Below are 113,695 nucleotides of genomic sequence, written 5' to 3' on the forward strand. Positions count from 1 at the left end.
GTTTATACATGCAGCCGTTGGGAAGTATAATCCAGAATCACGGCATACACTTTCATTGTTATGCTGATGATACGCAGCTCTATTTGTCTATGAAGCCGGATGAAACAGAACCGTTAGTTAAACTTCAGGCATGTCTTAGGGACATCAAGGACTGGATGTCCAGAAATTTCCTGCTTCTAAATTCAGATAAAACAGAGGTTATCATTCTTGGTCCAGAGCATCTTAGGAAGGGATTAGATGGTGTTGCGATGGCTTCCAGTGCAACTGTGAGAAATCTTGGTGTTATTTTCGATCAGGATTTGTCGTTTAAACCATATGTCAATCAGGTTTGTAAAATAGCCTTTTTCCATCTCCGTAATATTGCAAAGATTAGGAAAATCCTCTCACAGAGTGATGCAGAAAAACTAGTTCATGCGTTTGTATCTTCTAGACTAGATTACTGTAATGTGTTGTTAGCAGGATGTCCAAGTAATTTGCTGAATAGGCTCCAGCTGATCCAAAATGCAGCAGCACGAGTACTGACAGGAATTAGCAGGAGAGACCACGTCTCTCCAGTATTAGCGTCGCTCCATTGGTTACCCGTAAAATTCAGAATCCAATTTAAAATTTTATTACTTGCGTATAAAGCCCAAAACGGCTTAGCTCCGCATTATTTGCAAGACCTGATAGTGCCTTATGTTCCTGTCAGAGCTCTCCGTTCTCAGAGTGCAGGTTTACTTGTAGTTCCTAGAGTATCTAAATGTAGATTTGGAGGGCGGGCGTTCTGCTATCAGGCGCCACTACTATGGAACCAACTTCCAATCTGGGTTAAGGGGGCTGACACCACCTCCACCTTTAAAACTAAACTTAAAACATTTCTGTTTAGTAAAGCCTATAGTTAGTGTTTAGTAAACCTCTAGCTGGTGTTGGTAAATCTCTAGGTAGTGTAAACTTTAGTGTGTCAGAGTCGCTCCTGTGGTTTCTTGTGCTGGCCCCCCCCTTCTCCTCCCTTTTCTCTCTTTTGTCCATGTTGCAGCATCCTTTGCCGGACACCGGAACCTGCAGGTGGTCGTGGGTGGCTTGTAGCTTGCATTACGGAGCACAAGTCTTTCCCCGACCCTGCACCCCAACCTGGGACTTGCTGATTGGGCCGGAGCTTCGGGAGCTGCGTGCTGGCCTGCGGTCCCCACCCCTGGTCATCCCGTTGCTGCCCCCCCCTTCTCCTCCCTTTTCTCTCTTTTGTCCTGCAGGTGGCCATGGGTGGCTTGTAGCTTGCATTACGGAGCACAAGTCTTTTCCTGACCCTGCACCCCAACCTGGGACTTGCTGATTGGGCCGGAGCTTCGGGAGCTGCGTGCTGGCCTGCGGTCCCCACCCCCGGTCATCCCGTTGCTGCTTCCACCTGCCTGCTGTGCTGTTGCCGTCCCTGACCCACCAGTCTGGCCCTCGGCAGGAGGGTCCCCCCTGATGAGCCTGGTCCTGCTCAAGGTTTCTTCCCTCCTAAAGGGGAGTTTTTCCTTGCCACTGTTTGGCTTAAGGTTTTTCTCCCACTAGGGGAGTTTTTACCTGCCATTGTTTATGTAATAACTGCTCGGGGGTCATGTTCTGGGTATGGGTCTCTGTAAAGCGTCTAGAGACAACTCTGTTGTATTAGACGCTATATAAATAAAATTGAATTGAATTGAATTGAATTGAAGCAGGACAAAGCCGGCCTCCTCATCTTTATTTATTACTCTCTTCACCACCAGCCTTGCATCCCGCCGAGCTCCTCTGAGCCTCCATCTTTCTTAAGGGCCACAATTTGCATCAGTAATACCATTTAGGACGGCTGCAGCGGATGGGTGACACCTGCCGTCTGAGGGAGGAGCTTCAGCCGGCCCATCAATCTCCTTTATTGGAGGGGGGGCTGATGCATTAAACATACTCTCATTGATTGCAGATGGCGGGCCACGTCTGAGTGGACACGGACACAAGGGACTGAAATCCCGCTTTAAGCTGCTGCCCGTCACTTTGCATTTTAATCAGCGTGCAGACTTGTTGAGGAATTGGGGGGCGCAGCTATTTATGCCTGGTTGGCAGGTACAGCCGCAGATACATGGGGAAACATTTGTTCATCAGGGGAAACTTTTGATACTTTTTTACGCAAGATTAGGGCCAGGCAGGAGAAAAATTAAAATAATATTTTAAAGGATGAAGTTTTTTTTTTTCATTATGCGCTTCGAGAAAAAAGTTGAAATGTTGAGAAAAAAGTTGAAATGTTGAGAAAAAAGTCGAAATATTGAGAAATATTGGCATCAGGCAAGGATGCCTTGAAAAAGGTCTATGACCGAAACGTTGGCCTAATAAATGAGTGCACGGTGAGAAGAAGGTGTGCGGGAGGTTTCTTTTTATGTTTGGCTGCAGCTTTCCTCCTCCGACGCACCTTTCTGCAAATCCGGTGTGCAAAAAGTTTTCTACTTCGAAGTGTATAATAGAAAAAAATCTACCCCTCTCAAATATTTTTTCTCCTGCATGGCCCTAATACTCTTCCGTACTTTTTGGACATCACAGACATACATTATATCTTCAGTAAGTTTTAAACTTGTTTTCTCAGTCCTACGACTGTAATTTCCGACCAAAGAAGGCCATGGTGATTAGCAGGAAATAAACAACTGTATTTTCATTTGTGCTCACTGGCTGCTGGGATCTCTGCCGGGGAGGGATCTTTCCCCAAATCCATCAACTTTAAGAAGAAAAACGTATAAATGATGGTGAACAGTGGACTTTATAGAGGGACGTAGCATAGGACAGGGATGGACAGTCCTGGTCTTATATTCAGGAACTGCTGGAGACTCTCTTTGGACAGAAGGCCGAGGACCCTGCACAGGTCACCAGGTCATCGCAGGTCAAACTCTGACAACGCCCAGAAATACATCAGTAGAAAACACTTGAAACGTCAGGCTGAGTGATGTCAGCTTCACTCATTTATCCTGAGAACATTGCAGGCATGTGGTCTGTAGAGCATAAACACTAATACTCCGGTCAAACCGTCTGAGGGGAAATGACCTGGAAGTATCTGAGCGGCAGCGACGATTACTGCTGATTTCATTCACTAAAACAGATAAGAGACGTTTGTACGGAAGAGTATTAGGGCCATGCAGGAGAAAAAACATTTGAGAGGGGAAGATTTTTTTTTATTGTGCACTTCAAGAAAAAAGTCGAAATTTTGAGAATAAAGCTTTTTATTCACAAAATTTTGACTTTTTTCTCAACATTTCGACTTTTTTCTTGACCTTTCGATTTTTTTCTCGAAATTGTACTTCAACATTAATCTTGACATTTTGACTTTTTTCTTGACATTTTGACTTTTTTCTCGACATTTCGACTTTTTTCTCGACATTTCAACTTTTTTCTGACTAACTTTAACTAAACTTAAAACCTTTCTGTTTAGGAAAGCCTATAGTTAGTGTTTAGTAAACCTCTAGCTGGTGTTGGTAAATCTCTAGTTAGTGTAAACTCTAGTGTGTTAGAGTCAGTAGTCATAGTTGCAGCTATAGAACAAGACTATAATAGTTAGTCTCAAATATATTTGCGGTAGATATGCTGCTATAGGCCTATGCTGCAGGGGGGCACCGACATGATCCACTGGGCGGTGCCTCTCACCCTTCTCCTCTTCTCCTCTTCCCTTCTTCTCTTCTCCATTTCCATTTTTATTTATTACAAGTATCTCATAGCCATCATTCTTGTCCATCGTTCCTGTAGTTTCTTTTGCTGGCCCCCTTTTTTCTCTTTTGTGAATGTTTGCAGGCCGGAGCTTCGGGAGCTGCGTGCTGGCCTGCGGTCCCCACCCACCCCCCGGTCATCCCGCTGCTGCTTCCACCTGCCTTCGGTTCCTTAAGAGCTTAAGGGAGACAAATGGATCGCTGCAATTCGCAGAAAAAACTGGATTCCAGGCACCGAAACGTGGATTTGCGGTTCCCATTTTGTATCAGGAAACGTTGGATTTTTGGGTAGCTAACGTTAAACAATCAAATCATAAAGTTTGGTGTCCTCATCACTTTAATTTCGTCAACAAATCGTGCCCTGAAGTAGGACCAAGCGTCAAGACTTTTGTATACCTTCAAGCTTTGCTTCGTGTATTTCTCCGGCATAGAAATTAAGTACATATAAATATCAGGAAACTCGATTCATGGCCAAATATTAATATCCATGGATCACTGGTTCTTGGGGTAACTGTACGGGTCACTGTCAAGTCCAACTGATGCTAATTTAAGCCCATAATCGGCGTTTATCCCGTCTTCTCCACTAGTTGCAGCCATTTTTGCTGATGTTTTGCCACTCAGTGCGAGTAAGGGGGCGTGGTCCCGTGGGGAAGTGACGTCAATGCATACCCTCTATTCTGCAGTTACCTTGCTTGTCTTGATGGGTCAAAAAAGCCCCAAAAAACTCTTGGAGACTCGTCCATCAGCCAGAGTTTCACTGATACTCAGGGATTGACATTGACTGGTTAAAAAATACCTATAAATGTTGGAGTCATGACCTGGCCTTTGCCATGGAGACCCAGTGGAAGGACCGCGGGTCGGTCCTGCGTAGATGGCAAAGCCGGCACCCCATTGTTTTCTCCTCGTTTTTACACAAAGCAGCTCTCCTTGGCCCCCACAATTAACCATTGTCTCACGCTTTTCCGCGAGCTGGAGACACGGGGCCTGTTCAAGGAGAGGACGGCTTCACAACACCAGCGAAGACGCCGGCAGGACTAGCAGGGGCCACGAAGGCCACGGAGGCCACGGAGGCCAGGGGTCGCAGTGGTTTCACAGGCATATGTGTGAAAGGGCATGTTACTATTAGAGGAGGTTGGACCCATTCAGTCATTCAGCCTTGGAAGGGGAAGCAAATGGATGACGGACGTCTTTGATATCAGAAATAGAAACCAGAGCCAAGGTGAAGTATCTTATCCTGGCCATCTTGCCGGAGCCATTAGAACTGGGTAAGGGGCTCCATCTCTGGGGGGGGACGACCACTCAGGCGCTGGTCAGGAAATTATGTTTCCTTACTTTGCTGATTGTTTCTATTTTTAAAAATCCCAGTGATCGTCCAGGAATGTCATGCCAAAGTGAAGGTACAGAAAGAACAGCCTCTCTGGACGTCTTAGATGTCTTGAGAGATAAGACGGTGATGCGAAACAATGACCCCAACTGGGCCGAAGGTTACCCTGCTCTGGGTTTGCATAGACTTCCTAGCGCTCGGGGTATTCGTTTGATTATATTTTATTGATTCATGGGAGTTTGAAGACTCAAGTTTTGTCATTTTTCATCTTGGCATATTGAAATTAGATGTCTCAAGCGTAGATGGTGAATAAGAGATACAGATTACTTTTGTAGTACTGTATTTGACCAGGTCTTTGTACGTTTTGACCGTATAGAAACGTAATTCTTGTCAGTTGTGTGAAATAAGACCTGGAAACAGGCATTGTGGCATAGAATTGTCAAATTGGTTTAATTCACCGTACGAATTGTGACGGATTACTTTTGTAATACTGTATTTGACCCGGTCTTTGTACGTTTTGACCGTATAGAAATGTAATTCTTGACATTTTAAAAATGAGATGTACCTGCTGTACTCTACTGCCCTTACTTTTTAACAACTTGTGCTTTTTATTATTTTACCTCTTTTCTTATTATTTCATTTTATTTGTTATACTGTTTAATTGTGTCTTGCCGCTTTTAATGTTGATGTAAAGCACTTTGAATTACCTTGTGTTGAATTTTGCTCTACAAATAAACTTGCCTTGCCTTGCCTAAGAGATGGAAGAAGCACTGCAGTCATTACGAATCTGACACGTATTTAATAAAGAGGCTTAAATTGAAACTGGTCCAGCAGCTTGCTGATCCAGCTTTTGTAGCATTAATGAGGTATTTGAGGAATTTTGGTCCATTTCTCTTTAAAACGTCGCTTCAGTTCAGGTTTTTGGGGATTCACTCTCCTAAAGTCACAGACCTTTAACCGAGTCCAAAACCCTGAGTCCAGCCTTTGTTTGTTGTGCTTTAGATTGTTTCCTGCTGAACAGCCTAAAGTCAACCGAGCTTTAGCTGTCGGACAGACGGCCTCACATTCATGTCTACAATACTCAGATAAAAACAGCTGTTCATGGTTGACTCAATCAGCGCTGAGAAGGTCGGAGGGGCGTCTGCTGAAATGCTGCACTTGGTTTCTGACAAACATGGGCCGTTTCCGAATTCGGACACTACCGCACTACATGCTACATACTGCAAAGTATGCACTGAATACTGCCTACTAAATGAAGGATTCAGTACGCTGCTCCAGCAGACCGTTCACACAGCAGTATGCTACAGTGTATCCCAGAATGCATCTCGCACCAAAACGTCAGCGAAAGATGAGATTAAAAGCAGACTAGAGCAGTGCTTCTCAATCCTGGTCCTCGTGTTCCCTGTCCTGCATGTTTTAGATGTTTCCCTGCACCAACACACCTGATCTAATTAAAGGTCCTAATTAGCTTGTCACCAAGGTCTGCACAACTCTGTTGAGGACACACGTACTTTTATCACGGTGTGCTGAAGCAGGGTAACATCTAAAACATGCAGGACAGGGGCCCACGAGGACCAGGATTGGGAAACACTGAAGCTGTTGTAATTCCAGCTGTAGCGCTGTTAATATGCCACTTTATTACGTTTTAACATCTTTTCAGGCGTAAAAGTAACAAAAGTAATTTGATCTGATGTTTCGGGGATCAAAAGAGCCGCCGGTCCGGCCGCATCAGCAGCTGTTACCATGGTAACAGCAGCAGCTCACGGCCGGAGAACAGACGCGATCGCTGGGTCAAACTACGGCGCCGTCCCGGGGAGAAACTGCAGCTCTGTGGAGCATCACCGCTGGCTGAAATAAACCGTTTAGGAAAATAAATGTTGGTTTAATAGATGAAATCTAACAGTCGTAGCTGTCACGTTAGTTTGTCTGAATATAAAGTGAAGCTTCATGTTTTTACTAGATAGATAGATAGATAGATAGATAGATAGATAGATAGATAGATAGATAGATAGATAGATAGATAGATAGATAGATAGATAGATAGATAGATAGATAGATAGATAGATAGATAGATAGATAGATAGATAGATAGATAGATAGATAGATAGATAGATAGATAGAACTTTATTCATCTATCTAGTAAAAATAGAGAACGTGAAGCTTCACTTTATATTCAGACAAAACCACAAACTACAAACAAAACAAAGCTATAGCTCAACGGGTTGCTTAGGTGACTTACGCACACCGACCGCGGGTTTGATTCCAGTCAGGCCATATCTTGCAAATTTCCCCGATGTGGGACTAATAAAGGATTATCTTATCTTAAATGTTGAAATATCAGTAAAACCACATTCATTGATGAAATGACATAAAGGATGGAAAGGGATTTTAATAAATGTATTGAAATGAACATATCAGTCTATTGAATTTCATTTTATTTTATTATTAACAAAATTCTTCTCTCTGTCGAGTAGCTCTCTCTCCATCTTCTCCTCCTTGTCCAAACCCTCTCTCTGCATCTATTTATTTCAGCTCCCGGACAAATTCTCTGTCAAAACACAGTAATGAAAAGTAGTTATTTCATGAAAATACAACGAACTACCGATATATAACGTTGTCATAACACTTAGTTCACTTTTATTTACGTAGCAAGCACGCTAAGATAACTAACAAAAACCTAACATACTATTAAAAACCCACAATTTTTAATCGTTGTCCTTACACTAAATTGAATAAAAAAGGTTATATATTAAAGTTACTTACATTTATATTCCTCCTTCTCCCTCTCCACGGTGTAACTAGTCCTTTCTGCCTTCACATCACATCACTGTCCGATTGCAGCTGTTTTCTCAATAAAGCTTTAAGAAAAAAAAGAAAAAAGCGCTGCCCGACCGAGGCCGCATTGCATTCTGGGATATGGTAGGCGAGGTAGGCTGGTCTGAAGCATGCTGCGGATTTTTTTCCAGATCAGTACAACATCCGGGTATTTTTCGCACACTGCAGATTTCCTTCTGTTCACATACAGCATACTACTTACTACACTTTGCCCAAATCAGTGTATACTTGTAGTACAGTATGCGAATTCGGAAACGACCATGGTGTTGGACATTAAGGGCTGAGGACTGTGATGTAAATGTTTGTGTTATGAGGTGAGTAGAGAGGACAGGAGGCAGCAGGAGTTTCAAAATAAAAGTACTTTCTTTAAAAAAAAGTTCTGCTAAGCAGGAATACAAAAAGAAAGAAAACTCCTCCAGTTCCATAAAGCAAAACAAACCAGACCAGGAGGGACAAAGGGAAAGACAAGACAAGATATACTCACAGTTCTGATGAGACACAGGTGCAAACAATCAGGGAGATGAGGCCAAGGACAGTAAAACCAAAAACATTGAGACAAAAACAGATGTTCAAAGTAAAACAGGAAGTGAAGTTAACAGAAACCGAAGAGGACAGAGGCGAGAAAAACCCAAGACCACCAACATTAACCCGAACCCTGATCAGAAAACTCAAAACTAAAGAACCAAGTATAGGATCACTGCTTATGTCTTTCCCTCTTGGCTTTGTGTTAACCAGCACAACCAGAGGTCTGATGATCATCAGTTCATAAAGCTGCACAACGTTCTCTCTAAAGTCTTATGGAGGGTCCAACATCCTGGAATCACCCATATTATTATTTTATTTTTCTCTCTTTGGTTTATTGTTGTTTATTTAATAGTTATGGGGACGTAGTTATGGGGATATATATATATATATATATATATATATATATATATATATATATATATATATATATATATATATATATAATATATATATATATATGTTTGGCTCATGAAAAAGGCTTATTCTTTTTTTTACTTGTATTTGTCTATTTATTTATGTATTTATTTTTGTATTTTATCATTTTATTGTGTATCTCTACATGTATGAATTTTTACATGTATTTATTTATACATTTATATGTGTATTTATTTATTTTTTATATTTATTCATTTATACGTGTATTTATTTATTTTTATATGTATGTATTTATTTATGCATTTATATGTGTATTTTTTAATTTATTTATACACTTATAAGTGTATTTATTCATATATGTATCTATTTATACTGTATGTGTATTTATTTATTTTTATATGTATTTATTTATGCATTTATACATTTATATGTGTATTTATTTTTTTTATACTTATGTATTTATATGTGTATTTTTTATTTATTTGTTGTTACGTAATATTTTGTTCATCACGTGGTACATGGATCTTCACGTTTGCAGCATCTGCGCGTGCAGATGTTGGTATGTTTACAAACAGCTGCATGCAGATGTTGGTATGTTTCCAAACAGCTGCATGCAGATGTTGGTATGTTTCCAAACAGCTGCATGCAGATGTTGGTTTGTTTCCAAACAGCTGCATGCAGATGTTGGTTTGTTTCCAAACAGCTGCATGCAGATGTTGGTTTGTTTCCAAACAGCTGCATGCAGATGTTGGTTTGTTTCCAAACAGCTGCATGCAGATGTTGGTATGTTTCCAAACAGCTGCATGCAGATGTTGGTATGTTTCCAAACAGCTGCATGCAGATGTTGGTATGTTTCCAAACAGCTGCATGCAGATGTTGGTTTGTTTCCAAACAGCTGCATGCAGATGTTGGTTTGTTTCCAAACAGCTGCATGCAGATGTTGGTTTGTTTCCAAACAGCTGCATGCAGATGTTGGTATGTTTACAAACAGCTGCATGCAGATGTTGGTATGTTTCCAAACAGCTGCATGCAGATGTTGGTATGTTTCCAAACAGCTGCATGCAGATGTTGGTATGTTTCCAAACAGCTGCATGCAGATGTTGGTATGTTTACAAACAGCTGCATGCAGATGTTGGTATGTTTCCAAACAGCTGCATGCAGATGTTGGTATGTTTCCAAACAGCTGCATGCAGATGTTGGTTTGTTTCCAAACAGCTGCATGCAGATGTTGGTTTGTTTCCAAACAGCTGCATGCAGATGTTGGTTTGTTTCCAAACAGCTGCATGCAGATGTTGGTATGTTTCCAAACAGCTGCATGCAGATGTTGCATGTTTCCAAACAGCTGCATGCAGATGTTGGTATGTTTACAAACAGCTGCATGCAGATGTTGGTATGTTTCCAAACAGCTGCATGCAGATGTTGGTATGTTTCCAAACAGCTGCATGCAGATGTTGGTATGTTTCCAAACAGCTGCATGCAGATGTTGGTATGTTTCCAAACAGCTGCATGCAGATGTTGGTATGTTTACAAACAAACAGCTGCATGCAGATGTTGGTATGTTTACAAACAGCTGCATGCAGATGTTGGTTTGTTTACAAACAGCTGCATGCAGATGTTGGTATGTTTCCAAACAGCTGCATGCAGATGTTGGAATGTTTCCAAACAGCTGCATGCAGATGTTGGTATGTTTCCAAACAGCTGCATGCAGATGTTGGTATGTTTCCAAACAGCTGCATGCAGATGTTGGTATGTTTACAAACAGCTGCATGCAGATGTTGGTATGTTTCCAAACAGCTGCATGCAGATGTTGGTTTGTTTACAAACAGCTGCATGCAGATGTTGGTATGTTTCCAAACAGCTGCATGCAGATGTTGGATGTTTAAAAACAGCTGCATGCAGATGTTGCATGTTTACAAACAGCTGCATGCGGAGGTCAGCGGCTTCCAGCTCATGTGACGAGAGGACTTTATTTTTGGACGCCGCACCATTGTTGTCTGCCCCCCCCCCCCCCCTCCTCCCGGTGTCCTCGGCTCGGGGCATCTGATGAACAATCTGCTCGCTGAGGTGTGACCGCAGGGGCTGATGCAGGGAGAGAGAGAGAGGGGCCAATAGAGAGAGCGGAGGACGGAGAGAGAGAGAGGGAGAGATAGAGAGAGGGAGGGAGGGAGGGAGGCAGGACTCCGCTCCAGTCAAACCCACTCGGGCTAAAAGCGTCTCCCCCGCAGCAGCAGCAGCACAGACGCCGCCGGCTGCGGATCTGCATCTCCCTCCGTGCGTCCTGCAGGTGAGCAGCTGACACGCCATCATCCGCGCCGGCTGGGGGTCCGGGGGGGGTCTGGGGGGGATCTGGGGGGGTCCGGGTCCCGCATGCATGCTGTTAGACCGAGGAATGCAGCTGGAGGTAAACACACGGGCGCATGAGCAGCTGTGACGTCAGAATGCAGATGCCAACATCTGTAATCAGACCTGATGACGCGTGTGTGTGTGTGTGTGTGTGTGTGTGTGTGTGTGTGTGTGTGTGTGTGTGTGTGTGTGTGTGTGTGTGTGTGTGTGTGTGTGTGTGTGTGCAGAAGAGTCCTAAAAGGTGCTCAAATCCGTGGGATTAGAGCTATGTCTTTGGCTTTAGCCGTCGCCATGGCAAAGAGACCGGCCGGCTGAAAGAGAGGGAGAGAGAGAGAAAGAGAGAGATAGAGAAAGAGAGATAGAGGGAGAGAGAGAGAGTCCTCTAAAAGCAGCAGCATCACCACATCCAGCAGCTTCTGCAGGCATCAGCTGTAAAGGTCCTTCAGACGGGTCAACGAGGGATTTCTGAGGAGGTTGGGCTCTTAACTGCTCCGGATACCGACGAATCCAACGAATGATGGAGAAAATAACAACAGATGTTGACGAGAATGGAGTGAACAAGCCTTTCCCTCCGACTTGAAGGAGGTGTTGATGTGTTAAAAGGCTCCCCTGATCAGCAGAGCAGGGATGTAATCTGGTCGTGGGAACGGAGGACGAGTGTCACCTGTTGGCGCCTTACATGTGACGCTGCTCACTGCCTTGCTGCCTCGCTTCGGTTATTCTTAGGAGAACGGTAACGTCCGTGACTCGCTGGCCGCAGCGTTTGCTGACTGATCTTCTTTGTGGCTCTGCAACAACTCGTGACTCTCTGGTGGGAAAACAGGCCGGCCGGAGGTGGTTCTGTTGCTCTAACACTGTTAAAGGATCACACGTCTGTTTATCAGGCCTCGCCGAGGCCTCGGCGGACTCTCCTCGACCCCTGAGGCGGAACAGCGGCCTCCCCAGTCCACCCGGCTACCTGTGTATGGTTTATTGGTTATTGGATTATTGCTTATTGGATGGATCCCCATTAGCTGCCGCCTTGACGACCAATAATCCTCCGGTCCATAAAGTACATAAAATATTGCATAAAGGATAACATCTAAGACATAAATACATACAGTCATACATTCCTAGCATAACTACACTTATAATAAAAACAACAGTAACAACAACAATAATACACATACATGTACATACAAACACATCAGTTATATATGCATAATATAACACTATAATTATACTAAATAGCACTAATAATACCATACATTAGTAATATATTTTCAGTCACTGCTATCATTATAATAATTCTACTAATTCCAATATGAATAATAAATTCCCAGTCGTATGGTCTGCAGCATTAGGTGAACCTTAAGTTGTTTTTTAAAAGTTAATTTGTTTTGTGAGCGAGATATGTAAGGTACGACGGAGTATTAGGGCCAAACTAAGACAAAAAAAATTGGAAATTACAAGAATAAAGTCATAATATAATGAGAATAAAGTCGTAATATTATGAGAATAAAGTTGTAATAGAATAAAGTCGTAATATTACGAGAATAAAGTCGTAACATTACGAGAATAAAGTCGTAATATTATGAGAATAAAGTGGTAATTTATGAGAACTCTAACAGGAAGAGCATCTTCTCCCTGTTTATAAATGAGGAATATTGAGCATCTTGTGAAGTTATATTCATAATATATTTAATATTACGACTTTATTCTCAAAATATTACGACTTTTTTCTCGTAATATTATGACTTCATTCTCGTAATTTTACGACTTTATTCTCATATTATTATGACTTTATTCTCGTAATTTCTTTTTTTTTTGTCTTAGTTTGGCCCTAATACTCCGTCGTAGTGAGGAGGTAAAGAGTTCCAGGACATTATTGAACGATAGATAACTGATTAGTTCTCGGAGTTGGAGGTATCAGGTATCCAGAGCTGCATTTCTGGTGTCATGGTTATGTCCGTCTCTAGTATTTAGTAATTGGTTGAAAAAATATCCAGGTGTCTGATTGAATATGATGTTGAATGTGACCAGTCAGCTGGTTCTGCCGCCGCCTCGCTGGCGTTGGACCAGAATCCGTCACACGAGTCCCACCAGCTCCAACCTGCAGCTCTCCCACCAGGACCTAATCCCCTAATCGATGAGAACAACACTTAGCAGGCGCTAAGCTCCACGAGGCGACCCGTCTGATACCAGCGAGGCGCTCGGTCTGGCTCCAAATCCAAAAATCAGCTTAGCAGCGCCTCTGAATCTCACTAATGAAGCCGTCACGTCGTGTTTGTGCCGAGCCGCAGACGGCGGGGGGCCGAGGACCGGCCTGAGTGAGCCCTCGTGGCGACGGCATCCCCGACCGGTCGAGTCTGAGCGGCAGCGACGGTTTTAAAGTCAGTTAAAGCCCCAGAGGGGCCTGTTTTTTGATGCCGGCAGGTCACTTGGTCATATATGGCTCTGCTGTGACGTATTTGATTGTGTGATCTAAACGAAGAAGAAAACATCACTAAAGATGTAGAACCTGGAGGAGATGATAGCGTTGCTGGGTCTGTGACTTGTTTTCAATATCAAGTTAAAAAATGAGAGAGAGAGAAGCTTCAAGTGGCAACGCTTTTTCATTTTTATTTGTTTGTCTCGGCTGCTGAAAAGTAGGCATGGGCGGTATGGACTAAAAAATGTATCACGATAATTTCTGGCATTTATCCTGATAACGATAAAAATGACGATAAAAAAAATACCAATTCAACTCCACCTTTGTAACTATAAATCTATCACCACATTCAGTCTTTGGAGCCCCCAAAACACTGCTCTTTCTTTCTTTCTTTCTTTCTTTCTTTCTTTCTTTCTTTCTTTCTTTCTTTCTTTCTTTCTTTCTTTCTTTCTTTCTTTCTTTCTTTCTTTCTTTCTTTCTTTCTTTCTTTCTTTCTTTCTTTCTTTCTTTCAGGCTCATATCGTTCTTTCTTTCGTTCTTTCTTTCTTTCTTCCTTTCTTTCTTTCTTTCAGGCTCATATCGTTCTTTCTTTCTTTCTTTCTTTCTTTCTTTCAGGCTCATATCGTTCTTTCTTTCTTTCTTTCTTTCTTTCTTTCTTTCTTTCTTTCTTTCTTTCTTTCTTTCTTTCTTTCTTTCTTTCTTTCTTTCTTTCTTTCTTTCTTTCTTTCTTTCTTTCTTTCAGGCTCATTTCCTTCCTTCCTTCCTTCCTTCCTTCCTTCCTTCCTTCCTTCCTTCCTTCCTTCCTTCCTTCCTTCCTTCCTTCCTTCCTTCCTTCCTTCCTTCCTTCCTTCCTTCCTTCCTTCCTTCCTTCCTTCCTTCCTTCCTTCCTTCACGTACGTTGTGCGTGGATTTAACACAGAACCATAAATCAGCTTTAGACAAAAACGTCATCAACGGGAATTTATCGTTTTTACAGCGAGATGACAAATTCTTACCGTGGGGAATTTTTTTGACGGTAAATCGTGAACGGTAAAATATCGCCCATTCCTACTGAAAAGTCCGTTGGTAGCCGTGAGCAGCTATGAAGTGACAGAGCTCCTGGTAGATCTGGTCGTTCCTTATCACCCGTCTAGATCCCTTTTTAATTCTCTCCTCAGCACCAGATTTATGAACATCTGCACCTCAGAGTTGGATCACCAAACAGACTTCTGATGCTGTTGCTGGTGGAATAAAATGAACAAGAAGCCGTCAGAGTCGCTCTTTCTCTGATTTCCACATCCTGACTCAGACGTCTGACTCCAACCCCCCGACCAATCGGTGGTCTGTAGTGTGATGACATCACAGCCCGACTCAGCCGCTTAGAACCTCGGCAGAATAGTTACAGAAAAGTATCTGCTCGGCACATTAGACCCCTAGTGGGAAAGCGCAAAACCGAGTCAAGGCGAACCGAGCCGAGCTGAATAGGTACTAGTGGAAAAGCGCCATTAGTGAATCCCCGCGTCTCCATTTCAGTCAATCAGCAGAGACCCACACCTGCTCTTCTCTTCCCCCTCGCCTCGTTACGTCCTTCACTTTCTCTCTTTCTTAATAAGCATCACTACGGTGAGGTGGCAGGTCTGGCGTCAGACTCGGGCGATTTAAAGTCAGATTGGCAGGAAGATGGCTGACGATGATGAGCAGACAGATCAAGTGTGGGCATGAAAACAGCGAGAAGAGCTGCTGCCGAGTCTCCCGGACCAACGACGCCACGGCTGAATGTCAACATGGAGGTTCTGCCCTTGTCTCCTGCTCTCCTCTCCTCTCTCTCTCTCTATTCCTGCATCCCTGCTCTGATGGTCGCGGTACAGCAGCAGCGAAAAACAAAACAGCAGCAGGATAACATCATCCCTGCAGCCCTGCAGCCCTGCATCCCTGCAGCCCTGCAGCCCTGCAGCCTTGCAGCCCTGCAGCCCTGCAGCCCTGCAGCCTTGCAGCCCTGCAGCCCTGCAGCCCTGCAACCCTGCAGCCCGGCAGCCCTGCAGCCCGGCACGCAGGCCCAGTGTCGGAGCTAGACTTTTAACCTTGGGGGGGCCAAAGCTATGTCACAGACTATGACAATGAATTAGTTTCTCCAACAATCAATTGCAATTGGAGTCTCTAAATGTTGAAATGTACATATTAAGCACAGGAAATGAGATTTGTGTATACAGTATATACATTTAATTTAAGTTTCATGTTATCAAATCCCCACTGCCAGCCAAAAGAATGTCTGGGCAAATAGACCATTGTAGATTTAAGTTTAATATTGAAACTTTTCAGCTAGTTGACAGGCTAGCTAGCATCTTCACGTTACATTTCATTCAAGCCAACAGAGCATGAATCAGCTAGCTGGCTGATGTGGAAAAAACAGATACTAAAACGATAAACGGATAAAAAAACGGATACTGCAATGCGTTCACGGTAGTATGTGGAAGTGGGAACTGTCAAACTTTAAAGTGTGGCTGTTTATAGTTTATTGCTTTTATACTGCGATTGGTGCCAAGTACGGTCTAAAACAGCTTTTTAAACAGAAATGTGTCACTAATATCAGTTTTTTCCACTGCCAATCACGTGAATAGGGTGTATATACAGCGTTGAATCATACTTCTACTGATAACTTCTGCAACCTACGTTTCCTGAAGGCAACATGACTGAGGAACGTCCCCCGCCTTCTCTGTTATGCTGTCACTCATGATGCCACGCCCCTCTCAGTTGATGCCACGCCCCCTACGCCAGATCGGGGCCAAAAGTCTGAACCTGAAAAAAAAATCTGAAACTGAAAAAAAAGATCTGAAACTGAAAAAAAAAGATCTGAAACTGAAATAAAACGATCTGAAACTGAAAAAAAAAGATCTGAAACTGAAATAAAAAATTGAAACTGTAAAAAAACAAGTATAATAATAATAATATTTTCAGGTTCAAATTTTATTTTCAAATTAGCAAAACTTTTGGCCTTGATTTGGCTCCATAGAGTGGCCGTTGGAAACTGACAGTGGTGATCTGTAGACGTCATGAGATGTAACGTTAACGTTAGCTTGGTACCCGTGGCTTGTAGCAAAAAGATATCTTATCTGAATACAACAGTGATTTTAAAAAGTGACTCATTAGGAAACCACCGTAAAACTTACTTTAGAATGAGGACTTCACTGTCCATCAAGGGTATCCTTCTCCCCCTCTTCCTCTTTTTATTTTGTCGATCTCTTAGCCACTCTCTTAGGCACTCCAGCAAAGATAAACATCTGACACTAATTCAAATCTTCCTCTACTTCTGTGGAGATTCTTCTTCTTCTCCTAATAAGATGGATTACAACTCTTTGTGCTACATAGCGCCAACTACTGTACAGGAGGGACATAGCAGTCAGGAGTCACTGATTTCAAAACCTGGCTCCTTTCAACAAGATGTGCGCGTGCCCTGATATGTCAATCATCTGGGGGGCATTTGGGGGGACCAATCAGATTTCAGGGGGGTCCAGGGCCCCCCCGGCCCCCACTCTAGCTCCGCCTCTGCGCAGGCCTGGCATGCACCGAGTTTAGAAAGTGAAAGTCAGTCTGGCTGAGACGCAGCGCAGGAAGATGCTAATGATTTCTACATCCCATAAACACGTGATTTACTCAAAACAGAATATTATCTCATCATCTGCAGCACTTAAAGTCAACAGATTCCACAAATCTGAAGGAATCTCTGTGTGCTTGGGACGTGTCGTGACATAAAAGCGTGACTCTGATCTCATGAAAGGAGTTGCCGCAGGGACAAAACCATTTCCTGCCATTACATAATAATAATAATACTTTTGTTTCATAGGCGCCTTTCAAGCGAGACGAGGTCAAGAAAGATACAGCAGCAACAAAACAGGACAATGTGATACAATGAAACAGTCAAACAAAGAAACACGGGCAGAATCAGGAACCTTTAAACCGATGTGAGATTCAGAAACGTGAACAGGGTCGGCACCGCGAACGTGAAGCGGGACAGAAGTCCAGAAGCTGAGCGTTCCTTTCAAACATACCTGCCATTTTCAAAATAGTGAAAGTAAAACAGAGTACGGGGATGTTAAATCATCAAGAGTTCTGATTTTACAATCTGAGTCAGTTACAGGCCACAAACATGTGTGGGCGTGGCCTGAAGTCCCTCTCTTTTACCCCTCATGCCCTGGGGCCCCCAGTACCGGGACAAACGTGGGATTTAGGCTTCACTTGTGGGCCGTACATGAAGGCTAATATTTACGGATGAATCATCCCGGGCCGGTTGCTTGTGGGCGTGTGGGGAATTTAACACCGGAGCTATAAATAGGACATTTTAGCTTTAAAGTGAGTTTATAAGACTGAGTTAACAACAGAATCTCTCCTTGGAGATGAATAAAGTTATCTATCTATCTATCTATCTATCTATCTATCTATCTATCTATCTATCTATCTATCTATCTATCTATCTATCTATCTATCTATCTATCTATCTATCTATCTATCTATCTATCTATCTATCTATCTATCTATCTATCTATCTATCTATTCAATTTTATTTATATAGCATCTAATACAACAGATGTTGTCTCTAGACGCTTTCCAGAGATCCAGAACATGTACATGAACATAAATATAATTATAAATATAAATATAAATCCCCCGAGCAATTATTACATAAACAATGGCAGGTAAAAACTCCCATAGTGGGAGAAAAGCCTTAAGCCAAACAGTGGCAAGGAAACACTCCCCTTTAGGAGGGAAGAAACCTTGAGCAGGACCTGGATCATAAGGGGGGACCCTCCTGCCGAAGGCCAGAGTGGGGGAGTCGGGGACCTCTGCAGCACACAGCAGGCAGGTGGAAGCAGCTGCGGGATGACCTGAGGGGGGGGGGGGGGGGGGGGGGGGGGGGGGGGGGTGTGTCAGAAGCACAGCAGACATCAACGTAGGCAGGTGGAAGCAGCAATGGGATGACCGGGGATGGGGGGGGGGACCGGGACCACAGGCCAGAAAGCAGCTCCCGAGGCTCCGGCCTGCAAACATGCACAAAAAAGAGAAAAGGGGGGCCGGCACAAGAAACTACAGGAACGATGAACAAAAACGATAGCTATGAGATATTTATAAAAATGGAAATGGAGAAGAGAGGAAGGGTAAAGGAGAGGAGATGAAGGATGAGAGGCACTGCCCAGCGGATCATGTCGGTGCCCCCCTGCAGCAGAGGCCTATAGCAGCATATCTACCACCAAGCTATATTTGAGACTAACTATTATAGTCTTGTTCTATGGGCTGCAACTATGACTACTGACTCTAACACACTAGAGTTTACACTACCTAGAGATTTACCAACAGCAGCTAGAGGTTTACTAAACACTAACTATAGGCTTTACTAAACAGAAAGGTTTTAAGTTTAGTTTTAAAGGTGGAGGTGGTGTCAGCCTCCTTAACCCAGATTGGAAGTTGGTTCCATAGTAATGGTGCCTGATAGCAGAACGCCCACCCTCCAAATCTACATTTAGATACTCTAAGAACTACGAGTAAACCTGCACTCTGAGAGCGGAGAACTCTGCCAGGAACATAGGGCACTATCAGGTCTTGTAAATACTGCGGAGCTGAGCCGTTTTGGGCTTTAGATGCAAGTAATAAAATGTTCAGCTATCTATCTATCTATCTATCTATCTATCTATCTATCTATCTATCTATCTATCTATCTATCTATCTATCTATCTATCTATCTATCTATCTATCTATCTATCTATCTATCTATCTATCTATCTATAGATAGAGGTATAGAGGTAAAACTAGCAGCGATTCCTAGCCGACACTCAGGGAAGATGCTTCACTCGACACGTTTTCTTCAACAACAGGAGGCTGGATGAAAGTGATCCCCAGGTGGAAGGTGAGGAGGTTAGCCGGGATAAATTATAGATCTGCTCGTTAAATAATAGAGCAGCTGCGGTGAAGGAGCTGCGAGAGGTGTCAGGTCCAGGTGAACCCGGCGCCGCATCACTGCGTCGTCGGGTACCACCTCACCTTCCTGGGAACGGATGTTCATATTGCTCTGGGCAGCGCGTGGGCAGCTCTATGTTTAACTCCCTGGAAGTCGGCGGTGGTGGTTGAAGCAAACATCTGACTGCATGAACGGGGGAGGCATGGCGGCGGGGGTTTCTGGTCAACCCCTGCCCCCCAGGAGAGTTACGGCCCTGGCTAAAGCCTCGGACCGCGTGAAAGGAACCACTATGAAGTTGTGAGACGATTAAAGCGACAGAGAACGGACAGATTCAGCGTTTTCTTTAGATTCCTCCATCTGCTTTAAAGGCCGAGTGAACTTGAGAGTTAGAGCGAGCGGGGTTACAGCCGGGGGGGGATTAAGGGGAGTTAAAGTGCACAGGTTGTTGTTCTGACCGGGGGAATTCCTGCTTCACTGAGGCAACAGGCTCCCGACTCTGAACCATTCAGACCCCCACCAGCCAATGGGAGGCCCCCCCTCCCTATTCTCAGGCCAGAAAGCCAGACCCCACCTCTGTACGGGGCCCCCGCAACCTTCGGGCATCGGGACCACTGCTGGCTGAATGGGGGTGTGGTTCAAACCGCTGTGACGGCGGGACGTGAACTCCAACCACATCTGACTGGACGCCACTAATTGCAGAGCGTTTCAAACCGCTTCTGCTCTTGTTTCTGGTGTTTCTGGTGTTTCTGGCAGGTGACGGACAGTGTTCTGCAGAGAGGCGACTCCAGCGGGTGCTGCATGGGTGTTGTAGTTCCTGGGCTTGATTCATGAGGCCAGAAACTAAACCTCTGCCTTCCAAGTGATTGAAGAAAATAAAGCTAAAAGATCACAATCCTGTCAGGAATAGGTCAACCTACTACCCCCTTTTCCACCAAACCGGTTCCCGGGCTGGTTTTTGGGTCAAGTTTGGAACAGGGTTTTCTGTTTCCACTGACAAAGAACTGGCTTGGAAAAAACGGTTCCAAGGTAGCACCAACTCTTTGCTGGGCTAGAGAAAAGAGCCGCTTAAGTCCTATTAGAGCAAATACGTTGTTGCTTCAACTTTCTCGCAAACGCAGCGACGTAACTGACGTTTGCAGTGACGTAATGACGTGGCTCCCCTTAGCACCCAAGCTATGGAAAAGCTAACCGGTTCTCAGCTGGTTCCCAAGTTGAACGAGTTGTGAACCAGAACCAGCCCTGGAACCGGTTTGGTGGAAAAGGGGTCATAAGAGACCACAGTCATGTGCAACGTTTTAATCTAAAAAAGTACTCAGGTTTTCAGATGACTTCATGGTCCATCCATCACTTCAAAGTGACCAGGTCCCCCTTCCAGACAAACCAGTTGGTCAGACCTGCCCCTGAAAGGCGGGTAAACCAGTGGTGGTTGGGTATTAGTTCCACAGGGATCAAAACTCGGACATCTGCACCTTTCAGATCCCACATTGGCTCTACAGTCCTGCTAACGCTTCGCATCGCCGGGTTTCAGCTTAGTCGGGGGGGTACTTAGTATTGCCCACATGTTTTGGTTGTCATGGGGGGGGGGGCAACATTTGCAGATGCAAAAGAAGAACGTGTCAATTCAATTCAAATCAATTTTACTTATACAGCGTCTAATACAACAAAAGTTATCTCCAGACGCTTTCCAGAGACCCAGAACATGAACATAAACCCTCGAGCAATTATTACATAAACAATGGCAGGTAAAAACTGGTCCTGCTCAAGAAACCTTGAGCAGGACCAGGATCATAAGGGGGGACCCTCCTGCCGAGGGCCAGACTGGTGGGTCAGGGACGGCAGCAGCACAGTAGGCAGGTGGAAGCAGCAACGGGATGACCAGGGGTGGGGACCGCAGGCCAGCACGCAGCTCCCGAAGCTCCGGCCCAATCATCAAGTCCAAGGTTGGGGTGCAGGGTCGGGGAAAGGTTGAGAAGGGGCAGGGCCAGGGAGAGAAGTCTTGACGGACAAATCTCTCCCCCGCCTGACCGGGCCGTTACCCTGCCCCTCTCACTCCCACGCTGCAGGTTCCGGTGTTGTGCATTTGTGTCACCGAGTCTTGTCCTCTTTCTTCCAGGCCAGGTTGTGGATCCAGACGAACCCGCCTCAGGGAGCAGAGGGATGGGGACCAACATGTGACGGTCCACGTCCCCGTCCCCCCGACGACAGCATGCTCCGCCTCCATGGGACCATGACCTTCCTCTTCTGGTACCTTTTGCTGCTGCACCGGCGGGCCCTGGCCGACGAGGAGGCCCTGTGGGGCCCCACGCCGGGGAGGGGAACCCCGGCCGAGAAGAAATCCGGCTCCTACTGGTGGACCCCCTCCCTGCCCAAGCTGCCGTCCCTCCCCTCTCTGCCGTTCGGCATCCCTTTCTACGGCGGCTCGGACGAGGCCGGCGCCGCCGCCGGGGGACTGGCGGAGCTGAACCAGACCGGATCCGGAGACGTACCCACTTCTGAGGAGTCTCAACCGCCAACGATGAGAACTGAGTCACTTCCCCGGAGGACTTCAGCTTCAGCTCAGAGCGACAACGAGGCCGTTGTTTCCTCCACAACTGGCTTCTTCAGAAGATCTCCATCTACCAGCACCGGTACCAGCACCAGCACCGGTACCAGCGCTTCTGCACAACCGAGCCCACTACCGAGCGCCACAGGAGCACCTCAGCTCGCCACGCAGAGCCCCCCAGAGGACACTCCCTCCACAACCCCCCCTGGAACCACAGCTCCCACAGCCCTGACGTGGGTGCCAGTCCAAACCCGGACCCGAACCCCAGGGCTAGCGGTTGCCACGGTGACCGCCACTCATGTTCTTAGGACCGCCTCCTCAGACGCCACCTTTCAACCCCCTGTAGATTCCTCGACTGTCAAACAACCGTCCCCGACTGTCCCCCCCCTCTCAGAGGAGGCCACGGGGTCGGGGGCGGGTCCCACTGAGACCCGGGAAGACCCGAGCACCTCAGGGACCGGGACGGGGGATCCTGAGGAACGGGCAGGGGTGGTCTCCACCTCCACCAGGATCGATCGTAAACCGGTTCTGGACTCCACAACAACCCGATGGGCCGCCCGTCCCACAACCAGAGGTAAGCACCGCCAACCCCGGCTGGACCGGGTCGATAGATGTGATCAATCACGTGCAGGCGGGTCACGGTGATCGGTGGCGTCTCTCCCCCAGGAAGCCGTCGGAAGGTTTGCATGAAAAACGGATCTTAAATTTGGGATCAACCTTTAAGTGAAACGGGCTTGGGGGGCTTGGCCTAACGAGACCATTACGGCGCTTTTCCACTAGAACCTACTCAGCCCGACTCGCCTCGGTTTGGTTCTTTCCCACTAGGGGTGTAACATGCCGAGTAGATACTTTTCTGTAGCTACTCTGCCGAGGTTCTAAGCGGCTAAAGCTTGAGTTATGGTTCTGCGTCAAAACGACGCCGTGCCTACGGCGTGTGGTTTGCGCCGACGGCGTCACTGACGCCGTCACTGATGTGCACCTCCCGAAAATTGTAGCTACGCGTCGAGGCGACGCAGACCACACGCAGACCGAGAGGGCTGTGATTGGTTCGCTTGGTAGCAACGCATTTCCGGTTTCCGGTTAGTGAAGCAGTCGTGAACTTTCAGCGCTCTTTTCTTCGTGTATATGTGATTTTTTTTGTTTTGGTTTTTTGCACAATAGTGATCCTTATCTCTTTGATTTGCTGTGACCGGAAAAAGTTGGATAAACCATTCAGGAAAAGATTGCGAATTAGCGGTCACAGGGGGTACTGCACCTCGGCGAAATGGAGTGACGGAGAAGTTTGAAGGGTTCACGATGGCGTCACGGTGACGGCGTGTGCTCTGCGTTGGTGTGACGCAGAACCATAATTCAGGCTTTAGTCGGGCTGTGATGTCATCACACTACAGGCCACCGATTGGTCGGGGGGTTGGAGTCAGACATCTAAGATAAGATAAGATAAGATAAGAAATCCTTTAATAGTCCCCCAGAGGGGAAATTTCCAGATTACAGCAGCAAAGTGGATAGTGCAAAACACAAGAGGCATCAATATCACACAATAATAATAATAATAGAAAAACACTATAAACAGTATATACAATAGTAATAATAATAGAAAAACACTATAAACAGTATATACAATAATAATAATAATACAAATAAGAAGGAGAAAAAAAAAATAGTAATAAAATAAAAAAAAATACTAGTATACAAAAAGAAAAACAGATGGATATTTACAGATGATATTACAGGATATTTACAATACCAGAGAATGGTATTGCACATTTTTGTTTGTGGTCTACTGTGAGCAGTGCTGGTTGTGTAGTCTCACAGCTGCAGGGAGGAAGGACCTTCTGTAGCGCTCCTTCATACACCTAGGGTGAAGGAGCCTGTCGCTGAAGGAGCTCTCCAGCGCTCTGAAGGTGTCCTTCATGGGGTGGGAGTCCTTCTCCATCATGGATGACAGCTTAGCCATCATCCTCCTCTCTCCCACCACCTGTACTGTATCCAGAGAGCAACCCACGACAGAGCCGGCCCTTTTGATTGTTTTGTCCAGCCTCCTTCTGTCTGCAGCTGTGATGTTGCTGCCCCAGCAGACCACTCCGTAAAAAATGGCTGATGCCACCACAGTGTCGTAGAATGTTTTTAGGAGTGTTTCCTCCACACCAAAGGCCCTCAGTCTCCTGAGCAGATAGAGTCTGCTCTGGCCTTTTTTGTGGAGTGCAGAGGAATTAGTAGTCCAGTCCAGTTTATTGTTGAGGTGAACACCCAGGTACTTATAAGATGTCACCATCTCAATGTCCTTTCCCTGGATGTTCACCGGTGTCGGGGGGGATTTATTACACCTGCGGAAATCCACCACCAGTTCTTTGGTTTTCCCCGCGTTGATCTGGAGGTGGTTCTGCAGGCACCAGTCCACAAAGTCCTGGGACAGTTCTCTGTACTCGCTATCGTCTTCATCAGTGATGAGGCCGACGATAGCAGAGTCATCAGAGAACTTTTGAAGGTGACAGGTTGGGGAGTTGTAGGAGAAGTCAGCAGTGTAGAGAGTGAAGAGGAACGGCGCCAGGACCGTTCCCTGCGGGGCCCCCACACTGCAGACGACCAGGTCCGATGTGTGGTCCCGTGTCCTCACATACTGTGGACGGTTGGTGAGGTAGTCCAGAATCCAGGATGTGAGGTGACTGTCAACCCCTGCATTCTCCAGCTTGTCTCCCAGAAGTGCCGGCTGGATGGTATTGAACGCACTGGAGAAATCAAAGAACATGATCCTCACAGTGCTCCCAGGTTTCTCCAGGTGAGACAGGGCACGATGTAACATGAAGATGACGATCTGAGTCAGGATGTGACATCAGAGAAAGAGACTCTGACGGATTCTTGTTCATTTTATTCGACCAGCAACGGCAGCAAAAGTCTGTTTGATGATCCAACTCTGAGGTGCAGATGTTCATAAACCTGGTGCTGAGGAGAGAATTAAAAAGGGATCTAGACGGGCGATAAGGAATGACCAGATCTACCAGGAGCTCTGTCACTTCATAGCTGCTCGCGGCTCCCAACTGACTTTTCAGCAGCGCAGAGACAAACTAAAGCTTCTCTCACTCTCGTTTTTTAACTTGATATGGAACACAAGCCACAGATCCAGCAGCACATCTATCATCTCCTCCAGGTTCTACATCTTTAGTGTTGTTGTCTTCTTCGTTTAGATCACACAATCAAAAACGTCACCGCAGCTTCACTCGAAACTCCTACTTCTCATCTGGGTAAAGGAAAGGCGAGGCGTGACGAGTCGAGTCGCGCTGAGTAGGTACTAGTATAAAAGCTCCATTAGAGTCCCTCGGCGGGCAGAAGCCGAACCTCTGACGATGTAATCTCCTCTCAGAAAACGCAACCGCAGCAATAACTTTATTACATTTTCATCTGAAAAGACCAAAGTGCTCGTAGGATCCAATCCGAGTTCGTACTCATTAGTGCGTTAAAACCTCTCCGTCCCACTAACTACGCCGTTAACGTCAACGACGCTGCACGAGTCGTTACCTCCGAGGACGGAGGAGGGTTTGATGAAGCTAACGTCAGCGCTTAGACGCCGGCGGCACCTCCCCCCCCAACCCATCCCCCCAACACCGGTACGGTCTGGCATCTTTATCCCTAATGGCTCCTCGTCCTCCGAGTACAGACACATCCATCATCCGGGATCAAAGGTTAAGCTCGGGAGATGAAGAGTCGATTATTCTCCTTCCGTGTCCGTCTGATAAAACCCTGAGTGATGGGCTTCCCCCGGCGTTGCCGTGTCAACCCACGCTCTAAACGCAGATATTTATGAAGATGGTTGCAGGGCTGGTTGTGTCCCGTCGCTCGCAGGTTCTCAGGGCAGCCGGGTTGGAATGTGACTAGATTTGGATCTCCGGTCCGGTCCAGGACTCCGGGGGATGTTTTATCTCATCTGCAGCCACCAGATTGTTTTATCTGCCCTTGTTTTCAGCTGAGGATGACGGGAGGGAGGAGGTGCTGCTGCGTTGGGGTATTAATATTCCCAGCGCAAACTCAGCGAAACCACCGGACGACCGTCAGCTCTGGTTTCTTGCCTTTTCATCCGTCCGTCCCCCGACCCCTTTTCCACCAAACTGGTTCCAGGGCTGGTTCTGGGCCAGTTTGGAACCGGTCTTTCTGTTTCCACTGACAAAGAACTGGCTCCGGTTCCAAGGTAGCACCAACTCTTTGCTGGACTAGAGGAAAGAACCGCTTACGTAAGCGGAGGGGGCGGAGTTATTAAGACCAACGGCAATAGCAAGACTGGGAGACGGAGACATTTTCAAATAAGAATGAATCTGGATGCAGCAAAGCATCATGGGTCTGAGGAGGAGACAACCTGTCTTTTAGAGATGTGTCCACGGAGGAGCTACGTGGACCAAGTCCTATTAGAGCAGATACCTGGTTGTTGCTGCAACTTTAGTTTAGTTTAGTTTATTTGCACATAAAAAGTACACAACCGCCAAAAATTCAGACAAACAGTATGTAGAAAAAAAAAAGGAAACAACAAAAAAAAAAGAAATACAATGTAACAGAAAAAAATGTGCAGGAGGAACCAAAAAAACCCATAAGGGCTTGTCGAGTGGTTCCTCCTATAGTGAAATAAACAATATCTACAGAGATATGTAAAACATAGGACAACTAAGGAGAATACGCTAAATTACTAGAAAAACAGGAATCTGATGAGGATGTGCAAAGAAGTTCTGGAAATTAGTTAAAGGAGCATGAGGCAGGATTGAGGCAGGATTTATGAAAAAAATCCGTATACATTTTAAGTTTTCTAGTAATAATGTCAGATGAAGCGTTCCAAACCAAAAAGAATGAGCCCTCTAGTGTATCTCTCCGTTGCCTTGAACAGGCTGTGTGCTGCAAAATGTGCTGCAATTCTGGGCCCGAATTTCCCGCTCTCCTGCGGATGTGACGTCACATGACGCTGCATGTGCGTTCTCCCCGTTCTCCCCCTCACTGTTGGCTGCAGTACCCCCGACGGCCGTCGTGGTGAAGGGTGGCGCTAGAGAGTCTCATTTCTTAAAAGGAGCCTCAAGCTCCTTTAAACTCAAAAATCATTGAGGGCGAGCCCTCATTTACAATGACGTCGAGTAATACAAAAGTAAAAACAAAAAAACAAAGACAAAAATAGAACAACAAAAGAGCAGTCAATTAAACAAATATGAAGTTACAATTAATAAATAATGTAACAATAAAATCAATTAAAACAGATACAAACAGTGCTTAAAAGATTTAAGATCAGGGATTTAAAATGACCAAAAGATACTAGTGAATACATTTTTAGAGTGTTTTGTAATGAGTTCCAGGTGGATGGTGCAGAAAAGCTAAAAGCAGATCTACCAAGCTCAGTAAATACTCGGGGGACTTGTAGTGTAAGTTAGTCAGTGGATTGAGTGTCGTGTGAACTAGCAGGCCAAGCAAGGAGGGAGGAAACATAAGTCGGCAGCAAGCCAATAATAACCTTATAGATAAATAAATAGAAGTGAAAATCTGGCCTCTCAGAGAGGGAGGACCATCCAACCTTACTGTACAGGATGCAATGATGAGTGTTATATGAGCCACCAGTAATAAACCTAAGTGCAGAGTGATAAACAGAATCAAGGGGCTTTAGCGTTGTAGCTGAGGCATGTCTGTACAGTATGTCACCATAATCTAAATCTGATAAAAAAGTTGCCTCAATAAGGGTTTTTCTGCAGTGCAAGGGCAAGCAGGATATATTCCTGTAGAAAAAGACAATCTTTAAAAGATACATTTTCATCTATATAAATACCAAGGTATTTATAAACAATAACTCTTTCAATAAAACTGCCATTTTTAGTAATAATGGTGCAATTACTCAAATCTTTATTTTTGGATCTGGAGAAAAACATAAATTTAGATTTATCTGCATTTAAAACCAATTTAAGATTATTGAGTGCAACTTCAAGATCAGAAAAAGAGTGCTGGAGAGAGGTTATAGCAGCAAATAAGAATGAATCTGGATGCAGCAAAGCATCATGGGTCTGAGGAGGAGACAACCTGTCTTTTAGAGATGTGTCCACGGAGGAGCTACGTGGACCAAGTCCTATTAGAGCAGATACCTGGTTGTTGCTGCAACTTTCACGCAAAAGCAGCGACGTAACTGACGTTTGCAGAGACATAATGACGTGGCTCCTCTTAGCACCCGAGCTGTGGAAAAACAAACTGGTTCTCAGTTGCAAGTTGAAGGAGTTGTGAACCAGAACCAGCCCTGGAACCGGTTTGGTGGAAAAGGGGCACGTTAGCAGCCTGCACTACATAAAATAGCAAATAGATAAGAAGCAATAGAGAGAAACGAACAAGAGAGATGGAGGTTGGGGATGTGGGCGTGGACTTTCTTCCTCCCACTGTCCCCCCCCCAGACCTCCGCTGACGCATCCCAGGATGCTCCTCGTGATGCGAGCGTGGCCAGAGCCGGTTCGATTGATTACCAGAAAGGATTCACTTTTACACTCAGAACACGTGATGTAGAAACAACCCCGGTAAGAAAACAGCTCTAATACACACTAAAACAATCGTAGCAACTCTCCTCTTCAGTCTGGTTTGTTGTTAGTGTCTCGGCTCTCAGGCGTAACTTCAGGGGAGGAGATGAGTGACGAGATGCTGCAGAGTAATGAGGACTATTTAGCCCCCTGACTAACTAACTAGCTCTGATCTGATGCCGTGGGCGGATCAGAAACGCTGTGATGCAACCGGCTGCAAGTCATGATGTTCTGGTATTATGAGCGTCTGGCTTCTCTCCCGGCTTGTTTATTATAAATTTAAATAAAAAAAACTCCAAATTCATCCTTAATAGTTTTCATATTACAAATTTTTTGCATCTCTATGAAAACACCGGAATTGTATTCATTATATGTTTGTAGACAGAAGGCAAGACAGCACTTGGGCAGACCTCACGGATCCACCAACATGTTCCAAACAGAGTAGGATTGAAGTAAACACTTATCGAGTCCTAACCTGAATCTTACACACATTCTTACATATAACAAGAGTTTCAATAAGCTTACTTATAAAACACACATAACCAAACATGTATACAGTACTCGAGTTGTAAAAAGAAATCAGGGGGGATGGTGGATTGTATCATATGGGGACAGATAATTTGTGCTGATTACAAATAATATAATATATTACAAATAATAGCAGTGACCAAAACACCTGCAGAAATACTGCAGGAATGACATAGCAGCAGTTAAATGCAGCCTTCTGTAAGCTTTAAATATCCACTGGGCTTACATCAAATACATCAAAACACAACAATAAAAAACACTTTTCTGAACTTATCAATATGACTCTGTAAAATGTAAAATGGATCACTGCAAAAACTCAAAATCTTATCAAGAATATTTGTCTTATTTCTAGTCAAAATGTCTCATTTTAGTAAAAAAATCTCATTACACTTAAAACAAGACTCATCACTGGAAAAAACAACAATTTTCACCTGTTTCAAGTAGATTTTCACTTAAAATAAGTAGAAAAATCTGCCAGTGGAACAAGATTTTTGCTTGTAATAAGAAGATAAATCTTGTCCCACTGGTAGATTTTTCTACTTATTTCAAGTGAAAATGTACTTGAAACAGGTGAAAATTGTCAAATAAGTTATTTTTCTGGTGTTATTTTTCTGGTGATGACTCTAAATGTTGAAATAGCAGTAAAACCACATTCATTGATGAAATGACATAAGGGATGGAAAGGGGGGATGGCCGTTTTACAGGGGGGGATGATTTGGACCATTTTTATTTCAGGGGGGGATGCCATCCCCCCTCATCCCCCCTCAACTCCAGTACTGTGTGTATATATAAATATAGTCAAAAACAAAACAAATCACAGCAAACAAAAAGAAGCTGCTGGGACCGTTGTTAACGTTGGCCACAGAAAGGATGCAGAAAGTTAGAGAGGACACGATAACTACTTCTACATCTAAACACCTTTTATGAAGATGATCGAGGGAGTGGACGCACACGTCTGCTTGTGTTTGAGTCCTTCAGCCGCTGGCAGCAGCAGATCTCGTTAGGCGTAATTAGATCTGGAGTCATGGGCGCGAGTGCTGCAGATCTGAGACGCTGCTGTGATCTGATTTAAAACAAGTACAGAAGCAGAACCAGGTCCTTTGAGCGGCGCCTCGGCGACGCCGCAAGTGTTCACGGGTTCAAACAGTCACCAGCAGGTCTTCACCCAACCGGAACAAGATTCTGATCCCACAACATGGTGGGAATCAGACACAGGTTCATGTAGGAAGTGGAGGAGGAGTCTGTCCTCTCAGGATGAAGATGTGATGTTTTCCCTTAAGGGTGCAACGATACACTAATCTCACGAAACGGTACGATATACGATATTGAGGTCACGATAACGATACGATATTATAGCAGTATCTTTTTAACAACCTTGAATGAGGAAAAAATTGTCTTTTATTTGAAAGACAAGAAAATACAAAACAATACTGTACGTTTGCCCTATTGTTACAGTTTCTAATGCTTTATAACTGTTTAAGTTTTAAAGAGAAAGCCAGGCCAACCATTTTCCACAAACTGAACTAAAAGTAAATGTCAGGTTTGCATTATGCATCTTCAGTTTCATACAAGTACAAATATTTTGCCACAAATTGAATAGTTTCTCTCATGTATGACTTGACTTTTTTCTTTTCCAGAAATTTAACAACTAAAATATATAAATAAATAAATAAAAGTAAATAAATAAACTATGAAAAGTCTGAAACTCAAAATGCAACATGACTGTTATTTATCTTCTGACAGAGCTAAGAGCTTCACCTGCTCCAGCCTGAGGCCGTAAGGTGAACCCCGTTATCCTTTCATCCCTCCCACCTTTGGGGACGACACAATCTTTACATCATAAAAAAGATTGATTCATGCTTACCTTAGAAGTAAAAGTTCAGAGCTCAAAACCCCCCAAGAGTCCCGTGATCGGGACTACAAAACGGTACTAGTTTCTTCTGAGCGGAGGAAGATTTTGGTCCGCGGGTCGAGGCGCGGTCGTCACGTGATCCCACTGCACCAATAGGATGTTACTAGTAAACACAATATATTCATATTAATAATATTAATATATTAATATTAATAATTATCACCTCCACGACACGTATTGTGACGTTTTTGTACTGCGAAATTTTGTGGTACGATATATTGTTACACCCCTATTTTCCATCAACTTAGTAGCGCCACCTTTAAGTTGCATGGACTATTAATACACCTAAGGATGTCTGAATTTGTCTAGGGCCCCCAAAATCCTGGTGCCGGCCCTGGAACAGATAAACCATAATAATAAATAATTAAAGCTGCAAGCAGCGATGAACGGGCCCTCGCACTCATGGCCACCGCTGTTTGGTTTGAGCCACAAAGTTTTCTAGGGGGCGCTGTTGAGCCATTTTGCCACGTCCATTAATGCAAACCATTAAATATCAAATTTTCGCCAGGCCTGGCTTGCATGCAAAATTTGGTGACTTTTGGGGCACGTTTAGGGGGAAAAAAAGGCCCTCCTTTCGTCCGAAAAATAAAAACTAGGAAAATAGAAATAAAAATGAGAACTCTTACAGATACGATAGGGCCTTCGCACTGTACTGTAAGTGCTCGGACCCTAATAATAATAATACATTTCATTTGTTAGGCGCCTTTCTTGGCACTCAAGGTCGCCGTACAACAATCAAAATACAAAAACACAACTTAAACAATAGAGAACAGCAAAGTTTGCAGCAGAACACAAAAGACCACGTAACTTGTAAGTGTACTTAGTTGATTAAAATCTAATTTGTGAAACAAACTTCACCAGTAAAGTCAAACATGACATAGACATGTAATGATGACTAAAAATCTCGGGCTGGAATCTAAATGGCTGAAGTTAGAATATGGTAGTTTCATAAAAACCATGAAGGAAGAGATAATCCACTTCATGTTTACCCTTTTTAAATCAGCATTCTTCACCCTTTTGTTTGTTTTTTTGTTTAAGACCGAGCCGTAGCGCTATGGGGACAATTAAAACACAAGATGAATGTAGATGCTAGGATAATAACCCCCCCCCCCCTGGTATCCTTTGAGGCTCCGTTAATATTAATTGCTATTAAACTTTTCTTCTTGTCAGCATCCTCCTGTTAGAATAAACTCATTAATGTTTACCATCTTCTTGTTGCCCCATATCTCATATAACCGTGTGATTGGTTGGGTTACTGAAGGCTATGGGGGGTCCGAAACACTTGGTTTCCATGGTGACCCACATTGAACCTCATGAAAACGAGAGCACCGGGTCTCGTAGTCACTAATTCCTCATTTCTCTTCTTCTTCTTCTTCCCTTTCTGCTCCTGATGAGCTGTTTCATGTTGAACTCCGGGTCTGAGACGGACCGGGATGCAGACCCGCCCTCGTGTTAGCATGTCAGCGTAATTGGACCGCAGAGGCCGGCGCTGCGGCCGAGTGGATGACGGGCCCGTCTCTGACAGAACTGGGTTAGGAAACATGCTCCGTTCCCCGGTTCTGCTGCAGCTATCTTACAAAAAAGAGCCATTACAGTTATAAACAAAGCAGATTATCGAGAACCAACAAATAGATTATTCATAAATTCAAATGTCCTTAAATTCTGAGATTTAATAGACCTTAAAACAGTGCAATTTATGTTTAAAATCAACAATAAAACCCTTCCTGACAGCATTCAGAAGCTCTTCCAAAGCAGAGTTAGCCGATATGAACTAAGGGGAACAAATATGTTCAGGAAAACAAAGGCAAGAACCAAAGTTAAACAACGATGATCTCAGTGACAGGAGTTAATCTGTGGAACAGCTTAGATACAGAAATGAAAATGTGTAGCACGTTATTACAATTCAAAAGCACCAATAAATACAAAATGATTAATATATATAAAACAAAGGTATAATACACATAGGCATGTACCTATGGACATGTGTATGTATGTGTATATACATACATACACATACATATATATATATATATATACATATATATATATATATATATATATATATATATATATATACACACACACACAAAAATATATATATTTTTTAGGGCTGGGACTTTATTGCGTTAATTGCGATTAGTTAATTACAGAAAAATATCACAACAAAAAAAAATAACGCATTTAATCGCAATTTACTTTTGCACTCCAAACGGTTTCTCGTTGCACGGGTTCCCGGTATAAATTACCCGTAATACTGATGCACAGAACTCAACACGAGAAACAACAATGGAAACTGAAACCGAAAGTCGTTGCTGGGATCGGTGGGCACTTTATGTTTAACTGTTGGTCTGTTTATTTTATGCCAAGGACATTTTAACTATTTTACAATGTTCAGTTTCGACTTTTCCACTTTTCTGGAATGTAGTGCGGTTGTTTAATTTTACTAAACAAAAACAAATGTTTTTAAAAGACATAGAAAGTTTACAAAAAGTCCTGAAAAAGCTTGAATATAGCTAACTTAAATTTAAGTTTGTACCTTGTGGACAATGCAATCATATTCCTATTATTAATATTGCACTTTATGTTAACTCAGTTATCAAAATAAACACAATTTTGTTGTTTAAGCTCATTTATTTGTCAATTCAATGATTCAGTCACCAAAATCCAATTAAATTGAAAAATGTTGCTTCTCGTGTCAAATATTGATATGCAATTAATTGTGATTAATTAATTACAAAGCCTCTAATTAATTAGATTACATTTTTTTAATCGAGTCCCACCACTCATTTTTTTTTATTACACTGACGATTTACCCCTGTACTTTGGATTATTTGTGTTGTGGAAATTGAAAGGACCTATAAACTAAACTAAACTAAACTGAGCTCCGGGGTCGGCCGATCTGGCGAGGAGGTAAATTAGATCCTGGTCGCTGCGAGATCAACTCAGAGGTGAATCAATGACTGCGTTTCCATGCAGTCAAAAACCCTTTTCTAACTGCAATATTAGCAATAACCCGGTTTTGCACGGCCATGTAAACACCAATAACCCCTTTGAATAACCGGAATTTGCTCATATTCCGGTTTTTAAAAACCCGAATATGACCCCTGGGTTACTCCTTTTCTAACCCGGATATTGGGTCATGTAAACGCCTAACGGGATATCCCCACCAAAAGGAACAGGAATTTGTTTTCTGCGCATGTTCTTTTCACAAGGAATCTTGGTCTTTTGAGTCCAGGAAGTTCTTATAAAACGCAAGACCAGGAGGAGACTAATCACTTCATAAATGTAATGAAAGATTCAATTCACTTTATTTGTTAAACAGGGACTGTACATATTAATGGACACAAGTGTAAATATGTATGGTTGTAGCCAGAGGCTAATTTCCACCATTCATCCCCACGGCAAATTAATGCCAGACACAGAATCGGACAAAGTCATCAGCAGACAAAGTAGACAAGATATGACATTCATACCAACATGAAACACAACATTAATAGATACGACAGCAATAAAACAAGTTGCAATTGATAAACCAGTAGGTGACCGTAAAGTTAAAGTGCTAAGTGCTTAAGTGCAAGAGTTTGTAAAGTGCTGATGCAGATTGCACATCGCCCCATTGCTTCTTAAAGTGCTTTAATTGTCAGATCTATAAAGTGCTAATTCCTATTGCACATCGCCATTATTGCACTTTAAGTGCTTTAGAAGTTGGAAGATATGAACATTTGGGCATTTGTAGACGGTAGAAAGTACCGGGATAGAGAGATTTACAAAAAAAGGTGAGCGAAAAGTTGCACGAAGCAGGATTTGTAAGAACGCCAGACCAGATCAAGCACCGCTGGAAGACGCTGAAAAAGGCGACTTCTACTGGGCTGAGAAACAAAACGACTTCTACTGGGCTGTTCATTATCCGCCGTGCTGCTGTTATTGTTGTTATGGATTTGATACAGGAGGAAGAAGCAGAAATGATGGGAATTGCATCATGATGTTCTCCGTGCGTCGCTGGTTTGATCCAGATATCCCAGATGATGAATTACCATGTATACAGGGATAACCCTGTTTGCTCACGCATGGAAACAGATTATTCCCAATGTTTCAATAATCGGAATATTGACCTTAACCCCAATTTTGACTGCATGTAAACGTAGTCTGTGTCTCCGCCAGAGCCGCCGACCGAGGAGGGGGAGGAGTCGGACCGGGACACGACTCCGGCAGACGTCTCCACTCCACCGGTGAAGCTGCTGGACGCACCGACCACAGGTGAGACCTCTGGGGATGGCAATAAAGAACCGGTTCTTGTTCAGAACTGGTTCCCAGTGTTTCAATTCCTTGGAATCGTCTGCATATTTTTTAAACGATTCCCTCTTCGATTCCAGTGAGCATGTATGACGTCATCACGCATTTTGCGTAACGTGCGTAAGCCAGCAGTCGATAGTAAATATGGCGTCAAACGATACAAACGCTCGAAAGTCTGGTTATATTTCAGTAAAAAAGACGAGAACAGGCTAACTTGCAATACTTGCTAAGTAGGCCTGTGTTGAAAAGATCGATTTTCTGATTCTAAATTGATTCTCTAAAGATCGATTTTTTTTCATCATTACATTAAAACTTTTGGTATTTTTTTGTTTATGCCCAAAAAAGGAATGTTTTGTTGGATATAAGAATAACCAGTGTCATGTTTTTGCCTTTAAATATGTTTAAAGGTATGAAAACATTAAAGTTTTCAGTTATAATTGCATAAATTGTCTATATTTCTTTGCTTTATATACTGTTTTGGGGTTACATTAGCATAAAATGCTAAAAATCAAATTCTCATAAATGGGAAAAAATAAAAATGATTTCATCCGTCTCTGTTTCCTCCCTGGATCTGTTTGATAATTTTGACCCACAATGTTTCTGAAAGCAGTTCTATCAGCATTCTGGGAGGTGATTGGTCCTTACAGCATCATTAGCTGCCAATACTTGCTGTTGAATCTCAATATAATACTAGTATTTATATGTTGCATAACTACAGTCATAATTTATGCAACAGCTCAAAAAACAGTTTTAATAACACTAACCCAAATCAATATCGGAATCGAATCAGATCAAAAACGTGATAATCGATTCTGAATATTAAGAATCAAATCGATTTTTGACATTTTAATCGATCCCCAGCCCTATTGCTAAGTGGATATTTCATCAACGGGAGGAAATACTACCAACATGCAAGAATATTTGCGCACACAACAGCAATAACGATCAAGGAATGTTGCGTTTTCCAGCAGCATTAGCAACGTTAGCATGTCCTTGGCTAATAATACTGCAGGTAACTAATTAACTAGTGAACACTCCCTATCCTATTAGCGCCATTTGCCTCATTGTTGCCCTTTTTTTCCCAAATGGGAAGCAATAAGGGAATTGTTAAATAACCAAATCGGTAAGCAGAATCAAAAATGGAATTGGAATCGTAAAAATCGTATCAATTCCCATCCCTAATGACCTCTGACCCGGTCCCGGGCCTCCGAGTCCATCAGAAAACTCTGATAAACTACTCTGATAACTAATTGCCTCCAGTGGGAGAGTAGAAACTGTTATTTCAGAGAGGACGGGGAACAATGCCCCCCCCCACCGAACTGTTCCATCCCTGGAGCGGCTCCCACATAAATAAGTGCTGGTCCGGTGACAGCGGCTCCCTTTTTAAAAACAAAAAAACCACAGAAAAAGCAGCCGGAGCTGCTGGACGCTGATACGCTTCGGCTGCTTTGATCTGCAGATGCTCATCTCATTATATCAGCTAACTCGGGCGGGTTTCTGTGCCAGCCCGGATCAGCTGATCCGCTCCGGTCCAGCCAGGCCCGAGATAAAACAACAGCAAGTCTAAAACGAGATGGAAAAGGAGTGTTAGTGCGGTAAAGTTACAGCTCCTGCAGCAAAACGTGACTCAGGTTGGTTAATAGACTCTAACAGATTCAGATTTGAAGATTTATTCATTTCGAACATGCATGTTAAAATTTAAAAAAGAACACAAAAAAGTACAAATTATATATATATATATATATATATATATATATATATATATATATATATATATATTGAAGTAACACTTATCGAGTCCTACCCCTCAATCTTACATACATTCTTACATATAACGAGTTTCAATAAGCTTACTTATAAAACACACATAACAAAACACCCCTACTTTAATAACTATTCAATATAGTGATATAATACTCATTTGTATGTACAGGACTGTCTCAGAAAATTTGAATATTGTGATAAAGTCCTTTATTTTCTGTAATGCAAAAAATGTCATACATTCTGGATTCATTACAAATCAACTGAAATATTGCAAGCTTTTTATTATTTAATGTTGCTGATCATGGCTTACAGCTTAAGAAAACTCAAATATCCTATCTCAAAAAATTTGAATATTCTGGGAATCTTAATCTTAAACTGTAAACCATAATCAGCAATATTAAAATAATAAAAGGCTTGCAATATTTCAGTTGATTTGTAATGAATCCAGAATGTATGACATTTTTGTTTTTTTAATTGCATTACAGAAAATAAAGGACTTTATCACAATATTCAAATTTTCTGAGACAGTCTTGTATATACATAAAAATAACTATAAATCTATACATCAACATATCTACATATAACTATAAATCAATATATATTAATAGAGATATAGATATATAAATACTGTACGTATAATATAACTCAATATACCTACATATAACATATCTATATCCATAATATATACATAACAGCAGTGAACCTCCTTTTGCACATGTTCACCTTTACAAACTTGCATGAATCTGTCCTTTTTTTTCTACACAATAGAGTTAATAAAGCCCCCGTTTTTCTGCAGGTTTGGTTAAAATATCTATTAAGTAATTTTGACTCCCTGATTGTCATTTAGCTGCAAACCCGAAGGCAGCTCCCCTTCGTCCTGGCTGCTGAAAACACCTCATGTGTGTTTTAACCCTGAAATGCCCCTTTAAGCTGCTCCGGCCTGCCCAACCTTGCAGCCCCTTGCCGTCACGCCGAATCTGACATAAATCAATGTCTGCTGCCGCTGATGCCTGACCTCGTCTGCTCCCAGAAGAGCTTTCTGCTGATGCCCTGCATGCATGCATGCATGTGCAGTGCTTCATATCTGCACATCAATGCCTTAAACAAAGGCTGAAACCAAGGCTGAAAAGGCTAAAAGCATCTCTTTATAAACGACCCATCCCACCTGACTTATTTATTTAAAGGTGACATGTTATTTTTGTGTGTTTGTAGTAGGAATGGGTGATATTTTACTGTTCACGATATACCGTGAAAAAAATTCCCCACGGTAAGAATTTGTCATCTCACGGTAAAAACGATAAATAAAGTTATAAAGAAGGAAGGAAGGAAGGAAGGAAGGAAGGAAGGAAGGAAGGAAGGAAGGAAGGAAGGAAGGAAGGAAGGAAGGAAGGAAGGAAATGAGCCAGAAAGAAAGAAAGAAAGAAATCAGCTTGAAAGAAAGAAAGAAAGAAAGAAAGAAAGAAAGAAAGAAAGAAAGAAAGAAAGAAAGAAAGAAATCAGCTTGAAAGAAAGAAAGAAAGAAAGAAAGAAAGAAAGAAAGAAAGAAAGAAAGAAAGAAAGAGAAAGAAAGAAAGAAAGAAAGAAAGAAAGAAAGAAAGAAAGAAAGAAAGAAAGAAAGAAAGAAAGAAAGAAAGAAAGAAAGAAAGAAAGAAAGAAAGAAAGAAAGAAAGAGAAAGAAAGAAAGAAAGAAAGAAAGAAAGAAAGAAAGAAAGAAAGAAAGAAAGAAAGAAAGAAAGAAAGAAAGAAAGAAAGAAAGAAAGAAAGAAAGAAGAAAGAAAGAGAAAGAAAGAAAGAAAGAAAGAAAGAAAGAAAGAAAGAAAGAAAGAAAGAAAGAAAGAAAGAAAGAAAGAAAGAAAGAAAGAAAGAGAAAGAAAGAAAGAAAGAAAGAAAGAAAGAAAGAAAGAAATCAGCTTGAAAGAAAGAAAGAAAGAAAGAAAGAAAGAAAGAAAGAAAGAAAGAAAGAAAGAAAGAAAGAAAGAAAGAAAGAAAGAAAGAAAGAAAGAAAGAAAGAAAGAAAGAAAGAAAGAAAGAAAGAAAGAAAGAAAGAAAGAAAGAAAGAAAGATAAATTCCCATTGATGACATTTAGTAGTATTTAGTATCTTTTAGAGCAGTGATTTGGCTCCAAAGACTGAATGTGGTGATAGATTTATAGTTACAAAGGTGGAGTTGATTTGGTATTTTGTTTATCGTCATTTTTATCGTTATCAGGATAAATGCCAGAAATTATTGTGATACATTTTTTAGTCCATACCGCCCATCCCTAGTTTGCGGTTCCCATCAGCTCAAAAAGTCAAACTGTGGGTTTATTTCTCATTCAGGGAGCCATTCAGGTTCACTGGACCCTGTGATGTCACAGACTCCGCCCCCTATGATCCATATAGGCGGAGTCAGCAGTAAAGATGTGGCTGTATTTCTTAAAGCTCACAAAATGACAACACTATAGCAAGGTTATTTCCTTCGGCTGATCAATACGTGGTCAATAAAGACAAAGGGAGAGGAAAATAGCACTCAGCCACCGTGAAGGTCGTCATAATTCAGAAAGACCTTTCAAGCTCCGGCTCGTGCACGAGTGAGTCGTGCTGATTATTTCTGATCAGAGGCTCGTTCAGAGATCCAGTCTTGGCCCAGTTCAGCGGAGCAGATGTAACCCACATTAGCTCGCCCAGAATAGCAGATGATGTCAGGTGGTGTTTTTAAAAATAGACCTGTCAAATGTGCCACGCTGCTTCGTCTATGGTGTCGGGAGCGAGGGAGCGGAACGGCATCAGTAATCTCCCTGAAACAGGAACCTGGACCTGAACACGTGGGCGGGGCTGGTTTTCAGGTATCACGTCAGATTCTGACAGCGATCCGTGCATAAACCGTTTAAAAGGCGTTTCTAACGAGCTTCCCGAATGCACGGCCTCGTTCTCTGAATGATCTGACTTCCTTCAGGAGGTGAAAACCAATCGGATCAGAGCTCCGCGGAGCCGCCAGGTTGGAGATACATCAGCCAATCACAGGTCGTGTCCACGCCACCAGGAGACTCCTTCAGCTTCATCAAATGGACCGTTTATGGGTCAGGACCCTCTAAGGATTCACCAGCGAGATAAAATGGGTCGGGGGATAGAAATCTGAGCCTCCGACCCAGAAAGAGATCCAGCTGAGGATCGTGGTGTCGGATTTGCAGGTGCTGATCCCTAAACCTGAAGAAGCCAACAGAACTACATCATCTGCAAACAGCGACATCGGGCGACCTTTGCAGAGTCTAACCCTTCCTGGAAACTCAGAACAAGCTCTGATACTGGATGTTAGGGCTGTACGATTAATCGATTTTAAATCTAACGATGTTAAAAAAAGGAAAATCAGAAAATCCATTTTCCTTTTTTGCAGCTGGCTGCATTACAGACAGAGCTCGTCTAGTCATCTTTGTTTGGTCAAGAAAATTGTAAATGTTGTCACTTTACTAAACTCAAGGAGGATTTACAGTATCTTTCAATTGCACTTCATTCCCAATAGGCAAATTTGTTTGCTATTTTTCTTTAAAAATAAAGATAAAATATTTGAAACAATTTATTCCATTGTCTTTTGTAGTTTTACCAAAAAAATCTAAATCGAAATCGAAAATCGGGTTTTCAGAGAAAAAAATCTGGATTTTATTTTTGTCCAAAATCGCCAAGCCCTACTGGAGGTCTGGGGACCAGACAACCAATATTAGCGATTCTGCCCCCCCATACTCCCAGAGAACCCCCCTTCCCCCACAGGAGACCCAAGGGGAAACGATTACATGCCTTCTCCAAGTCCACAAGGCACATGATCCCTACAGGACCCGGCTGAAGGTGTAGAGCTGGTCCAAGGATCCAACGGACCCCCTCTCTCCATAGACCTCACCAGGGAGGCCGGGGTGGATGATTCCTCCATAGTTGATGAAAACAACACAAACAGAACAACATTAGAAGTACAAACCGATTACAGATAGGTAGAAGCTAGGGATGCACCGAATGTTCGGTAACCGAAATTGTTCGGCCGAAAATAGCAAAAAAACACTTTCGGTGTTCGGTGGAATAAGTGGGAAAAAAAACGAACAATTAATAACGGCGTGTTAGATGATGCAATCAAACAGCGAACAGCGTGGAGTGAGGGGCGTGCGGTGTTAAATGCAGCAAACATGTCAGCATGTCAGATCATTACTTGGATGTGGGAAAAAGCAGAAGACATGAGAAATGATCCAGGCTGAGTTGGATTTGGGAAACCGCTTGGTGATGGAGACGGTGACGGGACGCACAGCAGAGAAAAGGGCCCGTACTACCGATGCGGTGAACGAACCCTCACTGTCTGATATGACGAGATCCTCCAAGAAAATAACCCAGATTTTTACAATTATTATACAAGGCTTCAAATTGCGGAGATCAGCCCAACACGACCCGATTAACTGGATTTGAACGGGATAAATTGAAAAAGGATTATGAGAAAAAAAAATACAATAAGTACAGTAAGACAAATTGTGACTGGCGGGTATTTCACTGCACATTTATTTGATTTATGCAATGGTGAAAAAATTTAAAATAAATGAAAAACTGCAAAGAACCATTGTTCGGTATTCGGCCAAGTGTTTATTATTATTTTCGGTTTCGGCCACAAATTTTCATTTCGGTGCATCACTAGTAGAAGCATGCTCTAGTCAGCAGTGGTGTAGGGATTAGTGCGGTAATTGGACCTGTAAAGGTAAAGGCCTCCTGTACCAGAACAGGACCTTGTGGATGTGGGATGTGCTGGTTCCCCGTCCTGGTTCGGTTTCATGGGATAAAACTCTAAAAGTTTGAAATATGAGCGCAAAAAAATCCAAAAACATGGCAGGACACAAGTAGGGTGGAAAACAGTACGGACCGAGATCAAGGGAGAGACAAGACCAGATATATACAGACGGATTGACGAGACGCAGGTGCAGACAATCAGGGCAGATGGGAATCAGGGAAGTCTAGGCAAAACTGAAACACAAAGACACAGGTTTTTCAAAATAAAACAGGAACTGAAACCAAACTGTGACAGAATGTGCTGGAAATGGTCATAAAAGATATAAATCTCATGGATTTTGGCCAGTTTTTCACTCGTTTTTCACACGGCCAGATCTGGCAACGCGGCGGGTTTACCGTCAGGGCATCACTCTGTCAGACTGTAGGCCCTGCATGCAGTCCGGTACCTCTATGGTACCAGAACCATCTCCCCGGGCGACCCAGCCGGCGTCTAGGGCGTCGGCCGTCCCCAGTGGGAGGGGCTTCCCACAGGAATGCATCACATGACCAGGCTGGAACACAATGCTGTCATCCGTCAGATAAAAGAGACAAACGTGGCTCTCGTTCAGCAGCCGTCACGTTTTCCACTCGGCCGTCGCCCCGGAGAGCAAACAGGCGACGGGCGGACGAGTCCCTGACATAACAGCCGCCCGGCTCCACCCGGTTTATCTACCAGCCCCCCCACGCTGAAAATACCCCCAGCTGTGTGTTTATTTAACGCACCGTGTTTCCCACGCTGCCTCTGGAGCAGAAAACCTCGTTTCAGGACGCTAATAACAGAGTTTCTAATGAGATTAAGCTTCTGGAGCATTTGATTGTTCTCTGAACTGAAAATACAGAGTCTAAACTTGAAGTATTGTAAACTTTAGATTCAACAAGGCCACTATTGGCAGCTCAACACTCGTTCTTTGATTTTTTCTCCAAAAAAATCAGATATTCCTCAGAAAGTGCTAATTTTTTATGTTTTATTGAAAGTTTGCAATCTAAAACAATGTACAACAATCAGACATTTCAGTTCACAACCTGTGCAACATCAGCAGCACAGAGTACAGTCATGCATCATCAACAACAAGAAAATTAGAAAAAAAATAAATACATAAAATAAATAAAAAGAAAAAAAAATACATAAAAGAAACCTTGGTGTGACAGACTTCATAATATCTTGCATAAAATTAGAATTATATTTGTGACAGCGTAATGATTGAAAATCTCAGAATGGATATCCATCATTGATATACATTTCTTATTTGTAATTAACTTAAGAGACTTGAGATAATAATCAACTTCAAAAACAACTTAAATAATGGAGAAGAGTTTTGGAATTTACATTTATGGATGTGAATTTTCCCAGAAAGTGCTCTTCTCCATCTTCTCCATCTTCTCCATCTCCATCCATCGCATAAGCAGCTCAGGCTCCGCCCACAAAATCCAACCAGGAAGTACAAAAACCTCCCAGTTCCTCCGCCGGCCACTAGGGGCTGGTCCAGAAACCAGTCCAGCTCCATCAATTTGCACGTCAAAACCTTAGAGCAGAAATTGTTCCAACATTTGTTTTGACAACTAGGAGTAAAACTTTAGCAGAATTAGGGGGCGTGGACATTTGATTGACAGCCAGCTGTCGTCACTTTGCTCTCCATAAAACTTACGGGTGACATCACAAGGGGGTTATCCAGTTCTTCTTACACCGTCTGCGGTTTTTGGCGCTTGGCAGCCGTGCCGACCCGCTAGTTTTGGGTTTATTGGTCTTGTTTTGGCAGGAAACCGGCAGCCGTCGTATCTGCAGCTCGTAAAACATTTCTGTGCGAGTTCAGAAATAAAAAGCAGGCAGACGTACGTCAGTGAGGAACAGGAAGTCTAATCCAGTGGTTTTCTCCCTGAGAATCCTCTCACAAGCCTCGTCCTCGTCTAATCTGCTCTCAGCAGAGCCACACAAAGCTGGTCGTTATGGGAAAGATGCTCGAGGGAGCAGTAAGGAACCATCGGTTCTTGATTAAACCGATGCATCGGCACAAAAAGAGAGACAAGGATCAATCACTGCTTTGTCATCATTGATGATGCTCAGGGCGGCGAGGAGACTGGCGTCGGCTCGTATTCTCTGAGGTTTTACATCTTTATGACTCCTAGAAAGAAATCTGCTGCAGAGAGAAACTGAAACACCTAAATGTTCACCAGCATTCGTTGGGATTCAAACCCCAAACTGACCCCACAGTAGATTTGTAGTCAAGCCCCTAAACCGAGACCAAGACCAGAAAGTATCAAGACCAAGACTAGTTCAGCTCCAGACCGAGACCAAAGAGAAACCTGTTTATTTCCTGATTCTGCGTGATTGTAGAACATCATCCTGGTTCAGCTAGTTTCCATATGAGCTTGTTTTCAACTGCAGCTCAATAACACAGAGAAGTGGATGATGATGTTGAACTCACTATAAATGTTTTCATCCATCAGCTGAGATCAGATATGTGTGGCGACTGCACTACCGCTATTTCTACACTATTGGAGGATTGACTCCAGTGCTTTTAAGGATTGACACGACTACTAACTAGTCCCAAAGTCCTCTAGCAGAATAACCAGCTCCAACACCCCCCTCCACCTCAGAAAAGAAGGAATAGTAAATGTTACTGATTTAAATTGGACCGAATTTGGAGATGAAACCTGAATTTTAAATATTAAAGATTGAAATTACATTATTTACCATTATAGTAATCAGATTACACTATATCAGCATCACTGAAATGGACCTGATGCTTATCAATCACAACGATATGCAAATATTATTCATATATTTATTCAAACAAGGCCGTTATAAACACAAGACTGTAATTAAATACAGACACATGCAGATGCACCAAACCATTAAATCAAACACAAAATACAAATAGTTTACAAAACTGTACATAAACAAGAGGAAGAACTGTTGATCACCAGATTCTGTCACCTCGGTGCAACGGACTCTCAGTTATCCGAGTCTGAGACCTGGAGAGACCCAGACTAGTCTAGTTCAGGGACACAGAAACTCTGGGGAAATCCTCATAATAGACAACATAATAATGGATCCGTGCGCTTGAGAGGCAAAGTTCAGCAGAAGAATGCATCATTTCCTGCAGACGACCCTCCCTTTGATGGTCCCACCTAAAGGGAGTCACCCGTCAGCAGAGGCCGGCGTCGAAGGGAAATAATCAGAGAGAGAAAGAAAGAGCAGGACAGGACGGAGAGAGAGAGAGACGACCCATAAACGAGGAGCCAGCAGGTCTCAAAGCGACGCTGCAGAACCACATGCATCCTGCTTTTAGCCCTGCGTGGGACACAAATTAGACCTCGTCAGTTTAAGAGCTGAAGGCCGGAGAGCCTGCGGCGCCGGCGTCGGCCCGTCCACACCTCCGACCCGCCGCAGAGCCTGATGCCTCCCCCAGGTGTTGGCTCGGCTTCACCGCTGGGTTCAACGCCATGGCAGAAAACAGAACGGACCAGAGCCGAGGAGAGTCTTCAGCCCTGACCTTTGCTGACCCTTTGCTGACCCCCCTCGTAAGAGGTCACGCGAGAACTCAAACCTGTTTTTTTTTAATTTTTTTCCTTCTTCTGCATATATATTAATGGTTATGTTGGTCAAAAGGCATATATATAATATATATATAATATATATATATATATATATATATATATATATATATATATATATTTTGAATATATAATATATATTATATATATTTGTATATATCATATATTTATTTTATTAATTATATATATATATATATATATATATATATATATATATATATATATATATATATATCCGCCGACCCTTAGTGGTCCGGGCTGTAACTGCAAGGGGTCTGTGATAATAAAATATATATATATTTTTTTTTAAAAGATCCTCTGAGACTTATGGAAATTCATTATTATTTTACTCAAATGTGACCGAGATCTTTATCTATCTAAACTAAGGAGGGTCACATGACCTGCTTTTACTCTTGACAAGTGTAATTCGTTGTATTTTAATAAGAAATCTTGCACTCGTTTGCTTTGTTGAAGTTAACGTAACACAATCTGCATCCCTTTCAAATTAATAGCCCCCTAGTTTCAGTGGGAATACACCATTCATTTCTTTAAAATGCTTTTATTGTGAAATATTTGCAGAAAGCTGTTGGGGGAACGCTCATTAATGCAAGCTGAAGCTAAAAAAAAACTAAAACAAAGAAAAAAAAAAGAAGTAGACGATGATGGTTCGTATTAAAAATTGTATTTTTTCGGGATAATTTTTATTTTTTCCTGTTTTTCGTGGTATTTTAATTTTTTTTCACCCTGTTTTAGGTATAATTTTTTTCTGTTTTTCGAGTTAATTTTTGGGCCATATTGAGGAAGGATCACGCCGTATTCTCCTACGTAGTATTTATTTACTTCTCAAGACTGTAGTACGTATTTTATATCCGTCGACTCACTTTCCGTACACAGAGCTCGTTGTAAAAAAAACGTGTAGTCCGTGTAGCGGTCAGACCGGAAGTTATTTCACAATAAAAGCCTGGCGCACCCAACACCGGGAAAACTTCCATCATGTGTGAATATAACAATAAGCAACAACATCCACATAAAACAATATGTCTGATGGGAGCACATATCCAAACTAGTGCTGTCAAGCGATTAACATTTTTTGGCGATTAATTAATTAAGATCTGTAATTAATTAATCTAATGAATCTTTTTTAATCCCACCTAAAATTGCTGAGAAAAGCCCTCAATTTGGGGTGTTTTCCTTTAAATTCATTACATTATTGTGCCAGATCAAAATATTGATATATAACAACAAGTGTGCCTTATAAAGTTAAAAATTTAGTATAAACCACGGCCAAACACAGGGGCAGCCAATCAGTGTCCACTTCAAGGTGGGACGGACCGTTGTTCTCCGCCCACAACTCAAGCACAGATTTCAAAATAAAGGCAACTTGCAAACAGAAACAGTAAAGTTACAAATTGAAAAATAGATTAAGCGATTAAAAACATAGCTAAATATGCCTGTAATTAATTAAATACAACGCGCTAATTTGACACCCTTTATCCATACACAGCCAAAAGCGATTCCGTCTCAGCAGGTGAGGTTGTTGGTAGCCGTTCCTCAAGTGTGTTTCCTCGGAGACTCTGACATCACCTTTGTGCATCTTGAGGTTCTACTAAAACGCCGTTTCCCGTCTTTTGCAGGTTCTCCGGCGCCGGACTCCGAGGACCCGATGTCCAGCGTTTCGCCCGGCGCCGCCACCTTGCTCCCAGACTGCAACAGCGATCGTTCGGGGCTCTGCGGCCCTGACCACGCCCCCAACGCCACCAACCGGTCGGGCGACGCCCCCTCATCGCCGTCGCCGCCACCGCCGTCTCCGCTCCTGCTGGTGCCGCTGTACCCGGACTGGAGCGGCGCCATGGCGGTCTGGGGCCGGGCCTGGGACGCCCACGTGTACGGCGCCGGCTGCGTCTTCGCCGCACTGGCGCTGGCGGCGGCGCTCAACCTGCTGTGCCTGCCGCTGCGCTGCCCGTCGGGCTGCGGCTACTTCGCCCTGGTCAGCCTGTTCCTGCTAGCCGCCGGCGCCACTCGCTCCTTCTCACTGCTCTACGACCCCTACGGCCGTCACGGCCGCGTCCCGTCCGCCGAGGCCCGGCTGCTGCTCGCCGAGGCACCGTTTCCGTGCCTGACGGCGGCGTTCGGACTCGTCTTCCTGCTGCTGTCGATGCGCTCTCGCATGCAGCTATCCTACTCCGCCTTCCAGCGCCCGTGCGTCCTAGCGCTGCTGGTGACGCTGCACTTCGCCGCCGCCTTTGGCCCCGTCACCCTGCTGCGGTTCTACCGCCAGAAGCCGCCGCTCTGCCTCTTCCTGTCCCTCGTCTCGCGCGGCGCCTTCGTGGCGCTGGCTAGCTTCCTGTCCGCCGCCTACTTCGTGTTCTACGTGTACGTCCGCGCCGACGCCAAGCACATCTACCACCTGAACAACACGTCGCCCACGCCGGCCGAGCGCTACAACCGCTGCCCCTTCGCCGAGAGCCGCGACTGGAACCGGGCGGCGGCCACCGTGTGCCTGGCGGCGGCGTTCTCGTTAGCATGTGCCGGGCTCCAGCTCTACGCCATGCTGACGGCCGTGGGCGTGGCCGGCGGGGAGGGCGGGTTCCGGCCCTGGCCCTGGTGGGGTTTCCAGCTCGCCTGCCGGCTGTGCGAGCTGGGCGTGGCGCTATCGCTGGCGGCGGCGGTGGCCGCGCCCATCTACTGCTCCGACCAGCCGCCCGGCGGCGCCGCCGGCTGCTGGACCGAGCTGCTGGCGGCCAAATCCCCCATCATGCCCGGCGGCAGCTACCAGTGGGCGCTGAGCCCGCGGGAGAAGCTGGCCATCGTGGACGGCGCGGGGCTGGGCGAGACGGAGAGCCTGCCGCTCTACACGCTGATGGACGAGCGGCTGGCCGGCAGCCTGAACGGCCTGGACCTGCTGTACCACAGCAACCGGGCCCTGGCCTACCGGGACCTGGACCTGGACCCGGACCCGGAGAAGCCCGGCGTGCCCTCAGGCGGCTCCTCCTTCGCTAGCGACTCCACCGCCGACTTACGCCCGCCGTCGCCCATCAACCTGCGCCGCAGCATCGACGAGGCGCTCTTCAGCGACGCCCTGTTTCCCATGAGCCTCTTCGGCCCGGCGGGCCTGTACCGGACCTCGTCCTGCTCCGAGGTGGCGTCCGGGGCCGGGCCGGGTCAGGGCGACGCCCCCCTCGCCCCCGCCGCCGCGTCGCCGCCGTCCAGCGGCTCCTGGAGGGGAAGCACCTCCTCCTGCTCGCTGGTCCTGTGTCCGGCGCCGGAGCGGCCCGCCAGGCCGCGCCCCCCGGCACCGCCGGTGCCGCCCAACCCGCCGGGCCCATACCGGCCTCTGGGGGCGCCGTCGAGCCCGGATCGGTGCGTCCAGCAGGAATTCATCACCGTCTGCCGGCAGATCGACGCCCTGAGCATCTGCAGCGAAACCATCGACCTATAGACTATCAATGACTGATTTGATTGATTCGTCCCGTGTCTTTACTCTCCAGCACGCCGGCTTCACATCTTAAGAGTCTCAAAAGTGCCAAGAGGATTATTTGTACATTTTACATGTTCAAAAGATTTGTACAAAATGTTTTTAACTGCGCTCCAACATTCCGATAGAACAGCTGAGTTAAATACTGAGGCGACTCAGAACGCGGCGCCGCGCGCCCTCTGCTGGCCGACATCAGCAAGCTCCACTCCTCTATCCCATAAACAGCATCCTCCGCCTCCGACTGGTGTACTAATTTATTTATGTTTGAATATAACTCTATTGCTCTATTTGTCGTTTAATAAACTTTGCTTTTATAACACTTTTTGCCTCCATTTCTTTTGGGTTTGAAGTGAAATCCACATAAGGTCTGAGGTAAATTTAGAAACTTTTTAAGACCATTTTCAAACTAAATTTACAATGAAAAAGATAAGTCACTAAGAAATCCAGCGCTGAGGTCGAGGTTGCCAGATCTGGCTGACAGGTTCCAGCCCAGACGTGATGTAAAACCCGACGAGGCCGCGGGGGGGACCGGAGACGGGCCCGGAGAGAGGAAACCCCCCAACAAGGCGACACCCGCGCAGGCCCGACAACAGAGGCCCCCAGACCCAGCCATCCCATTCATTCCTCCATTCACCTATCCGATATCTATACTAATAATAATATAATATACTAGACACAATAATGATAATACAAATAATATATAAGATAATAATATTTATAACCATCTTTGTATAATTAATAATACATTTTGTTGTCCTGCCAATGGAGGCCCAAATCCTCCATGGCAGGACCCTTTCATACCGCATTCTCACCGACGAAGACGCACAATCACGCACCGTTTCCCCCTCCCCGGGGGGGGTCCAGCACCGCCAGAAGGCACCCCAGGCTGCGCGGCGAGCCCCGCCAGGCCCGGGTATCCCGACCCACCTATCCCAGGCCGGCGAGGGAACGCGGGTGATGTGGGACCCCCTCCCGACCCTGGTGTTGAGTGCATGTGATTAATGCCATAACAACAGGGAGGGGGAGGACAAGGTATCAATTTGACACCGACCCCCCCCTCCCGAACTAAGTGTCCTTGTCAAATGTATTTATTAAGTGTTGAATGTGCAGTGTCTACAGTGTTGTTAAAACCGTGAGGCGGGGAGTGCCGGGCCACGCGGGACAATGCCCCCCCACGACCCGGACCCCCCCGCCCCTTCGCCTATGTGCGTATGAATGGTGTAGGGGGGGGAGGAGGGGGAGCAGAGGCCGAAGCCAGGAGGCAGGACCAGCAGAGCCGGCCCCTGGAAGGACGCCCACGCTCCCCCACCGGCCATCACTTTTCCCTTTTCCAAGTGTAAGAAAACTTTTTAATGATGATGCCATAATAGAAACTTTTTTGTTGATAATTTCTCCTAAATATTTAGTAAAAACCAGGAAAAGCAGCCCAATTGGGCTGAACCTTGCCCAACCTGGGAAACAGATTTAGAACTTTGCAGGAGATTCTCCTCAAAACGATGAAATAAACTTTTTAATGACTGGATACATTCCCTCTAAGATTAAGACCCTTGGATTGAGATTTAAGACAAATAAAGACATTATATATATATATATATATATATATATATATATATATATATATATATATATATATATAATAAAATATTAGTGAGTTTATTATGTAAGTTTCTACTTTTCTCTGCCGTAAAGGCAACTTTCAAAAAAAAAAAAAAAAATCAGGAAAAGCAGGCCAGATTCTATCAACCAGCCCAATTGGGCTGAAATCCGCCCAACCTGGCAACCCTGACTGATGCGTCTAACAACTGGAAAACAGGTTTATTTCTCCTCAAAACAATAAAACTTTTCCTTTTCAAAGTAAGACAACTTTTTAATGACTGGATACATTCCCTCTTAAATTACAAGACAAATGAAGACATTTAAAGACCTTATTTTAGCAAAAGTGGAATTTAAGACTTTTAAGACTCTTGAAGGACCCCCGGCAGCCCTGAAAAGACAGCAGCCCAAACACAGTTTTATGCTTTTATTTTTCATTTTTTTCGACATTATTGAACAGCAAAAGCAACTTTCCTCTCATGATTGTTCCTCTGTAAACATTATTCTGAAGTGATATTCCTCCAAACCTCCTAACGGATTCACTAAATACTGAGTGTTTGTTTTTCTCTCCTCCACCGACGTGAAAAAGAAAAGAAAAAAAAAAGATGGTGGTTTTGGTTGCTGGAGCCGTCGTCACGGCAACGGCCAAGAAGCTGAACTCATACAAAAAGAGAAACTTAAAGAGACTTATTATAGTTGTGCTTCTTCTTTTGGGGTGAGGGGGAGGTGGTAACATTATTAAGACATATCTAAAAACCTGACTCCACTCTTCCTTGGGGGGGGCTTGGGGGGGCCGCAGAGGTCCGGCCCAACGCCGGCGAACATCCGGCCCTGCAGGTCCGGGTCACATGATACGTCTGAGTGAAGTCGCCCCCGGCGACGAGGTGGGGGGGGGCGGGGCTTCGCTCGTTAGATCCGACGAGAATAAACGACAGAGAAGCTGAGCGACTGACAGGAAACGAGGCGGGGGGGTTTTGGGGGGGGGTCGTCGCCTGCAGCTTCTGATTCCGGCCGTTTGAAGGCAAATCTCTGGTGGGGGGCGGGGGGGGACACAGACGGACGACGCCGTCGTACCGGGTTTGGTCTCGAGTTACAAAAGAAGAGTGTAAAAGACGCGAGACGTTCGGAAAAAAGCACGCAAATATAAATAGAGCCGCGTTTCGGCCGTGAAAAAACAAACATGCATATCAAAACCCTTCATGCTCTGGTCGGCGGCCCCCCCCCTGGGGGGCTAAAGGGGGGGGGCCGGAGATCATTAACTGTCTGTGTTGATTGGTCTTCAGCCGTGTTGGCTCCGCCCCCAAAAGTGGGCGGGGCCGTGTTTGTTTGGCTCAGTTTGAGGCGGCGGGGGGAACGGGGCTCCGCGGACTTAGAAACGCAAATGAACAAAGAACAACATAAAGAGATGTGTGGACGCCGCCAGAGTGGCGCCGGCGAGGCTCCGCCCCCTTTTGGACTAGCGCCGCGGCGGCCGAATCTGACGGGACGAGTGCACCTTCACTCGTTCATCCCAACGGTTCTGTCGCACACGAGGAGGCGGGGTCACATGTGTGATTGGCGGGTCGCTTCGTAAGTGCAAAGTCCGGGCTGGTCGAAGGTCGAAGATCCTCTCCTCGCTGCGACGCTCCTCTCGCCTCCGGGTCGGCGGGACGAGGGAGCGGGAGAGAGAGAGATGAGGGGGCGGGGCTACGCCGCGGGGGGGGCGGGGCTTGTGGAGTTGGGGGTTTTGGCTGAAGAGGTGATGGAACATTTGGTCACCGTTTGATTGGACACGAGCTGCACTTCACCGCCGTCTCCTGCTAGTAGAGCCGCTTCTCGAATCTGTGGTGAAAGAAAATAAAATAAAATAAAAATCAATCAATCAGCACTCGTTTGTTTCTAATCTCATCTAAAACAGTTAATTTAAGACTTTTAATACCATTTTCAAACCAAATTTAAGACCAAAAAGACAAATCACTAAGAAATCCAGCGCTGAAGTCGAGGTTGCCAGATCTGGCCAAACGTGATGTAAAACCCGCCGAAATAATGAAAAACCAGCTCGAATTAAACATTCTCTAAGTTAAAACCATCAATTATTAAATACATAATACATTTCAAGCTTCACAACACCACTAAATAGCCCCCAAAAAGTTCAGGCTCCAAATAAAGACTACAATTAAATTGAGTAGATTAAAGCAAATAAAATATTAGTTTATTGTGTACGTTTCTACTTTTCCCTGCAAAAATGGAAACTTTTTTGTGAAAAATTTCTCCAAAATATTCGTAAAAAAAAAACGGGAAAAGCAGCCCAAATAATTATTTAACTTGCCCAACCTGGCAACACAGATTTAGAACGTCCGCAGAAGATTCTCCTCAAAACGATGAAATAAACTTAATGATGATTGGATTCATTCCCTCTAAAATTAAGACTCTTGGATTGAGATTTAAGACAAATTAAGACATTTTATATATTTATATATAATAATTATAATATATCAGTGAGTTTATTATGTAACTTTGTACTTTTCTCTGCCATAAAGGAAACTTTATGTTAATAATTTCTCCTAAATATTTTGTAAAAACCAGGAAAAGCAGCCGAAATTTGATCAAACCGCCCAGTTGGGTGGAAACCCACCCAACCTGGCAACCCGGACTGAGGCGTCTAACAACTGGTAAACAGGTTTATTTCTCCTCAAAACACTGAAATAAACTTTTTAATGCCGACTGGATACATTCCCTCTACAATTAAGACCCTTGGATTGAGATTTAAGACAAATTAAGACATTTAAAGGCCTTATTTTAGGACTAGAAACAGCTTTGGGACGTTTGTGGGTTTGAACTCACGAGTGGAGTCCGTGGACGCCGCCCTCCACCTGCGCCGACATGGTCCTCTTCTCGAACTTGAGCTCCCCGGAGTACATCATGGACCTGCGGGAGACGGAGGGGTCAGATGGGGTCAAAGGTCAGGCGCCGCAGCCGTTACCGTGGCGATGATCTGGGGGCGTGGCCTACCGGAGGACGGACAGGCTCCGGGCGCCGATGTCCTGGCAGCCGTGTTGGATCCCGGCGATGAGGTACGGCAGGAACTTGTGGATGGAGCCCTTGTCCTGCACGGAGCCCGACACGCCCTGCGCCACCTTCACGTTGTCGCCCTCGCTGTGGATCAGACCCCGCACACTTTAGTGATCATTTCATTGTTTAATTAGGATCCCCATTAGCTACAGCGTGACTGCAGCTATTCTTCCTGGGGTCCGCCAACATTTTAAAATAATACAGTACTAAACAGAACATTATAAAAGCAAAACAAATAAATTTCCACTAGATGAAGAGAATATCAAATTAAAAATACTCTGCAAAAAGAAAGCAGAGACATTCCACAAAATGATACGGAGTATTAGGGCCAAACCAAGACAAAAAAAATAATTGGAAATTACGAGAATAAAGTCGAAATATTACGACTTTATTCTCGCAACAATATGACTTTATTCTCGTAATTTTACGACTTTATTCTCGTAATTTTACGACTTTATTCTCGTAATTTTACGACTTTATTCTCGTAATATTACAACTTTATTCTCATAATATTACAACTTTATTGTCATAATATTACAACTTTATTCTCATAATATTACAACTTTATTCTCACAACATTAGGTTTTGACTTTATTCTCGTAATTTTATGACTTTATTCTCGTAATTTCCAATTTTTTTTTGGTTTTAGTTTGGCCCTAATACGTAAAATGAAGACAGCGAAATGGGAACATAACACAAAACAAAAACACTGCACAGTTTAAAGTTCGTCTGAGGTCGTCAAAAAGTCTGAAAAGCAGTCCACAATTTCATTTCATTTGTAGACTAGAACTTCACAACTGATCTAATACAGAAAAAAGAAAGAAAAAAATACATTCAACAACAGTCGTAACCAACTATGTTTCAATTTCCAGCATGTCAGACAATCAGTCTCAGCAGCTGCTTGATCTCTATTTCAATGTTCTATCATTGTTACTTATACTGATTCAAAGATGTTGCTTTACTAATAATTTGAATGTTCTTATGCTTATTTATTTACTTGGTATTAGTCTTGGATTGACTGATGGGATTTTGGTTGATGATTTGTTTTACTTATTCATTAATTGATTTATTTTTTATTTTCTCCTTCTCCTCCCTTTTTTCTCCTTTTTTTATGAAAAACAATACCTGATTGATACTGTAATGATGTAAATCTTGTATAACTGACTTTATTTCTTTAATAAAAAGTTTAATAACAGAATGTTCTTATGCTGTTTGCTTGTGTGATGTGTTTGGGAAAAATTATTTCCACTCATACATGGAACTGTACACAACAGTCCTGTTACCAGCATTAGAATTCACATTTGGCAGCAGAATCTCCTCCCACTTTAGTGATGAAAGGTCGTGACCCCGGGACCTGAGTGGGGGTGCCCGTACGTACCTGAAGTAACGCTTCTGGCTGCTCGTGCTCTTCTCCATGGCGTCCAACGAGCCCATGCCGCGGTACTTCTTCAGCCGCACGCCGTCCGAGAAGAAGTACTCGCCGGGCGCCTCGCTGGTCGCCGCCAGCAACGAGCCCATCATGACTGGGGGGGGAGAGAGAGAGAGAGAGAGGGGGTCAGGTGTGATAAAGGGGGTTTGTGATGGTCACATGACCCGCGGCGGCGGCGGCGTCTCCTCACCCGTGGACGCGCCTAGAGACAGGGCCTTCACGATGTGGCCCACCGTCTGGATGCCGCCGTCGGCGATGACCGGCACGCCGAAGCGCCGCGCGTACTCCGCCACCTTGTAGACGGAGGTGCCCTGGGGCCGGCCGCACGCCATCACTGGGGGGGACAGGGTGGGACAGGGGGGGTGAGCGTCGCCACGGCAACCAAACAACAGACCCAGCTTGAACATGAGACCGGTCGCCATGGCAACCAAACACATGCAGTGTTTCGGTGCATCCGAAAAGCCATACTAAACAGTATATACTCAAAAAGTGTACTTAGGTTCGGCACACTTTTGAGTAAATATCAGTAGTATGCAATAATCCGGACGTACTACTCAGAGCCACACGGCACTTCCTGCCGTTGGGAGGGAGAGTTGTTACCATGGTAACAACTCCTGTCACAGCAGCAGTAGCAGCACCGCTCCGCTCTTTCCCGTTTATCCTGGCCGAAATAAAATGACATTATATAATATTATATACGAATATTATAATATTATATAATAATATTATTATACTTAATATTATACTTATGACATATACGTATTACTTAGCAACCAAACACTGCTGCATTGCATTGTGGGAAGTTTCTGCTTAGCTAGTGTCCATCAATCCATACTAATACATTTCTCCGGAATGAGTATGGATAGTACATACTATTGAGTACGTACTAATGTTTCGGACGCACTAAAAAATCTCACATACTGTTTTTACATACTCATTAGGGTGGAAGTATGGAATTTAGGACGCAGCCCCAGTCTGAAACATGATACCGGTCTCAATGGCAACAGAGGATGGAGACCTCGGCGGGTTGCCGCGGCAACCAAACACATCAGACCCAGTCTGATCATGAGACCGGTCTCCGTGGCAACAGAGGATGGAGACCTCGGCGGGTCGCCACGGCAACCGCTGTGTTCATCCGGGTGGAAACGGCTCCGGCAGGTTGAGGACGAGACATTGCTGCTTCCTCCGTTCATCTAAACTCAGTTCTGGATCCAGACCTTCAGTCCTCAGTCGGCCGGATCAGTAAAAGAATCTCAGCTCCAAATACATATCTAGTTTTATTTTTCAGTACTATGTTTTATCCTTCAGCCACATTTTTACCCTACATATTATAATCAAGGGATCTTTTCTAAGCACAACACATTTATTCACAAACAATGGAGAAAAAAAAAAATTATTTGAATGTGTTAACAACTGGTTTATTTTAACAGTGAATGCAGTTTTACACCTGAACCAACTCACCACACTAAACAAACTCAAGTGGGAGCTATGAACAAAACATGTTTGCCTTAATTGTCATACTGCTTTGAAATAAATAAAAAAAAAAAAAAAGAAATACAAAATAAAAGTTATAGCAGTGCATGGGCAATAAGATGAGGAATGAAGTGGAAAAGTTCCCCTCCGCGTTTGTTTTGGGTGTGAACCAAGTTTTCAGAAAGCTAGTTTTTATTTTGTTAATAAAGTTTGATTTACAGTACTTTTCTTCTTGTTTTTTTTTTTTGCATTTCCTGTAGCGCAGCTCCATCAGGTAGATGCTAACCCAACCCCAGACACTAGTACGGTATTTTACCCTATATTCCTTATAATATGATGCGCCTTATGGTGTGGAAAATACAGTAATTGTCTTTAATATGAAACCAAATTAATCTTATTTTTAATGGTCTGTATTCTTGCAGTCTACTTGCTGCTGCTGGCTCCTGAAACTTGGCATCTATTCAACAACATGATGTGCAATATCTGTTACCTCATAAACATCCTACCTGCTTTTTTTGCACTGTTTTCCTTTCTTTCTCGTACTGCACTACTTTTCATTTTTCATTCCAATGTATATACTGTTTATATTTTGTAATTATATATTTTTTACCCTTTCCCTGCATGTGTGTGTTGAGTGTACTGCTGCTGCACAAAGTGAATTTCCCCATTGAGGGAGAAATAAAGGACAATCTAATCTAATCTAAGTCAAAAGTGTTTATTTGCTCAAACTCTCACAGAAAATCTCTTATGTTGTATTAATATTTATCCAAATCATAATCGGGGCGGTCGCACAGCTGAGACAAGAGATGGCTGCGTCTGCCACAGTGAAAGTTTCACCTTGAACGCACTTCTGCTGTCGTAATTTTGAGTGACAGCTCTGTTACTCGGACACGTCATGTTGTGGATGTTTATTTCCTGTGACTAACTCGTGTCAGTGCTGCAGCCTGGACGTGAGCTCCTTTACACATTTACTGCCCTCTAGTGGCCGGAGAGAGCATTTGGTTTGTATTTATTAAAAAAAAAAAAATAATCATAACTTTTGATAGAAATGAGCTAAAGACTTGCTTCTAATTTTTGACACTCAGAAATGTATGCCGGATTAAATCATCTTACTGTCCCTGCAAGCTGTACTTTAAACGATAGCAGGAAGAAGATGGTGGTATTTTGTCTTCTAGAAGTTAAACATAATGGAAATGTGTTCCCTGACCAAGTAGGCAGAGTTGGGTTGAGGGTTCACTGCAATGCCTTGCTTTAGAGAAACTTACACATGCTGTTAAAGGGAAATATAAGACATTTGAGAAGATTTGGGGCTTTTTATGTATATAATTGGGGGTAAATATATGAACCAGTATATATAGCATATCTACTCTTATTCAAGTATATTGTTATATCATTGCTGTCTATTGTTCTCTATTATATTGTAGTATTATAGTAAAGTAATGATAATGTAATACTATACATTATAATTACTTCTATTATTACATACAAACATAGTAGCACAACTAAATGCTGGGCGTTTGTTTTGTTTTCTTTTTGCTTATTTTGATTTGTTTTGGACTATATTTATATATACACACACACAGGTATGTAGTTCTTTATTTTCTGTAATGCAATTAAAAAAAATAAAAAATGCCATACATTCTGGATTCATTACAAATCAACTGAAATATTGCAAGCCTTTTATTATTTTAATATTGCTGATCATGGCTTACAGCTTAAGATTAAGATTCCCAGAATATTCAAATTTTTTTAGATAGGATATTTGTGTTTTCTTAAGCGGTAAGCCATGATCAGCAATATTAAAATAATAAAAGGCTTGCAATATTTCAGTTGATTTGTAATGAATCCAGAATGTATGACATTTTTGCATTTTTCACAATATTCTAATTTTCTGAGACAGTTCTGTACATATAATTGAGTATAATATCACTATATTGAATAGTTATTAAAATAGGGCTGTTTGGTTATGTGTGTTTTATAAGTAAGCTTATTGAAACTGTTGTTATACGTAAGAATGTATGTAAGATTCAGGGGTAGGACTGGATAAGGGTTATTTTTTTACTTTTTTGTATTCTTTTTTTTAACATGCATGTTCGGAATAAAATCTTCAAATCAAACGTTCCTGCGTACCTTCCTGCGTGATGCAGATGGAGCCGCAGCCCATCCCGACCCTCAGGGCGTCCACGCCGGCGTCGATCAGGTTCTTGGCCTGGGCGGCTGTGACCACTGCAACGACAAGACACGTCAGAACCCGGGTCCCGGCGCTGCGGCGTTGCCGTGGCGACGGCGGCAGAACCCACCGTTTCCTCCCGCCACCTGCAGCTCCGGGTGCTTCTGCTTGATGTAGCTGATCATGGCGATCTGGTAAACCGAGTTCCCCTGAGACGAGTCCTGGAGGAAACACAATCACACCAGGTTCAGAGGGAAAATATGACTAAGCATCGTCGTCAATGAGCCTTTATCACCTGAGGAAAACGAGACGAGACACAACGAAAATGCTGGTCATGTGACGATAACGATAATTAAATATATAATGCAATATCATAGACGAATAAAAACAAGACTAAAATGTAGATTACAAAATAAAAACTCTGCTAAAATGGGTCTTCATTTTCGTTGACCAAAACAAGAAGAAATGTTCCAACAAAGATCTTTTATATATACGTATATATATTATATAGATATGTATACGTATATATATATATATATATCTGCTCTGGGGCTGGAGAAGAAGAAGAAGAACCATCTTTGGATACACTTTCCTACATAGACGTGGAAAAGAAAACCCAATGTGTCGTCGAAAAAGAAAAAGATGGGGAGAAATGTGGAAAAATAAATATGTTGTAAACTCAAATTAGAGTCTCCTGTATCTGGAATTAATGTATTCTTGAGTCTATAAGGTAACAATAATATAATAATAAGACCTTGTTTGAATTGTAAAATGGGTTTGGCTAAATACAATCTTTGACTAAAACTAAAAGGAGAATGAACGTGACTAAAACTAATAAAAACTAAAATGATAGCTCGACCCAAAGACTAGACTCAAACTCAAATTGAAACAGGCTGACAGAAACAAGACTATCGGTGCGTCCGAAATGCCATACTAAACAGTATATACTCAAAAAGTATACTTTAGTCCGGCAAACTTTTGAGTAAATATCAGTAGTATGCATTAATTGTGACGTACTACTCAGAGTCACACGGCACTTCCTGCCGTTGGGAGGGGGAGTTGTTACCATGGTAACAACTCCTGTCACAGCAGCAGTAGCAGCACCGCTCCGCTCTTTCCCGTTTATCCTGGCCGAAACAAGATGACATTTCTCCTGCGCTGTGTGGTTTTATTCTTACCTCTTCAAGTAATTCATTCATATCTATTTTTTTGCTATCAATTCCATTCATTTTAAAAATCGCTCCTCTCTCTCCTTGGTCTCATGATCTCTTCTCTCCTCTCTCTCAATTCGTTCCCTCTCTCTCTTCTCCTCTCTGTATAATTAATATACATTATTTTATATTATTATTACAATAATGTGATAAATGATGAACTCATCTGGTTAAGATCTTGTGGAAACCAAAGCGAAATCACACCTAATTCCTCACATTTGAATTGTAGCGTGATGATGGTGGAGCTGCTGCTGCAGCTTTGCTCGGTACCGCACATAACGTTATCCTCCATTTTTGTTGGTTGCTAAGTATCTGCGCAGCACTTAGCAACCAAACACTGCTGCATTGCATTGTGGGAGGTTTCTGCTTAGCTAGTGTCCATCAATCCATCCTAATAAATGTCACCCACCAGCACCACCAGGTCCACCCCGGCCTGCACCAGCAGGTCCAGCCGGTACTTGTCGTCCTCCCGGGTCCCGATGGCGGCGCCGCACAGCAGCTGTTTCTTGGAGTCCTTGGAGGCCAGAGGATAGTCCCGGTTCTTCTTCAGATCCGTCCGGGCGATGATCGCCACCAGCTCGTCCTGGTCGTTCACGATGGGGAGTTTACCTGGCGGGACAGGAAGTTATTCAGTTACAGGAGGACTAGACGGAGAACCAGACGAAGAACCAGACGGAGAACCAAGATGGAGAACCAAGAACCGCGCTCGCCGCCTCACCTTTTTTGCTCCGCTGCAGGATGTCGTTGGCTTCCTTCAGCGTGACGCCGGCGGGAGCCACCACCAGATCCTCCCTCTTCGTCATCGCCTGCAACACACGACACTGAGCTTTAAAGCCACCTCATGTAGTAACACCTCCTCTGACCACATGGGGGCAGCATGAGTTCACACCTCAAACGAGCTTCATCCAGTCGGCTAAATGCTGGAGATGCACCGACCAATCGATCGATTGATAGCGCCCCAATCGGTTTTGATCGGAGTTTTTTGGTAGTTATTTGCACTTTTTAGCAATTTACTTAGTTAGTATGGACTTGTAACACAGATTATTAGAGTTTTTTTTATGCATAGCAAATAAAAAGACTCCATAAAATGGTGGTATAGCATGCAAAAATGTAAAAGTATTAGTGTAATCTCATTACAACACAGTGACAGAAAACTGTAACAGCTGGGATAAAAAGCTGCTGCTACATTATTCACTTCATGCTGTTGAGAATTCTGCACTTAGGTTAAGCCAAAATGTATTTTAATTTTCTTATTTATTGTGAGTTTGACTGAATGTCATTCAACTTTTAAACCTAGTAGGTAAACTACCTCTTTTTGAAGTGAAATGTATTTATTTTTGTTATTGCACTATCCTGCACTTTTTGTTTTAGTTTACAATTTCATGTTTCTACATTTTGTGGCACCAGTGCTGATAAGCTTAGTTTTGATCCAATGATGCAGTCAGTGAAAAGAAATATATACATGTTGGAGAGAATGGACAATAAAAGAAACTTGGGACAATTTGAATTTTAGTCCTCTTTTCTTTTTTTTTTTTTACTTAATTCTTTGCCAAAATGTATCTGATCGGGAAAAAGTATCGGAATTGTATCGGGAGCCAAAAAAAAGTGATAGGAAAAAAATCGGGATCGGCAGATACTCAAACTCAAGTGATCGGATCGGGAGCTGAAAAAATCCTGACCCTTAAAAATATGCTTAGGTGGACTTGTTCTATAGTAGGTCATGAAGGGTTAAAGGACCCGGCCCGGATCTGGACCCACCTCCTCCAGCGGTCTGCTGTGATCCTTCTCAGACAGGAAGTCGATGTCTCTGGACGTGACGATGCCCACCAGCTTGCCGCCCATCTTCCCCGTCTCCGTGACGGGAATCCCGGAGAAACCGTGTCGGACCTTGGCCTCGAACACGTCGCCGATCGTGTGGCGCGGACTCATGACCACCGGGTCTGTGATGAAGCCCTGCTCGAACCGCTGGAACCCAGAACACACAAACACCGTAAACACCACGGTTCAGCTCTTCTTCTTCTCTTAACTCGTAGTTTTAGAGGGAAGCAGCAGCGAAAGCAAAAACGTCACACGTGAGAGAAACTTAATACACACAAACACATGTGGGGGTGGGGGGTTACCATGTCCTAGAGATAGATAGAGATAGATAGAGAGAAGACAGAGAAACAAGACGGGTCAGGAGAGTCATGCGGACCGGGACCAGAACCAGGACCAGGACTGATCCAGCAGTCGTTCGTACCTTGACCTTGCGGACCTCGTTGGCCTGAAACTCGGGGGTGCAGTTGTGGTGGATGATGCCGATGCCGCCCATGAGCTGCAGAGGAGAGAGGAGGTTAGACGGCTCAGATAATTAATAAAGATGAATCTAGACGTCTCAGATAATGGCCACGGTTACATGATGTTTTTTTAATTCGGAATTAATTATTCTGAATTAAATCATTCAGAATTAAACTATTTTCCTTCGAGTTTACATGGAAATAGTAATTCCGAATTGAGGTTTACATGGAAAACATGTTTGATCGGCTTTATCCAATTCCTCTTAAGGTCTGGGGGTTGGGAAGGTTCTGATTGGATAGGGGGGCGGACCGGAAGTTAAACTACCGGAAGAAAAACACACTTAGCCGCTACAACTTTGAAAAGCTCACAATTTTTATGTTTCCTGCCATCTGTGCTTTTAATTATTTCCAGGTCCTCCAAGCTATTTATTAAATAAATGGTCTCTGCTCTTGACCAGCGTTTACTGCGTGCTGCCATCTTGAAACTTTGTTTGGAAAACAAGCCCAGCGGAATATAAGCGTCATGGAGACAGACGGGCGAGGGAACGAGCAGAAAGAAAGACCGGAATTAATTTAAAGAGGAATGAGTGTTTACATGATCTGGAATTATTTAAAATCGGAATAAAACAGCCACTTACTTCGGAATTAAGTTTAATTCGGAATGGCCATTTTCATTCGGAATTAGGTGCATGGTAATTCTTACTCATTTTAAATGGGATTTAATTTTAATTCTGAATTAAAGAGGAATTAAACTTCCCATGTAAACGCACTCAATGAATAAAGGTGAATCTAGACGTCTCAGATGATAAATAAATATGAATCTAGATGTCTCGAATAATGAATACAGATGATTCTGAGCGGGTTGTGAAGCGCCTCACCGCCATAGCGATGGCCATGGCCGACTCTGTGACGGTGTCCATGGGGGAGGAGATGAGCGGCGTCTTCAGGGTGATCTTCCTGGTGAGGGCCGACGTCAGGTCCTGCAGGACAAACAGGGACAGTTCACACACCGGCCACCAGGGGGCGACCTGCACCAGCCAGAGCCAGGAACACAGTCCTGCTGGAGCTGCTGGGGGCTCCAGACCAGACATGAATCAATACAGGTGATCAGGTACAGGTGAGGCTTTTAAACGTGACCTGAAAACTCACCTTTTTAAGAAAGCTTATAGCTAAATATATCTTTTATATGCGGTTTTTTTTAATATATTTTTTTTTAATGTTTCATGTTTTATTTTTCTGCTCTGTAGCACTTTGAGATTAATAAATATAAAGTGCATTATAAATAACATTTATTATTATTATTATTATTAGAGATGATCACGTACAGGTGATCGCTTTTTCATACTCATAATTTTTCTTTATCTTTATTTAGTCTGAGTTCATGTTGTCTGACTTTGAGCTGCTGCAGCCCCCGACTTTCCCCTCTGGGGATCAATAAAAGGACTCTTATCTTATCTTATAGGCGATCCTTTACAAGTGATCCCTTACTAGGCCTGTGTTAAAAAAAAATTGATTTTCTGATTCTAAATCGCTTCTCATATTAATTCCTAAAAATCGATTTGTATGTCTAAAGATCGATTTTTGAAAAAAGAAATTCATTATTACATAATCACCTGGTGAACTTTAATCCCAGTTTGTCCCGTCATTTAATTCACACATGCGCTGTTGAGCTGCTGCAATTTCGTTCTTTTTTTGCACTTTAAATGGATATTGAAAGGCATATTTGAGTTATTTATTTCATACAAATAACTTTTGGAATTTTTTTGTTTGTGCACAAAAAAGGAATGTTTTAATGGACACGAGAATAACTGGTGCCATGTTTTTGCCTTTAAATATGTTTAATGGTATGAAAATATTTAAGTTTTCAGTCATAATTGCATACATTGTCTATATTTCATTACTTTATATACTCTCTTGCGGTTAAATTTGCATAAAATCCTAAAAACCAAATTCTCAAAAATGTAAAACCTGAAGAAAAACAGAAAATGGAAAAACTAAAAACGGAATGTGGGAAAAAATAAAACTGATTTCATCCGTAATTCTGGTAATTCTGCCCCACGATGTTTCTGAAAGCAGTTCTATCAGCATTCTGGGAGCTGATTGGTCCTTACAGCATCATTAGCTGCAATACTTGCTGTTGAATCTCAATATAATACTAGTATTAATATGTTGCATAAATACAGTCATATAATTCATGCAACAGCTCAAAAAACTGTTTTAATAACACTAACCAAAATCAATATCGGATCGAATCAAATCTTGATAATCGATTCTGAATCTAAAGAATCAGAATTTAATCGATTATTGACACTTGAATGGATCCCCAGCCCTGTCCCTTACAGGTTGTCACCTACAGGCGATCGCCAGGTAACAGGAGCCTCTCTGCATTATTTGATCAGCTGTTGGTCCAATAATGCAGAAACACGGCGCCGTTTTACTTTCCCTTATCATCGATTCCCACAACAGCTCGTCCTCCTCCTCCAGCTGGGGTTGGTTACCGTGGGAACCTAGTTTCCTGGCGTCTGAGCTCTCGTTATCTCGTATAACTCGTTATCAGACTGGGAGGTAAACTGTAAACTCTCAGGGGTCACGGAGAAGGCAGGAGAGGGGGAAGCAGCACCTGACGGTACGCCTTTAAAAACTCAGAATTTTGGGTACCAGGCCACTGGATAGTAGAAGGATCTCTAGGTTCAAAGATATAACAGCCTGTTCAACGTTGATAGCTAGGAGACTAATTCTTTTACACTGGAAATCTTCTTACCCAACAAAATTATCTGTATGGATGACTGATCTAATGTATCTAAAATTGGAAAAGATAAAATACACACTAAGAGGGTCCAATGATCGTTCTTATAATATTTGGAATCTATTAATAATAACTTCCTGAGAGTCCCTGAGGGGAAGACGTACAGAAGTAAAACACATACAGTAAATCCTGTTAGCCTTCTTTTTTTCTTTCCTCTCTGTATGGTAGGAATATGTGTAAATTTTTTTATGGTTGTTTTGTTATTTGTCACTATAACTATTATTTTATCCCCTTTTTTGGTGTAAGATGTATATTCACTATCAATCTTCAAATCCCATCTAAAAACCCACTTGTTTAAACTGGCCTACTCATTCATTTCTCCCCTCTAGGCTACTGCCAATTTCTGATTTTATTTCTGATTGTTTTGTATTTATATTGTTGTCCTTTTTGCTCGTTTGAGTGATATTGTAAAGGTGACGTTGAGTGCCCTGAAAGGAGCCTTAAATAAATCTAATGTATTATTATTATTATTAGTAGGGCTGGGCGATATGGACCAAAAGTCATATCTCGATATTTTCTAGCTAAATGGCGATACTCGATATATATCTCGATATTTTTTTTGGGCCATAATTGGGGTTTCCCCCAAAGCATTATAGCATAGCATCTCTGTTAGCTTCTTTTTTTTTTGAGGCAAACCCTTAAAAAAACAGTCAGTTTTAATACAAAGCCTCGTGCCAAATGTCACACAGGTTCCTTTATTAACAGAGGTCTGCACAATATCAAAATGTATAAAACAAATGAAATAAAAATAAACTGCCTGCATATATAGAATAAAAATACTTCTTGAATAAAATAAAACAAATATCCCTTTCCTGCATAACAATTCAATTAAAATACACTGTGCAATTAATACAATGTAGACAGTAACAGGCAGACTTTTCCACTGAGGTTGACAGTTGTGCAAATAACAAAAAATTTGTGCAAATCTCAAATAAAACATTCAAGTCAATTTGTCAGAAAATAAGCTATATCAAAATCATTTAAAAAAAAAAAGTAAAAAAAAAAAAAAAAAAAAAAAAAAAAAAAATTTTAAATCGATATTGTCCCGTACCATATCGTGTTTGAAAATATATCGATATATATTAAAATCTCGATATATCGCCCAGCCCTAATTATTAGTGTATATAAATGACTCACTAATGTTTTATTGCTGATTGACTATATGGGAAAACGCTGAAAGGTTCTGAGGGGGTAATTGGAAATGTAAAAAAGGGGAAAAAATAAGAAATAAAAAAAAAATCTGTCTTAAGCCAAGAATGTAACTCTATTTTTGTGTTTAATAAAAAGAGATTTAAAATTTAAAAAAAACCTCCTCAGAAATCATCTTGATACTTCAGCCAGCATCTCTAAACGCCCCCACCTCCACCTCCAAGTTCTGGTGGACCAGACTGGAAAAACACGTCAGCGCTGCGTAAAACCGGGGAGTTTAACGTCACACCGGCGGCGGGAGGGAAACAAACACCGTGTTTTTGTAGAAACTGCAATTAGGAAAAGGAGCTGTGGCCGCAGCCTAAAATAAACCAGCTGGTGGAGGATCGGCCCGTGTTTTTACGCCGTGGCGGAGGCCGAGAGGCTCCTGTGACCCTCGCCGGCCCGGCTGAACACTCACCACTTCGTCGGAGGTGAAGTCGATGAAACCAGGTAAGATCAGGAAGTCGCTGCAAGAGAAACAGAGCGGAGAGTCAGCGGAGAGACGTCCGAGTCCCAAACACGAACACATTTTCACTCACGGCTTCGCCAGCGGGACGAGACTGACGAGGGAAACACAGACCTGAATGTGGCTCCTTTTATGTTTGCACATATTGTATTTCTCTCTTCTAAAGCCAAACATGTCATATTGTGTGGGGATTTGGGGAAACACATACAGAACTTATATGGACCTTTCCAAGATTTGTTTGTAAAATTGTGGATGAAATGGGTTGTATGAAGCTGGAAAAGATCAGATATTCATTGAAAGGAAGCTCTAAAACATTTTAAAATAAGAGGCTTCCCTTTCTTACATTTTTCCACTCTCTCCAGTCCCTAACCTCCTGATAGACGGAATATATTTCATTACTTTATATACTGTCTTGGGGTTACATTTGCATAAAATGCTAAAAACTAAATTCTTAAAAAAATTTGAAATAGACCGAAAATGGAAAAAATGGAAAAACAGTTCTATCAGCATTCTGGGAGCCGATTGGTCCTTACAGCATCATTAGCTGCAATACTTGCTGTTGAATCTCAATATAATACTAGTATTAATATGTTGCAGAACTACAGTCATATAATTCATGCAACAGCTCAAAAAAACTGTTTTAATAACACTAACCCAAATCAATATCGGATCGAATCAAATCTTAATAATTGATTCTGAATCTTCAGAATCGGAATCGAACCGATTCTTGACATTTGAATCGATCCCCAGCCCTAAGAGTTTGTGTGTTATTGTTTATTGTGTGAATATGTTTTGTCAGTTACATGCACACAAGTTAAGTTGCATATGATGTAACCAAAACAAACTATTCATTCATTAATTCATTCATTCAATGTGAGAAACAACCATTTACGACCCAGAATCACAGAATCTGGCAACATTCAGCCACAACGTCACGACTCAGGGACACGTTTTAGTCCAAACAACAGAAAACACATGAAACCTGTGCATGAGGTGGAGACGTTCAGGGGGTGGGGGGTCGGGGGTCGGGGGTCGGGTTTGGGCTGAGGTCCACGGTTCTGCAGGAAACTACAACCTGCTGCAGAATAATGCTCCTCAGCACCAAACTGCAGACTGTGAAGTTCAGGGTCATGCAAACATTTAGAGAGACGGGGAGGACCCCGGATCCTCCGGGTCGGGGTCTGAGGGGCGTTTGGTTTGTTAGTCGCTCGGCTCTGGGGTCCGTTTGGGAGGGAAACAACAACAACACTGAAAGGTGTGTGCAGGATTCAGATTCTCAGGGGAGACTTTGCATCTTTTAGCGAGACGATGCAAAACCGGTGAAGCCAGAGTCCGGGCTGTAGGTCCGGGTCTGGCTGCAGACCAGAACCTGCACCAGCGGGACCAGGAGGAAGCAACTTTACAGACCAAAACCCTGTCAACTGCGATTAAAATACAGAGTGATCCTCTGGAGTTCTAAAACAATTTCCTTTCTTTATTCTGTGTGAATTCTCTCTTTTTAGCACCATTGTCATAAATTGTCTTTGTCTTTGAATCAAAAAAACAATACGACTATCTGTGTTTGACGACAGCTTTTTGTGTTAATTTGTAATTTTGTTGTAGTTTTTTTTTTTTTTTTTTTTTTAAATTACGTTTATTGGAAAGTTTGTTTTTTTTTTTTTTTTTTTTAATTGCGCAATTTTTTTTTTTTTTATTACATTAATTGAAATTTGATTTCTTAGGAAAAAGGGACAGGTAAAGTAAGCATAGTCTTCTTTCTGTTCCCTTTCATTCAAGGAAAGAGATTTGTTGTGATTATATTGAACTGAGTTTTTCTTTTAATGAATGAAAGAATAAATAAGTTAATTGTACATTCAAGTTTGTATTTCTGAATTACGCACAACGGTGGAATAATTTGGGCTAACGCTTGAAAACCTTTGTTGTTTTGACTGTTACTTTCTTGTTTTGTTTTGGGGTTTTATTCATTTATTCTCTTTTTTCTCTTTTCTTTTCTCATATAAAACTAATCTGAGTGTTGCTTTATGATATCTCATAAATACCTGACTTGTATGGAAATATGATTCGAATGCTGGATAATAATTCAGCTGCCCTTGATGTTTCCTTTTATGTAAGAGCTAAAAATCCATTTTTTTTCATCATTACATTCTTGCCCGGTGAACTTTAATCCCAGTAGTCGGACACAGTTTGTCATGACATTTCTAAAAAATGCCGGTTGCTTCATAGCATAACATGTGTGTGTGGTGACAGAATAAATCAGACAAGCTAAAATGATTTGTTTAGTTATTTCACAATAATTATTGTGAAATTATTATTTCACTAGTTATTTTACAGTCATATAATTCAGGCAACAGCTAAAAAAACATTTTAAAATAAAACTAACCCAAATCAATATCGGATTGAATCAAATCCTGATAATCAATTCTTAATCTTAAGAATCTGAATCGAATCTTGAAATTTGAATCGATCCCCAGCCCTAATAAGAGCTCTCTTATTTTTGTGTCATTGGAAGGATTTTGAAAACCAGATAAAGATAATGTTGAAAATAAAAAGGGGGTTTATGAGATTTGCACGTCATGGGGTTCTGGTTTTGTTCCCATCACATCCCGGCGCTGTTGAGACCTGGATTCTGGACTTCTGTTCACGGACACGAACGAGGCGCGACGGGCCTTTTCAGGCCATACTGAATGTTTTCCTACGTCTGTTTTTAGCTCAGACCAACATTTGTAAACGGGTCAGAACCGAGCGTTGGGTTAAATGAGGCGAACAGGTGACGCATTTCAGAAGGTTGGCATGATAAATGTGTACTTTCAGTCCAGTCATCGTTAAAGGATCTGTTTTCCACATCAACTTTTCGTTTCATGGCCTTTGAGAGCCATTTTACCTGTTAAGAGGTCTTTTCCATCACTTCTGTGGTGTTTGTTTTTCAAGTGCTCTATAGAGAGAATGTGCATGACGTCACAGATGCGACTTCACGGTGGGTTTCACCCACTGAGTGTCAGAAAGACTGAGTGGCAGCGTAAACTTTCAGTTTGAGCAACTGGAAAACATCTAAAATGGGAAAGAGCTGTTGTGCGATCGACTGTACTCATAGATTTAGCAAGAAATCAGAGTTATCGTTTTACAGACTGACGAAAAATAATCTTAAAAGAGACAAATGGATCGCTGCAATTCTCAGAAACGTGGATTTGCGGTTCCCATTTTGTATCAGGTAATGTTGGATTTTTGGGTAGCTAACGTTAAACGTTCAAATCATAAAGTTCAGTGTCCTCATCACTTTAATTTCACCAACAAATCCTGCCTTGAAGTCGGACCAAGCGTCAAGACTTTTGTATGCCTTCAAGCTTTGCTTCGTGCATTTCCCCAGGGTAGAAATTGAGTACCGTATTTTCCGCACTATAAGGCGCACCTAAAAGCCTTTAATTTTCTCAAAAACCGGCAGTGCGCCTTATATATGATCATTACGGTAATTTCTGTTACTGTGGTCAGGAGGATTGTGGGTAATGTAGTTGGTCCCGCCAAAGTAATGGTGCTAAAAACGTCAGGAATCGTCACAGACGTTCTAGACAACAGCAGCAACGCCGACTCGCATAATGGCGACTTTGACGAGACGGAGCAAAGCTGGTTTTTATTTTGTTAATAAAGTTTGACATACGGCACTTTTCTTCTTGTTTTTTTTTTGCATTTGCTGTATGATTTTGTAGCATTTCCTGTAGCGCAGCTCCATCAGGTAGATACGTAACTCAACCCCAGCCACTATAGTACGGTATTTTACCAGATATTTATTGCGCCTTATAATGCGGAAAGTACAGTACATATAAATATCAGGAAACTGGATTTGTGGTCAAATATTAATGTCCATGGACCACTGGTTCTTGGGGTAACTGTACGGGTCACTGTCAAGTCCAACTGCATTTAATTTAAGCCCATAATCGGCTGTTATCCCGTCTTCTCCACTAGTTGCAGCCATTTTTGCTGATATTTTGCCACTCAGTGCCAGTAAGGGGGCGAAGGTCCAGTGGGGAAGTGACGTCAATGCAGACCCTCTATAAATAAAGTTGACGTAATTGAATTGAGGCAAAATATCTGTATCACTCCTGATGGACGACTGTGGTTTAGGTGATAGGAGACCGACTCATAAAGGCTAAAAATGCCTTCAGTTTTGTAACGAAATGGAAAAAATATATACATCAAATAATAATGTTATGCCAAAATTAGATTTTTATTAAATTTTTATTTGAGGGTCCGGCCCCCAAGGTGACTGTCCGGTAAAATTCTGGCCCTCTGAGCCGGGAACCGCCTGTACCTGCGATAACTCGACCGCTATCCTGTAAACATGAGGTAAAACCAGCCGGGCCGAGGGGGCGGGCCAGACGCAGGAATTTGTTTTTGTGGCGGGTCCGTATGCACTTAGTGGTTTCAGCAGACGGGTGTGAAGACGGGTTCCGGGGGCCGATGGAGCGACGTGAGGAGGAGAAGAAGAAGGGAGGCTTTGTGCTGCGAGGGAAAGTCTGCAGCGGAAATTAATCATAGGAGGAAGAATAAATGACACGACGCGTCTCAGTGAGAGAGAGGAGACGCAGGGCTGGTCTGCAGACAGATTACCCAGAAAGCAACACTTTTTCCGGCGTGGGAGGAGGGGGGGGGTCTGAAATAGACGGCCCTGGACGCGACACCGCCAGGGAGGAGTCACGCCCACCAGGGCGAGGTCGGCATCTGCAAGCGTTTAGCCGGAGCCTCAAACCCGAGCCGGGACTCTGCTTTGCATGCCGAGGGAAACCGAGGCCGGATCACGGCCTTATTATGGTCTGGATTTGAATGTCAAATGCTGACAAATGAAGGATGCTCAGTGGGAGTGAAATCAGAGCCGGTCCTCACCTGGCGGCCACGCTGCGTCGTAAATGACCCCATTTCCACCAAAATGGTTCCACGGCTGGTTCTGGTTCACAACTGGTTCAACTTGGAACCAGCTGAGAACTGGTTTGTTTTTCCACAGCTCGGATGCTAAGGGGAGCTACGACATTACGTCACTGCAAACGTCAGTTACGTCGCTGCGTTTGCGTGAAAGTTGCAGCAACAAGGTATCTGCTCTAACAGGACTTGGTCCACGTAGCTCCTCCGTGGACACATCTCTAAAAGACAGGTTGTCTCCTCCTCAGACCCATGATGCTTTGCTGCATCCAGATTTATAGAGGGAATGCGCATGACGTCACAGATGCGACTTCACAGCGGGTTTCGCCCACTGAGTGTCAGAAAGACTGAGTGGCAGAAAGACTGAGTGGCAGCGTAAACTTTCAGTTTGAGCAACTGGAAAACATCTAAAATGGGAAAGAGCTGTTGTGCGATCGACTGTACTCATAGATTTAGCAAGAAATCTGAGTTATTGTTTTACAGACTGCTGAAAAATAAGCTTAAAGGAGCATGAGGCAGGATTGAGGCAGCAAATTTGTATACGTTTTAAGTTTTCTAGTAATAATGTCAGATAAAGCGTTCCAAACCAAAAAGAATGTTTCCTCTAGTGCATCTCTCCTTTGCCTTGAACAGGCTGTTGCTGCAAAATGTGCTGCAATTCGGTCCCAAATTTCCCGCGCTGGGCTGCGGATGTGACGTCACATGACGCTGCATGCACGTTCTCCCCGTTCTCCCGTGCCGGCTTCACTGTTGGCTGCAGTACCCCCAACGGCCGTCGTGGTGAAGGTGGCGCTAGAGAGTCTCATTTCTTAAAAGGAGCCTCATGCTCTTTTAAGAGAGATAAATGGGTCGCTGCAATTCTCAGAAACAACTGGATTCCAGGCACCGAAACGTGGATTTGCGGTTCCCATTTTGTATCAGGTAATGTTGGATTTCTGGGTAGCTAACGTTAAACGGTCAAATCATAAAGTTCAGTGTCCTCATCACTTTAATTTCTACAACAAATCCTGCCTTGAAGTCGGACCAAGCGTCAAGACTTTTGTAAGCCTTCAAGCTTTGCTTCGTGTATTTCCCCGGCGTAGAAATTAAGTACGTATAAATATCAGGAAACTGGATTCGTGGCTAAATATTAATGTCCATGGACCACTGGTTCTTGGTAACTGTACGGGTCACTGTCAAGTCCAACTGACGCTAATTTAAGCCCATAATCGGCTGTTATCCCGTCTTCTCCACTAGTTACAGCCATTTTTGCTGCAACTAATGGAGATCTGCAAGTCCGACCTCCGTAAAAACAGACCCTTCTGAGTCTCTACGAGGGAAGAACTAGATGAGATTTGGTGGTAAATGCATAATTAAAGATGTGTGATGGGTGTGGACCTTCTGCACGGTGACAACTCTTCCCAATCCAGCTCACAGAAACCCAGAATTAGCTTCTGCTTCTGCATTATTTAACTTCCTGTGCAGAGCAACGGGCCGTTTTGTGAAACCAGCTCTGTATTCTGGTACGAGACAGAGAGAGATCCCTCCACCCTGACTTACATCCAATAATCAGAGCAAACACACCAGTCCTCCTGTCGTTTTTAAAAGGTCACTCCCGGACCGCAGACATAATAAACATGACGTGTGATGCTAGTTTTTAAAGGTCACAACAGTTCAGGAAGCAGCTCCTCCCACCCACAAGGATGCTGCTACTTTCCGGTTTCACTTTCATCGCCACTGAGAGGAAACTCACAAAAGACTCAAATGTTTCACACTTATCAGACTAATAAAGGGGAAGGTACTTTAAAGATAATCACAACTGTGGAAACAGAAGCTGAACACCTTTATCTGCGAGGCTGAAACAGATAAAGAAAGGCTCTACCAGAGTTGGTCTCACTTCTCTCCCTGAGGTCTTGTCCCTGAGGCGGTGACAGAAGCGTATACGTGTCAGGAAAAGCAACTAAACTGAATAATGTCACACATGGCAACCCCGAGTTGGGGGGAAGGCAGGTATGAAAGGTACGGAAGAGTATTAGGGCCACTTAAAAAAAATTAAAAAAATTCTGAGAAAAAAGTCAGAATTCTGACTTTTTTCTCAGAATTCTGAGAAAAAAGTCAGAATCCTAGGCCACTAAAAAAAAATAATAATAATTCTGAGAAAAAAGTCAGAATTCTGAGAAAAAAGTCAGAATTCTGAGAAAAAAGTCAGAATTCTGACTTTTTTCTCAGAATTCTGACTTTAATCTCAGAATTCTGAGAAAAGTCAGAATTCTAGGCCACTAAAAAAAAATAATAATTCTGAGAAAAAAGTCAGAATTCTGAGAAAAAAGTCAGAATTATGAGATTAAAGTCAGAATTCTGACTTTTTTTCTCAGAATTCTGAGAAAAAAAGTCAAAATTCTAGGCCACTAAAAAAATAATAATAATAATTCTGAGAAAAAAGTCAGAATTCTGACTTTAATCTCAGAATTCTGAGAAAAATGTCAGAATCCATCCATTATCTATACCCGCTTTATCCCTTGCGGGGTCACGGGGGTCTGCTGGAGCCCATCCCAGCTCATTTTAGGTGAGAGGCAGGGGTTACACCCTGGACAGGTCACCAGTCCATCACAGGGCCACATATAGACACACAAACCATGCTCACAATCACACCTACGGGCAATTTAGAATCACCAATTAACCTAGCGTGCATGCTTTTGGACTGTGAATTCTGACTTTTTTCTCAGAATTCTGAGATTAAAGTCAGAATTCTGACTTTTTTCTCAGAATTCTGACTTTTTTCTCAGAGTTATTATTTTTTTTTTGTTTAGTGGCCTAGAATTCTGACTTTTTTCTCAGAATTCTGAGATTAAAGTCAGAATTCTGACTTTTTTCTCAGAATTTTTTTATTTTTTTTAAGTGGCCCTAATACTCTTCCGTAGAAAGGTATGTAGAATCAGGCGTATTTTAAAAATAAAATGACCCGGTGAGACCTGAGAAGAGACAGAACAAAGTGCAACTTCCACTTCCTGTGAGACTCAACGTTTAGGGAACAACGACCAGGACTTTATACCACGAAGAGACCATAAAACACACGACGGATCAGAAAAAGCAAACTTGGCAGCTTCTTAAATGACAGAATCCAACAGAGTTTGCAAAACTTGGACAAACCATGTTCACATCCTATAAAAAAAACAGCCTTTTTTAGCTTCCAATGACATGATTTATTCGTTACAGATCCCCATTAGTCCTCACTGCAGTGAAGACTATTCTTCCTGGGGTCCAACATTGCACACATAAAACAATCAAATACAATCCTTACAATTAAAATATAACTAAATCTAAACAAAAATGATCTGAGATGGAATTCAACCCTTAAATTGTTGAAACCAGGAACCAAACGACAAAAAATATTCCATTTTACACACATAAACCAAGAATTTCAGAATAAACCAACTAACTAAAACTGAATTCCTTGCAAAGTACTGCTTTTCTTAATTTATTTTTGAATCTAGCTTTATTGTTTATCATAGTTAAATGTGGTGGAAGCTTATTCCAATATGTTACTGCTCTATACGTTGTAGTAGCCCCCATTGTAGCCCGGCCTTTGGTCAACTTTTATCCCGGACAATGTGGTACAATAGTTCATCCCAACAACGTTTGTGGCGTCACCGTTTCTGCAGCACAGATCTGCCACCTGGACAGAGTCACGACAGACGATACGGTGCTGATGAGAGCTAACGCTCCGACACATCCTGCAACATCTGACTGGATCCGAACCCGTTTCCTCTGAGGATTTTCAGATTAAAACTCTGAACACACCATTGTGGACATTTCCTCTCGTCCACCGTCTGCATTAGGTTTCTTTGCATAAGGATCTTTCAGTGTTTGCCGTGTTGCCTGGTCGCAGCGCCGACCCCCCGGGGGCTGATTCATGAATTTCTTGTCACATCAAAACCAAACCAAACCCGCCTCACGCCCTCCGGTGCCTCACATGCCGGCGGTTTGGCCGTCCGCGGGTGCGACGCCCCTGAACCTCAGCTCATGCAGAAACACTCAAACACAGTCACGGTTCCTCCTCAGATCAGCCACCGCAGAAGCCGGATCGACAACAAGCGGAGCCGGGATTTGTCGAGTCATCGCCCCAATGTCCCTCCAGGGAGCTGGAGTGATTGATTAGAGGGCTGTGATCAAGTATTCAACACTTTAACTGGAGGATTTTGGAGAAGGCAAGGAGAGAAGACATGCATGCATCTCAACGCCAAAGCTCAGCGCTTTACTGTCCGTCATGTGTGTCTATTACTAGGCCTGTGTTGGAACAAAACAAAAAAAAAAAAATCAATTCTAAATCAATTCTAATATTCTAATATTAATTCCTTAAAAAAAAAAAAATAAAAAATCAATTCGTAGGTCTAAAGATTTACTTTTGGTATTTTTTTTTGTTTATGCCTAAAAAAGGAATGTTTTGTTGGACACAGGAATAACTAGTGCCATGTTTTTGCCTTTAAATACGTTTAAAAGGTCTGAAAACATTAAAGTTTTCAGTTATATTTGCATAAATTGTCTATATTTCATTACTTTATATACTGTCTTGGGCTTAGATTTGCATAAAATGCTAAAAACCAAATTCTCAAAAATTAAAAACCGAAATAGACCGAAAATGGGAAAAATTAAAACGGTATGTGTTAAAAAATAAAACAGATTTCATCCGTCTCTGTTTGCTGCCCTGGATTTGTTTGATAATTCTGCCCCACAATGTTTCTTAAAGCAGTTCTATCAGCATTCTGGGAGCTGATTGGTCCTTACAGCATCATTAGCTGCAATACTTGCTGTTTAATCTCAATATGATAATAGTATTAATATGTTGCAGAACTACAGTCATATAATTCATGCAACAGCTCAAAAAACTGTTTTAATAACACTAACCCAAATCAATATCAGAATCGGACCGGAACAAATCTTGATAATCGATTCTGAATCTTAAGAATTGGATTTTAAAAAGGCCATTATTTATATATTATAGTGTTTAAATCTTTCCATCTAAATTCTGCTACGTAGCTGAGCCACCGGTTCACCGGGACGCGAGGAAGGTGAGGGAGGAAAGACGTCAGAAGACACTGCAGTAGCCAGAGCGGAGCACATGTGACGAAGGGCTTGAGGTGTTCGTGCATTCATGTCTTTACGGGGACAAAAACCATGCATTTGGAGAGAATTAGTTCCACTTCATTATCCAGTTACGTCCAAATGGAAGCAAATTGCATCCCCGTGATCGGGATCAAGTCAAGCATTCAGACGGGATCCGCGTCGACCCCTCGACGTTCATGCACTTTCATTCGTGACAAAAGACTCTGGAATCAAAGCTGCGTTTGGGGAAGGACAATCATTTGCTTCCAACCTCCTTTCAAATCAAACATTTGGAGAAACAAAAGAGGATTTTTTTTTTAAAACAGTTTTAAGATGACTGTTTTACTCACTTGTAAGTCAACCCATCTCCTTTAGAGCAAAGCTCTTCAGCCGTACAACCATCCGAGACAACACACTGTTGGTCACATCTGCTGGTTCAAAACGCGTTGGCTATTACAAAGCACTGGTGTGAACACTTAACCCACCGCTCAGCATTTTTAAATCATAAAAACAGCAAAACAAATCAGGAAACCTTTACTTTGGGCATTATTTCATGAAGATGTTTTGAAGAGAGGAGGCTTACTTGTACGTGAGGCCGTCTCCGATGGAGAAGAGCTGCTGCGCCGAGAGACCGTCGTCGGGGACATAGCCCGTCCCGCCGCTGATGAGGTAATCTGCCATGCTGTTAGAGAAAAACACAAGGATGTTTATCCACAAAAACACCAAAACACTTAAATTCTTACAAGAAAGGAAGATATGATTCACTGTTTTCATTCCAGACTCACACGGGGTTAGTATTGTGGAGGTTTGTCATTTTTTTATCCGCTATGCCAGGGTCACCGCAGCAGATAACCGAGTTTCACACATTGATTTAACATCGTTTTGTTTTTTTTAATCCTGGATTAAAACAAACACGGCCCGGTGTTCTGCCCAGAGGCCACTTGGACTCATGACAGCGCTGCACATCGATCCTGGAGGCCGACCCGGATCTACCCACAACGCCCCCCGTATACACCCCATTATTAAAGGGCTAGGAAAAATCTTTATTTTATTTATTTTTTAAACATGTGTTTATTAGTTTTTTGTTTGCAATTTACAGCAAATCAAACAGGACATTCTTACAGACAAGACAACAGTTTTTTTCTTGTTTTTATTTTTTTGTAAAGTTACTTGTCCTTGTATGTATTTTCTTTTATATGAAACTGAATTTATTTTTCTGTTGCCATTTTGACCAGAACTCCCTGGCAGAAGAGATATTGTATCTCAATGGGACTTTCCTGGATAAATAAAGGATAAATAAACAAAGAAAACCTTTTCTCCTTATTCTCCCTCCCTTCCCCTCGCTAAATAAGTAAAACATTAAAACTAAAAAAGACAAGATGAAAATAAAGAAAAATAAAATTGAACAACCTGGTGTCACTTGATGCTTTTAAAGTTCTCCTGGAAGACTTGGAAGCAACTACAACTGGCTGTAGATGCTTTGACTGCTGATTTTGTTTGTGATCTGTACTTCTGATTTGTTATTAACTGTTTTGTTATTATTTTTTTGTGCAACTTTGTGTTTGTGCTGCTGCCTGTCTTGGCCAGGACTCTCTTGTAAAAGAGATTTTTAATCTCAACAAGACTTTTTTTCCTGGTTAAATAAAGGTCATAATAATAACAATTAAAAAAAAAAAGGAAGAAAATAATAATAATTAAATAAATAAATACATGAATTACATAAATAAGAGTAGACAGATATTGCCAACAGCTATATGAAGAGTTTCAAGGGCGTTTCTAAGTTATTTACATTATATCTTATCACATTATATCACACATCCTACTCCCTCAGAGCCTCCTCCTGCTGAAGCAAATCACCAACATTAACATCATGTCTCATAAACCTTATAAAAGGTCTCCAGATGTCATCAGAAACATGATGTTTCCATTTAATAATGTACGTTATCTTTTCCAATGTCACGTTTGATGCCATCTCTTTAATCCATCTTCCTATTCTTGGAGCATCGACATTTTTCCAATTAAGAGAAATTATACATTTAGCTTGTAATATACACATATCTACTAATCTAGATTCTTTATTTTGTAAACGTGGGGTAGTTGGATATTTGCCCAGAAGTAAAAGTATGGGATCCAGTGGTAGCTTCTTAGTTTATATTTTAACATCTTGCCAGAAGGATTTTACTTTCACACAATCCCATATACAGTGGTACATTGTTCCTCTTGCTTCATTAATGCATGCGTCAGGGATTTTATGATTAAACATGTGTAATTTTATTCGTGTTATGGGAAAATCTTTATTAGGAAACTAAAGCTTTTGTCAAACTGGACGAGAAGCTCGAACAACCCACTCTAATAATAATTTACTTTTAAATGCTGTCCATGCACGCTATTTCATCTCAAACTGCTGTGGAACAGTAAACATCCAGCTTTGCAAGCTGAGGTGCCTACGACAGGAAGACGTAACCATGGCAACGTCAGCATCCCCCCCTTGTCATTCCCCTGGCTGCTATAAGGTGCAAAGCATCCGTTTCCTCCGTGAATAACCCGGTTACAAGCTGCCCAGATCTGAGTGATAATCCCTGTTAGCTCGTAACTGAAAACCATTAGAAAAGGAGATTAGAAAAAATAAATAATAAAAAATAATAAATAAAAAAATAAAAAAACAACACAATTAAACTCCACGCATGCGTACTGGAAAATAAGGATGGTGCCTTTTTTTATTCCACCGTAACGCTGTGCTGGGTGAGATGCTGCAAAAATAATTACGTCTGCCATATATAATTCGTTTTAATTAAAAAAAATAAATAAATAAAAATAATAATAATAATTTAAAAAGAAATGAAATGTCAACAGGAACATGACACCACGTGACCAAAACATGGCCGGGTGACCCACTAACACACAAACGCAACACTCGCCCCTTTAAATGTCGGTAAATGCATGCATTTACAGTAAACCCGATTAAATTAATCGGAATTCATGTTATACATCTATAAATTGAGTGTCTGGTGACTTTAGATTAGATTATCAGCAGCTACCAAACAGTATCCGCTTGCATCACCAACCCATGTGTATGTATGTATGTATGTATGTATGTATGTATGTATGTATGTATGTATGTATGTATGTATGTATGTATGTATGTATGTATGTATGTATGTATGTATGTATGTATGTATGTATGTATGTATGTATGTATGTATGTATGTATGTATGTATGTATGTATGTATGTATGTATGTATGTATGTATGTATGTATGTATGTATGTATGTATGTATGTATGTATGTATGTATGTATGTATGTATGTATGTATGTATGTATGTATGTATGTATGTATGTATGTATGTATGTATGTATGTATGTATGTATGTATGTATGTATGTATGTATGTATGTATGTATGTATGTATGTATGTATGTATGTATGTATGTATGTATGTATGTATGTATGTATGTATGTATGTATGTATATATAAATATATACATAAACCTACACACATCTATTCCGCTAGACATCCCTGTCACACATTATTTTATAATATCCCAAACTTTCCATCTCTGAATTATCCTCATCCAGTCAATTAAATTAAATAAAACGTCGTCATTGATGCGTTTTAAACAGGAGTAATATTGACACAACTGGCAACCCGACAACTAATTCGTGACATCTGGTTGGGTTTTAAGCGTGTAAACCAATGCCGAATTAAGGAAAAGGTCCGTAAATGTATATTTAATCAGTTGGTACACATCTGAACAGGTTGTGACAACTCTGGGAGGAGAAAATATGCAGTTTTGCAGGATTTTTGAAGCGAGTCTGGTGATGCAATCAGGTGCACACGTATACAGTTTCCTTACATCCGCCATATGCTCCTATATAAACATCCTCAGAAAAGTTACTATCTTTAAACCATAAAAAAATACTGTTTTGTTATTTTCCCCAGTGGTAAATATTAATGATTTCCCCAGAAAACATTAATAAAACACATTGTTTACACAGTAATCATTAATATTTCATTATAAGAGGAGGACTGCAATATTAACAGGTAGATCTCTGCTTTGATGATAGCACTTAATAGTTTTGTAATACTATAAAACAATAATAATATTAGTAATAAAAACTTGTGCAGGAGCACATGTGGCAGCCAGCGTTAGCATGTAGCATTAGCACTCCTTTATCCAGGATTCCTCCTCATCAAAAAGGCTGCTGACACTTTAAGGTGATTTTTTACATGGTTTCAGACAAAAGCAAGGGTTTTCGGGCTGAATAAGTCAGAATCAAAGCCAGGGAAAGCTTCTCCTTGCAGGGAAACGTGTGGAGCTAGCTGATGCTGATGCCCACGTTGACCTGAAGGAGCAACTTTCACCTGGAAATACACATAAAAAGGAGCCAAAACGGGGGAAACCGGGGAAATAGTGCCCGTTACTGCGTTACTACGTTACCTCGTGGTCGAGGAGAGGAACTAGCCCGGGTCCAGAGAGCTTTAAGGCGGATCCGCAGCAGGATGAGTCTCAGTCTGACTGCAGACTGTTATGTACTGGCAGGGGCGTCACGGCCTCCTGCCCGCCCCCCTGCTGCCGGGGGCAGGTTAACCCCCCCGTGACCCCCCCGCAGCTCTCCCAGGGGCAGCTTAACCCCATCCATCCTGCTGCCAAAGCTGCTGCCAAAGCTGCAGATAACAGTTCATGTGCAACAAAAATTGTGTTTTGAATACGGCTGGGTATTGTTAAGAACCTCACGAATCGATTTGATATTGATTCGATATTGATTTAAATGCTTCGATATCGATTCAGTAAGACGTAGAAATACACAAATACCTGTTGGCAATTTTTCATTATTTTTATTTTCATGCCTATAACACGTGGCATGTTACTTCACATAGAAATGAACTGAGCAATTAAAACTAGGGTCTACGATTTTACATATTGTACATTTTCATCAAAATCATTTATAAGGTTGTTATGGCCCAATAATGTTACCTATGAACAGAGACATTCAATAAACGAGACAGCCCACTACGGTTCGGTTTCCTGTATCTGTGTCACGTGACTGCCACGCCCCTTTAGGAGACCGGAAGCAGGTCCTGAGTCTATTGAGTCCTATGGGCAGGCGCGTCATTTCCACCGGGGACGGTGGGGACGCGTCCCCACCACTTTGTCTGACGAGCAGATTTGTCCCCACCACTTAAAAAAATAATAATAATAATAATAATAATAATTAAGTAAGACGCGATTTGTCCCGTATTTTCATTAACGCCCCATACACACGTCTGTCACACACACACATCAACACTAAATTTATCAATAATGAACAAAATAAAACACAGGAAACATTAAGGCCGGCAAAATCTTAGTGGCGGGACAACAGGACCTGCTGCGTCTGTGCCCAGATCTTTCTATGTGCCAGACAGCGGAGAGGACTGAGCTTCCCCTCCAGGTAGGAGTTGGGAATTGGGAATTAAAAGTTGCGTTCTGCAGGCCCGGTTCTACGAGGGTGCATCAGCATTGCACCCTCATTTTATGTGTCTTCATGCTCAGTTGAAAAGACGAAAAGTCTGAAAAAACTGACAAATGCGCCTGATTTATGGTTCCGCGTTAAATCGCGTTAAATAGCCTACGGCGTAGGTTACGCAGCGTCGCGTACCGTACGTTCGCATCCCTGCGTATCCTACGCCGTACGATTTGCGTTGGTGCAACGCGGAACCATAAATCAGCCAGTGTCCGTCACTGATCTGCTTCCAGCGCGCAGTTTCCTGCACCAGCAAGACGCTGCTCTCTGCTGCTCCGTTAACACAAAGTAACCGTGGATATTCGGAAGTGGTTCAGCACAACGAGACAAACAAGTTTACAGGACTGTCTCAGAAAATTAGAATATTGTGATAAAGTCCTTTATTTTTCTGGAGTCCAAAAATGTCATACATTCTGGATTCATTACAAATCAACTGGAATATTGCAAGCCTTTTATTATTTTAATATTGCTGATCATGGTTTACAGTTTAAGATTAAGATTCCCAGAATATTCTAATATTTTGAGATAGGATATTTGAGTTTTCTTAAACTGTAAGCCATGATCAGCAATATTAAAATAATAAAAGGCTTGCAATATGTATATGATGTTTCCGACGACCTAAATAAGACCGCGCAGATGGCTTTTAATATGGGGACAATATCGCGTCAATACGCATCATCTAATGCAATGCCTATTATTTATCATGAAACCTCAATTCGGAAGTAATGGGCCTAGCTCGTACCCAGCACTTTTCAAACCTTACTCAGGTTTATGGTAAATGTCCCCAGCACTTCTGAAATCAAACTGACGCCCATGCCTATGGGAAAAGTGAACGTGAGCACAGATTATTACCAATTCCTTCGCCCCATAGTAACCTAAGTAAATATGGGACCCATTTTTCAAAAGCCACAAACCTTCTGAACATTCTGACACCAAAATGGTAATTTTCAGACCGACAGATTAGGAGAAAATGAACTTTGTTTGAGACCTGTCTCTGTCTGAGCAACACACTCTCGCGAGATTTGGCTCTCATCGTTTTCCCATCGAATAAAATGAAGTTTAAAACTAAAATAAAACTTGCTTCTTTGCTTAATAATACTGTTATTTTTATTATTTAAGTCTTTTTGGAAGAAAGTTGTACTGTATCTAGTGTTGTATGTTCCAAAACGATGTGGAGAGAGGGGCGACCACGCCCACTTAGGAGACAGGAAGTGTATACCATTTCATACCATTGGCAGTAACGGTAATGCGCTATCTTCTGTATAGAGTATCTTTGCTATGAAATATGATTAGCAAAAAGAACCAAAAGAAAATATTTCTTCTATCTGCTGTAATCCTGCAAAGAAGTCAACCAATAGGCGCCATTCGGCCCGAACGGCGCCTATTGGTCAATCTGCTTGAATGTCAGTGATTGGACAGTCCTCACCTACTCCCCGCCTCCCAAAGTACGGCAACACGAAAGACATTTTGAGAGAGAGTATTTGCAGAGTATTTGCTTCGGCAAAGGCGCCGCTTGTTTTTGGTCCTGCTGGCTCCCGTACCAGAGGGGGTGTGTCGGAGGCGGGAGCTTCATGTGAGGCGGAGCACAGGGGGAGGGAGTTTGTCTGGGGAGTAGGTGTCTTTTTTTTTTTTTAACTCAAGATCGTACACCCTAGCTTTAAACTTAGCAGCACCATGATGGCTCACTTGTGCATTTGTACTGTAGTACAAAGTTAAAATTTAAGGCACGGTGTCGATTTGTCGCAGAACCATAATTCAGGCTTTAGATGCCACCCTGCTTCAGCACACCATGATACAAGTACCTGTGTCATCAACAGAATTGTGCAGACCTTGATAACAAGCTAATGAGGACCATTAATTAGAATCAGGTGTGTTGGTGCAGGGAAACATCTAAAACATGCAGGACAGGGGCCCACGAGGACCAGGATTGAGAAACACTGCTTTAACATATATAAAGTGGTCTCCCCCCAGCCTGCCAACTCAGAGAAGGAAGAAAGCAACCAAATTCTGCAGTGCCTGTACAGCCTGTAATGGTTTTCAATAACTCCACACAAGTTTTACGATCCGATAGTTTACTCAGAACTTCAGGCAGGTGTAAAAACAACAGGCAGCCGGTAGTAATCAGTTATAACGGTTATAAACGTTACGTCACCCGTTGGATCTGTTTACAGCACGGCAGTGACGTAACCCTGGCAAAGCAGCACTGCCCAAAGGCGCAGCAGCATACATATATTGCATATATGACATCTCCCCTTTTAAACTTGTTTTCTTCTGTAACAAAACAACGTTAGGCAATGCAATAGAACTTCTCAATATTCAACTGAACCGAAACAACTGAACCGAAACAAAAACAGCATAGCATCAACAATGCACAGAATATCACGTTTCACATTTATTTATTTTTTTCAAAACATAGCACAATCAAACAACAATAGAACTGTTCTTCTTCTTTTTTTTTTTTGTAAGTGTCCCATTCTCACAAATTCAGTCTGTCCACGGGTTTGCCCAGTCTGCCAGACCTAGTGAACAACAGTCCATCCTGTGTGGGCGGTGGCCGGGTATTGGGTGTTGGTGAAGCAGTGTCATTGGCAATATTAGGCTCAGACTGCTGTGTAGCAGCTTCCTGTTGCTGTCTTTCCGGTACTGGCGCTGGTATGTGTCCAGCTGGCGCAGGGACATGTTGCAGGTGACGACGGCACCTCAGTGTCGCACCCTGTTGAGTCTCGATGACATAGGAACGCGGAGTAGAACTGTCGCCAGCGATGACGTGTGCTGATAGTCCAACTTCACGAGGATGGGATCAACAGGCTTCAGCGATGGTAGGGTCTTTGCTCCATGGCGAAGGTTGAAGTAGAAAGCCTGTTTCTCCTTCTCCTTTGCATCCCTGCTCCTGACGGCTTTCAGGTTAGGCCATCGAGGTTGAAAGTTTCTCTCGAGTGTTGGAAGTGTTGTCTTGATCTTCCGGCCCATAAGCAGTTCAGCTGGGCTTACTCCTGTGGTGGTGCATGGTGTAGCACGGTAGCACATAACAGCGAGAAGAGGGTCTTTCTGTTGAAGAATCGCTTTTGCGATTTGAACTCCTCTCTCCGCATGTCCATTCCCTTGTGGATTATGGGGACTTGACATAATTTGCTGAAAGATGAACTCTTTTGCGAACTCTCGGAACTCGGAACACATGCAAACTGGCCACTGTTGTCGCTCACCACCTGGTCCGGGCAACCGAATCTTGCAATGACAGTCTTTAGCTTTAACACTACTTGTGAGGCAGTGACTGTAGGCATGTGGAGTATCTCGAGGAACCTGGAGAAGTAAACTGACACGACGAGGTAAGTGTGCTTGTTATATTCACACAGGTCAATAGCTAGTCTTTTCCAGGGCCGGTCAGGTAGAGGAGTCGAGATGAGGGGCTCTTTGCGCTGTGTGTGTGTCTCATCTCATGGCAACCCTGACAGGTCTGGACTTTCTGTTTGATGTCAGATGAGATGCCGGGCCACCACACTGATGTGTTATCTGCATTTTGTCAGACCCTGATGTCCATCATGCATCCGATCTAGGACTTCCGCTCTTAGAGAGTTTGGGATTAACATGGGACATCCTCTTGTGACGATTCCATTGTACTCAGACAATTCACTATGTATAGGGAAATAGTCTTTGATGGCTAATGGAACGTTGGCCATCCTGACTTGACGTATTGCAGCAGCATCTGAAGGTTACTGTCAGCTGTTGTGGCTGTTCTTATGTTCTCCAGCTTTTGTGGTGTAGCTGGTATGTTGTTGACAACCGCTGCAAAGTAACACTCAACTTCCGAGTGAGTGTCTGCCACAGTCAAGGTCTTGCCCGCTGCATATTCAGCCGTTGGTTTGAATCTCATTAGTCTCATCAGCAGTCTCTGGCACCGTATTGGAACATTGTCCAGATCCTTTTTGTTCATCAGTGGAACCAAGGGCTTGTGGTCAGTCACTAGCCTAAAGTTCTCAAGGCTCACAAGGTACTTCTCGAACCTTTCACATGCCCAGGCACTTGCCAGGCATTCTTTCTCAATCTGGGCGTATCTGGTTTCGGCGTCAGACAGACGACGTGAACAATAGGCCACCGGTTTCCAGTCACCATCATGTTGCTGCAGCAGCACGCCACCGATGCCATAGCTGCTAGCGTCAGCCGACACCGCAGTACGTCGATTCACATCGTAGAATTTCAGAACTGGAGAAGTAGATAGGATGTCTTTGATGCGCTGGAACGCCTCCTGCTGTGCGTGCAATTTTATAATCTCCTACATCATCCAATACAGTTTTTCTGTAACGACACGTATCGTGACGTTTTTGTATAGCGAAATTTCGTGGCACGATATATTGCTACAATCCTACTGTCAACCACTTACAATCTACAATTATGTGCTCATAGCCGGATAGGACGACCTTTGTTGACACTGAAATGCTGTGGACATTCCTATGTATGTAATTCATATAATAGAACCTAAATGAAAACACAAAGGGGAATTAAAGCTTATTTATTTTAAGTATTTTCAGTTTATATACACATTGATTGTCTTCAAGTGAAACATTTACATTTTATTTTAATTTGTCATTTTCACTTGTGTGGCTCTCTGGCATTCATGACTGATGACATGTTTCTGTGCCCCGTCCTGCTCATCTTTAGGAAAGTAAATTTGGTTTCCCATTTTTAGAGATATTAACAAGGAATCTTTGCTTTTTGTGCAGAAATATCTTCCATCCATCCGTCCATCCATCTCTGGTTTGTTGTTCAAAGTTTGTTCCCGTTGTTGCTACTAACCTCGTAAGAACTGTCACCCAGGCTACAATAGGTGACAGTTCTCGCGAGGCTAGTGACAATTCAGTTTGCAGTTTAAAAATTATTATATTATAAAACGGGAAATTTAGGGGAAAATACTATTACCCAAAAAAAAAGATTGGTATGATTTTAAGTTTCGGTTTCATCTTTAGTATTTAGCTTGGCTAATCATCCACTGGCTGGAGTAATTACGCCTCTCGGCGCCAAACCAAAGGTCATTTTCACACCTGATAGTCCTGTTATAGTCCTGTAGCCCTGGAATTGATTAACCGAGTTCCCCTTTGGAGATTAATATAGTAAAATAAATGATTAATCTGACCACGGGATGGTTTTCCATTTATGCTCGGAGACCATGACAGTGACTGCGCTCTTCTTCACTTCTTGTTTTTGCATGATGGAGCTTTTCTTTCTTTTTTTATGACACTAGTGGCCTTTATTGGGACGGTAGGACCGCTTTTCCACCAAACCGGTTCCAGGGCTGGTTCTGGTTCTGGGCCAGTGCTGAGTTTGGAACTGGGCTTTTTCTGTTTCTACTGACAAAGAACTGGCTCCGGGCCAGAAGAACCGGTTCAAAGGTAGCACCAAGTCTTTGCTGGTCTACAGTTCGGTCTACAGTAAACGGAGGGGGTGGAGTTACAGTACCGCGGGAAGTAGGTACCGCACCCCCTCCCCCAGCTCCCGCCCCCCCTCCAGACAGGAGGGAGGGATGATGAAAAAATAAAATAAAACAAAAACCTGTTATGGCCGGCTGCTGTGCCAACTGCGTAGGCTACTGTATTTTATAGTTATGACGGGCTGCTGTGCCAGTGTGCCACTGTATAGGCCTAGGCAGGGCTTAATTTGAGGGGGAGCAAGCCGGAGCGCGCTCCGGCAAACATGTAACAAATAAATATATACTTTTACGCACCGCTGCGCGCTCATGTCAATTCCAATTATTTTTCCTACACAGAGAGAGGTCTGGTTAAGAGTTAACGTTGTGGTGGGCAACTGAGGCACGGCCCGCACGGGATCCCATCATTCTGATTGCTATTTGTTTGTTCTGATGGGTTTCCTGTTCTGAACGAGTTCTGTTAATAAATATGCTGTGTCAATCAGGATCAGCTAACTATGCCTGGTTAATTGTCTGTATCAGTTTGTTGCTATTTGCGTGTGGAAAGGAAAGGTGCAGTTCTTTATTGTACATTTCCGTCAATAAGATCCATTAAATTAGGGTAAAATAACCGAAATAATACTCGATTTTTTTTCTATGTGAGGGTATCTCACCCGGCACGCACCCCCTACTGTGAATTAAATAGCAAGACTGGGAGACGGAGACATTTTCAAATAAGAATGAATCTGGACGCGCACAGAGATTTCTTCAGATTCTCTGGATCTTTTCTGTTTTGTCCCTTCGGGTTAAAGTTCAAAGCTTCCTGTTAGTCTATATCTAAATGCTATTTTATTTTTTTGTTTGCTCGTTCTTTGCTTTTATCATTGGATTCTAATGTTTTCAGGTCCTCATCTAGTTTTAGCTGATCCCTTTTTTTTGGTTGAAATCCCAGAAGGTTGTTAAGAACTATAACAAGATATGTGCAGTTGTTTTAAGACTTTTCCCGAACCTTTTATAAGTTTAGACTTTTTGAAGACGCGTGACCGAACGAGTCAAACGAGTCAAACGAGGGAGACGTGTTCCCAGCAGCAGGTTGGCGTGACCTTTGTGAACGAGAAAAGTCCCGTGCTTCAACTTTAATCTGTTCATCAACTACAAACGAGTCTATTGATATCTTCCCGAGCGGAAAAACTGTCACGTTCAAGTTCATCGTCTTTGGTTTTGACTAATATGTTTCAGTGTCTGAATGTTGGTGGCACGCAGCTCATCTTAACCGGAGCAAACGTATGCAGAAGTCCCCGTCGATCACATTTAGCTCTCATGAAAACGGCTGATCGGCTCGGGGGGGGCATCAGCTCCTGGACTCTCAGCTATGAAACCAATAATGTAATAATCTAATAGTGTAATGGGGGCAGCATGCAGCGCAGCATCGTCTTGCTGAAAGCTGCAAGACCTTCCTTGAAAAGGGCCATTGTCTGGATGGGAGAATATGCTGCTCTGAAGTCCGTCAGCATTGATCTTTTTAGTTTTTTTTCATTTCCAGATGTAGAAACTACGGAAGAGTATGAGTACGGAGCCCTGGAGGTGACATGGAAATTATTATTTTTATCTCGTGGGCACGACTTTTTATGTCGTGCCCACGAGATAAAAAAGTCGTGCGCACGAGATAAAAAGTCGTACGCACGACTTTTTATCTCGCGCGCACGACTTTTTATCTCCCGTGATTTAGGAAGGCGGTCAGTGAGAACAGAACACTGGGATTGAATAATTAGGCATTCACTTCAACATATACAGCTATTGATGCCAAGCATTTATCTAGTCGTCGAAGTCCGATCTCGGGAAACTGGCTTCACAAACGACGTTTTAAAAGTGGAACTATTTCCAGAGGCGGAGTTGACACAAAGTGCTTCGACATTGTCACGTGAGCGTGCTGGACCAATCAGAGTGGCCGCTGGTCCAAGATCCCTGACAGATGACAGCGATGACAGATGACAGAATTATCACAATGACAGAATTATCACTGTTTCAGCAGGTCTCTTAGGTTTATAATTCAGATTAATTTTCGTTTACATATAACATTGTTTGTAGTCATTTTAGTGCAATTTAAGGCTTATTTCTACAAATAAAATCAGCACTGTAGGCAGCGATCTTGGACCAGCGGCCACTCTGATTGGTCCAGCACGCTCACGTGACAATGTCGAAGCACTTTGTGTCAACTCCGCCTCTGGAAATAGTTCCACTTTTAAAACGTCGTTTGTGAAGCCAGTTTCCCGAGATCGGACTTCGACGACTAGATAAATGCTTGGCATCAATAGCTGTATATGTTGAAGTGAATGCCTAATTATTCAATCCCAGTGTTCTGTTCTCACTGACCGCCTTCCTAAATCACGGGAGATAAAAAGTCGTGCGCGCGAGATAAAAAGTCGTGCGTACGACTTTTTATCTCGTGCGCACGACTTTTTTATCTCGTGGGCACGACATAAAAAGTCGTGCCCACGAGGATAAAAATAATAATTTCCATGTCACCTCCAGGGCTCCGTATATGAGGACTAGGCAGGAGAAAAAATATTTGAGAGGGGAAGATTTTTTTTTTATTGTGCACTTCGAGAAAAAAGTCGAAATGTTGAGAAAAAAGTTGAAATGTCGAGAAAAAAGTCGAAATGTCGAGATTAAAGTTGAAATACAATTTCGAGAATAAAGCTGAGATACAATTTCGTGAATAAAGTTGAAATACAATTTCGTGAATAAAGTTGAAATAAAATTTTGTGAATAAAGTTGAAATGTCTCCTCTGGCCCATCAAATCCAGTTAACAGAGCGACTGACAGCTATAATACAGCGATTTCCTTTACAAAGTGTTTTTAACACTATGTAACACTATGATTGTGCCGTATCTGACCTATTGCATTGAAGTATGGGGGAATGCTTCCAAAAAATATACTCACTCTCTTCATTTTACAAAAAAAAAGCCATAAGAATAATTAGGAGAAAAAAATATAGTCATCCTTCAAATCCATTATTCCTTCAGTTAAAACTGTTGAAATTTCCTAAATTAGTGGACCACAGAATTCTGCAAATTATGTAGAAATTAGCTCATAAGAAAATGTTGCCAATCAATATACAGAAAAAATTTTGAAAAACGAGAAAATAAGTATGTAACAGGGCTAGTGCTACGGGGGCCGACCGACAGGACAGAGGACACGGGGTTTAGTGCAGGAAACGTTTTTATTTGCAATCACACGTGCACCAGCACCTCCAGCAGAGACCCCTTGCTGCTGTGCAGCCACTCCTTACGTAACCAGGCAGGGTGGAGAGGTTGATGGGGCACACCTGTGCCCAATCACCTGAGTGGCTGCACCTCCACCCTGCCACAAAGTATAACTTAAAAGGAACAGAAATCTTTAAAAAAACTAAATTCAGGACAAAATTAATGAAACGTGTTTCTGTAAAAGGTATCAGTTTATGGAATAGATACGGATATGCATACAGAAGCCAAAGAATGCAAATCAAACATTACATTTAAAACAATAATAAAAGCCAGTTTGATGAAGAAATTGTCATATATGCAATATATGTATGCTGTTGCACCTTTGGGCAGTGCTGCGGTGCCAGGGTTTCGTCACTGCCGTGCTGTAAACAGATCCAACGGGTGACGTAACGGTTGTAACGGTTGTAACGTTCACTACCGGCTGTTGTTTTTAAACCTGCCTATTGAAGTTCTGAGTAAACCATCGGATCGTACAACTTGTGTGGAGTTATTGAAAACCATTACAGAAATATCATGATAATTGTTAAGTTAGGTGGGTTTTCTTTTTTTTCTCTCTCTCTCTCTTTAGCATCATTGTCATATTTTTTTTTCTTTGAATCAAAAAAGAATATGACTTTTTTTAATTACATTTATTGGAAAGTATTTTTTTTTTAAATTGCGTAATTTTTTTTTTTATTATTACATTAATTGAAATTTGATTTCTTAGGAAAAAGGGACAGATAAAATAAGCCTAGTCTTCTTTCTGTTCCCTTTCATTCAAGGAAAGAGATTTGTTGTAATTATATTGAACTGTTTTGTTTTTCTTTTAACGAGTGAAATAAAGAAATAAATCAAATTAATTACCAAACATTGAACTTTCATTTTCATTCCCAGCACACAGAGATTTCTTCAGATTCAGATTCTTCAGACTAATGCAGATGCTCCTGCAGATGCTCCTGCAGACGCTCCTGCAGACGCTCCTGCAGATGCTCCTGCAGACACTCCTGCAGACGCTCCTGCAGACACTAATGCAGACGCCCCTACAGACACTAATGCAGATGCCCCTGCAGACGCTCCTGCAGACGCTCCTGCAGACGCTCCTGCAGACGCTCCTGCAGACGCTCCTGCAGACACTAATGCAGACGCTCCTGCAGATGCTCCTGCAGACACTAATGCAGATGCTCCTGCAGATGCTCCTGCAGATGCTCCTGCAGACACTCCTGCAGACGCTCCTGCAGACACTAATGCAGACGCCCCTACAGACACTAATGCAGATGCCCCTGCAGACGCTCCTGCAGACGCTCCTGCAGACGCTCCTGCAGACGCTCCTGCAGACACTAATGCAGATGCTCCTGCAGACGCTTCTGCAGCTCCTGCAGATGCCCCTGCAGACGCCCGTACACTACGAGACCCAACCCGGATCTGTTTTCCACTCTGCATTCATGATATCAAATGTGGGTCGCGGCAGATGTGGGTCAGCGATTCCTCCTGCACTGCAGCTATTCTGGGCAGCTTGTTTACCCTCCCTTCACCCCTCGCCGCCCGCTCCTGCCTCGACGGCACGTCACAGGAACTTCACGCTGAATAACACCTAGTAACTCATGTGGGGCTGTTTTCGTTGCCTCCCAGAAGCGTTCTGCATGTAAAACCGGCTACTAACAAGTGTCAAGTTTCAAGTTTAGTTTATTCATACATAGCCATTAAGATAAACGTATACAATTGAGACCAATTAGACATCTATAATGGTCCTTTGGCATGTATGAATGGGTCCCCCAAAGTAAACTATTGAAAGCTTTTGGGAGGGGGCCCAAAGGTCATGAAGGAAAAATGAAATTTACAATGCAATGTGGTACCGTGAGGAATATGAAAACAGTAGACATTACAATACAGACAATCAAACATACAAATACATACAGTTGTCCCAATAACTCCGTCATGTAGCAAGGGTATTTTATAAATAGGTAGACAGTAAATTTACTTTTAGATTTCTTTTAAAAACAGAAAGAGAACACAGCATCTTCAGGTCGTCATCAAGTCTGTTCCAGACCTGAGGCCCTGCAGACAACACTCATACCAGTGCAATGTAAGAATACCATCAATCAGCTGCAACTGGTTCAAAACACTGCAGCGCGAGTTCTGACTCAGACCAGAAGGAGAGCACACATTAGGCCCATTTTAACATCCCTACACTGGCTACCTGTTAGTTTTCGTGTTGATTTTAAAGTTCTTTTATTAGTTTATAAAGCGATACATGGGCTTGCACCAGAGTATATCTCAGAGATGTTTTTATTCTATGAACCAGGAAGGAACTCCGATCCTCTGGCTCTTCCTTTTTAGCTGTTCCACAGAGTAGAACTAAAACATTTGGTGATGCTGCTTTTAGCCACGATGCTCCAAAACTGTGGAACAGCCTGCCGGAGGATCTGAGGAGCTGGAAATGTGGACATTTTTAAACGTAGAGTGTGTGTAGTAGAGTGTATTAATTTTAAGCGTTCTCAGCCCTCTCCGGATAGGACAGTGATCAACGGACAAGATGTAGAAATTGTAGAGTCCTATAAATATCTGGGAAATATAATAGACAATAAGCTGACATTTGAGGGTAACACCAACTTAATTTACAAGAAAAGTCAGCAGCGTCTGTACTGTCTTAGAAAACTGTCCAAATTCCATGTCGATTCATCCTTGATGTCCATGTTTTATCCCTCTTTCATTGAGTCTGTTTTAACTTTTTCTTTCATTTGTTGGTTTTCATCACTAAGGGTAAAGCAGAAAACTGTTCTTACCAAGGTGGTTAATGTAGCATGTAGCAATGTAGCAAAATAATTGGCTCTGCTCAGGTGACTCTACAGGACCTGGATAACAAACAGCTGTATAGGAAAGCAAAAACTATCATATCAGACTGTTCCCATCCTCTACACCAAGAATTTCAGTTTCTCCCATCGGGTACATTGCTCAGACTTCCACTTCTCAAAACTAACAGACATAAACATTCTTTTGTACCTTCTGCATCTCCCTTCTCAATTCTATGAGGAAAAGGTAGCTGTTGTGGGGCTTGGGATTTTTAGATTTTTAGATTTAAAGTCGTTGTCCTTTTTTTACTATGTGTATATGTCGTTCTGGCTTTTATGTAGCATCAAATTTTATAGTTTTATTCTGTTTATCATTTTTTTAAAGGTATCTGTTATATTTATTTATCTATTTCTTGTAATGTTTTTATTATTATATTTTATTGTTGTGGACTGATTATTTTTTAGCCTTAATCTTTGAACTTTTATCATTTTTTTTTTCATTTTTTTTTTCATTTTAATTAACTATATTGTATGTCAGTGTGCATTGGTCTCCCAGTTTTTATTTTTTTTGGTCTCCCAGTTTTTTATTTTTTTGTTTATTACGCTTATTTTTCAGTCAAAATGTCAAAGCACTTTGTATTTCATGTACCTGGATGAAAGGTGCTATATAAATAAAATTTGATTGATTGATTGATTGATGTAAACGCCGTTGTCTAACTCACCTCTCCGGGCAGAAACCCGCCTGGACCCGCGTGGCGCTGTATCTCTGGGCCGCGGTCTGGTGTCCGAGGCCGTGGGGGGTCCGGCAGGTCTGGCGCCCCCCATCTTCCCGGGGGGGGACGGGGCCCTGCGACGGCTCGGCGTCCCCCACGATCCTGCGATAGTCCTCCAGCCGGGCCCCTGGTTCCCCGGACCGCTGGGATGGGAATCCCTCCATGATTGGACCCTGAAGCCTGGGGGGGTGACAGGGGGGGCTCAGCCTTCAGCTTCAGCTGCTGCTTCTCGTCTGCAGACTGGCTTTAAACGATGGACTGGGGGGGTGAAAGAGTCTGAGTTCATGCAAAAGTCACTCTCGGTGTGTCGGAGCGGCGGGATGCACCTGCTCTCAGGGAGGCAGCGGCCACCTCTGGGTGTGTCGTCGAGGGCGTCGCCTAGGAGACGCCCCCGCCGGGAGGGCGTCGCCGTGGCGATGACTCCAGCACAACAGATTGCTCAGAGACCTGCTGGGACGTAATCGCCCCCGCCAAGGTCGCTCACAGTTCCAGTTACACAATCTCTGGAAATAGTTTCAAAACTATTTTGGTTCTCAAAATAATCTGGCAGACGCTCTGGGAGAATCTCACAGTACCTGAAACTGGGCTCTGCTCTTCTTAAAAAGGGTTGGATGTGAGTTAAGTCCTTTGACCTTTGACCCCTCGGAGACCTGAAAGCTCTTAACTGTCTCTAATGGCACTTTTCCACTAGGACCTACTCGGTTCTACTTGGCCTGGTTTCTTTTCCACTACAATTCAGCACCTGGAGCAGAAGTAGGAGGTTGGAGCGAAGCTGCTGTGATGTATTTGATTGTGTGATCTAAACGAAGAAGAAAACAACACTAAAGATGTAGAACCTGGAGGAGATGATAGATGTGCTGCTGGGTCTGTGGCTTGTGTTCCATATCAAGTTAAAAAATGAGAGTGAGAGAAGCTTCAAGCGGCTTTTTAATGTTTTTTAGTTCATCTCGGCTGCTGAAAACTCCGTTGGGAGCAGCGAGCAGCTATGAAGTGACAGAGCTCCTGGTAGATCTGGTCGTTCCTTATCGCCCGTCTAGATCCCTTTTTAATTCTCTCCTCAGCACCAGGTTTATGAACATCTGCACCTCAGAGTTGGATCACCAAACAGACTTCTGCTGCCGTTGCTGGTGGAATAAAATGAACAAGAATCTCCGTCAGAGTCTCTTTCTCTGATGTCACATCCTGACTCAGATGTCTGACTCCAACCCCCCGACCAATCGGTGGTCTGTAGTGTGATGACATCAGACAGTGGCGTAGGCAGAAATATTTTTGTGGGTGGGCCAAAATGGGTGGGCCATATTGTCCCAGAAAAAGCAGACTTATAAAAACAGAAAACATGATTCAACAAGATTCAATTTTACTTTGTAATCTGCATTACAAATGCATTATGACAGTTATGAGTTACCTGCTCAACCAACAGTGCATGAGAACCTGTCTATATAGGCCAGTAGCCTATTTGCCACTATAGTAGCCTATTTGCTGTAAAATGTGCAGACACTTCCCCTGCTCCGCTGGAGAAATGTCTGAACATTTTACAGATGATGAGAAACATCTTGATTTCCCATTCTCTGTGCTTGGAAATACACCCAAAATTGGCTGTAAAGGTGGTTCATCAATTGTGGATAAATGGAGGGGTGCCGCCAGTTGACCGGGAGAGAGCTCTGGTGCCGGCGAGCCGGCGGCAGGGCTAACCTCCTCTGGAGTGTGAAAAAGTGGGCTGGGTGGACTGGCAGTGGCGTGTCTTCTTCAAGTCTTGATTTTTAAAATAACTAATCAATGAATTATGTTTAGCCATTGTCGATGCCTACATGCGACTGGGCTGAAGGAGCCAACCACTGAGACTGGAGAGGACGCTGGCACTGATTGTTTGCCGCTTCTCCATTAGAGTTACTCAGCTTTTACTTAATTTTCTACTTTTAAAACCAGTATTAAAGTTAGTTTTAAAGTCAGTCTTTTAGCCTATGATTTATGATTTGCCATTGATTTTTATGACTTTTTTACGTCTTAGTGATGATACTGCTGCTTTTTTTTTATTTTCTTGCCTTGAATGTTGTAGCACTTTGAGATTCATTGAATGTAGAGTGCATTATAAATTAAATTCATTATTATTATTATTATTGTTGTGGCGATAAGGTCGGCTGCAACGCCAGCTAGCTTGCTGGCTAAAGGCAGCTCAATCTGTCGGAACCAGAGCAATCAATTACGTCCCGAGGCTCCTACAACTTGTTTCAAAAGTTCTGTTTTAATCAGAAGAAAAGAAATAAAGGCTGAACACAAGTCAACAACAAATCACATTTATATACCTTTTCTCATATATTTTTTTAGAATATGTTTATGTGAAACATGTATTTTGATCATAGTTGGCTGGGAGGGCCAGTCCCACCCAAGCCCATTACTGGCTACGCGCCTGACGTCAGATAAGGCCCGATTCAGCCCGCTTAGAACCTCGGCAGAGTAGTTACAGGAAAGTAACTACTTGGCACGGTCAGACCCCTAGTGGAAAAGCGCAACACTGAGTCGAGGGGAGCCGAGTCGGGCTGAGTAGGTACTAGTGGAAAAGTGCCATAAAACATCCTGGTTTCAAGTCTTAAACAACATCTGGAACAAGTCCAGGGCCGAGCAGAGCTCTGCCGGGACCCCTGGTCGCTCCGAGCCGAGTGTCCAGGGGTCCCATTGGTGAAATATGGGTGAAAGGAGCCGGACCGGCTCCCGAACCCGACCCCTGCTGGTAAATGTAAATGTAAATGTACTTTATTTATAGCCCTTTACAGCCACCTCTAGGTGAGCCAAAGTGTTTTACAGAATAAAACATACAGAAATACAACATACAATCATAAGACAGAGCAAACAATTAAAAAGAATAAAAAGTGTCACCACACTACTGGATATTAAGCTATAATAACAAGTTAAAATACAAGATTGATTCACCAGTGATCGTATTCTACTCAAAATACTGATTAACCTCATAGTTTTCAGTATGTTCAGTATGGCACTTCCATGTTAATTTTTCATCAACTATGACACCTAAGAATTTAATAGAAGAAACTTGAGTTAATTAAACATTGTCTATGAATATTTTGGCCTCTTCCTTAGTGTATCTTATTTTTATTTCAAAATATCATTAAATTTGATTTGGATGTATTGAGAGAGAGTTTATTCATCTGAAACCATTTACAAATTGATGATAGCTCTTCATTCACTTCAAGGATCAGCGTAGTAAAATTTTCATGTGAAGCAACGAGGCATGTGTCACCAGCAAGTACAGTACAGTACAGGAGAAGGCCCTGATGCCGACCCAGGACACACCAGAGAGATGACACCCCCGGGCCGGGCCGGGGACGGCTCGGGGTTCAGGTTCTGCCTCTCCAATCTGGACCTGGATGGGTGGAAGATGATGGACGGATGGCTACTGAACCTGGTATAGGGGGATTTCTCTCCGCATCGCAGCTAATCACAGAGAGTAGTCATGTTTATTTTGGTTTCCCGCCGGTTAAAAAAGACGCCCTCTGTCCCGCCGGCGCCGTCTGACGCGAGGTCCATTGAGAGGTCTGGTCCGGCGGCACGAGGACGGGTCTCTGTCCCAGAACACAACCTTCTGTGTTCCACCTTATGACTCAAATTTGCCTCATCTGGTCAATAACCGTCCACGCTGTGCGCGTGACGCGGATTAGGGCCCGGCGTAATTGGATGTGCGTGGCCAAACCTGAGGACATGCACATGCAGAATTAGGAGTGGGGTCGTCCCCCATGTGACTCCGGCCCTTTTACGGCCGCCGTGATCGTGAAACGTCTCCTTCATGCAGGAGGTCGGTGTCCTGGTGTGTCACGTACGGGTCGGGGGGGTTGGAGGGCTCGTGAGGTAAAGTTCCTTAGTGGAAAACATCCCGGAGGATTTGATCCCTTAGCGTCGCCGCAGCCGGTCACCTGGGGAAACCTGGGGGAAACTGGGACGTCTCGTCCTCTTTCAGTCCTTATGTCAGAAATCTGGGTGTGATTTTTGATAGGTTTTTCAAATTTGACAGACAAGTTGATAATGTCGAAGTTTTTATCAGTTACACCTCCTAGCCAAAATGAAATATTTTTTAAATCGTCACGACCTGGAGAAAACTGTTCACACTCTAATCAGCTCCAGATTAGACTATTGGAATGTACTATATGTCCTCTATTAGCCGCCTTCAACTCTCCGTCTTCTAACTAACACTAAAAGACGTGAGCACATGACTCCGGTCCTCTGTTCACTCCATTGGCTTCCTGTCCATTTTAGAATTGATTTTAAACTTTTAATGTGACCGAGTCTTTTTGAATCTGGAACAAACTCCCCTGCAATTTACTGTATGCACCATCTCTGACCTTAAAACCTATTTATTTAGAATGGCTTTTAAAGCGGCACTATGTAACTTTTCCACCTTAATATAATATTTCCAGAGTCATTGTGATGGTACATCAACTTCCAACAGGTTTAATGACACCTCTGTCATGGTCTGAGGGGTCTGTATCACCTTCACTGGCACTATGTAACTTTGAGGAGCATGGTAGGAACCCTTCCACACTAAAAAACTACACATTTTTACGGCTTTGACTGCTTTACGGCACATACGTCACTTCCCCCTCCTTCCCGATTCGTAGTCAAGACGAAAATGGGCGGGGCTTTGAGCGCAGAGCTCAGGAGAAGCTGGTAACCCGTTGCTGCGTTGTAGATGCAGCAGCTCCACACAACAGACGTGGGGAAAAGATCGCTAATGGTTTAATTTTTCACCACTTTCCTGCTCGGAGGCAGAACCACGGAGGCCAAGTATCTGATATAACAAAGTAAAAGAGTAAAAGAGTCGTCGGCTCGGTTGGATCGCCGCTGTAACGACCAAACATAACGTTCCTCAGTAAACAAACTAACACCCACACAGACGGGCGTCGGATCAAAACACGGGTTTATTAAACCACAAACAAACACTCACAGACCGGGGTCGGATCATTCAAACGAGTTTTATTCCCCACTTCTCCAGCTAAACGCAGTTGTCAAAAAAAAAAGAAAAGAAATTTAAGAGTAATACAAAACATGTACTGTATGTTGTACTATTATACTAATTTATTGAAACACGTGGCGAGTCAAACATTTACCAAAGCAGCTGCCAAACACTCCTAAACAAGGTAGCCTAAGACGTGGGTTCTGCAGAACTGCGGCAGTAAATCCTTCTAAAGAGTGGAACTCCGACGAGGAGCTCCATTCTTTAGTAGCGATTTCATATGGATCCAGACCGTTAATAATCATTATTTCTCCATATACCGCTCTCTGGCTTCCTTGTTTAAGGTATCCCGGTAAATTCCAGTTCCTTTCCAGCAGTTTAGCATCTTTTTTTGCGTTCCGTCTGTTCACTTGGTGAAACAGAAAAGTCCGTCCCGTCTTCATTCGCTATCAAAACAAATGCAGCGACGGGACAGGAGTTTTCCGGCAGTATGCGCTGGTGCTCATGGGAAACGTAGTGTTCTTTTTGGTAAAGCACTACCGCTTTTGTACAAAAGATGGCGCCAAACTCAACAAAAGCTGAAAGTTCCGCTGTGCTGCTTTAATTTATCCATTGTGTATTGTAATTCTGTATGGGCAGCTACTACTTTTCTCAATAAAATCCTGCTAGCCCAAAAGACATTTTTGAGAATGGTTACTTTTGCCAAAAAAACAGAATCTTCTATTCTTCTTTTTAGAAAATGTAATTTATCTGTCTTCAATGTGAACATCCATCAAACTTGTGTGTTTATGTATACGTATGTACAGTATATTCATCTCATGACCTGCCACTCAGCTTCCAGAATGTTTCTAAGTTTTCCTCAGACATCCGTTCATATCAGACACGACACTCAAAGGACTTTCACCTTCCTTTATGCTGGACTTCACACAATCAACGCACTTTAAAATACAGAGGACCTTCCCTATGGAACAATTTACCTACATCACTAAAATCAATATCTTCACTGGCTTTGTTCAAAAAACACTTGAAAAAAATAATTCTTTAGTTAAGATCAGAAACACTTGTGGAGTTGTTAAATTGTACTTTTTTTCATGCAATTATCCTACATCTTCATAATTTTTCCTCTCTTTCAATAATTCAGTATTCTTTTTCTTTTTCATGCTAAATTGTCTTTTTCTCTTTTATATTATAAGATAAGATAAGATAAGATAATCCTTTATTTTCTCCCTCAGTGGGGAAACTTATTTTGTTGGCAGCATTACGCTTAGCACACACATGCAGGGGAGGGGTAAAAAGAGACTAAAAAGTAAAAAAATAAAAAATATATATAAAATATGTATAATTACAGAAATATGAGAAGTATATACAGTAGATTGAAAGAAAAGAAACAGTCCCAAAAATGCAGGTAGAGTGTGTGTGAGGTAGACTGGCAGATATTGCACATATGATATTGCACATCTTGTTATTGCACAAGTTATTGTCCGTTGGCTACTGAGAGCAGGCCTGTATTTTTCTATATTGTGTTCTTGCTTTGAAGTCAGCTGCTACAACTGCTGCTGTTACTGCTGTTGTTATTGTTGTTTATGTTTGTTTTATAAAGCCTTTATAAGCCTTTTTGGCTTCCACCTCTCCTGCACAATGCTTCATTTGACCATTGTTTTTACTGTTCTGTTTTATGTGCAAATAAACTAAACTAAACTCCTGGTTGGACATCCTCTCTTTCCATGGCGGAAGGGACTGCGGGCCCCAATGATCTGAAGGATCCCGAGGGACGGGTCGAACCTGGTCCATTTTGATTGGTTCCTATGGATGGTGGAAGATCAGGTGCTTGGTGCCCCAGGCTCAGACTGGGGGGTAGACTGGGGTGGGGGGCTCGTCGACGAGCACCCAGTGGCTCCGCCTTCATCCAGGGGGTGTGGAGGGTTCAGCCCAAACGGCTCGTCACCTCCGGCCGGAACCACGCGGGTTTAGTACCAGCAGCCGTGACCATGTGCTGTTGGAACTGGCTATTGGGATAAAAGAAACTGTACTGAATTGAAAATACTGAAAACAAACTGGAAAAGTACAGAAGAAGAAGAAGAATGCATACATACATACATACATACATACATACATACATACATACATACATACATACATACATACATACATACATACATACATACATACATACATACATACATACATACATACATACATGTATTCATGCTTTTATGATGCAAAAATCTGTTTGACCCGGCCTTTGTATGTTTTGACCGTATAGAAACGTAATTCTTGCCATTGTAAGAATAAGACGTCTACCTGCTGTACTCTACTGCCCTTACTTTTTAACAACTTGTGCTTTCTATTATTTTACCTCTTTTCTTATAATTTTATTTCATTTTATTTGTTATTTATGTTTTAAGTGTGTCTTGCCGCTTTTAATGTTGATGTAAAGCACTCTGAATTACCTTGTGTTGAATTGTGCTATATAAATAAACTTGCCTTGCCTTGCAAAACAATCTTTTTAACACATTTCTGGATTTCGGCCAGACCACAGCACTGAGACTGTACTCATCAAAGTCTTAAATGATATTCATCTGAATAATGATTCATGCAAAACCTCTGTTCTTTTTTTTTTGATCAAGGTATTTTTTTTTAGTTTTACAAGTTATTACAAGTTTGTAAGTTAACAGGCGCACAATACCATTGTGTCGCCGCCGGTGTATCCAAAGTCAAAAACAGTTTTCTAAGCTGACCTAATAAACTTGATTCTGATTCTGATTCTGATATAGTTTACAATTTAACATAAGTTCAACAGAACGGACAGGAAGAAATCAAAAAACCCATCGACCCCCGCACAAATACCAGACATAGGGTCTGATTTACTAAAGGTTTGCGTCGAAAAAACGTGTGCAAACTTGACATCACCCGCAAAGCAATGTGCAAGCTGATCTACTAACAGCGTGCAAAGAGGACTGCGCCTCTCAAATGAGCAAAATAGCACACGCTGTTCATTTAGTACTTTTGCCCTGATGAATAATCAATATGGGGCGTACCCGCCAGAAAGCGCTAAATACTGGGAGGGGAAAATGCAAATATGTCCATTTACCACCCGCAATGAGATTTACCAAGCCTGAAAGTTTTTGCGGGGATTGTGATTGCGTCTGTATTTAATACGTTCGAAAGGAAGGTGCTAATCTGCCCAGCATTACGCACCGATGCTTGTTGCCTGATTTGAGGACTGGGGTGGGGATGGCTCAATTTATTGTGTGGATTCTCCACATGCAAAAGGAGAAATATTTTATTTGAATGTTAAATCGAGTATTATTCAGCAAAAGGTTGCCACAGGAGGCACATTCATTGTTTTATTTGTGATAATAAATAAATCACGTGTTTTCATGGAGAAAAAAGTGTTTCTTATTGTGCGCCTGTTCTGCAGTTGGCTCTAGCGTGTCATACCCCGGCAGGTGTTGTGCCGTATTCAGCACCCCTGCCGTGAAAAGCACCCCCTCGTCGACATATATTACCCACAGATCTCTTATTCACGAGTAAATGTCAAAAAGGACTAAATGCTCATGTTTAATTTACTACAAATGACAACGTACACACAATGACAAAAATGATATTCTCATTCCCTGTCACGTTCTGTTTAGCGTCCAGTTTTGTGTTAATGATTCATGTTTAAATGCGCTCATGGATTCCACAATAGTCATACTTTCCCACAATCACAGTCACAGATAACAAAAATCGGGTAAATGGTTATTAATGTCATTAATTAATAGCCTGCTTACTGTGTTGTCTTCCATAATATTTGTAAATATATATAATATAAACTCCTAAGTATGTGTTTGTGTGAGTGTGTATATATAAATATATTGAAGTGTCAGTGTGTTGTTTTTTTTCTTGGTCTACTTATCATTGAATATACGAGGGGGTGCTTTTCACGGCAGGGGTGCTGAATACGGCAACAATTTGCCTCTTCCACTAATATCTCTAACTCCAACTCGTCAAATTTCATTTTGCGCTTGCGACTATCCTGCTTTCCATCCAGACTCTCCATGGCGCAAAGTTTGCGCCGCAAACCCTAAGACACGCAACACCTCATTTAAATACTGAGGTTTGCACCTGTTATCAATTGTGCACGCAATCTTAGTTGATCACCCGCAAAACACACAACAACAGCACGTGCAAACTTTTTCAGTGCACACGCAATTTAGTACTCTTTATTTAGGATCTTAGTAAATCGGGCCCATAGAGTTCACAGTATGAAATACATAGTTCAACATTCAGAGCTCATATAGCCAGATAACGAAAAGCAAATCCTCTGTTCTGGTATTATTGGATCTCAGTGCTGCATTCGACACAGTTGATCATAACATTCTGCTCAGCAAATTGGAAAAGTGGTTGGGACTTACTGGCACTGTGCTTCAATGGTTAAAATCTTACTTGCAAGATCAGGGCCTTTTTTGTGTCAATAGGAAACCATGAGTCTGAGAGAACCAAGATCACATGTGGGGTTCCTCAAGGGTCCATTCTCGGACCGCTTCTATTCAACATCTATATGTTACTCCAAACTCAGATTATGGAACATCACAACATTTCCTACCATACTTATGCCGATGACACTCAGCTCTATATTTCAGTGTCACCACATGACTACAGTCCCCTACTCTCATTGAGTAACTGTATTCATCAAATCAATGAGTGGATGTGCCAGAATTTTCTCCAGCTAAATGCAGAAATGACAAAGGTGATCATTTTTTACCCTAAAAATGAAAGGGAAAAGATCAGCGCTCTCCTTGGCTCCATGTCATTGACAGCTACAAATCAAGCCAGAAATCTGTAATTATTGACTCAGACCTGAGCTTCAACAGCCTTCTAAAGTTTATCACTAAATCTGCCTATTACCACCTGAAAAAACATTGCTAGTCTAAACAAGACATGGGAAAAACTTATTCATGCATTCATTTTCAGTAGGTTGGATTATTGCAATGGCATCTTTACAGGCGTTAACAAGAAATCAATCATGCAGCTGCAGCTGATCCAGAACGCTGCCGTCAGAGTCCTTACAAACACCAGGAAACTGGACCATATTACACCAGAAAACTGGACCACATTACACCGGTCATGAAATCACTACACTGGCTTCCAGTGAGTCAAAGGATAGAGTTTAAAATCTTACTGCTGGTCTACAAAGACCTGAATGGTCTTGGACCAAAATACATGCTGGATCTGTTAGTTCCTATGAAGCTCCCAGACCCCTGAGGTTCATCTGGATCTGGTTTGTTGTGGTTCCAGAACCAGAACCAAGCAAGGTGAGGCAGCGTTCAGTTATTCTGCTCCTCACCGGTGGAACAAACTTCCTGTAGACCTGAGGTCTGCTCCAACTGTCAGCTCCTTTAAATCAGGATAAAAACATTACTGTTTAATTAAATACTTACCTGCTGGACTCTACTGCCCTTACTTTTTAACAATTGTGCTATTTATTGTTGATGTAAAGCACTTTGAATTACCTTGTGTTGAATTGTGCTATACAAATAAACTTGCCTTGTATGTATGTATGTATTTGTGTGTGTGTATGTGTGTACAGGACTGTCTCAGAAAATTAGAATATTGTCATAAAGTTCTTTATTTTCTGTAATGCAATTAAAAAAACAAAAAAAAAATGTCATACATTCTGGATTCATTACAAATCAACTGAAATATCGCAAGCCTTTTATTATTTTAATATTGCTGATTATGGTTTACAGTTTAAGATTAAGATTCCCAGAATATTCTAATTTTTTGAGATAGGATATTTGAGTTTTCTTAAGCTGTAAGCCATGATCAGCAATATTAAAATAATAAAAGGCTTGCATTATTTCAGTTGATTTGTAATGAATCCAGAATATATGACATTTTTGTTTTTGTAATTGCATTACAGAAAATCACAATATTCTAATTTTCTGAGACCGTCCTGTATGTATGTATGTAATGTGGATGGATGGTGATTAAGTCACATAAAGTCATGACTGACTGAAAGTCCTGAGTCGACTCTGTTCATCCGTATCCTTATTTCCTTTGCTTTTCTGACATGTTTAAAATTTTAATATAATTATTTAAACTTTCACTTCCTGTTGTAAACAGACTGAGTCAAACTTCCTGCAGCATGTGGTGAGACTGGAAACGTTAACAATGAGACTAGGACCGTTGTTCTGCCAATCCTTGCTACCTGCCGAGAAATGCTACTTTGTGGTTAGGTCGATTTTCAAAGTTTGATTGCGACGCCAATCATTTCTTGCACAATGTAAAATTGATCATATGGGATGTTGAGTATTTGATCCTTCAAAATACACGACCCATGACATTAATTGCATTACACTTTGTGAACATTATACAATAAAGAGGAAAAAAAAAACAATTATTTCGCTTTATTTGATATTCATTCGGTCATTGGCCTTTATTTAAACAGGCAGCTCATTAAGAACACATTTTTATTTACAATGACGGCCTGGCAAGCGACAAGGACCACTTGGGGGGAAAAGGAAGTGGGCTAGGGAGTAAAACACAGTAAAATTGTAGCTCTACAAAGGTAGAAAACCATTAGGTAGCATTTTTTGGCAAAGCAGCAGAAATTGGCAGAACACCGTTTCACATCTGACAAGATGCCTCTGAAAAACCTGCGCGCTGCCGCCATCTAGCGGCGGCTCTGCGTCACTGCACCTCCCGCCGCTATTCTCCCTGACTCAGGGGATTCTCTCAGTTCTGGTTGGCTTTTGCTTTGGCTCCTCGCAGATTTCCAAACGTGGCTGTTTTTCATTAAAGAAACCCAGAATCTAGTTCAGAGACGCATGAAACACAAAACATTTCCTCAGCATTCGTCTCGTTGAGTTGTTTTCACACCGTCTGCAGGTCACAGCCATTTATTTAGTGTGAATAATGACATCTGCGTGGGTTCTGTGGTCACATGACGCCGCCTGGTGTTTTATCTCCACTGTTTGTTTTCTCTGGCTCGGCTGGTCTTATTGTAAATCTTAAGGAGTGCATGATTGGTTTGAATCTGTAGAAGGGGGATGAATGAGAACCAGATGCATTTACAGTGAACTTGAGTAATCCGACCTGCTGACTTGATTCAGGGGGAAGAAAAACACTCTGGCAGGGGGTCAACTTCTGCTTTCTCACACTAAAACCTCTCCAAGCCAACGTTTGTACCGCAGTGGGGCCCCCCAGGGACTGTCCACGGCCTCTACACTGGTCGGGGCTAATCTTTGAGGGGGTTTCTTAAACCTACCAAGAGAGAAGCAGACAAATGTGTGTGTTTTTTTTGTTTTATTTATAGAGCGCTGACTCTGCAAGCCGAGTTGCGCAACCGTGGGACTTGGAGCTGCTGCAGGAAATCACAAGACCCGACTCTCTCCGTCGTGTGTAACAGCACATTCTGTACAAATATGTTGCCTTCTGATGAACCCGAGTCCCGACTTTGAGAGGTTTATCGTAACGGCTGACAGAAGCAGAAGCTCGGACCCCCGAGGACTAAGAGATGTTCACCTGAGACTCTGGTTTCAAGGGGAAAAGGAGGAACCAGGTTGAAGTGGAGACATTTCAGACAGGTCTGAGCAGGTTCAAGGTTTACGTGCCGATGAGTCTTTATCGGCATTGGACTCGTGAGTCAGCCCCGACAGAAACACTTCTTCAGAATATCGTCTCTAATTGTGAACAAAAGTCCACGTAGGAAAAGCTCCTCGTCATTTCACCCGCAGGTCAGCTTGAACGGATGTTGGATGTTGAAACTGTAAAAAAAAAAGTCAAAAATTTGATAAAACCACAAGAAAACTGACGTTTAGTCAAAGAAGAAGTGACTTCGGACGCCAGACTTTAGTCCAGGCCGAACTGAGACGTCCTATGACATCGACGTTTGAAACCATGTCAGAGCCCTTGGATCTTGGGGACGGAGCCTGCGGTGTTTTTTTTTCGAGAATTCACATCACCAGTCGATTGTCATTTGCTGTTGTCGTCTTCGTGTGGTTGGCGATGTGATCAAACCGGAACCATTGAGGCTTTGCTCAGTTCTCCTTTTTAAACGTACTTCCTGAAACCTGCTGCCTTCAATAAAGCAAATATTATTAAAAACCATCTACGTCGAACTTGGGAGGACTCCTCCCTAAACATGAGTCACATCCTGTTGTGTATCACTCAACGACGCAGGAGTTGATGTGGCGTGAAAACATTAATCTCACTGTTTCCTGCCCTTCCCTCATGTTTTACTTGTAAGTCCAGATGCCCTTTTATTCCCTCCTGGAGCTAATCTGGGCCTGTGATGTCACAGTTACCCAGCCGACAGGCCGCACGTGAGCTCTGTTGGGGTTTGAAGCCGGAGGCCTTTGTGGGCCTCGTACAGAGCCCTGTTGCACCCCATTTGGAAATCGGGTGCTCTAGCGGGGGCAAACGGAGACAAGATCTTGGGATGTTAACTTCTGATTCACGTCAACAGGGCGAAGCTCTACAAACCTAAAAAAACAACAACTGCATGGTTCATTTATCAATCACGTTGTGCTGTTGCTAGGACCACAATGCAGGAGAGCAGGAGTTCCAAAAAATGGTGATTCATTAATCAAACAAAACCAAACGTGCCGCTGAGCAGGAACAATAAAAACACAAGAGCTTCCCACTCGAGAACAGCAAAAAACCTGACAGGACACATGGAGGGTAGAAACAGTAGGGATCAGGGGTCCGTTTCACAAAGCAGGTTCAACAAACTCTGAGTCTAATCCTGAACTCTTAGTTGATCTACTCTGAGATTGGAAACTCTGAGTTTTGGGTTCCAGAACAGCGGATTTGAGTTAATTTACTCAACTCTAAGTAGTTTCACCTGGAGTTAAGCGCGTGCGTCACAACTATTGAAAGCCAGTATCTATAGAGCCCTAATACAACGATTCACCATGGCAACCGGCGACAACAACAGCAAAAGATCCTCATACTTTTTCTTTAAAAAAAAAAAAAAACTTTATTTAACATTTCAATTTACAAAATCCCTTTGAGGAAACATTAGTTTGCATCTGAAGATCCACATACTTCACGCCGTGTCCTTTTTCACCCGAATGGAATTAGAGATTTTAATGCGCGCATACGGCGAATTTGAACATGTTTTTCGAAAAAAGTGTAACACCGCAGCACAGAATATAATATAAAATTAATTTAACAGATCTCTACATCATTCACCTGCAATCCTGTGGAACCCCTTCATGGCTTGGACAGGTTTATGTAGGGTTGCCACCCGTCCCTTGAAATACGGAATTGTTCCGTAATTGGGAATTAAAAGTTGCGTTCCGTATTGAACCAATACAGACACATATTATGCTCTTATTTATTTATGTAATAATATACAGATGGAGGTCGCAAAAATTTGAATATATTGCAAAACTCCATTCGTAGTAAATTCAACTTAAGGTGAAACAAATATTATTTCCCACGACATGCAAAGTGAGATATTTCAAGCCTTTATTTGTTATAATTTTGGGGATTATGGCTCACAGTTTATGAAAACCCCAAATAAAAAATCTCAAAAAAATTGAATATATTATGAACTCAATAAACAATTCAATCATCAAAATTATAACAAATAAAGGATTAACATATATTGCTTTGCCTGTAATGAGACTATGTAATATACATGTATTACGCGGTCTGATAACCATCTCCCAACGAATATTTAATTCTCTGCGCATTAATGCTGCACCTTCATCAAAAGGACATGCCATGTTCGTGACAATGGACTTCTAATATATATACTGACTCTGTTTTTAATGACGGACGGCAGAACTTCGCCAAAACTCGCCTGCTGACTGAATGAATGAGGAAATCAAATGTGCGTGTGGTTCTGAAAGAGGCGGAGACGCAGAGAAACTCCAGGTTCATTCATATAAACCTGGTCCCGACCAGGTTAGGTTCAGAGAGTCTGTTACTACGGTAACTGACCGAGAGCTTAAATTACCTCTCTTTGTGAAACAGGCTAGAGTTACCTCTCTTTCTCTGGTTTGAGTTACCTCCCTTTGGGAAACGGAAAACTCAGAGTTTCCCTCATTTCAGGGTTAACAGACTCAGAGTTTTCACTAAACCTGCTTTGTGAAACGGACCCCAGATATACACAGAAGGGTTGACGAGATACGGTTGCAGACAATCAGGGCAGATGGGAAACCAGGGAAGTCAAGACAAAACTGAAACACAAAGACACAGGTTTCAAAATAAAACCGGAACCAAAACAAACCGTTCTTTTTCGACCTCGAGGCCCCAATGTCCCATTTCCTGCTGATTATAATTTAGATGAGGTGATTAACTGCGTCTGGGGGTTTAGATTTAAAGATATGAAGGGACATGACCCTCTAGATGATGTTTACTTCAGACTTGACACGTGTCAACAGGGCAGAGCTCTGCAAACCTAAAAAGACGGCTGCATGGTTCATTTATCTCTGTCTTTTCTGACCTCGAGGTCCCAAACAAACAAAGCCACTTTGCAGGGTTTTCTTTAATATATCCTCTCAAGTACTGAACATCAGCTTGTGTCCACAGAACTGCATGTCATATTTCCTGCTGATTATACTTTAGCTGACGTCATGAGCTACGTCTGGGGATTAGATTTAAAGATATAAAGGTATGTGACGTTCAGGATGACGTCACACGTTGTGTTTGTACAAGACTGATGGATTGGGAAAGCTTTTATTTCTTATTTATTCCTCTTTTATTGTAAAACGTCTCTGGAAACAGATGAAAGACACGAATGAAAGATGAGAAAAACCATTAAAAAAAACTGTTTATGGGTAAATAAACCTGAGAATGACTCATGAATGAGCTGAGCGCGTAAAGGCAAGTGCACTGAAAAAATAAATATAAGCACATGTAAATATAACATATTTAAATATGTGATATTAACAATTAAAAATGAAGTTTGTTGCTTTACATGAATACATCTAGTTTTGAACTGAATCTGTATTTGTTCAAAAAACAAGGCATTGTGCATTTTTTCAAGCTGTATTTATGTAATCCCAGGTAATCTTTTCATTTACACACAAACAACAAGCAATGATCTTGTTGTATTTACTTTTCCTTTAACAATTTTAATCTATTGGGCAGATTGACCAACGTATAGATGAAACATGCTTTATTTGTTTAAGTAGAACACCACAGTCAAAAATATCTTGCTTGATCGACTTTGGAAAAATGAAGGCGACTTTTTCGCATGAGATTTTTATGTAGATCAAGAAAGACTAGTCTTTGTATAAACTAATACATTTTTAGTATGTTCAAAATTCATTTGCAAGTAAAGTCAACTTAATGTTTGCAAGTAAAGTCATCTTAATTTTTTTTCTTTCTATTTTTTTCCTTTTTCTCTCTCTTTTTCCTTTCCTATCTCTTTTTTTCATATTTTTTTCTTATTTTTTCATATTCTTTTCTCTTTTTTTCTTATTTTTTCCTTTTTTTCTTTTTTTTTTTTTAAAGTCAACTTAATTTTGATAAATAAAGTAAACCTAACACAATTAAGTTGACTGTACTTGCAAAATGTACAAGCACAATATTTGTATCAGTGTGGAAACAGATGAAAGACGCATGAAACATGAGAAAAACAATAAAAAAACTATTTCTAGGGAATTAAACCTTAGAATGACGCGTGAATGAGCCGAGCGCGCAGAGACAAGTGAAAGCTGACGGACTCTAAAAACCCCCCACACGGAAAAACCCCACGTCCTCAGGGCTCTTGCAAGACTCAGGAAGTAAAACAATACAGATTAACGTGACATCAGCAGCAGCAGCAGCTCCCGACTCCAGCAGCAGCAGCAGAAATAAGCGGCTCCAGCGCGCACACACGGACATAACCGGCTCAGGGCGCACGGAGACGGACGCACCGAGGACAAAACCAGCTCCAAAACCACTGCAAACCTCCAGAAGCAGAAACCAGGGGACAAATCCCGAGTCAGGTACGAGGTTTAAGTCTTTATTTCCCCTCCAACAGTCCCAGAACAGCCTTGTCCTGCCGTCCGCTTCCTCCTCTCCAAACATGCGCGTTTCTGCGTCGGTGCGTCGTTTTATTGGCGTTTCGTGCATCAGGGTCCGTTTTGAGGAGCCGAGGACAGAAACATCTCGCTTATTTCCTCAGTTTCGACCTCGTTCCGTGTCTCTGGAGGCTGCTGGCGGATCTGGCCGCTGGCACTTTGCAGTTCCGCTCTTCCTGTATGAACAATAATGTGCAAAAAATACTGCGTGTTCTTGTTCATCTATTAATCAAAACTTAAGTGGCATGTTTAGATTTTTTTTTTGTGTTAAAATAAACTCAAATCCAGGGACTCTGAGAGCTGAATCTTAACAACAAACATCTGTATGAGTCCTTTTTGTTCATTCACATGATTTAAAACCGCAACTGGGTGATGATCAAGATGGGTTTTTCCAGCATCAACGGGCCAAGATTATCTCTCTGTTTTCTGTTAATAAAGAGTGAAAAGTAAATGCAGACGTTCATTTAAACGAGACCAGGCTGTCTCTAGAGATAAATAAATAAATTAAAATGAAATAAAAACTTTACTTTTACTTTCATGGAGCCTTCTGTTTGTACTCGGAAGTTGGACTTTCCAGATGTTTTGTCAGAAGTGACAAATAAAAATCCCACACTGCAAAAATGTACTTTTTAGAAAAAAACAAAAAGCCTCATTTCAAGAAAATCGGTAAACTATAAACTATAGCCTCTAGTATAACAGTGTTATAGTTTAACCGAAGATCAGAATCCAACACGCCTGCTGCTTGCATCAACTCCAGCTACGAGTTATTGTTTAGTGTTATTTTACTTATTTTATTGACATTATGTCAAACATAAACTACACCTGTAAATATTCAAGTTTAATATTCAACTTTAGTTTATGTCATTTAAAATTGTGGACTGTTTATGCAGCATCATTACTGGGGCCAGTTGCTTTTGTGTCATTTAAGAGTTTAAGCAAAGAAAACATTGTAAATATTCAAGTTTAGTTTATTTCTTTTTAATTACCGTGGACTTATTATTTATTTATTTTTTATTTCTATTATTCTTTCTTACTCTATTTTATTACTTGTATTTTGCACCGTAGGTCAGAGAGGACTGTAATTTCATTTCTGCTGTATGTCGAACATGTAGCATATCTGACAATAAAGCTTGAAACTTAACGTAACGGGGGCAACGGAAAAGGCTCGGTCCCCCCAGTGTTTATATCTTGACCTCTGGACGTCCAGCAAAAGTTGATTAGTTGACCTCAGAGTTCTACCGGGATTACGGATAGGTAAAAGCTTGGATAAATACGAGGGTGAGAGGCCATTAAGAGCTTTAAAAACAAACATCAAAGGTTTAAAATCAGTTCTATACAGGACGAGAAGCCGATGAAGGGAGTTAAGGACAGGAGTTCACACGTCTGTTAGTGACGGTTAAAAGACGGGCAGCAGCGTTTTGCACCAGTTGAAGGTGACTAAGAGAAGACTGGGAGACTCCTACATGAAGTGCGTCACGGTAGTCCAACCGTGAGCTAATTAGGGCACGGACGGTCTTCTCCGGGTCACGTCGACATAGAAACATTTTAACTTTGGCCAGGAGACACAACTAGAAAAAACTAGTCCTCACTACATTGTTGATTTGTTTATCAAACTTCAGATGAATGTCAAAAGTCACTCCCAGGTTTCTGACGGTTGAACTGACCTTTGGGGTCAAGGTGAGGCCAGACGTTACAGTTTCCCCAAACACAGGACATTTAGTTTTGTTGTCATTTAAAGGGAAAGTTCGGTTTTTTACATCCTGGACCTTATTTCTGGCATTTTTTATGGTTGTATACTCACCCAGGCAAGTTTGGTGTCATTTGGAGTCCTTCGGAAGATATTAGGAGTTTTTTGCGAGCCGCTTCTCCTTATAACGGTAGTGAACGGGGCACCGCGGGACACAGACGATGCAGCGTCTAAATAACACATGATTGCCACGAAACTCGTTCATTTCTTTTATGAATCACTAGATCTGCTTCCAGGACCTGTTGTCTTCATCCGGGGCTGTGTGTGTAACAAATAAATCCGTTTGTAAACAAGACCTCTGAACTCATAACGTTGGTATCCACGGCTCTGGACTGTGCCGAGACCTAAACCCAGATTGGAGCTTCTCAAAAACAGAGTAATCCTCTAGAAATGACTGTAATTGTATAAAAACAACTTTTACTAAAACCTTAGAAAGAAAGGGCAGATTGGAAACAGGTCTAAAATGTGATAACACCTTTTCCACCGAATCGGTTCCAGTGCTGGTTCTGGTCCACAACTCGTTCAACTAGGAACCAGCTGAGAACTGGTTTGCTTTTCCACAGCTTGGGTGCTAAGGGGGGCCACGTCAGTTACGTCGCTGCGTTTGCGTGAAAGTTGCAGCAACAACAAGGTATCTGCTCTAATAGATAAGATGATAAGATGAATCTTTATTGTCTCCCTTAGGAAAAATTTGTCTTCGACACGAGAGGCAGAGGCGACAATCACACTCCAATAAACATAGAAACATAACCCCGAAGTCTTTACCCACATATACAATCAAACCATACTACAGTTAACACACATCAATTCCCACTCCCAGTTCCCAGAAAACCTATTACA

The 113,695-nt window shown here is 42.5% G+C and overlaps 2 protein-coding genes across 5 annotated transcripts; one reads left to right on the forward strand and one right to left on the reverse strand.

Moving 5' to 3' along the window:
* The first annotated feature begins 10,946 nt into the window (after window positions 1-10,946).
* Window positions 10,947-49,089, forward strand: prrt4b (proline rich transmembrane protein 4b). 2 transcript variants are annotated; one of them, XM_061714596.1, is made up of 4 exons: window positions 10,947-11,023; window positions 21,532-22,534; window positions 35,077-35,172; window positions 46,935-49,088. In XM_061714596.1, the coding sequence occupies exons 2-4, from the start codon at window positions 21,625-21,627 to the stop codon at window positions 48,737-48,739; spliced, it is 2,811 nt and encodes a 936-aa protein (XP_061570580.1). In that variant the 5' UTR covers window positions 10,947-11,023; window positions 21,532-21,624; the 3' UTR covers window positions 48,740-49,088. The 2 variants fall into 2 exon arrangements, with proteins under 2 accessions (XP_061570580.1, XP_061570581.1); XM_061714597.1 differs by lacking the exon at window positions 10,947-11,023 and adding an exon at window positions 11,480-11,555 and having other exon boundaries at window positions 46,935-49,089.
* Window positions 49,090-50,780: 1,691 nt separating this feature from the next.
* LOC133424021 (inosine-5'-monophosphate dehydrogenase 1b) lies at window positions 50,781-81,005 on the reverse strand. 3 transcript variants are annotated; one of them, XM_061714389.1, is made up of 16 exons: window positions 80,873-81,005; window positions 77,015-77,113; window positions 76,782-76,859; window positions 66,394-66,442; window positions 62,857-62,958; window positions 61,942-62,016; window positions 61,461-61,667; window positions 60,421-60,508; window positions 60,112-60,311; window positions 58,622-58,712; window positions 58,452-58,547; window positions 55,039-55,182; window positions 54,798-54,942; window positions 53,360-53,503; window positions 53,192-53,275; window positions 50,781-52,189 (listed from the first exon to the last, which is right to left on the reverse strand). In XM_061714389.1, the coding sequence occupies exons 2-16, from the start codon at window positions 77,110-77,112 to the stop codon at window positions 52,168-52,170; spliced, it is 1,623 nt and encodes a 540-aa protein (XP_061570373.1). In that variant the 5' UTR covers window position 77,113; window positions 80,873-81,005; the 3' UTR covers window positions 50,781-52,167. The 3 variants fall into 3 exon arrangements, with proteins under 3 accessions (XP_061570373.1, XP_061570372.1, XP_061570374.1); XM_061714388.1 differs by having other exon boundaries at window positions 76,782-76,862; XM_061714390.1 differs by lacking the exon at window positions 76,782-76,859.
* Window positions 81,006-113,695: the final 32,690 nt, after the last annotated feature.

The sequence above is a fragment of the Cololabis saira genome, chromosome 23 (assembly GCF_033807715.1).
Source record: "Cololabis saira isolate AMF1-May2022 chromosome 23, fColSai1.1, whole genome shotgun sequence".
Classification (NCBI taxonomy): Eukaryota; Metazoa; Chordata; class Actinopteri; order Beloniformes; family Belonidae; genus Cololabis; species Cololabis saira.

Coding starts and splice junctions, on each gene's coding strand:
- LOC133424021 (XM_061714388.1), bottom strand. CDS start 77,112: ATGGCAGATTACCTCATCAGCGGCGGGACGGGCTATGTCCCCGACGAC. Junction 58,713..60,111: donor GGGTGGACCTGGTGGTGCTG/GTGGGTGACATT, acceptor TGTTTCCTCCAG/GACTCGTCTCAGGGGAACTC. Junction 53,504..54,797: donor AGCCAGAAGCGTTACTTCAG/GTACGTACGGGC, acceptor TCTGATCCACAG/CGAGGGCGACAACGTGAAGG.
- prrt4b (XM_061714596.1), top strand. CDS start 21,625: ATGCTCCGCCTCCATGGGACCATGACCTTCCTCTTCTGGTACCTTTTG. Junction 22,535..35,076: donor CGCCCGTCCCACAACCAGAG/GTAAGCACCGCC, acceptor TGTCTCCGCCAG/AGCCGCCGACCGAGGAGGGG. Junction 35,173..46,934: donor GCTGGACGCACCGACCACAG/GTGAGACCTCTG, acceptor CGTCTTTTGCAG/GTTCTCCGGCGCCGGACTCC.